The 144179-nt window shown below is 33.9% G+C and overlaps 1 pseudogene; it reads right to left on the bottom strand.

The window, feature by feature from the left end:
* Window positions 1-70244: 70244 nt before the first annotated feature.
* Window positions 70245-126234, bottom strand: LOC120130153 (annotated as a pseudogene).
* Window positions 126235-144179: the final 17945 nt, after the last annotated feature.

The raw sequence follows: 144179 nt of genomic DNA, 5'->3' as shown, positions 1-144179 counted from the left end.
TGAAAAGTTAAATAACTTTGAGTAAAAGATTTAATGGCCTAACTATTTATTTGACAGAAAAGTGTCAATTATACCAGTTAGATGAAAGGTTAAATACCTTTGAGTAAAAGATTAATGGCCTAACTGTGAATTTGACAGAAATGTGTCAATTATACTAGTTAGATGAAAGGTTAAATGCCTTTGAGTAAAAGATTTAATGGCCTAGTTGTGCATTTGACAGAAAGATGTCAATCATTCTAGTTAGATAAAAGGCTAAATGCCTTTGAGTTAAAGATTTAATACCTAGCTGTGCATTTGGCAGAAAGGTGTCAATTATGCAAGTTAGATGAAAAACTAAATGCCTTTGGGTAAAATACTAAATTATTAACAGTGTATTTTGACATAAACGATGTCATTTATTGATATGTCTAAAAGGATTGTAAAGGAATCATATAAAGTAGACAATTTATCATGGTTCTGATAGCCATGACATACTTATGATTAAATTGTAATTCTTTTACAAGTTTATGCATCATTAAGTAAATATTTAATGTATGTTGATTTCACGCGTAGGTAACAATCAAAGATTTGCCGAGTATATAGTGTGACAACAACAACTTTCCTCAATCAAAGGTTGACTCGTCAGTAACATTAGGAAAATCTTATTCATTTTAAAAACTTAGCTGACTTGTAATTGAACTTAAGAAAATATTTGTAATGTATTTAAAGTGATAATTCTAGTAATATATTTCTATGAATGTTATGTTATTGTGTGGTTTTAAAATTTGAAACAAAATTTTACAGTTTTTAAATGACAAAATGTTTTAGAAAGTGAGGTGACATCTGTAACTCGTGTATGGAAGGGTATACGGGAGATAGGTGTTACATTTATTGGTATCAGAGCTACATGTTTAGCAGATTCTCGGTCGAAATCGGGTTTAAATTGAATTGAGAAAAAGGATTACATGCCACTAAGATTGTCAAATTTACTGATATGGTGTCAATTAGAGTGTGATTGATGTCACTCTTTATTAACTTGAATGTTTTTATTGTGTATATTGTAATATATGTTGGAAACTAAGGAAAAAGGTAAGAAAGTAGATAATGTTAAAAAGAAGGTCGAAATCAAAATTGACCCAAGGGAAGTTGAATCGGATAAGGATTTAGAATCGACAGTAGTCAAGTTGGCCTTAAAAGATTTGACACCATTCTCTGTATGGTGAGTAGTGCTATAGTTGTGCTAATTACAAAAGCCTAAAATATTTGGGAATTAAAGATGAAGTTGATGTTTTTATTAGATCTGATAAGAGAAGTATAAAGGAAAGATGAAAATTTCTTGATAATAATTTTTTAAGTAGAAAATGAAAAGGTTAAGGACTTTTGAGGTTAGATTCGATGGATGTTCGTATTCTCGTGGGAGACTTTGTTTTCCCGATGATTAATAATTTAGAAAGATATTCTTTTTGAGGCATTAAGTCTGTTGATTATGCATCCAGATGGAACAAGAGGTACCAAGATTTAAAGAGTCGATTGTGTGGCCTGGTTTGAAAATAGCCATCACGAAAATTTTAGCAAAATGTCCGACATACTATTAGAGGAAAAAGTTAAACATCTAATATTTTCTAGATTGTTTCAATCAATCTCGATTCATGAATGGAAAAGGGACCATGGAAAAAATATTTTATTTTAGAAGAAATTGCTTGCGATAATAGTTATTAATTGAACATTAAGATGGTTGTATACGAAGCTTCATATAGTGAAAAAAAGATTCAATAACAAGAAGGTGATAAAGTTTTTTTTCCTGAAAGTATCGGCTTGGGAGGAAGTATTGCGGTTTGGACTGAGTCCGAGAATTATTGGACCTTATGAGATTGTATCAGTTAGCCTTATCTTTCAAAATGGACAAGACCTATAATGTTTTCATTTTTTTTGCTTATTAAGTATCGATCATATTTGAATTATGAAAAAGAATTAATACGGGTAAGGACTTGAGAAATCAAGAAACCGCGTAACAAAATGATTCCTCTAGTTAAAGTGTTGTGGTAAAAGTATAAAGTCTTCAAATTCGAGGTCGAATTTTCTTAAAGGGAGAATTGTAATACCCCAAATATCAGGTCAGTGACCTTAGTTAAAAGATTTAAAATTTGTTTATTTATTTGAATAAATGATAAAAGTTGAGAAAATAATTTGGAATAGTGTTTTAGACTAAGTTATAATAATAGATAATTAAAGAGGGCATTTTAGTCCTTTAAGGGGAAATGAATTTAAAATTCATTTGTAGTGGGGTATTAAAGTATAGGAAAAAGGGGGAAAGTGGGAAAACACTAGATTATCTCTTATTCTTTGTTCTTGTGTAAGGCTCTCATTCATAGCCAAAGCTAAAGTTCTATATGGCAAGTGTTTCCTTTCATTTTTGGTTTGTTTTTGAAACATTGAGCATCATAGAGGTTTAAGGAATGATGGAATAAGATTAAAACTAAGAGATGGATGAAATAATTGAGAATTAAGAAAATGGGTTTTTGAATGTTATGTTAGAATATGAGTTTTTATTGATGTTTACTAGCATATTTGACTTGCCAAAGAAGTAAATAAGAGATTAGAAGCATTGTATGAGTTTAAAAACATGTTAGAAAAAGTGATATGGTTCTTGGATTTAAACATTCTTTAGAGATGATAGATGTTATAAGTAGCTAAATAAAACAAGTTATTTGGGATAAGTAAAGAAGAGTTTGAGAGTATAGTTGAAGGTAAAAATAAGGGAAATTAGCCAAATATGGGTAAAAATCAGGCTGAAAATGGAAAATATGGGTAAGTGAATTAGTACTAGAAGAAAAGTACCGATACTATATGCTTAAAATTGGAAGAAATAAGCTGAAAAGTATCGATACTAATTCAACTAGTATCGATACTGATAGAGTATCGATACTAAAAGGAAGGTATCGATACCATTGATTACAGAATGCAAAAATGGTATCGATACTATAATGGAGTATCAGTACCATAGTATAGAAATATCGATACCTTGGTATGTGTATCGATACTATTGAACTAGGAATTTTATGATAGGTTGAGATTGTTATAGAATATTAAATAATAGTACTTTTGAGTATTGTTAAAGTATAAATGTTAGGGAATATACTAACAATTGGTATGGTATGTGTCTTTAAAGGATGTTTGAATAGATCGTAATCAAGCTCTTGAGTCAAGCAGACCTAAAAGCAAAGATAAAGTCGCTGAGTAGTTGGATTTTTATTTTTTGATATAATAGCGAGGCATTCCAGGTAAGTGCATTTATTATGTACTTATATGTTATGATAGTCATAGATGCATGTTGCTTAATATATGTATGGTGATTACCAAATGACACTGTGTGTGTAAAACTAAGAAATTCATAATAAGTTTATGAATTTCCGTATGGGCATTGTGTGTGCAAAACTAAGAAATTCATAATAACTTTATGAATTTCTGTAAGGGCACTGTGTGTGCAAAACTAAGAAAATCATAATAAGTATATGAATTTCTGTATGGGCACTATGTGTGCAAAACTAAGAAATTCATAATAAGTTTATGAATTTCCGTATGGGCACAGTGCGTGCAATACTAAGAAATTCATAATAAGTTTATGAATTTTCGTATGGGCACTGTGTGTGTAAAACTAAGAAATTCATAAAAAGTTTATGAATTTCTGTATGGGCACTGTGTGTGCAAAACTAAGAAATTTATAGTAAGTTGTGGATTACCGTATTGGCATTACGGGTGCAAACTATAGAATTTATAATGCAATTAAATAGTTAATTGATATTACAAAGAATTATTAGAGTAGGATCTGTTGTAAAATAAACAGAAAGGTGTTAATTATGCCAGTTTGAAAGGTTTACCTTTAAGTAAAGATTTAATGGCCAGTTGTGCATTGGACAGAAAGGTGTCAATTATGCTAGTTAAATGAAAGGTTAAATACCTGTGAGTAAAAGATTTAATGGCCTAGCTGTGTATTTGACATAAAGTTGGCAATTATGCTAGTTAGATGAAATGTTAAATACCTTTAAGTAAAAGATTTAATGGCCTAGGTGTGCATTTGACATAAAGGTGTAAATTATGCCAGTTTGATGAAAGGTTAAATACCTTTGAGTGAAAGATTTAAAGGCCTAGCTATGCATTTGACAAAAAAGTTTCAATTATGCCAGTTTGATGAAAGGTTAAATACCTTTGAGTAAAAGATTTAATGGCCTACTTGTGCATGTGACAAAAAAGTGTCAATTATTCCAGTTAGATGAAAGGTTAAACCTTTGAGTAAAAGATTAATGGCCTAGCTATGCATTTGAGAGAAATGTGTCAATTATGCCACTTAGATGAAAGGTTAAATACTTTTGAGTAAAAGATTTAATGGCCTAGTTGTGCATTTGACAGAAAGGTGCCAATTATGCCAGTTAAATAAAAGGTTAAATACCTTTGAGTAAAAGATTAATGGCCTAGCTGTGCATTTGGCAAAAAAGTGTCAATTTACCAGTTAGATGAAAGGTTAAATACCTTTGAGTAAAAGATTTAATGGCCTAGCTGTGCATTTGAAAGAAAGGTGTCAATCATGCCAGTTAGATAAAAGGCTAAATGCCTTTGAGTTAAAGATTTAATGCCTAGATGTGCATTTGGCAGAAACGTGTCAATTATGCAAGTTAGATGAAAGACTAAATGCCTTGGGTAAAAGACTAAATGATTAACAGTGTATTTTGACATAAGCGATGTCATTTATTGATTTGACTAAAAGGATTATAGTGGAATCCTATAAAGTAGACAATTTATCATGGTTCTGATAGCCAGGACATACTTATGAATAAATTGTAATTCTTTTACAAGGTTATGCATCACTAAGTAAATACTTATCGTATGTTGATTTCATGCGTAGGTAACAATCAAAGATTTTTCAGGTAAGAAGTGCAGCATCAACAACTTTCATCAATCAAATGTTGAATCCTAATTAACATTGGGACAATCTTATTCATTTTGAAAACTTAGTAGGCATGTAATTGAACTTAAAAAAATATTTTGTAATGTATTTAAAGTGATAATTCTAGTAATATGTTTTTTTGAATGTTTTGCAATTGTGTGGTTTTAAAATTTGAAACAAAATTTTACGGGTTTTTAAATGACAAAATGTTTTAAAAACTGAGGTGACATATGTAACTCGTGTACGTAAGGGTATACGGGAGATGGGTGTTACATTTGTTGGTATGAGAGCTACAAGTTTAGTCAATTCTCGGCCGAAACCGAGTTTAAATTGAATTGAGAAAAATGATTACATGCCACTAAGATTGTCAAAGTTACTGATATGGTGTCAATTAGAGTGTGATTGATGTCACTCCTTATTAACTTGAATTTTATTATGGTGTATGTTCTAATAGATGTTGGAAAATAAGGAACAATGTAAGAAAGTAGATAATATTGAAAAGAAGGTCGAAATCAAAATGGACCCAAGAGAAGTTTAATCATATAAGGATTGAGAGTCGACGGTAGTCATGTTGGCCTTAAATGATTTGACGCCATTATCTGTATGGTGAGCGGTGTTATAGTTATTCTAGTTACAAAAGCCTAAAGTATTTGAGAATTAAATTTGAAGTTGATGTTTTTATTAGATCTGATAAGAGAATTATACAGGAAAGACGAAAATTTCTTGATAAGAATTTTTTAAGTAGAAAATGAAAAAGGTTAAGGACTTTTGAGGCCAGGTTCGATGGATGTTTGTATTATCGTGGGAGACTTTGTTTTCCCGATTATTAATAATTTAGAAAGATATTCTTTTTGAGGCATTAAGTCTATTGATTATGCATTCAGATGGAACAAGAGGTACCAAGATTTAAAGAGTCTGTTGGGTGGCCTGGTTTGAAAATAGCCATCACGAAAATTTTAGCAAAATATCCGACGTACTATTAGTGGAAAAAGTTGAACATCTAATATTTTCTAGATTGTTTCAATTAATCTCAATTCATGAATGGAAAAGGGATCATGGAAAAAAATATTTTCTTTTAGAAGAAATTGCTTGCGATAATAGTTATTAATTGAACATTAAGATCATTGTATACGAAGCTTCATATAAGAAAAAAAGATTAAATAACAAGGTGTTAAAGTTTTTCTGAAAGTATCATCTCGGGAGGAAGTATTGCGGTTAGGACTGAGTCCGAGAATTATTAGACCTTATGAGATTGTATCAGTTGGCATTACCTTCTGAAATGGACAAGACCTATAATTGTTTCATGTGTTATTGCTTATTAAGTATCGATCGATTTGAATTATGAAAAAGAATCAATACGATTAAGGACTTGAGAAATCAAGAAACCGCGTAACAAAACGATTCCTCTGGTTGAAGTGTTGTGGTAAAAGTATAAAGTCTTTAAATTCGAGAATGAATTTTCTTAAGGGGATAATTGTAATACCCCAAATATCAGGTCAGTGACCTTAGTGAAAAGATTTAAATTTTGAGGATTTATTTGAATAAATAATAAAAGATAAGAAAATAATTTTGAATAGTGTTGTAGACTAATTTGTAACAATAGATAATTAAATAGGGCATTTTGGTCCTTTAAGGGGAAATAAATTTAAGGGGTATTAAAGTATAGGAAAAAGGGGGGAATGTGGGAAAAACACTAGATTATCTCTTCTTCTTCTTTCTCGTGTAAGGCTCTCCTCTATAGCCAAAGGTAAAGTTCTATATGCAAAGTTGTTTCTTACGATTTTGGTTTGTTTTTGAAAGATTGAGCATCATAGAGGTTTAAGGAATGATGAAATAAGATTAAAACTAAGAGATGGATGAAATAATTGAGATTTAAGAAAATGGGTTTTTGAATGATATGTTAGAATATGAGTTTTTATTGATGTTTACTAGCATATTTGACTTGTCAAAGAAGTAAATAAGAGAATAGAATGATTGGATGAGTTTGAAAACATGTTAGAAAAAGTGATATAATTCTTGGATTGAAACGTTCTTTGGAGATGGTAGATGTTATAAGTAGCTAAATGAAATAAAGTTATTTGGGATAAGTAAAGAAGAGTTAAAGAGTAGTTGGAGGTAAAAATAAGGGAAATTGGCCAAATGTGGGTAAAAATTGGGCTAAAAATGGAAAATATGGGTAAGGGTATCGGTACTGAAAGAATAGTACTCATACTATATGCTTAAAATTGGAAGAAATCAACTGAAAAGTATCGATACTAAAGTAACTAGTATCGATACTGATGGGGTATCGATACTAAGAGGAAGATATCGATACCATTGATTACAGAATGCAGAAATGGTATCGATACTATAATGGAGTATCAGTACCATAGTATAGAAGTATCGATACCTTGGTATGTGTATCGATACTATTGAGCCAGGAGTTTTATGATAGGTTGAGATTGTTATAGAATATTAAATAATAGTACTTTTGAGTATTGTTAAAGTATAAATGTTAGGGAATATACTAACAATTGTATGGTATGTGTCTTTAATGGATGTTTGAATAGATCGTAATCAAGCTCCCGAGTCAAGCAAACCTAAATGCAAAGATAAAGTCGATGAGTAGTTGGATTTGCAGTTTTTGATATAATAGCGAGACAGGCCAGGTGAGTGCATTTATTATGTACTTATATGTTATGATAGTCATAGATGCATGTTGCTTAATATATGTATGGTGATTACCAAATGACACTGTGTGTGCAACACTAAGGAATTCATAATAAGTTTATAATTTCAGTATGGGCACTGTGTGTGCAAAACTAAGAAATTCATAATAAGTTTATGAATTTCCGTATGGGCACTATGTGTGTGAAACTAAGAAATTCATAATAAGTTTATGAATTTCCGTATGGGCACTGTGTGTGAAAACTAAGAAATTCATAATAAGTTTATGAATTTCAGTATGGGCACTATGTGTGCAAAATTATGAAATTCATAATAAGTTTATGAATTTCTGTATGGGCATTGTGTGTGCAAAAGTTAGAAAATCATAATAAGTTTATGAATTTCCATATAGGCAGTGTGTGTACAAAACTAAGAAATTCATAGTAAGTTGTGGATTACTGTATTGGCACTACGAGTGCAAACTATAGAATTTATAATGAAATTAAATAGTTAGTTGATATTATGAATAATTATTAGAGTAGGGTCTGTTCTAAAATAAAAGATTTAATGGCCTAGCTGTGCATTTGACAGAAAGTTATCAATTATGCCAGTTAGATGAAAGGTTAAATACCTTTGAGTAAAAGATTAGTGGCCTAGCTGTGTATTTGACAGAAAGTGTTTATTATGCTAGTTAGATGAAATGCTAAATACCTTTGAGTAAAAGATTTAATGGCCAAGCTGTGAATTTGATAAAAAAGTGTCAATTACGCTAGTTAGATGAAAGGTTATATACCTTTGACTAAAAGATTTAATGGCCTAGCTGTGCATTTGACAGAAAGGTGTCAATTATTCCAGTTAGATGAAAGGTTAAATTCCTTTGAGTAAAAGATTTAATGGCCTAGCTGCGCATTTGACAGAAATGTGTCAATTATGCCAGTTAGACGAAAGGTTAAATACCTTTGAGTAAAAGATTAATGGCCTAGCTGTGCATTTGACAGAAATGTGTTAATTATGCCAATTAGATGAAAGGCTAAATGCCTTTGAGTTAAATATTTAATGACCTAGTTGTGCATTTGACAGAAAGGTGTCAATTATGCCATTCAGATGAAAGGTTAAATGCCTTTGGGTAAAAGATTAATGGCCTAGTTATACATTTGACAAAAAGGTGTCAATTATGTCAGTTAGGTGAAAGGTTAAATACCTTTGAGTAAAAGATTTAATGGCCTAGCTGTGCATTTTACAGAAAGGTGTCAATCATGTCAGTTAGATAAATGCCTAAATGCCTTTTAGTTAAAGATTTAACGCCTAGCTGTGCATTTGGCAGAAAGGTGTCAATTATGCAAGTTAGATGAAAGACTAAATACCTTTGGGTAAAAGACTAAATGATTAAAAGTGCATTTTAACATAAACGATGTCATTTTTTTATTTAACTAAAAGGATTGTTAAGGAGTCCTATAAAGTAGACAATTTATCATGGTTCTGATAGCCAGGACATACTTATGAATAAACTGTAATTCTTTTACAAGGTTATGCATCACTAAGTAAAATACTTAAGGTATGTTGATTTCACGCGTAGGTATCAATAAAAGATTTGCAGAGTAAGGAGTGAAGCAGTGACAACTTTCATCAATCAACGGTTGACTCGTCAATAACATTGGGACAATCTTATTCATTTTGAAAACTTAGCTGACATGTAATTGAACTTAAGAAAATATTTTGTAATGTATTTAAAGTGATAATTCTAGTAATATGTTTTTATGAATGTTATGTTATTGTGTGGTTTTAAAATTTGAAACAAAATTTTATGGGTTTTTAAATGACAAACTGTTTTAAAAAGTGAGGTGACATCTGTAACTCGTGTACGGAAGGGTATACGGGAGATGGGTGTTACATTCACCCTCAAGCATTTATGTGAAAGCTCAATTATTTATCACAATAAATGAACATTGCCTTAAATATTTTGAAATCATGATATGGGGTTTTGAAAATGATGTCAATTTACTTCGGGAATTACCAGTGGTTACCCTTTGAGAATAATGCAGATGATACAATATCAATTCCTTGATAAATGAACATTGCCTTACTATTTTAAAATCAAGATGCAATCAGACAACCATTTAAAGACCTAATTATGCTAGGTGGGTTAATTAAAGCTTTTCTAACTTAAAGAGTCAATTTATGAAAATTAAAGAACATAAAGGACTAATCTTGAAAATGAAGTCTCTAATATTAATCCTAATTATTTTAACCAATTATTGAATCGAATAATTGATTTGAACCCTCGGGCATCTTAATGCGAAATCTAAATCGAATTATTTCTTTAATTAAAGGACTAAGGTGAAATTAAACCTAAAGTGGAGGTTCTAATTAATGACCTTATTAATTATTTCAAATGAATATCTAACTAAAAAGTACAAGGACTAAATTGAAGAATCTAGGGTTAGGGCTCTAATTATTAACCTAATTAACTTTCACCAATTATTGAATCGAATAATCGAAATGAACTTGGGCATCTAAATGTGAAAGCTAAATCGAATTATTCCCTAAATTAAAGGACTAAAGTGTGAGAAATCTAAATCTAAAGGTTAAAATTAAAGTCTAAGGCTCTAATTATTGACTAAATTAAAGAGAACTAACTAAAGGATTACCCTGAAATCTAACTAATTTAAGAAGAGATTAATCTTAAAATAAAGTAAATTACCATTAATTGAAACTACTAAAAAATAAAAAATATATACATTTAAATACATAAATAAAAATATGAATATGCTAATACAAATCTAATTTAAAAATAATAATTAAAAGTATAAATCTAAAAAATAAGTAGAATTAGGGTAAATTAATAATACAATTAACAAGTTAACATTATTAAAAGAAGGACTGAAATGTTACAAAATAAAAAAAACAATTCAAAATAAATAGAATAGTGAAAATAATGACTAAATCGAAATATGCTAAAACAGTAGAGAAATTTGAAATATAAAAAAAGAGGTGTAGTGACCAATTCGAAATAAATGCAAAGTATTGAGTTAAAATTGTAATAAATTAGAAAAGGGAGGTTTAGTGACCAGAATATAAATTGTGGCAAATTCTGGATGGCCTAAAAGAGAATAACTCAAAAATTAACACTGAGCATAAAAAGGAAAAGCATCAAGATAAGGACATCAATTTTATAATGAATGAAATAAACTAAAAGTAGGACTAAATTGCAATATAAAAACCTGCGGTGACTACGGGAGTGATTAGATCCTTGAAATCCAAAAAGCACGGGTAAGGAGGTCCAAAACATTGCCGTTTGATCGGGTTATAAAGCCCCTTATTCTACATTTTTTTCAGATGTTATTTCTTCTCTCTCTCACTAAGTTTTAAAACGTTCTCCCCATTCTCTATGATTTCCAGTATCCGACAACGAGCGCCGTGGCATCGGTCACAACACCGATCGCCGTCTCCAGTGGCCGTTGAAAACCAAAATACACCAGCGATCTCCTCTCACATTCCTGAGCACGAATCTTCCTTTAGTTTTACCAGAAAATGCTTCAAAATACACGAATCAAAACCGAAACTGTTGGGCTTCTCTTTTGGATCTCCTCCGGCGAAAACATGCGAAGGTAAATCTTTACCTCTCTTTTTCCTTTATTTGCTTTTGGTTTCTGAGTTTCGAATAGTTCCCTATTTTCTATCTTTTTGCTTGTCTATGGGTTGCTTGGTTGCTTGGTTTCTTGTTTTATTTTTATTTTTTTCTTTACATTGATTTTGTGATAATTCAAATAAAAAATGGGCAAATCTTGTTTGCATTTTTTTCGAAAATGGGTAGGGTGGAACCCCTTTTACATTGCTTGCTTGAGTTTTATGGAAACCCTTTTCCTTTTTAACAACTAAATAAAAAAAAGAAAATCTCTCAAAATAATCATCTCTCATTATGTTTTTTGTTTTTGCATGTTAAATTTGCTGAAACCGTCTTGTGGTTGAGCTGGTGAGATTTCGTTGAAGAAGAGGGCCAGCTGTCATTTCTGGAATGCTAGCTGATGTGGGAGGTTAGTTACTGGGATGAAAGGTTTGGGTAGCAGCAGCTGGCGATGACAAATTTGCTCGACTTAGCTTGGGTTACAGAATTGTTGTAACCATTTGGGTCCATTTGGGCCCATTTGGGCCAAATATGTGATTGGATTTTTTTATTTGTTTGGGTTAATTGAACTAACGGATGGGTTTAAATTGGGTCCAAGATGTAACTGGGCTTCAATGGAATGGGTTGTCTAAAATGGACAACTGGGATTTGGGTTATTATGGGTTATGATTTATATTTGGACCTTAATGGTAGGTTAATTTGGGTAATCGGTTCGGTTAATGTAATGAATTTATTGATGGAGTTGTGATTTGATATGAAATGAGTTATATGAGTTTTAGTGCAATGGGTATGACGAAACGAGCTACTGGAATGAATGGGTTAATCGTAATTGAAATGGATTGATGGCCATTTAAATTTGCGCTTGTGATTATGATTACCCAACTCCAAATAAACTCAATTAATCCAAGGAACACCCCTTAGTTTGATGATTTTTACGCATAAAAAGGGAGATCGAGTGGAGTAAGGAGTTTAGCTTGACATCACTCATCGATAACTACTTACCGGTATCAGTAATGACATCTTACTGTTGTTTTGATCTTCTTGTTGACATATATACATGTATAAGTGTTAGTAATATTCTTATATGACTAGATTTCATTGGGTCAGAAATACTCTGATATATCTATAATGTTTAAATTGGTTTTATAATAACTTATATGGGTAGAAATTGGTAAGTAATATATGGTTATGAACATGAATTTTGGTTTTATATTTTGATAAAGTTATATTTTATTAGCATAAAGATGAGTTTTTATTTAGGCGGTTTCACTCTTTATATGAAACAGTGTCAAACTGTCATGTTGCTGTCTAAAATCGAACTTGATGTGAATGTTAAACTATTAAATTTTGATTTTATGCGATTAAATATTTTTCATGATTGATGTTAAATTTGATGATTTTTAAAAGTAACAAAATTTTACCGATTTTCGAATAAGAAATGTTTTAAATGTTTGATGTTACATCTCTGACTCGTATTCGATGACAAATACATGAAAGGGATATTACATTTATTGGTATCAAAATTGCAGGTTTAGCTGATTCCAGGCCTAAATTGAGTCTGTTTTGAGTCGAAAAGTGTATACATGCGACTAGGGTGTTTGTAAGATTGATGTCACTCCTTACTAACATAAGTTGATATTTGGTTAAGTTAGATATATGATATTGAAAGGTTTTGATGATTGACTAAATGGGAGGTTCTGAAAGGGATTGCTAGTGAAAGTAAAATCATGATACTCATTCTTAATCTGATTATTGTTTTTTGCACCAACATGATAGGGAGTGCGAGTGTAATATTAAGGGACTCTTATTTATACATAAATACTGAGTTGATTAAAGAAAGAAACATTCTGTTAGAATCGATCTCAAGTGATATAGTAGCAACCAACCTTTTAGGCTAGAGCACGAGAGTCAGTTGTATTAGTAAAGATTACCTAATTAAGATTTAAGGAGTTGAGTTTCTATGAATCTGATGAAATTGCCCTTTGAAGAAATAGAGGAAATTATGGATACAAGTTGGTTATTCCCCCTACCATGTCATAGTGAATTGTCACTTAAAGCGATTAATTCTGAAAGACTCGAAATGTTATGAGATCATAATGGTCGATCAAAGGGTAAATCCATCATCTAATGTGATTTCAGCAATAACTTCCAAAAAGTTGTCACTGTAAGGTTGTCAAGTTTTCTTAGCTAACATGGTGGCTACTCATGTTTCAAAAGTTAAGTTCAAGATGCTCCAACGATTCGAGAGTACCTAGATGTATTTTCAGATGAATTACTTTGATTAACTCTAGATTGAGAGGTAAAATTTAAAATAAACATACTATCTTGTTATTGGATATTATATCTATATCTATTAATGGTTCTGACCAAGCTTCGAGAGTTAAAGGTATAATTACAAGAATTGTCAGGGTTTTATAAGACTGCACGTGTCATCTTAGGGAGCATCAATATTATTAGTGGAAAAGTAAGACGAGTCTATGCGATTTATGCGTAGATTATCACTAGTTAAATGAAGTGATAATGAAGAATAAGTATCCTCTTCCAAGGATCGGTGAACTCTTTGATCAATTAAAAGACACATCGGTGTTTTCTAAGATTGACATTCGATTTGGATATCATTAGTTAAAAATCAAAGAACATAATATAATACTAAAATGGCTTTCAAGACTCGATATAACTATTATGAGTTTGTGGTAATGTCGTTTGGGTTAACCAATGCTCATACAAATTCATGGATTTAATAAATCGAGTATTTCAACTATACTTGAATCAACTCATGGTAGTATTTATTGAGGATATTTTGGCCAATTCTAAGACTAAGGAAGAACATAATGCACATCTTCGCATAGTTCTTCAAACTTTACGAGAGAAAAAGTTATATGCTAAGTTGTCAAAGTATGGATTCTGGCTGTCCGAAGTTATATTTCTTGGACGTGTAGTTTCAGTAGAGGAGATTAAAGTGGATCCCAAGAAAATACAAGCCATTGTTGAATGGAAAACTCCAAATAATGTTTATGTGGTTTGAATTTTCTTCGGACTTGCTGAATATTATTAAAGGTTCGTAAAGAACTTCTTAATGATTGTTTCCCTACATACCAAGTTATTGAGAAAGGATGTACCATTCATTTTGACTTATAGATGCTAAGAAAGCTTCAAGGCTTTAAAAAAAGATGTTAACAGAAGCCCTAGTGCTAGTACGACCAGAATCTGGAAAGGATTAAGTGATTTGTAGTGACAAGTCTCATAATGGTTTGAGATGTGTACTAATGTAAGAAGGAAAGTTGTAGCTCACGCTTCGAGGTAACTTAAAAAGATTGAGAGGAAATATCCTACTCATGAATTGGAATTGGCAGTTGTCGTATTTGCTATGAAAATATGGCGTCATTACCTATATGGTGAACGATGCTATGTCTACACCATTCACAAAAGTCTAAAGTATCTGTTGACTAAAAAGAAGTCAAACTTGAGGTAAAGTAGATGAACCGAAATTCTTAAAGATTATAAGTTGGTTATCGATTTCTATCCAGGGAAAGCTAATGAGATAGTTGATGCGTTAAGTCGAAATAAATTTTATGTCTTAAGAGTTTTAGATGCACGATTATTAGTGAAAGAAAATGGTGTATTAATTGCAGAATTAAAAATGAAGTCTACGCTATTGAATCAAACAAAGGATCTTCAAAGAAAGAATGAGAAGTCTATGTCAAAGATTGAACAAGTGCAAAAAGGTGAAATTAAAGACTTTGAAGTCAAGTTTGATGGATGTTTATTCTATCAAGGAAACGTTTATATTTCAAATGATGAAGAAATTAAAGAAAAACTTCTCTCTGAATCGTATTATAGTCCTTTGACAATGCATCCTGGATGAATCAAGATGTGTCTTGACTTAAAGAGCTGATATTGGTGGACATGCATGAAAAATGATATAACTGAGTTTGTCTCTAGATTTAGGACATGTCAGCAAGTGAAAGTAGAACAAGTGCCCTCGGGATTATGGAAACTGATTTCCATTCCTCGCTGGAAGTGGGAAAGAGTTACAATGAATTTTGTTACAGGATTACGTTTGAAACCCAATAAAAAGGATTCTATCTGTGTGATTGTGGATAGATTTGCAAAGTCAACGTACTTCATTACAGTTCAAATTGATTACTCTATTGATAAGTACGTTGAATTTTACATTAAGGAGATTTTTCGGCTATATGGAGTGTCTGTATCAATAGTATCTAATAGGTATCTAATGTTCACTTTGAGATTTTGGAAAACATGTTAATGGTATGTGTGATTAAATTTAAAGGTTCAAAGAAAAGGTATTTACCTTTGGGTAAAATTGGTTATAACAACAGTTATCATGCGAGTATTAAGATAACTCCCTATTAAGTCTTATGTGGAAGGAAATGTCAAACACCTTTGAATTGGAATAAGCTTAAGAATTGAGACATAGTCGGCCCTGATATAATCAAGGAAGTTAAAGATAAAGTAAATATTATTCAAGAATATCTTAAGATTATAGCCGATCGACAAAAAATTATTCAAACTTGAAAAGAAAAAAATTGAATAATAGGTTGGTGAGAAGGTATTTCTTAAAGTATCATCTTGGAAAAAGGTATTGTGATTTGGAAGAAAAGGGAAACTAAGTCTGAGATTTATTGGTCATTATGAAACTTGAAAGAGTTGGTCCAATGGCTTATCAGTTGGCATTACGTATAGAAATAGACAAGATTCACAATCTATTTCATTTATCATGCTTCGAAGGTATTGTTTAGATCATTCACATGTTATCACCAAAAGAGATTGAGATTAAATCGAATTTGACTTACGAGGAAGAACTGATAAATATATTAGAATATAAAATGAAAGAACTGAGGAATAAGACGATACCACTGGTTAAGGTTCTTTGGAGAAACCATAAAGTTGAGGAAACTACGTCGGAAGAGAGGAAGACATGAAGATGTAGTATCCGTATCTTTTTGAATCAGGTGCATACTGAAAATTCAAGGATGGATTTTCTTAAGGGGAAAATTGTAATACCCCAAAAATTTAGCAAGTAACCAAAATGAATAAATTAAAAGTTTAGTGGTTAAAATAAAAACATGGAAATATTTAGGGACTAAATTCAAAAGTTATGTATTCTGGTCTCGTAAATGAATAGTTTATCTCGAGAATTACATTTTCTTGTCACTCATATTTTTCATACAAAGTTTTTTTATTAAAAGTTATAAAACGTTAACGTTTGAGAAAAATTCGGGTAATATGATCGAATCGAATTTAAATGGACATTGGATTTAAATTGATTTTCTATGTTAATATAGATCGTTGGATGAAAAATGGTAAAATTGTAAATTTGAAAAATTACAAGGGAAAAGTTAAAAGTCAGATGACAAATTGACATGTGGAAAGTTATGGAATATGATATTTTAAGGGCAAAATGATCATTTCAAATTAAAATAAATTCTTAATTGATTCTAATTACTTAAAGACAAATGGCCTTAAATAAAAAGAAATGAAAATTCAAGAAAACAAACGAGTGAGCACGAGCTTCATTCAAACGAAATGTTGGTGAAGTTTAATCCATCTTAGGGATAAGATTCATATTTCAATGGCTAAAAGGAGCACAAGATTGGTTGGTATTCACTCATGGTTAACTCAGGGATGTATTACCAAGGCATGCACAATTGATATGTTCTTCTGGTTAGGGATAACGAGAAGACATTGAAGAATACGTCGCTGAACTTTAAAGAGGGAAACCGATTGTTACGACAATGGAATAATTTCCATCTATCATAGAAATCGAGTTACCTCAAAAATAATTTACCCAAATTATCCAAACAATCATCACACTACACTTCTCGATAACCCGACTGACTCTCTTATTCGATCATAATCTACTTTTATTTACTTGCTCATTTATTTTACTTATTATTCAAATTCCTACTGTTACTAATTTATTCATTTTTATGGTGCAAGAAGTTAGAACACAGAGTTACACCAATCCCTATGGAGATGATATCTATTCTATACTATAACTTTGACGTGTACATTTACACCAATTACGAAGCACTTAAATCACACAACAAGTTTTTGGCACTGTTGTCGAGGATTGGCAATAATGACTTTGATTTTTATTTCTTGCACCTTATTTTTTAATTTTGTTTTATTTATTTATTTTCTAGGATTCAAGGGGCTTACAATTTTTGATTTTGCATCTGTTTATGAATAGGATGAGATCAATATCACCAGAATACCCATTTGAACCTGAAATAGAGAGATTTTTCATAGAACAAGACTCGAACAACAAGCAACAATGGAGAATAATCCAACGAACAATCCAAATGTCGTTGGTGATTAGATAGCTGAAGCTAGAGGAAGAGTTTGAGTCGAGAACCTGCTCAAGTTTGGAACAGGCCTATTCGAGACTACTTAGAGAAAGATCTCAACGGTCTCAATCCAGGATTTGTCACGCCTGAAATAAAAGCTGTCTATTTCGAATTAAAACAAGTGATGTTCAATATGATTAACACAATTGGTCAGTTTTGTGGATTGACAATAAAAGATGCCCGACAACATTTAAAATTATTCTTGGAAATTTGCAACTCATTCAAGCAACAATGAGTCAACGAGGATGTCTTAAGGCTGAAATTATTTCACTATTCAATGAGGGATAGGGCAAAATCGTGGTTAAATAGTATCATTTCCAGATCTCTTGAATCTTGGATGGATTTATGTCATGATTTCCTTGCTAGATTTAGTTTTACAACTATGACTAACAAATTTTGTAATGATATTACTTCTTTCCGAAAGGTAGATGATTAATCCATGTATGAAGCATGAGAGTGATACATGGAGCTTTTACGAAGATGTCATATGTACAGATTTCACGTATGGAAACAAGTGATGATATTCTACAACCCAGTAAATACATCGACTAGGATGATGCTAGATGCTCCAGAAAATGGAATACTCCAGGACAAGTCACCGAAGGAAGGAGATCCTAAATCATCTTGCTACGAATGATTATAAATTTCCAACTACTAGAAGAGGAGAAATCAGACGTAATATTATGATGAACGAGCTTGATTCATCAGATACTATTTTTGCGCAGTTGGGTTGTAATACCCCAAATTTTAGTTAGTGACCAAAATGTAAAATTTTAAATTTTAGTAACCAAAGTATAAAGTTAGAAATGTTTAGGGACCAAAAAGTAATTTTTAAAAAGTTAGGTAATCTAACCCTGTAAATAAATAGTTCATACTTAAGTGTGGGGTTTTGTGGGAATCATATTTTGGATATGGAATTTATGTTAAAAAGTTAAAAAGTATTAAAAATCAGGTAAAAATTTGATAAATCATATCTAATAAAAATTTCAGGGAAAATTGAAGGTTATTAAATCAGTCTTAAATATGTTATTTCCACATGTTAAAATGATATAAAATAATATGGATCATTGGTTTTGAGAAATTATTGCCATGTTTATTTTGGACCGTTGGATGAAAAATGACAATATTAAAATTTTGGAAAGATTGCATGGGTAAGGTTTGAGAGGGTGAATTAATTGGTTCATCTTTGGCTTTATAAAGATGATAAGGGTTATGTGGCTTGGTATTAAGGTAAATATCAAGTTTCATTAAGGGAAAATTGTACATTTCTCATTAAATGAGTATTATATTCATTTAAGCTTAAATATAAGGTAAATTAACATGAAATTAAAGGAAAATTACCAAGCTATTTTTCATCTTCATTTCATGCTCCCCCAAACCTATGTAAGAGAAATTTTCTTTTTCAATGTTGAGCAATTTCCTTTGGATTTTGGATCGAGCTATGAACTAGAAAATTGTTCTATTCGAAATCGCTATCATTCGATACCATTAATGCATGCTAATTTGATTTGTGTTCAAAGATCCAAAAATCTAGGGTTTATGTTCATATTAGGGTTTTATGATTTGATGAAGGATTTAGATGTTTTTGAGGTTGTATAATTATTTCCAAGCATGATTGATGATTAAAATCAACTATACACAGCTACATATGCTAATACAAGTTTCAGCCTAACCCTAGCTTTTGGAAAAAATGTGTTTTGATGAAATTAATTTAGGGGTTTGATTGTAGAGGGCTTGAAATGTTGAGTAGAGGTTGGTTTCATGCTCGAATCAAGTGAAAATCATGAGATTTACACCCCTAAAGCATTCAACCTTGAAGAAAATATTGGAGAAAAAATTGTATAAAAATTCTCATGGTTTAGAATTGATATTTGGAAGGTTCTACAAGCCTTATAAATTTTTTGGGTAGTTTTTTAATTTTTCAAAAGTTAGGAATCATTTTAGTAATTTTGAAAAGTTATGGGATGATTGTGTAATTACTCAATAATTGATATACATTGCTTGAAATTTTTGTTTGATGTCTGAAATTGAAGTTAAAATGTGAAATTAAACTATTTTGGAAAGTTGGCAAAGTTTAAGTACAAAATGGTAAATATTGAGAAAGTTAGGGGCTTAAGTGGTAATTGTGGTATTGTTGAGATATTGGGATGGAAATTTATTTGGCTTAGTTGGGCCTTGAATTGAAGGAAATAATGGCAAGGGCCTATATGAGTAAAAAGGAAAATTTAAGATGAATTCGAAATATATTAATACTTTTGGGTATTATTATCATGTATAAAATGTTAGTAAGAGTACTAACATGTCTTTTATATTTGTATGTGCTTGTATGGATGCTTGTGTAGATCGTGATCAAAACCGTGATACAAGCAAAGTGAAAGGCAAGGAAAAAGTCCAAGAGTAATCAAATATTGACAGTAAGGCATAATAGTGAGGCATATCAAGTGAGTGCATTTATTATGTACTTATATGATATGAGGACGACTTTTGATGAGTCAACCTCGAGTAATTTTATTTAAATATGTTTTAACGGATTTTGAAATATTTTTATAAAGTTTATGAAAATAATTTTACGAATGATTTTAGGGTATGAACTGCCCTAAAACGAATTAATCTGTTTCGCACAAATTATTATTTATTGATGGTTTGGAATAAATGTTTAACCTACGAATTGGCATACTTGGTGTGTGATGGATATTTTTCGATTTTGTTTAATGCATTATTGCATTTTTGTACAAGTACTTTGTGTACTATGGCACTTTGTGTGCAAGGATGGTAGTCGTACGTGAGTACTACTTCAAAAATGGTTAGTATAATGTTTCTATGTACCACAACACCTGTACGTTATTGCGGCACAAAGGTGCTTATTGTGTACCTTGCATTCTTATTTTTCATACATTGGGTTGTGAATGAATATTTTGGAATATTCTAATGGATAAGTATGCTAGGCATACAAAATAATGTGTTGAGTTAATCGATTGACAGAATTGGCCAAGAGGGGGGTGAATTGGCAATAAAAATTTTGGTGGAAGCTTTTACAGAAAATTGAAAGAAATTGCACAGCGATTTAGAGTGGTTCGACTTTCTTAACCAAAGTCTACGTCCACTACCGTAGCTATCCACACTAAGGATTTTCCACAAATTCACTAATTTGTCTTTCTTTTCAGGACAAAGAGTAACCTTACAAACCTTCAAGAATTATACCCCAAATTCTTGAGAACACTCTCTCCCAAAGAGAACAATACAAATTTGCAAACTTACAAGGAAATCCTCACAAGGTAGATTGTTTGTACAATTCTAGAACAAAGAAAAGAACACTCAAGAATGAATACAATTGAGCACAATAAGTTTTCTTGAAAGCAAAATGAATATTGAATGAAAAATAGGCTTGAAATGCTCAAACTTGAGGTTTAATGCTTTCTCTTTGATTCTCTCTTGATTCTAGTTGCTTGATGTTTCTTGTTGTTGATCAATGGCTTCTAAGCTTGCTTAAATACACCTTGAATCACTTCTGAACATTGGGAATCATTAATGAAGATAATATAGCCGTTTTAGTGTGAAAATAATTAATTAAAACAGTTGGGAGCGTCAGTGCATCGATGCATACCCATGGTGCATCGGTGCATCAGTGTAAAATTCAAATATTTTGACTGTTGGACCCTTAGTTCATCGGTGCACTAAGAGTGCATCGATGCATCAAGTGCATTCGATGTTTCAAAATAGCCAGAGTGCATCTATGCATTGCTGGTGCATCGATGCATCAAATGCATTCTATGTTTTCATAAAATCCTCAGTGCATCGGTGCATGGTATGTGCATCGATGCATGAAATGCATTCGATGTTCAATTTAATTCATGGTGCATCGATGCATGAATTGGTGCATCGGTGCATGAATTGGTGCATCGGTGCATCACTCTGAAAAATTGATTTTAGGATTGATTTTGGTTCAAAATACTTTGTGAAATTTGTTTCAAAAATATATTAAGCATAAAACACAATTTTACACATTTAGTAAGGTTTGAAATTGATCTTAAAAGACTTGGAGTAATAATTTGATATTCAATTAATTAAATCGAATATACTTAGAAAATCATTTGTAAAATCTTAAAATTCATTTAAATTTAATTTGTTATATCGAAACACAAAATGTTTTCAACAATCTCCCCCTTTTTGATATAACAAAACATTTGTGTTATTTTAAGATTTTCTAAAAATTTGAAATCAATTTCAATTTAGAAAAATTACTCCCCCTTACTATAACATTTTTCCCTTTTAAAAACATTTTAACACTTAACATTTCTCCCCCTTTTTGTTAAATCAAAAAGACTAAAAATCGATTTGAACAAGGTTTTGAAAAACAAAGCCAATTGATTAAATAAATAAATATATATATATAGCTTAAGCTTAAGTTGCTAAGATCACAATCAAAAGAGAGTTAGCCATTAGTTTCATAATCAATATTCATAATAAAAATGTGAAATGGTAAATTGGTCATATTTCAACTAAAAAAATAAATGATGCATATGTTGTAACAAACCAAAATATATATAAAACAGTCATCCAACAATCAAAGAAAGATAATCCAAAATGTTTTAACAATTCAAGTTCATCCCAAAAACAATCAAAGAAAGATAAGTCTATTCATCCATTGAAGGATCGGGAGAAGGAGGAGGGTAACGTTCTCTCATCTCAAGTGAGAGTGCATCCAAACGATCATTCATATCTTGTTGTCGAGCTCCTAAGGTAGAGAGCTGAGACTCAATGAATGTGAAGCGCGAATCCATGGACGCATACTGTAAATCAAATGTCTCCAAAAACGAACGAAAATACGGAGGCATTTGTTCTTCTTGTGGAGCAGGTTCTGGTGCAGGCTCGTCATCAGGTACGTGATCATCGATGTCTTGCATAAGTTATTGAAATTCAGGATCATCGTCATCAGCCGAGCTGGAGGAGGAGGAGCACGAGAGGAGCTAGGAGCAGCTCGTGAGGAACTAGCTCCCGGAGTTTGCTTTCCGGGTCTAAAAACCCATTGACCGTAACCTCGTCTTGCTTCCAATCTGCTTTCTTCATGGATGTGAGATTGATTTGATTTTGAAGTGGGATAGGATTGTCAAGAGAAACGTCTAGACCAAGTTTGATAAAGAGGTTACTAAGAAGACATCCATAAACTAATGTTTCGACATGTTTTGAAGGAACAATGTTTATGACATCAACTAGTTGACTGAAGATAATGTGGGGTAGATTGATTTTGATTTTATTTTTAAGACAATACATCCACCATAAATCCCTAGCACGAAGTGTGGAGTACCTACCTTTGGATGGTCTAACCACCAAGAGATCATCAAATGGAGAAAACGATCGTGATGAGATTGTAGAGTACTAACACTTGAGTTTGGAACATAGGGATATTCCACAAATTCACTTTTATTATATACACCATTATCATCTAACCCAAAACGAAAAGCTATACTCTCGGGGTCAATATTAATATATTGGCCTAAAAGATATGATCTAATGGCTATAGTTCCACATTGAGTTTCATTTTGAATACATACCGCATTGGAATAGAAAATGCGGACCAATTGTTGATAGACGATGGGTTTAAGTTTAAACAATTTATCAAACTTCCAGGCTTTAAGAATCGGAAGGTATTCGAAATCGATGTCAACCATAGCTTGAAGCGAAGGAATACGCTCTTCACGGATTCTATAAGTTTGGAAAGAGTTTCTGTACCTAGAGTAAAATTCGTCTCTATGACGCTCAGGCATATTAAAACAAGATCCTAATAGAGATGAAAGTGGAGGAGGAACGAGATTAGGAGGTTGAGGAACGAGAGGACGATTTTGGTTTGATCGACGCGAAGATGGCCTAGGTCGTTTAGGATTTGACATGATTAAAGGAAATTGGAATAAGGAATGTCACCTGCAATTTGAAACACATGTATGCATAATCAATCCCAAAACTCAAATGAGTCCTCAGTAATTCAAGGTTCTCTAAACCATATCCTAATGGGCATGTTTTGAAAACTATTTTGATAATCATAATATAGTTTTCATGAAAACAAAACAATTAAATAAAAAATCTTACTAATTTTCGAAATCATAATTTTTTTTTAAAATTTCGAAATTAAAAAAAATTGTTTGTTTTTGACGAAATTGGTAGTAAAATCTAGTTTAGAACCAACAAACAATCAATGCCCGATATAATGTACATTCTAGAACTAGTTCTAAAATCAAAAGTTTGTAAAATAGAGGTTTTTAGAAAAATACCTTGAAAATTTGGATTGAGAGGGAGGAGGAGTTGTTTTGCACGATTTAATGATTGAAGCAGGTTTGCAAGTTGAAAAGCTTGAAGATTTCGACGAAAAATCGTTGATTTTGAGCAAGAATAGAGATTTTTAGGAAGAGATGGACGAACGGCTTGGAGAGTTTTAGTTTTAGGGTTTAAGAAAATGAGGCATTTTAACCCGAAACCCGACGGATGCATCGATGCATGACCATGTGCATCGATGCACATTCAAGGCGTGCATCGGTGTATCAATATGATGAATTGATGCACATTCAAAGGGATGCATCGATGCACTGTTAAGTGTATGGATGCACTAAGCATATAAATGTCAAAAATCCGTTTTAAAACACTCAAAATGCTAAATTAATTAGCTCTAGTGATATTGGCAACTCAAATATTGAAAATTAATCATGTTCAATCAATCAAATTTATATTTAAACAACAATTGAACATAAAATTAATTTTTACCAAATAACATAAACTCCCCCTAACTAATAGCAATGAATGCAATAAAAAATTATCATTATAAGCATTTTTCATTTATTCTTAAAATTGCTAAAATTATTTTAAACACTAAGTGAAGATAGGTCAGTTAAACCTAATTCTCTCCTAAGTGTCCAAAATCTTTCCTTATATAAAGGTTTTGTAAAAATATCTGCTAATTGGTGCAAAGTATCAATAAATTCTAGAACTACATCTTCCTTAGTGACATGGTCTCTAATGAAGTGATGTCTTATTTCAATGTGCTTAGTTCTAGAGTGTTGGATGGGATTTTTAGTGAGACAAATAGCACTAGTATTGTCACACTTGATAGGAATGATACCAATTTCAATTCCATAATCAAAAAGCTGTTATTTCATCCATAAAACTTGTGTACAACAACTACCAGCTGAAATGTATTTGGCTTCAGTGGTAGATAATGCAACACAATTTTGTTTCTTTGAAAACCAAGAAATCAGCATATTTCCAAGGAATTGGCAAGTACTGGAGGTGCTTTTCCTTTCAAATTTGCATGCTCCATAATCCGCATCAGAAAAAGCATGCAAGCTAAAGCTAGAGTCTCTAGGATACCAAATTCCTAAACTAGGAGTGTCCTTAAGGTATCTAAAGATTCTCTTAACAGCTAGTAAATGTGATTCCTTAGGGCATGATTGAAATCTAGCACATAAGCAAACACTAAACATAATGTCTGGTCTACTTGCAGTTAGATAAAGTAGAGATCCAATCATTGACCTATATAATTTAACATCTACACATTTACCTCCTTCATCTAAATCAAGCTTTGTTGAAGAGCTCATTGGAGCGTCATGAGGTTTGCCATTTTCCAGTCCAAACTTCTTAAGCATGTCTTTGACGTATTTAGCTTGATTGATGAAGATGCCATCTTTTCTTTGTTTGATTTGGAGTCCCAAGAAAAATGAGAGTTCCCCCATCATGCTCATTTCGAATTCACTTTGCATTAGCTTAGAAAATTCTTGGCAAAGAACATCATTAGTAGAACCAAATATTATATTATCAACATAAATTTGAACTACTAATAAATCTTTACCTTTATGCTTTAAAAACAATGTAGTGTCAACCTTCCCTTTTGAAAAACCTTTTTCAATTAAAAAGTTTGACAATCTTTCATACCAAGCTCTAGGAGCTTGTTTTAAACCATAAAGCGCTTTTGTCAATTTAAGAACATGATCCGTAAATTTTGAATCTTCAAAACCTGAAAGTTGTTCCACATACACTTCTTCCTTTATAAAACCATTTAAAAATGAACTTTTAACATCCATTTGATATAATATAAATTCATGAAAACATGCAAATGCTAATAACATTCTAATTGCTTCCATCCTAGCTACGGGAGCGTATGTTTCATCATAGTCTATGCCCTCTTCTTGAGTATACCCTTGAGCAACAAGTCTAGCCTTGTTTCTCACTATATTACCACTCTCATCAAGCTTATTCCTAAATACCCATCTAGCACCTACAGTAGATTTATTACTAGGCCTTTCAACTAATGTCCATACTTTACTTCTCTCAGATTGATTTAATTCTTCTTGCATAGCCATAATCCAATGTTCATCATTTAATGCTTCTTTAATATTTTTAGGCTCTATGCATGAAATAAATGCAACATAATTACAAATATTTCTAAGAGAAGATCGAGTTGTTACCCCTTTGGATGGATCACCTATAATCTCACCATCCTTGACATAGTTGTAATCTCTTGGATAAGATACTTCCCTTTCTTCAATGGCTTAATTTTCGAGGGGATCATGAGTTTCCTCATCTTTCGTTTCTTCTTTTGATGATGATTCTCCAACGTCAAGTCTAACGTCGTTTGTATTTATAATACCTACATCATCATTAACACAAGAATCCTTCCTTGGAAGGGGATTATCATCGAAAACAACATGTATAGACTCTTCACCAACTAAAGTTCTTTTATTAAATACTCGATAAGCTTTAGAATTTAAGGAATAACCCATAAAAATTCCTTCATCACTTTTGGCATCAAATTTGCCAAGGTTTTCTTTACCGTTGTTCAAAACAAAACATTTACATCCAAAAGGATGAAAATAGCTAATGTTAGGCTTTTTATTTTTGAAAATTTCATATAGAGTTTTCTTTAAAATTGGCCTAATCATTACTCGATTTACAACATAACAAGCGGTATTTGTGGCTTTCGCCTGAAAATATTTTGGCAAATTATTTTCACAAAGCATGGTTCTAGCCATTTTTTCTAAAGTTCAATTTTTCCTCTCAACAACTTCATTTTGTTGAGGGGTTCTAGGAGCTGAAAAATTATGACTAATACCATTAGAATTACAAAACTCAGTAAATCCAAGATTTTCAAATTCAGTGCCATGATCACTCCTAACACTAGTTATAGAGTAACCTTTATCGTTTTGGATTACTTTTGAAAATGTGATGAATTTTTCTAATGCTTCATCTTTAGTACTTAAGAATAGAACCCAAGTATATCTAGAATAATCATATACCAAGACAAATGCATATTGTTTTCCACCCAAGCTAGTAGTCCTAGTTGGCCCAACAAGATCTATATGGATCAATTGTAATACTCTACTAGTTGATACATCGTTAATGGATTTAAAAGAAATTCGCTTTTGTTTTCCTTTAGCACAAGCATCACAGATTTTATCATTATCAAATTTAATCTTAGGCAACCCTAGAACTAAATCACCTTGAATTAGCCATTGTAAAACACTCATACTAGCATGTCCTAGTCTCCTATGCCATAACCAACTATCATGATCATCCTTAGCAACTAGGCACAAATTAATCATATCAATAGAATCTAAATGCACCATGTATATGTTTCCTATTCTATGACCAACAAGCATAATCTGATTAGATGCAATGTCAATGACTTTACAACCATTAATATCAAACATGACATTGAATCCCTTATCACAAAATTGACTAATACTCAATAGATTATGCTTTAATCCATTCACATATAAAACATTCTTAATTTGTATGGAAGAGGTATTACCAATAGTACCAATACCTTTAATGTGACCTTTTGAATCATCACCAAAAGTCTCTTCTCCTTAATTTTTGGCGTTAAGCTCAATGAACTGGCTTTTGTCTCCGGTCATGTGTCTTGAGCATCCACTATCAAGGTACCATGAATTTGGATTTGTTTCCCGTGGCTTGTAGCAATGCTCCTTTTCCTACAAACATAGATTAATTTCTAATTTTTAGTACCCAAATTCTTTTGGGTCCATATTCATTAGTTTCCAAAATCCTAGTCCCCTTAGGTATACATTTGTGTAGGATATCCTTATCTTTAGTAGTAATGAGCTTTTTAGGAACCCATATACTTCTAACGATTTTTTCATTAGAGGTTCTCTGGGGACCTCTATGATTGTAGTTTTTAAAACTTTTTCTAACAAAGTTGGATTTTGAATTTTCTCCATTTTCAAAACGTTTTGTTCCAACTTTATCAAAAGAAGTTTTAAGATCATCAATTTTCTTTTGATGATCATCATTGACCTTTGAAAGTAAATTTTGCAAATCCAAAATTTTCTTTTCAAACTCTTCTAGTTTGATTTAAAAATCTTTGATTTTACTTTCAAGATCGTTGTTGGTTTTGGATATGAGTTTTTTTTTCATTTTTTAATTTTGAAACATCATTTTTATATTTTAAAAACAATTTCTCATAATCCGTAGCCAACCCATTATATTCCTCTAATAACTCATCATAGGATAAATCATCAAAATTAGATGAGTTAGAGGTTACCTTAGAATCTTCCCCGAATGCCATCAAACACAAGTTTTCTACTACTTGTTCCTCTTCATCCGAACCTTCTTCATCGCTCCATATAGCCACATGAGCCTTGTGCTTATTCTTTGATTGACCCTTTCTCTTCAATTATGGGCAATCATATTTGACGTGCCCTGACTTTTTGCATTCATAGCAAATGATCGGGTCCTTCTCTTTTGGTTCATTTTTGATGCCTTCATTTCATTTGAATTTTCTTCCTCGGTAAGGTCTCATCATTTTTCTGAATCGTTTGGCAAACAATGCGATTTCCTCGTCATCGTCATCTTCATCCGAATCACTCTCATCTTTTGTGGATTTGAGAGCAACTCCAATGTTTTTCTTCTTCTCCTTCTCCTTTGGTGTTTCTTCAATCTTATCAAGGTCCACCTCATCTTCAAGCATCATTTCATGAGCGAGTAGTGAACCGATTAGCTCTTCAAGAGTTAAGGACGTTAGATCCTTAGACTCGATGATTGTCGTCTTCTTTGATTGCCCCGATTTTGGGAGGGAGTAGACTAACTTCCTCACAAGATTTTCATTTGAAATGATCTCTCTATATGATTTGAGACCATTGAAAATCGATGAGAATCTATCCGTCATAGCTTTGATATCTTCATTTGGTTTCATCCTGAAATTTTCATAGCTATGCGTTAGAATACTAATTTTAGATTTCTTTACCTCATCGGTACCTTCATGAGTGACTTGAAGTTTGTCACATATTTCTTTGGCGGTTGTACAAGATGAAACTCTTCTGTATTCATCTGGTCCAAGAGCACAAAATATGATATGGATGGCTTTGGAGTTGAGCTGGAACATTTTTGTCTCTACTTCACTCCATAATCTTGGATGAGTGAGAGGTTTGAAGTATCATTCTTCTACGACATTCCATGCTCCCATGTCACTTGCTTGAATGAAGTACATCATCCTATTTTTCCAATAGGCATAGTTAGCTCCATTGAAGAAAGGAGGCTTGTTGATGGGCATCGAATCGAGACCGTAGTCGAAATTTGAAGCAGAGGCCATTGATGACTTGATAATCGATGTAACTCTTCCCGAATCGACTCAAGAGGCGATTAAACCTTCAAATGAGTGAGGCTCTGATACCAATTGTTGAGTTAATCGATTGACGGAATTGGCCAAGAGGGGAGTGAATTGGCAATAAAAATTTTGGTGGAAGCTTTTGCAGAAAATTGAAAGAAATTGCACATCGATTTAGAGTGGTTCGACTTTCTTAACCAAAGTCTACGTCCACTACCTTAGCTATCCACACTAAGGATTTTCCACAAATTCACTTATTTGTCTTTATTTTGAATACAAAGAGTAACCTTACAAACCCTCAAGAATTATACCCCAAATTCTTGAGAACACTCTCTCCCAAAGAGAACAATACAAATTTGCAAACTTACAAGGAAATCCTCACAAGGTAGATTGTTTGCACAATTCTAGAATAAAGAAAAGAACACTCAAGAATGAATACAATTGAGCACAATAAGTGTTCTTGAAAGCAAAATGAATATTGAATGAAAAATAGGCTTGAAATGCTCAAACTTGAGGTTTGATGCTTTCTCTTTGATTCTCTCTTGATTCTAGTTGCTTGATGTTTCTTGTTGTTGATCAATGCCTTATAAGCTTGCTTAAATACACCTTGAATCACTTCTGAACGTTGGGGATCATTAATGAAGATAATATAGCCGTTTTAGTTTGAAAACAATTAATTAAAACAGTTGGGAGCGTCATTGCATCGATGCATACCCATGGTGCATTGGTGCATCAGTGTAAAATTCAAATATTTTGACCGTTGGACCCTTAGTGCATCGGTGCACTAAGAGTGCATCGATGCATCAAGTGCATTCGATGTTTCAAAATATCCAGAGTGCATCGATGCATTGTTGGTGCATCGATGCATCAAATGCATTCGATGTTTTCATAAAATCCTCAGTGCATCGGTGCATGGTATGTGCATCGATACATGAAATGCATTCGATGTTCAATTTAATTCATGGTGCATCGATGCATGAATTGGTGCATCGGTGCATCACTCTGAAAAATTGATTTTAGGCTTGATTTTGGTTCAAAATACTTTGTGAAATTTGTTTCAAAAATATATTAAGTATAAAACACAATTTTACACATTTAGTAAGGTTTGAAATTGATCTTAAAAGACTTGGAGTAATAATTTGATATTCAATTAATTAAATCGAATATACTTAGAAAATTATTTGTAAAATCTTAAAATTCATTTAAATTTAATTTGTTATATCGAAACACAAAATGTTTTCAACATAATGCTTCGTAGATTATTTGATGGAAACTTGACTTATCAAGTCAATTTTATGCGTTAATATATTTTATACGATTAAACTCATATTTTGATCATTATGAAATACTTATGTTTTAGTAAGCCTCATTTATTATATTATGCCTCACTAAGTGAATACTTAGCGTGTGATGATTTTCACGCGTAGGTAATAACATACGATCGGAGTGAGGAGTGCAACTGATATCATCTGTCAAGGATTACCTCATCAGTAACAATATGACATCTCTAGATTTTTATTTTGATATTACTAGTCGATATATACTTAGATATTATATGATGATCTGATAGGACATATGGTATTTGGTTTGTACTACTATATTATATTCGAACGCAAGCTACAATGTGATGGATTTTAAAAATGCTATTTTACATATTAGTAGTTAATGACATACATTTTAAATATTATAATATTAAATAATTTATAAAAAATATTTTACCGATTTTCAAGTACAATAATATTTTACAAGTTACATTTATGACTCGTGTACGAGGACGTATACGAGTAATGGGTGTTACATGGCTGCCTTAACCAACTTGGTTAGCAACGACCTAACAATCCAAAGGAGATCAAGGTAGTAAATTCATTTTTTTATTTATGTAATGGTAACTGTGAATATTCAGAGTGTCCACAGAACCCAAAATATAACTTTTATGAGGGAAACTACAACTGGAACAACAATGCGATGTCAAATACATATACTCCATCCTGGAAGAAGTACCCAAATTTTTTCATGGAGAAACCCGAACAACGCTTTAAATCAGAACAATAAGAATTCATTTACATCCTGATTCTAGTAGAACATGCCAAGGCAACAATTGCCGCAACAACAAATACCACCGCAACAACAATCAACACCATATAAAGGACATTGGGTGGCTCATACTTTTAAATTTCGTATCCATGGGTTCTTTGTGGGGTTGTAAAGTGAAAAGAAAAAAGGGAAATCAAATAAAAACTTAGAGTTCAAAGAAGATGAAAGAGTAAAGGCTCCAAATAAGAGTGGATGGGAAAACAATAAAGAAAAGGTGGGGTGAAAATACGGTGATGGGAATGAAAGGGAATTCAAAAGGTTAGGCGGATGAAAAATAGGCAATCCCTCAAAATTAGCCCCATTAGTCTCTTCAAAGGATAAACTCCATCTTTTAGTCTAACTGTTCCTCTTTTTGGACTCGTATCCTAAAATTCAAACCAAACAAAAAGTTAAATATTAATTAAGGAGAAAAACAAAATTAAACAGATAAAGACTAAAATAAATAAAGATCGAACTAAACGTAAAAACAAGAAAATAGAAATAAAAATATTAAAAGATAGCATATTCATGCATCTCTGAGGGTAACCACTTCCTTGTCATACTCGACATGGGTGCTAGCATAGTGCTTTAATCATTGTCCATTAACTTTGAATCCATGTCCTTTGGTGGTGGACTTGATTGTGACTACACCATGGGGATAAATGCTTTACTACCTCGAATGGTTCGCACTATCTTGATTTCAGTGTTCCGAGGAAGATTTTTAACCGAGAATTGAAAAGAAGTACTAATTGCTTAGGCAAAAATTATCGCGGAAAAATTTTCTTATCAGGCCAATGCTTCGTTATCTCTTTGTAGATCTTAGCATTTTCATAATCTAAGTCATAAAATTTAGCTATCTTATTAAAATCCAGTAAACGCTTTTTCCTTGAACTATCCCAATCCATGTTTACAGTTTTAATTGTCCAAATGCCTTATGCTCGATTTCCATTGGTAGGTGGCAAGCCTTGCCATATACAAGTCTATAGGGAGACATGTCGAGGGGTGTCTTGAATGTTATGCGATAAGCTCAAATTGCATTAACAATTCTTAGAGACCAATCCTTTGGAGATGGGTTGACAACCTTCTTTAATTCTCAGTTGGAGCCCGTTTGTCTGCGGATGATATGTCATGGCAATTTTGTATATCACTCCAAAGCGTTGTAATATCTTTACAATCAGTTTATTGTCAAAATGTTTTTCTTCGTCATTGACGATCTCCCTCAGCATTCCAAACCATGTGAATATATTTTTATACAAAGATCTTTGCATTGTCTTGGAGTCATTTATGGGAACTGCACCTACCTCAACCCATTTAGACATGTATTCCACAACGAGTATATGCATAAATTTATGAATGATGATGGGAAGGGTCCCATGAAATTGATACCCCACACATTGAATAAGTCGACTTCAAGGATATTCTGCAATGGAATCTCATGCCATTTTAAAATATTGTTTTTGCGTTGTGAATGATCACACTGCTTGTAGAATTCTTAGGTATCTTTATAAAAAGTGGGCTAATATAGATCGGATTGTAAGACTTTGGAAACGGTGCGCATTCCTCCAAAATGGCTTCCATAAGTTGAAGAATGGCATTCTTGAAGCACACTTTGCTACTCCTCATATGGAGCGCATAGTCTTATGACATGATTTGCACATTATTTATACAAAATGGGCTCGTCCCAATAATAATGCTTAACATCATGTCAGAAACGCTTATTCCCTTGATGAGTAAGTCCATAAGGTAAAATACCATAAACTATAAAATTTACAAATCAACATACAGTGGCATTTTGGGATTGCATAATGGATCTCTTGTGAATTATCATCTCCATTGCTTCCTTCAAACCTTGACAAGTGGTCAGTAACTTGGTTTTCTAATCCTTTCCTGTCCTTAATCTCAATGTCAAATTCTTACAAAAGTAATATCCAACAAATTAAACGAGGTTTGACATCTTTCTTAGCAAATAAATACTAAATTGTTGAATGGTCAGCAGACTTTGTACCAATCAAATAGGAACAAAACTCGTCAAAAGCGAAAACTACTGCTAGTAGTTCTTTTTCCGTTATGGTGTGATTTAATTGAGCATCATTAATAGTTTTACTAGTGTAATATATAACATGAAAAATTGAACTTTTTCATTGACCTGATACTGCTCCTACCACAAAATCGATAGCATCACACATGAGTTCAAAAGGTAGTGACAAATCAGGTGGACTGACAATGGGTGTTGTGGCAAGTTGTTTCTTCAAAGTTTCAAAGGCCGAGACACATGAGTCATCAAAATAAAAGGCTTTATCATGTTCAAGCAAATTACACAAGGGTTTAGAAGTATTAGAAAAATTATAAATAAACCTTCTATAGAAACATGCATGTCTGAGAAAACTTCAGATCCGTTGACTAAGTTGGCAGTGGAAATCTTTCAATTACGTCCACCTTGGTTCAATCCACTTCGATTACCTTAGATGATATTTTATGCCCAAAATTCTCCCCTAATCTATCAAAAAATGAAACTTCTTCCAGTTTAAGACTAGGTCAGATTCTTCACATCGTATTAACACCTCCAAATTGTTGGGGCAATTATCAAAACTATCCCCGAAGATCAAAAAATTATCCATGAAGATTTCAAGGTAATCTTCCACCATGTCAGAAAAAATTGTCATCATGCATATTTGGAAGGTTATTGGGCATTACATAGTTTGAATGACATCCTCCAGAATTCATATATACCATACAAGCATCAAGAAAATAATAAACGGGTTTACCTGCAAGTTGATCAAGCCTTCGTTCATAAAGGGTAAATGATAATGATCCTTCTAGGTAGCTTTATTTAACTTATGATAATCCATACAAACCCTCCAACTAGTAATAGTCCTAGTTGGAATAAGTTCATTACTTTCATTACTTACCACGATTATACCTCCCTTTTTCGATACACATTGTACATGACTTGCCCATGTACTATCAGAAATAGGATATATAATACCGATGTCAAGCCACTTAATGATTTCTTTCATCACAATCTCGCTCATAGCTGGATTGAGTATCCTTTATGCCTCAATTGAAGGTTTGACATCATTCTCCTATAAGATTTTGTGCATACACACTACCAGACTAATTCCCTTCAAGTCAGAAATTATCCATCCTATTACCTTTTTGTGCAGCGCCAATATGTCAATAAACTTATTTTCTTATTATGGCTGTAACTCAAGAAATAATCACGGACAATTTGTTATTGATTTCCAAATAAACATATTTTAATTTCCTTGGCAATGGTTTCAATTCTAAATTGGGAGGTTGCTCAATAAAAAGTTTTCCGAGTTTACCTTCCTTACCTCATTAGTCCAATGGTTTGAAATATTTAGTTGGTCGACTTACTATCCAATTTGCTTATTCTTAATCTCCATTGTCCGATTCTTCAGTTTCCTCTAGTTTGGTATTAGTTAAGGTAATTCCCTTCTTATTCAAAATTGAATTCGGTGGTGGTGTGAATGAATTGGAACTACTCCAGATCATCATCATGCTTTAAGGTTTGAAAACATTCAATGTGACTTGATGGTTATTCACTCTCATCATGAGTTCTCCTCTCTCAACATCAATAGGGGTTTTCCCATTGCTAAGAATGGTATTTTGAGGATAATATGTGCAAACTCATCTACGTCACAATCCAGACCAATAAAATCAATTAAAAAATAAATTTATCAACTCTTACTATTATATCTTCAATTTTCCCTTTGGCTGCACATATGACATGTCTACAAGTTATAGCATAATTGTCGTAGGTCTCGCTTCCTGATACCCAATCTTTGGAAAGCATATTTAGGCATAAGGCATAACACCTTCCTAATTACTAATTGCACATAGTATTGTGAAACTGCTAGGATCTTTTAGTTTGGGTGGCATTCATTGTACAACATGGTCATGTATCCCTCCGTCATAGTAACTATTTCAAGCTCACCTATCCTCATTTATTAGAGATAATGTCCTTAAGAAACTTAACATACTTTGACATTTGCTTGATTGTTTCAACCAACGACAAGTTAATATGGACTTACTTTAAGATGTCCAAAAATTTCTTGAATTGGTATTATTGTTTATGCCTTTTTAGCCTATGAGGAAATAGTGGTGAAATTTTGATCTCCTTATCCTTCCCGTATGTTTGGAATTTGATCGATGGATTTACTACGATATCTGGAATTGCTGAGGCATGTGGACTTGCCTGGGCAAGAACAAAAACAATGTGTTAACATTTTAAATTCTCTCAATTCTTTTATGTTAAAAATCTTACAAGGTCGAGAATAGTACCTTCATTAAAAAGCTGACACTTTTATTAACAAGAATGAGATGAGATTGTAGAACCAATATACAACTATGAAATTCTTGGAGACATAGGTGGGACAATTCATCCAGATTCTAAATAAGAGACCACTAGGCGGTTTACTAGTGATGTTGAGGTCGCGAAGGGATTAGGTCATGAACAATGCAAGGTAATTATAACTCGGATCAGATGTAAGCTTACGAAAACTCCAGTACAGTCCACGAGGAAAACTCAACAAGAACAAACCCTTATCCAAAAAGATACATCCAGTAGCAATGCCCCAAATGCTATTGATGAATCCGTGGTTGCCCAGGCAAGTCCACATGCCTCAGCAAATTCAGATCCTGTAGTAAATCCAACGATCAAATTTCAAATAGATGATAAGGATAAGGAGATCAAAATTCCACCGCCATTTCCTCAAAGGCTAAAAAGAGAGAAACAAGAATACAAATTTATGAAATTCTTGGACATCTTAAAGCAAGTCCATTTTAACTTGCCGTTGGTTGAAGCAATCAAGAAAATGCTTAATTACGCTAAGTTTCTTAAGGATATTGTCTCTGAAAGAACAAGGCTAGGTGAGTTTGAAATAGTTGCTATGATGGAGGGATGCATGGCCATGTTGCAGAACCAAATGCCATAAAAACTAAAAGATCCTGACAATTTCACAATACCATGTGCAATTGATAATCACTACTTCAGAAAGGTGTTATGCAATCTTGGAGTGAGCATAAACCTTATGCCTAAATCAGTTTTCCAAAGACTGGGTATCAGGAAGGTGAGACCTATGACAGTTATGCTACAACTTGTATACAGATCCTATGTGCAACTAGAGGGAAAAATTGAAGATATACTAGTAAGAGTTGATAAATTTATTTTTCCCACTGATTTTATTGTTATGGATTATGACGCAAATGAGTTCACACATATTATCCTCAGAAGACCATTCTCTGTAATGAGAAGAACCCTAATTGATATTGAGAGAGGCAAGCTCATGATGAGAGTGAATAACTAGTAACTCACATTGAATGTTTTTCAAACCTTAAAGCATATTGATGATCTAGAGGAGTGCCAATTCATTCACTCACCACCGAATTCAATTTTCAAGAATAGGGAAATTACCTTAAAAATTTTAATATTGAACTAGAGGAAATTGAAGAACCAGAAGATGGAGAGTAAGAAGAAGCAAATTGGATAGTAAGTTGACTAAGTAAATATTCTAAACCATTATCTACTCAGGTAACGAAGGTAAACTCAGAAAACCTTTTATTGAGCAACCTCCCAATTTAGAATTAAAACCATTATCAGAGCAGTTAAAATATGCTTATTTTGAAATTGATAACAAATTACCCATGATTATTTCTTATAAGTTACAATCAGAATAAGAAAAGAAGTTGATTGACATGTTGGCGCTGCACAAAAAGATAATAGGATGGACAATTTCTGACTTGAAGGGAATTAGTCCGGTAGTCTGTATACACAACATCTTATAGGAGGATGATACCAAACCTTCAATTGAGGTAAAAAGGATACTTAACCCATCTATGAGGGAGGTTGTGATGAAAGAAATCATTAAGTGGCTTGACGTTGGTATCATATTTCCTATTTTTGATAGTACATGGGTAAGTCCGGTACAACATGTACTGAAAAAGAGAGGTATAACCATGGTAAGTAATGAAAGCAATGAACTTATTCCAACTAGGACTATTTCTAGTTGGAGGGCTTGTATGGATTACCGTAAGCTAAATAAAGCTACCAAGAAGGATCACTATCATTTACCCTTTATTAACCAAATGCTTGATCAACTTGCAGGTAATCCTTTTTATTATTTTCTTGATGGTTACTCAGTTATAACCAAATTTCCATAGCACCGAATGATTAGGAAAAGATCACCTTCACATTTCTGTATGGTACATATGAATTTTGGAGGATGTCGTTCAGACTATGCAATGCCCCAGTAACCTTCCAAAGATGCATGATGACAATTTTTTTCTGATATGGTGGAAGATTATCTTGAAATATTCATGGACGATTTTTTGATATTCGGAGATGGATTTGATAATTGCCTCAACAATTTGGAGGTGTTAATATGATGTAAAGAGTCTGACCTAGTCTTAAACTAAGAGAAGTGCCATTTTATGGTAAATGAAGGAATCGTGCTTGGGCATAAAATATCATCTAAGGGAATCGAATTTGATTAAGCCAAGGTGGATGTAATTGAAACATTGCCACTTCCCAACTCAGTCAGCAGGATCTGAAGTTTCCTCGGACATGCATGTTTCTACAAAAAGTTTATTTATATTTTTTCTAATATTTTTAAACCCTTATGTAATTTGCTTGAACACGATAAAGCCTTTGATTTTGATGAGTCATGTGTCTCGACCTTTGAAACTTTGAAGAAATAACTTACCACTACACCCATTGTCGTTCAACCTGATTGGACACCATATTTTGAACTCATGTATGATGCTAGCAATTTTACGATAGGAGCAGTCTTAGGTCAACGAAAATGTTCAATTTTCATGTGATATATTACGCTAGTAAAACACTTAATGATGCTCAATTAAATCACACTACAACGAAAAAGAAAGACTAGCAGTAGTTTTCATCTTTGATAAGTTTTGTTCCTATTTGATTGGTACAAAGGTAATTGTCCATATTGACCATTCAACAATTAAGTATTTATTTGCTAAGAAAGATGCCAAATCTCGTTTAATTCGTTGGATATTACTTTTACAAGAATTTGACATTGAGATTAAGGATATGAAATGATAAGAAAACTAAGTTGCTAACCACTTGTCAAGGTTGGAAGGTATCAATGGAGATGATAATTCATGAGAGATCCATGATGCATTCCCAAATGTGTAGGTGTTAGATGCCACAACAACACCATGATATGCTGATTTAGTAAATTTTCTAGTTTGTGGTATTTTATCTCATGGACTTAATCATCAAGAGAATAAGCATTTATGACATGATGCTAATCATTATTATTGGAACGAGCCCTTTTTGTTTAAAGAATACGTAGATCATGTTATAAGACGATGCATTCCAGAGGAAGAGCGGCAAAGTGTGCTTAGATAATGCAATTCTTCATCTTATGGAGGCCATTTTGGAGGAATACACACTGTTGCCAAAGTCTTACAATCCAATCTATATTGGCCCACTTTTTATAAAGATGCCTAAGAATTCTACAAGCAGTGTGACCGTTGACAACGCACAGGCAATATTTCAAAATGGCATAAGATACCATTGTAGAATATCCTTGAAGTCAAGTTATTCGATGTATGGGGTATCAATTTCATGGGACCCTTCCCATCCTCATTAAGAAATTTATTCACCTTACTCGTCATCGACTATGTGCCTAAATAGGTTAAGGTAGCTACAATTCCTAGAAATGTTTCCAAGACCATACAAAGATTCTTGTAATGCTGAGGGTGATCATCAATGATAAAAGAAAGTATTTTGACAACAAACTGGTTGCCAAGATGTTACAACGCTTTGGAGTAACATACAAAATTACCACGACATATCACTCGTAGACAAATGGGCTCTAATTGAGAATTGAACATTATCATTGAGAAGGTTGTCAACCCATTTCCAAAGGATTGGTCTATGAGAATTGATGACGCACTTTGGGCTTATCGCACAACATTCAAGACACCCCTCGATATGTCTCCCTATAGACTGTCTATGGTAAAGCTTGCCACCTACCGGTGGAAATCAAGCATAAGGCTTTTTGGGCCATAAAAAATGTAAAAATGGATTGGGAGATTGGAAGGCAAAAAAAAAAAAAATACTAGATTCAATGAGATAGTTGAATTCTATGGCTCACTTACAACAATACTAGGATCTAAAAAGAGAGAACGAAGCGTTGGCATGATAAGATGATTTTGTCGCGACAATTTTTACCCAAGCAATTAGTATTTCTTTTCAATTATCGGTTAAAAAACTTACTGGGAAAACTGAAATCAAGATGGTCTGGACCATTCGAGGTAGTAAAGCCTTTCTCCTATGGTGTAGCATAATCAAGTCCACCACTGACATATATGAATTTAAAGTTAATGGACAATGATTAAAGCACTACGCCAACACCCATGTCGAGCGTGGTATGGAAGTGGTTACTCTCGAAGATGCATGAATATGCTCTCCTTTCATAATTTTTTACTTTATTCTTTTTAAGTTTAGCTATATCTTTATTTATTTTAGTCTTTATCTATTTAATTTCTTTTTTCTCCTTATTTTTTTTAATTTTAGGATACGAGTCCAAAAAGAGGAAGAGTTGGACTAAAAAATGGAGTTTATCCTTTGAAGAGACTAATGGGGATGATTTTAAGGGATTACCTATTTTTCAGCCACCTAGCCCTTAGAATTTCCTTCCATTCCCTTCACCGTTTTTTCACTCCACCTTTTCTCAATTGCTTTCCCATCTACTCTTGTTTGGAGACTTTACTCTTTCATCTTCTTTGAACTTTATTTTTTTAATTTCATTGTTTTCTTTTCACTTTACAACCCAAAAGGAACCCATGGATACAAAATATAAAAGCATGACCCACCCAATGTCCTTTAAATGTTTCCAACCACCAGCAACGCGCTCCCAACTACCACGAGCCAACAAGCAAATGAAACAACCGACTCGGAGGACACTCATCAATCAAGGTGATGACCTTTTTGACTAACCCATTCTCTTAGCATTGCATTGAGGGCAATGCTCCTCTCGAGTTTGGGGGTTGTTTTATAATTAGTCATATTCATTTAGTCATCCAATATAGTTTCACATAGCTGCATATATTACTTACCATGACTTTTATTGGATTAACTTCTTAGACTTGTTAATATCCAATGATGAACTTTTCCACTACACTTAATTGATAGAACCTTTTATTTTAGGTTTTGCACGAATAATACTTAGGATTTTACTACGATGCTAAATATAATTTGACATGGTTGTGACTTGTTGATTAAGGGAGACTTAGTGAACTTAGGTTACTTAAAAAGTGGGTAAATTTAAAAGAAAATTAAGAAAATAATTTCTTTCTAGAGGTGCCCGAAACCGACTCTGTTGTTATACGTTAAAGAATTACTAGAAGTGCTCAAAACTGGCTCTAGTTTTTACACAATCAAGAACCACTATAGGTGCCCAAAACTAGCTCTAGTCGACTAAATTTTCTTGATTTGCTAAAGGTGCCCTAAATTGGATCAAGTAAATAATAATAATAATAATAAAATCCCTGATAATTAATTTGATTAATCCTATTGTTCACATGGAATCTTATAAGTTGACTTGTATACAACTACACACACAAATTATTACAAGCATCATAGTTTGATTCCAAGTAATTTCTATGCTATCTAAAAAATCAAAAGAGTCATCATAATTTGTGCCACGGTTCTGAGGATTGAATTTCAAGATGAATCATGTTTTTATGGTCGAAGTGTAACTTTTAGTTTTGCATTACTTAAGGACAAAAAATAGTTCGAGTTTGGGGGTGTGTTAAGTGTATAAAAAATAAAAGAGAAGTCTAAATTACAAGGAAGTTTGAGGATAAAGATAAAAGAGAATTAATAGCTCTTTTATTCCAACTAAAGCTCTCCTTCAACAAAAATCAAATTGACCTAATCATATCCTATAAAGAGGGAACCAAGTCATAATACCAAGGGTGTGGTCGAATAGAGAGAAAAGTTGAACGCAAATATTCTTCATTGATTCTTCTTTATTCATGTTGGGGAATATTTATTTTGTATTTCTTTTGCACTAGCCATGAACTAAACTAAATTATCTTGGCTTATTGGTTTTTATGGTTGTGAAAATGTTTAGATTTATTTATGTTATTTGATTGTAGTTTAATTTCAAAGTTTGTTCAATCTTGATTCTTAATTTGATTTTATGTGAATTGGGAGAGGATCTCGAGAATTATCCATTTATCTAATATCGAGAGAGTTAGATTCAAGAAATGATTGAGTATGATCTTTATTCAAATGAAATTTTGGTGAAGGTTAATCCATATTAGGGATAAGATTTAGATTTCAATGACTAAAAAGAGCACAATATATTTTGTTGTTCACCCATGGTTAACGCAGGGATGTATCACCAAGGCATGTACTATTGACCAATTCTTCTGGTTAGGGACAACAAGATGACATTGGAGAATGCTTCACCGAGATTTGAAGGAGGAAACCTAGTGTCAATGGAATAATTTCCAATTGTCATGGAAATTAAAATAATATCTATTTAAGTTTGAGTGGTAAAAGGAGTTTATATCTTTTAAATATTTCAAATCAAAAGATATTATTATTTGTTTACATTTGTCTTTTAAAATATATATGGTTGGATTATATCTCTCTTGGAAATCTTCTATAAATACTGAGCAAACATATTAGGTTTTTCAGATCTCAGAATTCTAGAACTTTTCTTTTCTTGAAAAATGTTTTCTCTTTCACTAGTTTTCCAGTGATATTAAAAGGAAATGATAGTTTGTGATCTCTACTGTTGTGCTATTGTATTTGAGCATTTAGTTGTTGTATCTTAGGAGACACACGACTAACGAACTCCAGCACCAAAGGAGTGGCTGAAAATTTGTTTTAAGGAAAATGTGTAACGACAACCCTCAACTATTTTCAATTAACTGATCAAAAATAAAAAAAAGTATTTTTCTTTCTATTTTATTTTGATTTATTTTAAGAAGTTTCACTTCTTTGATTTATTTTCTTCGGATTGATTTAGTTTCAAATTTATTTTGAATAACAATCTCAAGATAAAGTAATCTTGATCTATCCCTTTGATTTTATAATGATATTTATTTCATTATTATTTTCTATATTATTCTCGGATTAACACTATGTTTCTAATAGTTCTCATTCGCAAACTAATCAGCCCTAGACTTGTTCAAGGTTGTAAGCTCATCAATTTATTTTTTCATGGCCTCTATATGTCTTCTTTATTCTTATTGGGTGGAATCAACAGGTAGAGGTACATATTCAATACCATCCTCCGAGGGATTTGCCCCTATTGGTGACCCTCATTGGTGTTTGAAGCCCTTTCTTCCTTTTCTCCTCGTTGTCTTCCTTTTTGACATTGAGAGCTCAACAATTCATGGAGATTCTTTTGTATGTACTCTTGTTGTTGTTGGTTATGTTGTTGTAGTTGAAATGAGATGTTTGGGAAACTTGAAATTATACGTGCAAGCTTCACAATTCATTTTGAAGACTATATGTAACCCCCTAGACCTAACCTAGATGCTACGACCTTATCTAGGCGGTCACATTTTGTATAAAAAATTCCTTTCCATATTTAAGATATACTTAAAATCCATTTTAGTAAATAAAAACTCATACAACAATAGGATAAGGAAATAATCATAAAAAAAATACCCATACAGGTACATTAAGATAGTAGTAAAATACATGTCACCAAAATGTAACAAAAAGAGGCATATAGAAATTTACATTGATGTAAAAAGGGAGAACAATTGATCCTCTTGATGCAAAGTCTGCTAGCCTACTTTCGGATAGTATTTGAGCTAAATAGCTTAGTGTACTCCTTACGTGTATAAAAAAAAGCTTAGATAAATATTTCAGTAAAAATAAACATATAAAACATGTTTTTAAAACATTAACACTACCTCAATACGAACACCAGAATGTGTAGGTTCCCTTGAACTGTACACACACATGTACACCGGATAAAGACCTTATACATGTAGCATAAGAGGTAAGGACTTACCCTGTGCACAAATAGAGGAGCCTGAGCTAAAAATAATAATTATGCACTTGTTTGGTGAAAATAATAATTATACATTTGTTTGGGTGAAAATAGAGATCATTTCAGAAATATAATGTAAATTAGATGTCAGAATTTCATGCATTTGCTAAAACAAATATCATGGAGTCGAAATATTAAAATATCATCAGAAATCCAGAACAAACAAGATAAATGGTTCAAAAGAGTACTGTAACACCATCAAGAACACACCTAAACTGGTCTGAGAAGTTTGGTATGGTAGCCTATTATTAGGTCTGCCTATCACATCCAGTGGCAATGCTAGATCATATGAATCGGAAAACTAAATAACAATCATAATATGGTAAACAATAAACCTTATTTAAACAATTTATGAAAACCTACGAGTAGCTCTCGAAGAAAATGTATCAAGTTTATATGCCTGATGAAAATCACTGTATCTAGTCGAGCCTCGATCAAGGGAATCACAAGTACCTTCATGGAAATATAATTCCATAATCAAATCGCAAATCGCAAATAAATAAGCAAAAATGCTAAATATACTAAGCATTTTCATTTTAACGAGATCGATAAGAGGTTTTGGGCAATAATTTGGTGAAAAAACAACAAAATTGAATTCAGGACAATAAAAAAGGGTAAGAGGGAGTTTTTCAAAAAAGGATCAATGCTAGTCTATGGTCAAAGTAAACGTCGATCAATGGTTAAGGATAACAGTTAATGGTTAACGGAGGTGGTCAATAGTGGTGGTCAACGATCAATGGCTCGACTTGACTTAGCTCTATTAGGTTGATATGGAAATTGGACTGGACGGGTTTGGACTGAAAGAATTGGGCCAGACGAGTTTGTGGTTTAGACAGACAGGTTAACAGGTCAAGTCAGGCAGTCAGGTTGAACATGGGTCAGCGGGTTTGGTCAGAAAATTTATGAAAAAAATTCAAAAAAACATTTTGAAGGGTTTTGAGACATTAACAAAGCTCAGTTCATAATAGTGAATAGCGGATCGCTCGATATTGATTTGCGAAAAACTTCATATTGCTAACATTTCCACATACATGCGATGGAAACTACAAAAGGACACCGATTAACTTGGGACAATGTAAGGATTCTAATGGTATGAATGGTGTAGCAAACAGAGCTACGATCAGGAGCAAAATGATGTTTAGAGTTTTCTTGGAAAAGAATAACTAAAATAGGAAGAGAAAGAAAAAGAAATGTGTGGGGTTTCTAAATGAAGAAGGTTCAAGGCTTTTGGGATTTAAACCCAATATTTATGGAAAATGGTAAAATTATGCCATTAGTCCTTGGCTCTTTTTATTCTAATTTGAATTCAAACTTAACTAAAAATTAATTTTAGTCTCCAAATTTAACCGAAAGTTTAATTTCATCCTGAAATAAATTTAGGAAAAATTTGATTCCTAAATTAGGATGTGACAACTCTCCCCACTTGAAAGAAATTTCTTCATCAAAATTTACCTGGTCTTAACAGATACAGAAACTGATCTATCATTGAATCTAATGTCTCTTATATAGCTTCTACGAGACTATGGTTGCTCCACTGAGCCTTAACCATTGGAATTCATCTGTTCCGAAGAACTATCTTGTCCCAGTTTAAAATCTGAACCGATTTCTTCTCATAAGACAAATCAACACTTAAATCCACATCCTCAACCTGAATGATGTAACTTAGATCTAGGAAGTATTGGCTCAGCATAGAAACATGGAAAACATAATGATACAATTAAGCCAGGGGGGAAACTCAAGCTGATACGCTACAGGTCTAACTCTCTTAGAATACAATACGATCTAATAAATCTCTAACTTAGCTTACCCTTACATCCAAATCTCAACACTTTATTCTACGAAGATACTTTCAGAAAACCCTAATCCTCAACCTCAAACTTGATATCCTTCCTCCTATAATCAACATAAGATTTATATCTATCAAACGCCTCTCTCAGGTGATCCTGGATCAATCTGACAGTATCCTCAGTCTTCTGAACCAACTCAGGACCCAAAATCCTCCTATCTTGCAACTCAGTCCAACATATAGGATTAAAAAGTTTACGTCCATACAAGCCTCGTACGGTGTCATGCATATACTAGCCTGGTAGCTATTATTGTAAACTATCTTGGCTAATGGTAGAAAGTCCTCCCAACTAGCACGAAAGTTAACCACACAACACCGTAGCATGTCCTCCAGAACTTGTATCACCCTATTATACTGTGTATGAAAAGATGTACTAAAATTCAGACGAGTACCCAAAGCCTCGTATAGATCCCTTCAGAATCTAGAAGTGAATCTCGGATCTCGATAAGAAATAATGGACAACAGAACACCATGAACTGTAACGATCTTAGAGATATACAAGCTAGGCAGCTTGTCCAAAGGATAATAAAGTTACACCAGAATAAAGTAAGCTGAATTGGTGAGTCAATCAACAATAACCCAAACAAACCTATTTTAGAAGGAGTCAGACATAACCCAGTCACAGAATCCATCATAATGCGCTCCTATTTCTACTATGGAATCATAATGGGCTGCAATGAATCAGACAGATGTTGATTCTCTACCTTGACCTTCTAACAAGTCAAACACCTCACCACATAATCAGAAATGTCCTTCTTCATACCAACCTAATAGTAACACTTATTGTGAGTCTTGTACATCTTGTCCCCACCATGATGCATGGCATAGGGACTACCATGGGCATCCTAAATAATAGTTTGCCTCAATTCATTATCCTTAGGAACATAGTAGTGACCATGGAAACACATAATACCATCCTGATCAAAAGTATAATCAAACTCGATCCATGCTCAACCTAAAGGAAATCAATGAGCTATTCAGGAACTGCTTAGCCTTAATCTCGTCAGCTAAGGTCGGCTTAACCTGTAACTATGTTTACTGACTTCAATCATCATAGGTCAGATACTGCCATACAACTCAAGGCATATACCACCAGATTTGCCTTTCCTAGATGATGATTTATCTCATAATCATAGTCCTTCAAAAGCTCCAACCAAGGATGCTGCGTCAGATTCAAATTCTTCTGAGTAAGCATACACTTTAGATTCTTATGGTTGGTAAAGATATAACACTTTTTTCTATAGAGATAATATCTCTAGATATTCAGAGAAAAGGTCACTATAGCTAACTCCAAATCATGGGTGAGATAGTTACGCTCATGTGACTTTAACTGATGGGACACATAAGCTACAACTTTCCCATCCTGAATCAGAACACATCCTAGTCTAGACTGAGAAGCATCACTGTAAACTAAAAAATCATTCCCAGATTCAAGCTGAATCAACATTGGGACTTCAGTTAGAATAGTCTTCAGTTTCTCAAAACTAGACTTCAGTTAGAATAGTCTTCAGTTTCTCAAAACTAGATTGTTTAGCTTTGAACCAGACAAATGGATCATTTTTTCTTAGTAACTTCGTTAGAGGTGCTGTAATGATGGAGAAACCCTTAACTAAATAATGATAATAGCCAGCTAAGCCTAAGATGCTTCAGATCATTGAGTCATTATCCTTGGGTTGCTTTCAATTTAGAATTGCCTCTATTTTACTCAGATCCACCCAAATAGCCTCAGTAAATACAATATGCCCCAGAAAGTCAACTCGTTGAGCCAAAACTAACATTTGCTCCAATTGGAAATCAACTTATACTCCCTTAAAGTTCACAGAACGATCCTAAAATGCTCATCATGCTCTACTTTAGTCCATGAATACACCAATATATTGTTAATGAACATGACCACAAACTGGTCTAGATCAGGTCCAAACATCTGATTCATTAGAACCATAGAGCATCAGGGGTATTGATTAACCTGAATGACATCAAAAAACTCGTTATACCCATATCGAGTACAAAAACAATATTGGAGATGTTAGAATCCTTCGGCTTAAGTTGGTAATAACTAGACCTCAAGTCTATCTTTGAAAAGATGGTAGCCCCTCAAAACTGGTCAAACAAATTATCGATTCTAGGCAAAGGATATTTATTTTTGACTGTGAGCTTATTTAACTTCCGATAGTCAATAGAGAGCCTCAATGTCCCATCCTTTTCTTGACAAAGAGAATTGGAGTACCTAATGGTGAAACGATGGGTCAAATGAATCCCCTATCCAACAATTACTTAAGTTAAACTTTAAGTTCTTTAAGCTCCTTAGGGGCCATATGGTAAGGAGACATCAAAATTGGTGTTAAACCAGAATAGAATTCAATCTCAAATTTAACTTCTCTACCAAGTAGTAAACCCGACAATTCCTCAGGGAAAATATCAGGAAATTACTTAACGATTTAGATTCATTCTAAGGTAGATCGAGAACCTATGGTATCTAGAATATAAGTTAGGAGCACATCAAAACACTTCTTGGTTATTTTTCAGCTACCAAACCAGATAAAACATTTGTTAGATACCCACGACGTTCCCAATCATCACAATTTTCATGTTATCAAGATTCTTCATAATAACTCTCTTAGTTTCATAATCAAGATTAGCTCGATGCTTTTCCAACCAATCTACGGAAATAATCAAGTCAAACTCTTCTAAAGGCAATTCCATTAAATTGACCAATAAGACTCCCCATGGATCTCTACAGGACACTCTCTATAAATTCATTGCAACTCTATGAACTGGCCTACATTACTCTAAATTATCACAACACTCTCGGTATTCTCAACCGAAATATTTAAACCCCTGATAAAAACTCGATATTTAGGAATAGGTGAAACCAACATCAAATAAAGTAAAATATGGAACTAAATACGTATCAACAATTCCTCTAATCATATCAGGCTTATCACATTCCTGCCAATATCTAGTTGAATAAACTAACCCATGTGTTTGGCCTCAGTCGAAGCTGTACCCATACTCTGAGAAGGTCGGCCTATCCTAGCAGACCCAAAAGCTCTTTGCTGATTACAACCCCCAATTGGAGTCTGAACTGTACTCTGTGTGCCAGAAGGTGTCTGAACTGATGTCTAAATGGTAGGAATTGGCTCCAAAGTATCCTTAAGAAATGGTCGCCTGACCCACTTTTGAAACAAATACCCATCTTCTTGTTGCACTCACCGAAGTGATGTCTCCCATAATGCTTACAAGTGGCCAACATAGGTACTCTAAAAAAACCACATTGACTAGAAACTGGATGTGTAGCTGACGCTAAATGCCTAGTACTCAAACTACCTCTCTGAGAAGACTTGTCTCTACCTTTATTGCTAGGAAGCACAAAAGTAACAACTGAACTAGAAGGCCTCCTGAATCAATCTCGATCTTTATCCCTCCTACGCTCTATACCCACCCGTTATATCTTCTCAATAGTTTTGGCTATCTAAACCAAGGCATCAAAATTCCTCTCTTAGTGGGTAGCAACTCGACTCATGATCTCATATATGACTCCATTATGAAACCTCAAACACTGATTTAACTCAGTGTCCACAAGCCTAGTAGCATAACGTATTAGTTTGATGAACTCAATCTCGTAGTCTATAATAGACATATTGCCCTGCTCCAAACTCTGAAACTCATGACGTCTCTCCTATAAGTGTCTCTCCTGGATGTAACGACTTTGAAAATATTCATTGAAAAGATCCCAAGTCAACTAATATGCCGAGATACTCCTAAAAATCAAACACCACCACCTCATTCATTCCTTCTTAACCAAGGCTAGTGCCCCATTCAACTTCTTCTCGGGCCTCAGATTTATCTCATCCATAGTCCTGTTTGTATCATCTAACTTGTACTCAACATCAGTCAGAGGTCCCCCTAGTAATGCCCTCAAATGTAATTACTCTAATAACCACCAGAGACATATATATATCTACAACATACATATTAGCAGGAGCTTTAACTGCCCACTGAAACACGCGATAGAAAATTTTATCAATAACATCCTTATCTATCTTAGATTAATCATGCTCAGTGACAGAAAGGGTCTTTCACAAGCATTGTCGGATCCTCACGGGGAGTAGATAAATGAACACATAGAGAAAGAAGATATCTATCTAATATCAACTCTTCTATAGAAACAGAAGGTCAAGTCTGTCTACCACGTACTCGACCATGACCTAGTCTACGACTTTGAGCACTCATTAGAACAGTTTAATAGGGTTTACTAAAAGAATTTAAAACTAAGTTAGACAGGCATAAAAAATCTCAAATATATTTAATATTTGTAAAATAAGGTGACACGTTGTTTGAAAACATTAGAAAATATCTTTTGAAAATACAATATTTAGGACTTATCCACAGTCCGAGTGTTTAAACCAAAAGCTTTGATACCACCATATTTAAGACGTTACGACTGAATCTAGGCGGTCACATGTCGTTAATTAAATTCCTTTCCATATTTAAGACATATTTAAATCCATTCACTAAATAAAAACCCATATAATGGTAGGATAAGGAAATAATCATAAGAAATGCCCATACAATAAACATATAGAGTTACCAACATTGAAAAAATACCAGTATTACAAGTACATCAAGACAATATTAAAATACATGTCACCAAAATATAACAAAAAGAGGCATATAGAAATATACAGTGATGTAAAAAGGGAGAACGGTCAATCCTCCTTATGCTAAGTCTAGCTCTATCGAATAATATGTTAAAAGTTTAAAATTTTAAAGAGTGAGCTAAAAAGCTTAGTGTGCTCCTTACGGTGTATAAAAATGTTCAGATAAATATTGTAATAAAAATTAATTTATAAAATATGTTTTTAAAACATGAACACTACCCCTATCCGAACACCATAATGTGTAGGCTCCTTTAAACTGTACTCCTACTTGTACACCCAGTAATGACCATATATGTATAGCTAAGGACATGGGGTAAGGACTTACCCTGTACACAAAGTAGATGAGCCTACGATAAGGCCTTACGAGTCGTAGACTAAGCCTGAGATATTTCCTCCAATCATACCCTAATGAAAGTAATTATGCATTTATTTGGGTGAAAACATTAATGTAATATTTTAAAACATGAAAACATGACATATTCCAAAATCAGATAAAAAATACAGTAACTAGAGATCATTTCAGAAATATACTGTAAATCAAAAGTTAGAATATCATGCATGTAGTAAAACTAATATCACAGCTTCAAAATTTTAAAATATCATCAGAAATTTAGAACATATAAGATAAATAGTTTAAAACAGTATTATAACACCATCAGGAACACACCTAAACCAGTCTGAGAAGTCTGGTACAATAGCTTAGTATCAGGTTGGCCTATCATGGTCAGTGGCAACACTAGATCCTACGAATCAGAAAACTAGATCACAATCATAATATGATAAATAATAGACGTTATTTAAACAATTTACAGAAACTACAATTAACCCACTACAACAAATTTGCTTTTTTTTGGCATCTGAGATATTGTCACTAAAACTTACATTTATGTCGTTATTTGTCTTTTGTGACGTAATATTTGATGTCATAGCGAACGTCGCCCTAGGTGTGTCACTAAATGTCAAGAGTGACGATGTACTTGTTTTTGTCACATATTATCATACATTTAGCGACATTTATATACATTTAGTGACATTAATATATAATGTCACCTTATAATTTGTATTTAGTGACAAATATTTATGTCATTAAATATTAGAAAATCGTGTCATTGATTATCTATATTGTCACAAATAATACAACAATTTTATTTTAAAAGTAACAAAAAATATCATCACATTGTCAAGGACATTGTATATCGACACTAATGAACAATATAAATGTCTCTAATGTCACCTTGAGATAGATTTTATATGAATTACAGTAGTTACCCATAACTTTTATAAATTATAGTAATTACCAAAAATTTTATAAATTATAATAATTGCCCAAAACTTTTATAAATTTCAATAATTGCCAAAGACTTTTACAAAATAAAATAATGGCATAAAAGTTTTCTAAATTACAACAATGACATAAAACTTTTGCAAATTACAATAATGGCTCAAAACTTTTATAATTTAAATTAATATCCCAAATATTTTACAAATTACAAGAAAAACATATACATTGTAAATATTACAATAAAGGCTCATCTTTTTACAAATTACATTAATGTGCTAAAATTGTACAATCATTGCAATTCAATTCTTTCCCTCTAAAATGTGAAAAATCAGTCGCAACATCTTGGCGACAATTCTTAAGCTTTCATGTTGGTCCTCAACTATCTTCCCCACTCCATTACCTCGAGGCCACTATTATAGGTCATTGTTTCCAAACCCTTAAACATCAATCATTGTTACCATTAAACAGTCCTTTATTCAAACCTTCACCAAGGTCTCAATATACAGTCCCTACCATGAAGTAAATTCAAATGCAATAGCTAAAAATAGGATAATCTATTGAAGAAAAATAAAGAAACAACAACATAATAATATTTAAATCCTCGTGAAATAATCTTGTTTGGTTCATAAAGTAGAGCCTAAATAGATATGATATTAGTCCAATGACATGATCCCAAAATAAATGAAGGAATTCAAAAACATATAAATTAAAAGAAAAACAAGCCATACATATTGTATAATATACATAATATTTGCTAAATAATGTATTACAAGTAATGTGCATATATATATATATATATATGCGCATGACGAACAAATTAAAAGAAATAGCAACCTCAAGGCCATGACAGCAAACATAACAAAATACTAAGATTAAAATGTAAAAATCATGAGATACAAGGACTGAAAAAGAAAATAAATCAATAATACACATGGATAAAATGAAAGAAAAATAAATTAATCCATTGAAATAGAGATAAATCAAAACTAAGAGGTTAAATGAAAAGATAAACAAACATGCACTTGGACCAAAAAAAAAAACAAAAAAACATGAAACAAAGCAAGCAAACTCGAAAGAAATTAAGAAAGCATTTCAATTGCTCAAAGGACCAAACTGATCTCATTTGAAAACTTCAAAGACTGCAATAATGATTAACCCACTCACTCGTAAAAGCAAAAGGATCTCCAACATACCATACCCCTTCTGTTTGTGCGTGTATATGCCCTTCAAATGGCAAAAACTGCTATGAACCCTTCAATTTCCGCCTTGCTCGAACAATGATTTTCGCCTTGCTTGAATAAACTCTCTCTCACTCTTATTAATATTTCCTCTTTTTTTTCGTATTTTGATTTCTAAGTTATTGCTCTTTGCAGGCTTACTTTGTACGTTCTCATCTCCTACTCACCATTTTGATAGGTTCTTTTGCCTTTGGTTGTGTTTTGAGTACCTAGGTAAAGGGTAAAGGTTGTGATTTAGGTGATGGAGCACCATGGTTTCTTTTCTTTTTAAAATAAAAGATTTTAGAGAACCACTTTTGGGTATTCCTTGTTTTTTTGGAGAAGGTGACTGCTTGGAGAGACCAAGACCGTATGGGTTTAAAACCCATTCTTTGTTCCAATAAATAGTGCCGCCTAAAGGGGTTAGGGCTCTATAAATATTAGCACATGGGATATTCACACGAAGGGTCCTCCACTACTTGAATTAAATTTAATTTCGACTTGGGTTTTGTAATGAGCCCTGGACGTAAATGAGTACACTAACAATCTACTACGGAAAATTATAAAAAAATGAAGAAGTTAATGATTGGAGAAAAATACCTGGTAACTTCATTAGTTTCATTGGGTAGCATTTCATTCCCACTATAACCCACCACTATTTGCATCATCTATGATAAAAGAGAGTATTTTTGACATTATTAGTTAATTTAAGTCAGTAAATAAATTATGACAATAAAGTTTTTTTTTTCATTTTAATGAAATTTTAGTCACTCATTTTCGCCCGGTGCTATTTAATAATATTGTCATGGACCACGACCTTGAAGCCGAGTCCAACATCATCCAGCCCGCATCCGCACGCACCAAGGCACTCTAAGGCCCAGACGCATCAAGCAACGAACCAAGCCCGCCCCAACACAGGCCAAGCCCACGATAGAATGGGATAAGGCTGAACACAACAAGATCAGGGCCCTCTTCAAGCCAAAACTGCCCCCTCTAAGAAAAGAGACAAAGCCACCATCCTTGTTCAAGTAAGACAAAGCCTTTAGAGTTTTAACTTAAGTAGAGAAGTACTTTTAGTTAGAGTAGAAGTAGACTTAGTCATCAACTCATAGGGGATTCTCACTATAAAAGGGGCCTCCCCACCCCATTGTATTCATTCATTCATTTCTATTGGAAATAAGACTAACCCGGCTTCCAAGTCAAATACCCTCGTGCATCTCTTATTTTTGTTCACATTCTTTTGTTCTCACGTTCGCAACAACTTAAGCAACCAAGCTTAAGCTTTAAGGCTGCCTTAGCGCCCAGTAACCGAGTAAAGCGACTAAGGGTCGTACGGACCAACTAGCCTATACCCTAGCCCCGTGTCAAGTGGAATCAGAGCCTGTTTCGTAACCAGACGAGATGACTACTCAAAGGTACGAACCAGCAACACCTGAAGGCGTCGAGGCTCACAACCCTAAGAAAAAACGAGGAACGTCAAAGGACATGCTCGCATCGCTCCAAGGCAAGATCACCAGACTTGAGGACTCTACAAGAGAGACCAAGGAGGTTTTGAATATGTTATAATCCATCGATCTTGAGAAGCTAGGATCACTAGATCTCAAGAAGCTTGAAGCCTTGGAGCATATCCAAGAGGATGTGCAAGCGACACTCAATGGATTTGATTCAAACAGTTCTCAACAAGAAGATGTTAAATCCCAAATCCTTACTCTAAGACAAGAGGTCAAAGAACTCAAGAATAGAGGTTCAGGGACCAAAGTCAAAGATCTCAAGAAAGAGATTGAACAACTCAAGACCGAGGTAGCCTTGTACAAGGCTACCGTGGCTGGCAACATGATGACTAGCATCGCCAAGGGCCGAGCCGAAGTTCCTAAGCCAAAAAAGTTCAAGGGACCAGGTCAGCCAAAAACGTGAAAAACTTCATATGGGGCATGGATCAATATTTTTGAGTTATGGGCATTGAGAATGATACTAAAAAGGTAAATATTGCCGCTGTTTGCCTAACGTATTTAACACTCTTATGGTGGCGACGCAAGTGTACCAAGATGAAGTGAGATGGCACCACCATGGGAACTTAGACGGAGTTCCAAACTAAATTCAAAGAGAAATTCTACCCCCACCATGTCGAGAACGAGGCACAGTTTACTAAGGTGTCTTAGACATGATGGCTCACTAAAAGAGCACGTTCGACAATTTTTCAGTTAAGTCTTCAAGTCCCGAGTTTAATTGAAGAAGACGGGTTGTTCACCTTCATGGATGGGCTAAAGCCATGGGAAAAGAACGAGCTAGAACATCGAGGAGTCAAGGATCTCGCTAAAGCCTTGACTACTGCTGAGTCACTCATAGAACTTGGGGTTCGAAAGCATGACTCCTCCAAATCAAAATACAAAGCCAAAGGTTGAGATAAGGAGATGTCATTCAAAGGAAGATTGGACAAAGAACCAAGTGGTCCTGGAAAGCCATAAAATAACAAAACCCAACAAGAGGAAAAGCGGGAAAAACAATCCATCCAATGTTACAATTGCAAGGGGCTGGGACACTTGGCTAGAGAATGACCTCAAAAGAATAAACTTTCTGCCATCGAAGGAACCGATGAGGAGGAAGAAGAAGAAACTCTCAAACTTGGATCCATCATCAGTACCATGGAAATCAAGAAGGGTCGAAAGAAAAAGGGACTCATGTTTGTGGACATCTCCATTAAGGGGAAGAAACTAAGTGCCCTTGTTGACACCGATACCTAAGAACTATTTATGTCCAACCACGTCGCGAGTAAGCTTGCCCTTCGTATAGACAAGGTGAGTGGCTACATCAAAATCGTAAATGCTGAAGAGGTTCTAATCACATGAATCTCCAAAGGAGTTGAACTCAACATCGGAAGCTAGACTAAGGAAGTCATCAAAGTAATTCCCCTTGACGGTTTTGATGTGGTTCTCAGGTTAAGTTTTCTCGACAAGATCAATGCCTTCCCAATTAATCGAGGGCCCAGAGTTGGAGTCAAGATCTTATCCACAATACAATTCTCCAAAGTTTTTGCCAAGAAAGAGCCGATATTCTTAGTATCCCTAGTAAGCGAGACACAAATTGCAACCGAAGATGTCCCACGAGAAGTAGGACAAATATTGGCCAAATTCAAGGATATAATGCCTCCCATACTTCCCAAAGTGTTACCCCAAAAAAGGGAATTGTATCACAAGATAGAACTTCTACCAAACGTAAAACCACCTGCCAAAGCTCCCTATCGAATGGCTCTACCAGAATTAGAAGAGTTACGTAGAAAATTAAAGGAACTCCTCGATGCAAGTTACATCAAGCCTTCCTAGGCACCCTATAGGGAAGTAGTGTTGTTTCAAAAGAAACATGATGGGACCCTCCGAAGATGCATAGACTACCGAGCCCTAAACAAGCTCACCATGAAAAATAAGTATCCAATCCCCCTCTTTGTAGACTTGTTTGATCAACTTGGTAACGCAAGGTGGTTCACCAAGCTAGATCTGATGTCAGGATACTACCAAGTTAGAATTTCTGAAGGAGATGAACCAAAGACAGCATGTGCCACACGTTACGACTCCTACGAATTCCTCGTGATGCCCTTTGGCCTTACAAACGCCCCAACAACTTTTTGTACCCTCATGAATAAGGTATTACACCTTTTCTCGACCAATTTGTTGTGGTCTACTTGGATGACATCGTGATATACAACAAGATACTAGAGGAACATGTCCAACACCCAAGGTAGGTGTTCCAAGTTCTACGAGAAAATGAGTTATATGTCAAAGAAGAGAAGTGCTCATTTTGCCAAAAGAAAATCCCCTTCCTAGGCCACATCATAGGAGGGGACATGATCCAAATGGATAAGGACAAGATCCGAGTCATTGAAAATTGAAAGCCCCCAACCAAGGTAACCGAACTAAGATTCTTTTTAGGATTAGCCAATTACTATCGAAGATTTGTCAAAGACTACTCCAAGATCGCTACACCCATAACCGAGTTACTTAAGAAAGAAAAGCCTTGGGTCTGGGATCAGACATGCCAAGAGGCCTTTGACAAGATCAAACTCCTTCTATCGAGCGAGCCAATGTTGTGCCTGACAAACTATAATAAACCTTTTGAGGTTCATACCGATGCATCTGATATTGCTATCGGGGGAGTCCTCATGCTAGATGGACACCCAATTGCCTATGAAAGTCGGAAACCCAATGAGACTGAAAGAAGATACTCAATCCACGAAAAAGACATGACTGTAGTAATCCATTGCTTACGCTTATGGAGGCACTACATACTCGGATCAAAATTCATAGTATTCACTGACAACATCGCGAATAGCTGCTTCCTGACCCAAAGCAAGAATTCCTTTCCGAATTTGATTTCTCCATCGAACATAAGTACGATAAAGTAAATTGTGTCGCTGATGGCTTAAGCTGAAGATACCACATTGAAGTCATTAGCTCACCAAAGGGACAAGTGCTAGAACGCATAAAGGAAGGGCTATCGCATGATAATGAAGCCAAATCTCTAATCAAATATGCCAAAGAAGACAAATCTAGAAGATTCTGGCTTGAGAGAGATCTACTATATACCCATGGGCACCGCATCTATGTTCTCAAGTATGGAAAGCTACGCAAGGAACTCCTTATAGAATGCCACGATTCCAAGTGGGCAGGACACCTAGGGACCCATCGAACAATGACCTTGTTAAATGAACATTATTACTGGTCGCACATGAACGAAGACATAGAAGCCTACGTAAAAACATGCCTTGTGTGCCAACAAGATAAGATAGAACTAAAGAAACCAGCAGGATTGCTACAACCTTTGCCCATTCCCGAGTGACCATGGGAAAGCATCTCAATGGACTTCATCGTTAGAATACCACCCTCAGATGGACTATCAAGCATCATGGTCGTAGTTGATAAATTCTCCAAGTATAGAACTTTAATCCTTGCGTCTAAAGTATGCTGAGCAAAGGAAGCAACTCGCTTGTTCCTTAAACATGTAATAAAATACTAGGGTGTTCCCAAGACGATCATTAGCGACTGAGATACCCAATTCACGGGCAGGTTATGGACCGAGTTATTCAAATTAATGGGGATAAGCCTGAACTTTTCAACTACAGTCTACCCTCAGACCGATAGGCAAACCGAAAGAGTCAATGGACTTTTAGAAATTTATCTTAGGCACTATGTAAGTGCTACCCAAAGTGACTGGCCAAAGCTTCTGGACGTGGCACAATTTTCTTATAACTTGCAAAAGAGTGAAGCCACCAACTGAAGCCCGTTCGAGATTATAAACGGACAACAACCGCTCACGCCCAAGATAGTTATAGTTGGGTACCAAGGACCCAATCCATATGCTTATCAGTTTGCCTGGGAAACGTACCAAGAAGTGGATAGACAGAAATCGCAGGGACTTAAACTTCCAAGAAGGTGACCTTGTCCTTGCCAAATTCATAAACATCTTGCGCAATCAAGATAGACACAAAGGGTTGGTTCGAAGATACGAAGGACCCTTCACGGTCAAGAAATGATTAGGCACCATGGCCTATAGGTTAGACTTGCCAAAAACCATCAAGGCTCGCCCAGTGTTACATGTGAGCCTGCTCAAGCCATTTCATCCAGACAAGGATGATCCCGATCGAAGTATCTCTCAGCTAGCTCTAGTTGGAATAAAAGCCTCTTACAAAAGGGAAGTCGAAGTAATCCACGTAGAAAGAGCAGTTCACCGAGTGGGGCACAAACCAAGGCACAAATACTTAGTTCAATGGAATGGGCTCCCCGAAAGTGAAGGGAGCTGGGAACCAGCCGAAGGCCTATGGCAGTTCAGAGACAAGATCGAGTAGTTTCATACAAGCCAAGCGACGAGGGCGTCGCTAGAGCTAGTGGGGGAGAATGTCACGGACGAAAATATATATATAATATAGTTTTTGAAAATTTATATAATAATATATAGTTTTTGAAAAAAATATATATAATATATAGTTTTTGAAAACATTTTAAAAATATATATAATATATAGTTTTCAAAAACATTTTAAAAATATATATATACTATATAATTTTTGAAACATTTCGAAAATATATATTAAATAAAATATTTATGTATTATATTTTATCATTTATTATATTATTTTTTATTTTCTTTTTATTTTTTTATTTTGGTCCAAATAGGTTCAACTCCAAATCCAGAAGAAAGATCCCAACTGGGTGGTAGGCTTGACCCAGCAAACTGACCCAACCAAGGACCCATAAAACTGACCCAACCCAAGTTCGTCTGACCCAACAAACTAGGGTTTTCAACTTAAGTAAAAGCGCCGCACGATTCTCAGTTGTATGATCAAGAATCAATCAAACGACCCAAATCGCATATCAGCTAGGGCTTGTGAAACCCTAAAAATGTTATCACACACCGCATAATCCTGACCCGTTGGAGTTCAGCCGACTTGAGGAAACCATCCCCTAGTGGGAAATAATTTTTCCAACAACAACAACAATCAAACCAACAACGTGATTCCATAGGATTCAGAAACATGTATTTATATCCTAATAAAACACAAAAACCGAATATAAATAAGGGACTCCTAATGCTATATATCCCTGTAAAAATCAAACAAAAAAAAACTTAGATCGAAGCCAAAAATAGCACTTCTAACTCGAAAGGAAATCAATAAAGAAGGTATTTTTTTTCTCGGCTTGCTGGTATGTAGTATTTGTTTGGGTTTTATTTGTTTTTATTTTTGAAAGAGAGTAGCTGATGATTAGGGGGTTTTTCGAAAAGTTTTCCTTAGATGCCCTCCCCGAGGCTATTTTGTAAAAACGAATAAGATTTTTGAAAAGAGAAGGTAATAGGCTTTCAAACGGAGTAAAAACATTATGGGTTCAGCACCGAGGAGCGGAAGCCAGCGCCAATCTACGCCGGCCGGCGAGGCAGAGCATGACCGTATTCTAGGTTTTGGTTGAATTTTCTTCGTGTTATGAAAAACACGAAGAACATTTCAGAGGTTTTGCTTGAAATGGTTTTGATCAATTTCGGGGAAGAAAAAGTGAATTTTGTTTCTGATCCGCGTGTTTTTGATTGGATAAGGGAAAGATCATTTTCACGTTTTAAATTTAAATTTGATTTCGTTTTCTTCTTTTAAATTAGTCATACACTTTATTTCTTCTTTTAATTTGGTCATTTTCTTTATTCAATTCATGTTTATTTAATTATATTTTAAAGCCATTATATTTATGAGTTCTTGATCCAACATTTTCTATTTATTTATTTAATTTTATTATCTTTAATTTCTATTATTTTTGTTTTAATTATTTAATTTTTGTCTTTGTTTATACATGATCTTGCAATTATTTTTTTAGTTTAATTACCTTTTTCTTTGCATTATTTATATTACTTTATGTTTTCAATATGTGTGATTTGTTTTTGTTCTATTTATTTATATTTTCCATTCTCTTAATTTCTATTTCTCGGCATGTATGTATTTTTTATTTCGTTTAAAACATTATAATTTATTTTTTGTTTCTTTTTCTTTGATTAATTCAGTACTTCATTTTTAATATCTTTTTGACCTTTTAGGAGTATTCGTAAATCAATTAAAGATAAATAATTTGGATCGAATTTTTTACTTTTTAATTTAACTTGCAATTTTCTTAATTAAAACAACAGAAAATTAAATTAGTACCGAAAGGGCAGTACAAGGGTGCTAATCCTTCCTTGACTGTAACCGACTCTCGAATCCTACATATTTCTGGTAAAACACAGATCAGGTAAGATGGTGTCCGATCAGCCTAAATATTTTTTAAATGATCGGTGGCTGTTCTAACCCATTTATTCAAGTCGAAGCCCAATTCCGGTCCCAACCCGAAAGACGGTTGTGACAGCTTGGCGACTTCGCTGGGGACAGGTAAGTGATTCAGGCTAAGGCTAATTTTCAGTTGTATTCTTAGGTGAAAAATGTAAGTTTGAATTTTAAGTAAATTTTCCGATCCTTATTACTTACCTTTGATTATTTTTCAAATAAATAGTTGTACTGATGTTTTTAATGGTTTCAGATTATTAAACATTTTTTTATCTCATGCTCTATACCCGAGCTTCAAACCTTTTCTTAAGTGGAGGTGAAAACGATGCCTTCGTGGGAATTTATTCTTTGTATATGCCTAGCAAGTAACCTCTGGGATTCATATACTTTATGTCTTCGTGTGAATTTATTCTCCATATAGATATAAGTGAATGTATCCTCTCGAGTTTAACTTGGTCCACAAAGGCTTGTAATGGGCTTAGGACTAAGGTTCTGGCAAGCCCAAGGGGGCACCAACAAGGAGAAATCGGGTACCTTCTTTAGAACCTGAACCCGAAGACTACAGGGAAATAAAGCCCACCGCGAAACTCCATTTCAAACCTAGGATGCTTTATTTCCTATTCAAAACATGTATTTTATTATTATATTATTTTCATTTTACTAACTGATTTTTTTCATGTTTTTTTATCATTTGCATCATAAAAAAGGTAATTGATCCATAGAAAAGTGTTTGTTACACATAAATAATCTGCATTAATGGAAAAATGGGTTGTAATGCAAGAGGTAAAAAATGACGAGTTACGACTATGGTCCAAAAAGACTCAGAAAGAAAAGGTAGTCAGTCTGCAAGGAAACTATGTGTCAGATCTGGTTGGCTATGCTTCTGTCAGCCTAAAGCATAATGATGTTCGAAAACTGCGGAACATTTGGGACATCTGGAAAATTGACCAGAAATGGAGGTTCTACCAGCAGTATGGTGATATTGCACTTTTACTCTATGTCAAGACAAATGAGCCCCTAATTCGAGCCCTAGTACAATTCTAGAATCCAGGGTACAACTGCTTCACATTTAACCAAGAAGACATGGTACCCACAATCGAAGAATATACTGCTTTGCTACATTAAGAAGGAATCAGAATGGATCGGGTTTACATCAAGCACATCAAGAGTCACCATTTCAAGAACGGGTTGGAAAAAGTACCAGGTATAGATGAGAAATGGGTAACTGGTCAAATTCAACATAAAGATAGTGGGGAAGGAATTGTTTGGACCCATATCAAGCAACTAATAAAGATCACCCCGATGAATGGAAGGCAATGAACCTTTTTACATTGGGAATTTATGGTTTGGTTTTCTTCCCAAAGACTTTGGGTACATTGAGGCAAAGAAAATGAAAGAAAAAATCTATCAGCTCCTTGGAGAATGAGAAACAAAGGATGTAAAGTTGGTTGAATACCAATAGCTAATATTGTATCTACTCAAAGATGCATTATTACCTCGACAGCTGAATTCAAGTTTCGCGGGAAGTCTGATATGATGCCAATTAACATGCAATCGTATGAGTACCTGACTCATTGTTACCAAATTGAGGAAGAAAAAAGACATTAAAACATGGTATCATGACATTTTACAATACATCAAAAGCTGAAGTTATGCAGGGAAAGCCACCGAAACTGATAAAAGAACTATTAGAAGGATGACGGCTGGATATGTTCTTGAAGGATAAATCTTGTACAAGAAAAGCCATGATCAGATCCTGTTGAGATGTGTAGATGCAGAAGAGGAAAAGATGATATTAGAAGATGTACATAACGGAGTTTACAGAACACATGCGAATAGACATATGATGTCGAGGCAAATTATGAGATGCGGATATTTTTGGTCCACAATAGAAAGTGGCTGCATCAATTATGCTAGAAGATGTCATAAATGTTAAATTTATGGGGATAAAATCAATGTTCCACCTCAACCTCTTCATGTAATGGCCACACCATAACCATTCTCTATGTGGGGCATGAATGTTATCGGGAAAATTCATTCGAAGGCTTCAAATGGTCATCATTTCATTCTTGTGGCAATTGATTATTTTAAAAAATGGGAAATAAGATGATGGACGCTGCTTGTAAACAATTTAACAATAAGCATCACAATTCTACTGTTTATATACCGAAGATGAATGGAGCAGTAGAAGTAGCAAATAAAAACATCAAAAAGATAGTTCAGAAAAAACTTAGACATACAAGGATTGGCATGAGAAATTACCTATTGCTCTGTTTGCTTACCGAACCTAGGTACGAACTTTGACTAGGGTAACCCCGTTCTCATTAGCATATGGGATAGAGACAGTACATCCCATTGAGGTAGAGATTCCATCACTTTGGGTCCTGTCAGAAGTTAAACTAGATGATGCACAATGGGTCCAGACTCGATATTATCAGTTGAGCCTAATAGAGGAAAAGAGGTTGAAAACCATTCACCATGGTCAACTCTACCAAAAATGAATGATTCGAGAACATAATAAAAAAGTGTGCCCAAGAGTATTCCATGAAGGAAATGTTGTATTAAAGAGCATTTGGCCAATCCAAAAAGATTTTAGAGGAAAATGGATGCCAAATTGGGAAAGACCTTATGTCGTAAAAAAGGCTTTCTCCCGAGGAGCACTGATTCTAGCTGAAATGGACGGGCTGGAACTGCCAAATTTTGTTAATTTAGATGCAGTCAAAAAAATATTTCACTTAGGGTGAAAACCCAAAAGGGCGCCCTAAGTTGAAAAATGTTTAGGGTGAAAACCCGAAAGGGCACCTTAAAAAGGTTGGTTCAAGATGAAAACCCACAAAGGGTGTCTTAAAACAAAGGATGGATCCAAATTGAAAACCCAAAAGGGAAATTTGGATAAGGATTCAGGAAAGGTTTTGCGTCACGACATCCCAGATATTCTATAGACTTAACATTTTAGGGAAATATGGCACTTCCGAAAATTATAATATTTTCAAAGTCCCCTTGACAAAGGTTGTACTCAAAAGTCATCTAATGGTGTATCAGTTCAAAGGCGCTCGCATTATTGAGATCTAAAGCATCTACTTATATTTGTTTTTGACTTTCCAAAATACACTTTGTTCCTTTTTCCTTATAAATAAATATGGCCATTACTCTAAGTCAATTCCTTTCAATCATCTTGGCTTGAATTTAAACTTAATGATTTATTCACTTTTAAAAAGATAATTGTGTATTACTGTACAAAGATTTTATTGAAAGGTACATATATCGGAAGCTGATTTGGGCTTACGCACTATACTTGAGATAATTGAAAGGCATTGCCCAAACCAAAACTAAAAATAAAATTTTATGCATTGGATTTAAAAATGGTAAAGAATCCAAGATCAAGATAAAAATTTCAAGATTCCATATCAAGAGTCATCAGGACTAACAACCAGGGATTGAAGATTTCCCTCCAAATCCTAAACTAACATATATGCATTTTAGGAACACATAAGAACATTGCATCCATTGCATCACATATATGCATAATTTTGCATATTCTTGTTAGAGTTAATTTCAACTTCACAGCGAAGGATATTAAACTCGAGACAATGCAATTTACAAGATTGGATTTCAACTTCACAACGAAGGACATTCAATTCAAAGCTCAACTTCACAACGAATGAGACATCCAAGATTTCAACTTCACGAAGAAGGATATCATGCCCAGTGGATTGACCTAGTGTCACAACAAATGAGTCACCTGCAACGACAAGGGGTTATCTCCCAGCCTAAAACAACATAACTCAAGGCGATAATAGTTATCTGTCAATGAGAACTTTTGAGTTCAATTACATTCAGCTCGAGGGTGTAAGGTAGCAGCAAGGAACTACTTTCCGGTCAAATTTTCATACCAAGGTCTTTAAACCGAGAAGAAGGTCAAAGTTAACTAAGATTGGCATCAAGAAGCCATTTTTCAATTCAAATTTCGAATTATGATTTTAACTTCCCAATGAAGGATATCATTGTTCAAAAACAATTCCTAAGTCATCCACAGTATGACTCAACAACAGGAAGTCACCCCCTTCTATTCTCAATTCCACAGCAAATGGTAGTTGATAAAAATTCAACGGCAACCTTAAGTTGAAATTTCAAGCTCAGAAGTCAACCATTCTCATAAAAGCATATTGCCCATATGCACTAAACAAAAATTTGTGCCTTTGTTTTCTTTACCCTATTTTTGTTACACGATAATGGGCGAAGAGGGACAACTATAGTCAATCATTTTTGCCCGGGGTGTTATTTAATAATATACATATAAATATATAGTTTTTGAAAACATTTTGAATATATAGTTTTTGAAAACATTTTGAAAATATATATATATATATATATATATATATAGTTTTTGAAAATATTTTTAAAATATATATAATATATAGTTTTCGAAAATATTTTGAAAAAAATATATAATATATAGTTTTTGAAAACGTTTTGAAAGCATATATATAATATATAGTTTTTGAAAATATATTGAAAAATATATATATAATATAGTTTTTGAAAATATTTTGAAAATATATATAATATATAGTTTTTGAAAACAATTTGAAAATATATATATAATATATAATTTTTAAACATTTCGAAAATATATATTATATAAAATATTTATTTTATTTTTATTTTATTTATTTTCTTTTTTTATTTTGGTCCCAATAGATTCAAGTCCAAATCCAGAAGAAAGAGCCCAATTGGGTGGCAGGCATGACCCAGCAAACCGACCCGACCCAAGTTCGCCTAACCTAATAAAATAGGGTTTTCAACTTAAGTAATAACAACGCACGATTCTCAGCCGTTAGGATCAAGAATCAATCGAATGGCCCAGATCGCATATCAGCTAGGGTTTATAAAACCCTAAAAATGTTATCACGCACTACACGATCCTGAGCCCTTGGATCTATAGCCAATCCAATGGCCAAAAATAGACCACCGAGCAAAGTGGAGTTCGACCGACTTGAGGAAATCATCCCCTAGTGGAAAACAATTTTCCAGCAACAACAACAATCAACCCAACAACGTGATTCTATAGGATTGAAAAATGTGTATTTCTATCCTAATAAAACACAAAAACCGAATGTAAATAAGGGACTCCTAATGCTATAAATCCTTGCAAAAATCTAACAAAAAACAAGTTAGATTGAAGCCAAAAATAACACTTGTAACTCGAAAGGAAATCAATAAAGAAGGTAATTTTTCTTCTCGGCTTGCTGGCATGTATTATTTATTGGGGTTTTATTTATTTCCATTTTTTAAATAGAGTAGTCGATGATTAGGGGGTTTTCGAATAGTTTTCCTCAGATCTAGCCCTCCTCGAGGCTCTTTTGTGAAAACAAATTGGATTTTTGGAAAGATGAGATAATAGACTTTCGAACGGTGTAAAAATATTATGGATTCACCACCGATGAGCGACGGTCAGCGCCAATCTACGGAGGCTAACGAGACGAAGCATGCAAATTCTGGGTTTGGTTGAATGTTCTTCGTGTTATGAAGAACACGAAGAACATTTCAGAGGTTTTGTTTGAAATGGTTTTGATCGATTTGGGAGAAGAAAAAAATGAATTTTATTTATGATTTTTGGGCTCTATAGCCGACCCGCTACCCGACCGTTTTCACCCCAGGATCCGCTTGTTTTTAATCGGATAAGGGCTAATTGCAGCCCTGGTCCCTCTATTATCTTTATAATCCTTTTCACGTATTAAATTTAAATTTGATTTCGTTTTCTTCTTTTAAATTCGCCATATACTTTATTTCTTCTTTTAATTTGGTTCTTTTCTTTATTCAATTCATGTTTATTTAATTATATTTTTAAAGTCATATATTTTATGAGTTCTTGATCCAACATTTGTTATTTATTTATTTATTTATTTTTATTATTTCTTTTATTTTTGTTTTAATTATTTAATTTTTGTCTTTGTTAATACACGATCTTACAATTATTTTTTAGTTTAATTACCCTTTTTCTTTGTATTATTTATATTACTTTATGTTTTCAATATATGTGATTTATTTGTTTTCTATTTCTAGGCATGTATATATATTTTTATTTCGTTTAAAACATTATAATTTTATTTTTTGTTTCTTTTTCTATGATTAATTCAATACTTCATTTTTAATATCTTTTTGACCTTTTAGGAGTATTCTTAAATCAATTAAAGGTAAGTAATTTGGATCAATTTTTTTACTTTTTAATTTAACTTTCAATTCTCTTAATTAAGACAACTGTAAATTAAATTAGTACTGAAAGGGCAATACAAGGGTGTTAATCCTTCATTGACTATAACCGACTCTTGAATCCTACATATTACTGGTAGAACGCAGATAAGATAAGATGGTGTCTGATCAACCTAAATATTTTTTAAAAGATCGGTGGCGGCTCTATCCCATTTATTCAAGTCGAATCCCAATTATGGGCTCAACCCAAAAAATGGCTACGACAGAAATAAACAAGTAAATATTATACGGAGGGAAAGTAATAGATGTTTAAGCTAGAAAAAATAAAAAATTATTAGAAAAATATAAAATAACTGAAATAAATAAAATATTAAATTATTTTAAAAATTAAAAAATATTAAATATTAAATTTTTTAAAAATTAAAAAATATTAAAACTTTTAAAAATTATAAAAACAAAACTAGCTTCTTTCCTAAACAAATATATCCTCTTGTCAATTCAAGTCATTTGATATTTCTCGAATACATTTTAATAGAATTAACCTTGCATTAGATTAATTATTTCTTATGGGATTCTCTCATGTTCAAAAATGATTATCACAGTCTGTTTCTAAGTGATGTTGATGGCTTAATATTTAAGATATTTTTTTTATCATTTTATGGCTTTCAATAATTTTTTATTACTCTATAATTTTTAACAATTTAAAAAGGCATTTTCACAATTTTTTATTATTTAAAAAAAATTAAAAATACATCACTAATAATGCTTTAAATTAGTCACACAATCAAGATGTCAAAAATTCATCAATAACAGATTTTTCGCACCAATTTTTTACATTAATTATTGGCTCCAAACATTAAGTTACATAATCTGATGATATTTTTAAAAAAGAGTTGTATAAATATAAGATATATAATAATTAGTGATAAATAGTAGTTTTTGTCACCTTAAATCATTTTCTATGACACAAATAAAATGTCACCTTTTTTGTTTTACAATTTTTTATTTTATGTTTTTCTCTAAAGAATTCTTTGAACGTGAGATAATCTAATACAAAATAATGTCAATAAAATTAAAAATACAAAAAAAACTATGCAAATTACATTGTTTAATAAGATTGTTAGATTATTTATTTTTTAACATTAAGTGACAAAATTTCATGGCGTCTTTTAAAAGCGTCATATAAAAAAGAGAGATAACAATAAGTGAAAAATAATTTATTTCTTCATACTAAAACCATTTTTTGTGACAATAACAAAAAGTCACTTTTACTGTCTTATAAAATATGATGAATTAAATTATCACGAATAAAACTTATTATTGACAAATGTGCAACATCACTAATTCAAAACGAATCGTCATTATAATAATTCATCACTAATACTTTTTTCATTTGAGACGATTTTACAGCGTCATCATTTTATCTAAATGTCATTAAAAGGTTTCCTACCAAAACAAATGGTGAGAAGATTTTGGCGCCAAACATATAGTGACGAAAATCAATGACTATTTTTAAAATTGTCATAAAAGATATACCATTAATCAGTAAATACGAAGAAAAGAAAAAACGTCACATTATAGTATGTTTTGTAACGTTATACGCAATACCATATAGAAATTTAGTCATAAATTGAAAAATTTGTTGTAATGACTCTCAAAGAATTTGTATTGAGCTGATTTGTCGTACAAGAAGCATTGGATCTAGTCGAGCCTTGATCAGGGTAATCACAAGCAACTTCATGAAAATATAATCTCAGATCAATTCCATAATCAAATCCCATATAAATAAGTAAAAATGCTAAAAATACTAAGCATTTTCAGTTTAGCGGGCTTGATTTGGGGATTTTAGATCAGAATTTGGTGAAACATATCGCAAAATTGGACTCATGACATCAAAAAAATCAAGAGAGAGGTTTTCAAAAAAAGTCAACTTCGATCAATGGTTGAAGTCAATACCAATCAACAATCAACAGAGATAGTCAACAGTTAATGGAAGTGGTTAACGGTTGTGGTCAATGGGGTCAACAGTCAATGGCTTAGCTCGACATGATTGGGCTAGTCTGGAAATTGAGTCAGTCGAGTTTGGGTCGAAAGAATTGGGTCGGACTGGTTTATGGGTTAGATCGGGCGGTCAGGTCGGATACTGGTCAGTAGATCGAGTTGACTCACTTCTAGAAGGTCCACTAGATGGTGAATAAACCCCACGCACAGCGTCAATGTGTAGGGGCGCGTACAATGATTCTGATGGCCAAAACAATTCTCAAAAAAATTTAATAAACATTTTTGAAGGGTTTTCAGACACTTACCAAGCTTGGTCCACAACAATGAATGGCAGAGAGCTCGATATCGATTTGTTCGAAACTTCCTACTGTTCACCTCTCCACACGCCAACGAGAGAGATTACAAAAGTGAACTCATGAAGATGCAAGGATTCTAATGGTATGAGTGGTCTAGCAAATAGAGCTATGGTTACCGGCAAAACAACGTTTAAAGTTTTCTTGGAGAAGAAGAACTAAAATAGAAAGAAAGAGAAAGAAAAAGTGTGGGGTTTCTAAATGAAGAAAGTTATAGGCTTTTCGGATTTTAACCCAACATTTATGGAAAATGGAAAAATCATGTCGTTGGCCCCTGAAGGGCCCAACCGGTTCGAACATTCACGTCGCCAACATCATACGAGTAAGCCCTAAGCCCAATGGGTTAGACGGGCTTGGATTTACTCCCACCTGAACCTACGTGTGGGGCAAAATGTTAATCCAATTCATTCAATGTCTAGCAAGTGGGTTGATGTATATAAACCATTCACATGCTTGTTATCCCACCAATGTGGGATATGTGATTTCTCATTTTCCTTACGCAACGCAATTCACATGTACCCTACTTTAAGTATCAATTTTGTATTTATCACTCCATTGTTTTGAGCATATAAAACATCACTGTAAAGATCTCTTGGAGCAGAATATGAATTGATAAATTCATTATTCGGATCTCCATCTTTACCATTAGACGCCTCAAAGTTTCCAATTTATCATAGTTTTTTACAAGATAACATCAATTATACTTTTATCACATTTGTAGTATGTTATGAGAACGCTAAAAAAATAAAATTTTCTAAATGTAAAATTAAGCCTAAAATGGAAGACGAAACTTCTACAAATCCAGAAGAGGATTAATAAACAAACCCCAAAGTGAAAAACAGGTGAAAGATGGAAAATTGAGAAAAAGAGAGACGATACTCTTTGAAGTTTATTGATAATTGTGTTAGTATCTCAAATGGGAATGACACATTAATACAAATGAGAATCAGTGGAAATAAATTAAGGAAAACATTAATTTCATAAGTTTTTTTCTAATCATATATTATGCAATATGCTAACTGATTCATACCTATACAAAATTGAAACTGCATTTTCGAGTACTGGGTTTCTTCTGTCTACATAAATCAATCAGATTGAATTCCAATACAACAACTAATCCCTAAAGAGTAAAGCATCGAATCTCAAAATATGATAATCAAGATCATTTTCTTAAACTTCTTTCTTCCATTCCAAAGACGAGGCCTCCAAACCCCACTAAATATCAAATGAAAACTCAAGATTGCTTCTTCTTATGCCATTGTTGTAGTACACCCACGGTCCTCGTCAATGACTGCTTTGGTCATGTATACATGTTTGTGTTAAAAGAAATGATTAGAAAAAGAAGAATCTTATATATATATATATATATATATATATATATACATATATGACCATCGCAGTTGCAGACAAAGACGATGGGGATTCTAAGACGAAAGCATAAAAAGAAACTGTTCTAAGCATTCATTTGATATCCAATTATGCTCGCAGGCCTCGCAGTTGGAAAAAAAAACAAACAAGATTGACGAAATGATATACTTGATAGGTTTAGGAGAGACTTAGATTGTTCATTGAAGTATAAGTGACAATGGTTTCGTTGATACCGCCTCGTTCATCTCTATAATCGTTGCTTCTTCTGGCAGCTATTTTTTTATCCAAAGAAATTAGTAAAATGTTGACAAATTAAAATACATATTGTCGTAACCGTTTTTCGTCCGGGCACGAATTTTTTTACTTGGCGGGAAAAGTGATGTTAATAAATGGTTTTTAAAATAATTTGGGAGTCGCCATCGGCCTTTGGGGTCAGGTAGATCGAATACCTAAAAATCATCCTTTAAAAGAGTTTTTAAGAAAACATCGATTAAAAGATAAACTGATATGTATTTTAACCAAAAATTCGTTATTTTTAATAATAAAAAGGGATTCGTGGTCGGTTACGTTTAAGGAAGGATTAGCACCCCTACAACGCCCAAAATTGGTACTTTTTAATTATAAATTGTCTCTATTATTAAAAATTCAAAGATATATTTAATTTATAATCCTGTTATTTATAATTTAAAGAATATATATATATATATATATATATATATATATTTAAATAACATATTTATTTATTTAGAAACATCAGAAAAGGGCTTCTAGGTACTTTAAGACAGCTCTTTCTTTTGATATTAAAAAATAAATAAATAATAAAAAAATTATTTTAATATAGTAAGATATTTATTTATTTAAAAATATTAGAAAAGGGCTTCTAGTTGTTCTAAGACAGCTCTTTCCTTCAATATTTAAATAAATAAATATTAAAATATGTAATAATTTTTCCTAAAAATAATTTAAATAAAACTAAATTATAATTTTTATAATATTTAATTATTTAAAATACCAGAATAGGACATCCAATTGTATTAAGACTGGCCTTTTCTTTGATATTGAAAATAAATAAAGATTATTAATTAAAAATATATATTTATGTGACTAATATGAAAATAATAATAAAATAATATAAAAGTAATAACAAAATAATAATTAAAAATAAATAATATTAATTTGCAAAATATAAAAAAATCAGGGTCAAAAATGAAAATAAACAAAATATTATTGACTAAAAAGTAAAATATCAAAATTAAAGGGCATATTTTGAATTATTATAAAAATATAATTACTAATAGTGCAATTTAAACTAATTTATTAATAGGTGATTAAGATAAATATTATTTAACTATGAGGGACTAAAATGGGTATTTACTCTAATATACATATAAAATACTAGTAAGGACTAAAACATAATAAAATAAAATTCGAAGACTGAATTAGAATGTTCAGAAGTTAGTTTCAGTGACTAAAATGAATAATTACAAAACTCGGATGGATGCGGAAAGGGCCATGCGTGAAATTACAAATATACCCCTCCAAAAACGACGTCCTTTGGGAAGGGGTATAAATGCCTCAAACGGCTGGCCCGAAGGGCCAGCTCTCTTATTTCTCTTCTCTCTCAAAAATAAGAGAGACAGAGTTCTCTCTGGCTTCTCTCTAAAACGAGAGAACACAGTCCCGGTCAGCCACCGCTACCGGGCTCCGACCACTGCTGCCGGCCACCGTAAACGGTGGCCAGAAAATTCTAAAATACACCAAAATATAGATCGGGACGATTTAAAACCGATTCTCGTGTTCTTTTTCCCTAAAAAGCTCCCAATCGGAGCAAATCTACGAAAGTACCTTCGGTTTTCGAAGGTTTTTGGTGATGCTTGGAGGCCAGTGGTGACTCCGATTGAGGTGTTGTCTTCCTCGGTTAGTTTCTCTCGCTCTTCTCTTTTTGTTTTGTTGTTTGCTTTGTGGTTTGTTGGTGTTTTGCTTCAATTTTTGGTCTCTTGCTCTCTGTCTTTGCTTGCTGTGGCCTCTCCTTTTTTTTTGCAGGATTCAGTGACTTTTATAGCCACCACAGAGTTTTGTTTGGACCGGTCCTGAGAGGGAAACCTCGGTGAATCACCAAAGCTAGGCTGGTGACTCACCGTAGGGATGGCTGTTGGTTGGCATCTGGCGTTCTGGAGTGTTCCTTGAGGCGGCGGCGTGGCAGCAAGGCATCGGCAGCAGCTGGTTGGACCATCTGGCTTGGGAAGTGTCGGCAGAGGCGGTTGTTGGGAGTTCTTGGAGGTAGCGGTAGCAGTGCTAGGGTTTAGAAACCCTAGCTAAAACCCCAAATGTTTAGGGTTTCATTTTGGTATGGGTTAGTAGTAAACGGGCCTTGTAAATGGGTTTAGGTTTTGTAATATTTAATTTAATAATATTAATAATATATATTATAATAATAATAATAATTTTAAAAATAATAATTTAAGTGAAAGGAAAAATTAGTGTTTACAGTTGCCCCTCTTTGCTCATTTTTGTGTTAACAAGAATAGAGCAAAGAAGAAAAAAATAATAATTTTTCATTTGGTGGGATGGAAATGTTTGAAAACATCATGCACTGAAGGTCTTACAGATGACCCTAAGGCTTTGAAAACATCAAAAAGCTCCCGAAGGCTTTTTGGAAACATCATGCACTGTAGGACTTACAGATGACCCTAAGGCTTTGAAAACATCAAAAAGCTCCCGAAGGCTTTTTGGAAACATCATGCACTGTAGGACTTACAGATGTGGAAAATAATTTACTAAGTAAAAAAACTAAGGAAATCGTTTTCTTTCTTTTTAACAATTTCATTTTAGAAAAGATAAAATGAGAAACTATGGAAATCATTTTCTCATTATTTTTCAAAATAACAACATCAAAAAGCTCCCGAAGGCTTTTTGGAAACATCATGCACTGTAGGACTTACAGATGACACTAAGGCTTTGAAAACATCAAAAAGCTCCCGAAGGCTTTTTGGAAACATCATGCAATGTAGGACTTATAGATGACTCTAAGGCTTTGAAAACATCAAAAAGCTCCCGAAGGCTTTTTTGGAAACATCATGCACTGTAGGACTTACAGATGACCCTAAGGCTTTGAAAACATCAAAAAGCTCCCGAAGGCTTTTTGGAAACATCATGCACTGTAGGACTTACAGATGTGGGAAATAGTTTACTAAGTAAAAAACTAAGGAAATCGTTTTCTTACTTTTTAACAATTTCATTTTAGAAAAGATAAAATGAGAAACTATGAAAATCGTTTTCTCATTATTTTTCAAAATAACATGTTGATTGGGTAACATGCTCCAATCTTAAGATAAGGTTGTTTTTGTGGATTATGTCCATCTATTCTTCAGATGTTGGCGTGATTCCTGTATTTGCAGTTTTGAATATCTTCTTCTGGTAAGGTATTTTTTCCATGAATCTTCTTGTTCTTCTGAAGATCTGTAAAACTTCATGTTTGAATGCACTCAGATGTATCAATGTAATGCATTGTCTATTGTGTAAATGATATTCTTATGAATGCATGAATGTTGATGCAATCTTCATTTGACTTCAAAGTGGTGAACTTGGTCTTCCTTCACTTCATCATTTATTGCCAGGGTTACCTCTAGATATCAGTGTAGACACTTATGCTATCAAGCTTGCATTTCTGCAGAATCATCTGATCAACTTGTATCTTGGTGACTTCTTCGCTTCATTTAAGTCTTAGAAGAAATGTTTCATTTGTGGAACTCTTGCCGTAGTCAGAACTATGACTTTGATGCCCCATTTTATCTTTGGTAACACCGGCTTTCTTTGTCTAGACTTGTGTAGAAATCCAATAAAGCTTTCATCTTTGAAAAGAGAATCTATCATCTTTGAAGAGTGTAGATGTAGATATGCTTGACTCAGTAGGGATTAATTAGGAGAGTAGAGTCTGTTCTAATTTAACTCTTGAAACATATCACAAGGAAGATTTATTCCAATTCTTTTCATGTCTCCACATATAATCAGATCTCGAATAAGGCAACTTGGACCATATCATGTCGAGATGCTTAACAACAACATGTCGTTCAACCTTAGTTGGCTCCACTAGTTTCTTGTTGTTAAAATTTCAGCTCTCCTTCTGTAGAAAGAAATCTTCATCATATCTCATTTCTAATCTTGGGGTTGAAGAAGACAGACTTCATCTTGTATCAATAAAGGAAAACCATATGATAATAACATTGGTTCAACACCATAATCACTGGTTCATAAAACATTTGACAACACATTCTTCATCTCTTGTGGCTTCTCTTCGAATTGTTGGTCAATGAAGCTCTTTGCATGGTGTTCAAAGTTTTTGTATGATGTCACAAGACCACTTGAGAACAAAACTCAATGGGAATACAAGTGAAATACTGGTATGACCAAAAAGTTGGTCAAATTCACAAAATGTGCTGGTGTCGAATTGAATAGGAGACACTAATTGATCTCGATATCATCTCGGGCAAAGGCGAGTGAAATACTGATCACGTTTTCTTCTGTAATGAGCATTGTAGAAAGTAGAAACATTTCAGCTATAGGATCCATATACAAAAAGATATACGTGGAATTCTTGCTGCTGGGGATGAAAAGCACATGATAAAACCCAAAAATAGATAAAAATTCAGTTCAGCATGGCTGGCAATGATAACCCCAGTAATAGCGGGAATAACAGTAATGTAAGTGTGTCGAGTCTCCCTTTCCAATGTCATCGATTAAGAGAAAACTATTGTGAAAAATAGCTTCGTAATCCTAACAGTATGGTTGTAACTAACTGCCAGGAATCTCAAAGAAATATTTCCAATCATCACCGACACATATAATACAAAATTCAAAGATGAGATCTTGAGGAACTGAACCCTGGATCGAGTAGTCTACCTGGGGATCATCTTTATTCATGCAATCATGATGTAGTTTATCAAAGAACACATTGTCATGTGACACATGGTTTAAGAAGATTAGGTATTTGAAACCATACTTGCTGAATAGATATTTGTTCAACAACAAGATTCTAATGCAACTGCCTGATGAACGAAGCAATTATGTATAGTCAGCTCGACTGTCACTGTTTTATCATTTTCATTCTTCATATCTTTCTGTCTCATTGGAAATATTTTCTCAAATCAATGATCTTTAACACATGATGATATGGGCCTTCAGCATGTCCCAGCATTGCTGATACGAACGTTCAAAAATGCATAAACAGTCCTGATTCTGATTGAAAGGGGCTTTCAACATGCCCCAACATTTGCTTCTTGTTAATCTGAGCCTTCAAAATTCCCCACATGGATCTGTCTGAAGGAACCTTTAAAAATGCCCCCAACATTTGCTTCTACAGATGTTAAAAGTGTGTTCACATTATTTCTTGTTGAGATGAGCCTCCAAGAATGCCCAAATATTCATATTGTTGTGAGCCTTCAAAATGCCCCAATATTCTATTTCTGGTTGAAATGGGACTCAAGATGTCCCTCTAGGTCTGTCTGATTCACTCTCAATGTCTGTTTAACTGAAAAGTCATGATCCCCACGAGGTCCAATTTTGACAATGAACTGTTATAGGTACTTGTAGCTTTATTCGTGCCCCAAATCTGTTTATCTTGAATACTCTCATTCTGGTGTCACTAAACAGTAGTATTGTCAAGTAACTGGAGAAACTCTCTTCATATTGTCACAAACTTAAGAAGTACTCAATCATTCTGACAAAAACGTCTGAGATATGTGTCTTCTGAATGAGGTGACCATTTTCTGTATCTGGAGGGATTTAGTCAGACAGAACAGTATAAATTGTTTTGGTAATCTGTTCCAGGCTGACACAATGGCTTATCATCTTTCAATGAAGGCCATCTCTGAAATATACTTTTCTGTGGGAGAGAAACCAATTTTTGTAAACAGTAATCTGGTGCACTGGCAAGACTATATAAACAATGGTACATGCTCTTGAAAAATCCACCCCCATGCAACATGTTGATTTGATAACAACTCATCTGATTATGAAGCGATCTTTCATGATGATTTCACAAATATTGATAGTTCTTTCTGATACCGAGGAAATCCTGAATTCTGATTCTGATGAGGAGAATAAATTGTTATACTTGACGAAAATGGGGTACTCAGAAGCTGAGACTTCAATAGCCATGAAGAGATATGGTCTGAATTCATCAATTGCAGAGTTGACAGATTTTATATGTGCTGATCAAATGGCTGAGGCTACTGACGCACTTCTTTTAGTAGAAGATAGGAATTCATTATGCAATGACCCCAATTATATACAAAGGCGAAACTTGGGCTATGATTTTTGAAAAGGAAGAAGTAGAGGAAGCTTGAAAAGAAGCTTCTTAACGAAGACGATCATACAATTCATCTTTCAATTCTAATGATTGGTTTTGGGGTTCCTACCGAACCAGATCATATAACTCAAAGAACACTTCCAGAAGATGCTATTGTGCCTCCTTATTTTTACTATGAGAACATGGTGCTTGCTCCAGTTGGTGTTTGGACCAAAATGTCACGGTACTTATACAATGTAGAGCCAGAATTTGTAGATTCGAAGCATTTTTGTGCTGCTGCCCGAAAATGGGGCTATATTCATAATCTGCCAATTGAGAACAGATTTCCTCTTATTCTACTTTCTCATAGCACTATACATGATGTTTTTCCATTGACAACAAACTGGTGACCTTCCTGGGATAAAGTTGATCTGTTTACAAACATGTACAGGAAGTGCCAAATTGACAGAAAGGATCCGTAAGGCTCTTGAAGCTTATGACGATGAGTCACCTTCGATTGTCCAGAAGTATGTTCTTGATGAGTGCTGAAAATGGAATCTGGTATGGGTTGGAAGGAATAAAATTGTTCCACTTGAACCTGATGAGGTAGAAATGCTTCTAGGTTTCCCTAAAAACCATACATGAGGAACTGCTAGAGACATGTTCTCCGGTGATATCAATGTCCTGTCTTTTTTTTCTGGGATCAGTGATGCAGAGGTTGCCTTCTACTGTCTTGGCATACCTTTAAAGGTAGATGTGTAAGAATTGAATGATGATCGGTTGGAGCAATTGATGAGTAGATTTGTCAAATTTGACCTTGTTGTCAGTGGCATCCAGCGTAACATCCTAATGGAAGCACTAAACATCATCAGGATGAACTAAAAGATTAATGACTGCTACGACAACTGTTTCTTCTGCTGCTTCAATATATCCCACTCTTTTCGACTCACGGAACGGTTTAGTTGACAGTAAAACTGGTCATCTTCAACTTTTGGAATCCTGTAACCAATGTTATCCTATATAAAAGGCTTATAAGGGTAGATTCTGTTCCAATGTCTTATTCTGTGTCATACGTCCTCAAATTCAAATTCAAAATCTTCTGAAAGACATAATGAATATCATCTTGACAAAGAAAGTGATCGGCATAGAAGAAGTAGCAATGATGTATCAAGACTTGAGCCAGTATCACGGTATAACCAGAGCGCAGGTAGTGACTTGTTCATGGCTCTATGATGTAATATTCTAGAGAACATGAATTGATGGCTGGGGAAAATAATTTGTCTGGTGATGCTTATTGCCCTCAGCATGAGATAAATGATAATCTTTCTTGATGAATTGCTAATAATATCACAGGAGATCGTCACAAGTTCAATTTTCCAGACTTTCTGGCTTTTTGGACCACTTGCCTTCAAAAATGTGAAGTGCTTCATTATTCTGGCCTCGTTCATTCTTTTTCTACAATAAAGGTATAATAAGAAACAATTGCTTCAAGGACCTTCCTCATTTGAGACTGTCCTATTTGAAAATGTTTTTCTCCTTTCTTTATTGAAGAATGAAAGAATTTTGTAAAGTATTACCCCTTTCAGGTTCACAATATAATCAAATAATAAACAATGAATTTAATGAATATCAAATAAATCAACTAAACTTTTAAATCATTTAAAAATCATAGTCCTATGGCAAGTGTCAAAATTATTGACTGATTTGAGGTGTAGGTTGATTTTGGTAAAGTAGGTTCTTTCAAGTTGATTCAGTATGTCGCTTCGGGCTTCCACTAACTTGAAGAAATGGTTGTTATGCTCATCTTGTAGAGATGCTTCTCGTTTCCAAATTCTCAGGAACATCTTTGGGATGTGTGGTGCTTCATTAAGAGCTTAAGATCATCTCTTATGTCGTTGTTGCACCATTCAATATTCGAGCTGCCTTTTCAGGTTTTCAACTCAAATCCTCATTTGGTTCTAAGATGTTATTTAAAAATTTACATCTTGAACCCCCTTTTTATCATTTTTCATATCATGCATTAAGGATTTTAAAAACTAATTTTTGCAAATAAAAATCAATCTTGAGAGGCGGAATGAATTCTGAAGATATTCTCCCTTAATTGGATGCCTTCAATCTTGCTTTGCTTGACTTGGATCTGCCTTGCTGGGGATTTTTCCATCATCTGGATCCCTCTAAACTGCCAAATTTTGGGTTCATTTCCATTTTCTCATATCTTCATCATTTCTTGCTCTTCTTGTTGAATATGAATCTTCAAATTAATTGTACTCGATCCATTTTGTAACTTGAGGCTCCATGAGTCACCTATCTTGATTCAATTTCTCCCTTTTTTTATTTTTGTTTTTTTTTTTTTCTTTTTCCTTCTTCTTTCTTTGCTGGATGAGTATAAGATTTCAATTGATTTGAACACCTCCTTTTCCTTTTTGTCCTTTTTTCTTCTTCAAGTATAATATTTCTTGACAGAATCTGAGTTTATTTGGTTTCTCAGAACTTTCCCACACATTTTTGCCAAGATCAACGTTTCTCGGGAAAAGGCCTTTTTTACAATATTTGACCCATCCCAATTAGACATCCATTTCTCACGAAAATCTTTATGTATAGGCAAGATCTTTTTAAACACTATATCACATCTAAATCACCCTCTTGGAACTCTCTCAGATGTATTTTCTGTTTGTGACCTTTCATCATCCATTTCTGATACATCTGCCCATGGCAAATAGCTTTCAATTGGTTCTCATCAATAAGGTTTAATTGATCAAATAGAAATTGGATACATTCAGTCTTCTCCAATTTTTCCTCCTTTAGGATACAAAATAATGGGATCTCAACTTCAATTGGTAATACTGCTTCCATCCCATAGACTAAACAATAACGTGTTGCCCCAGTAAAAGTTCACACAGTAATTCAATATGCATATAAGGCAAAAAGTAGCTTCTCGTGCCAATCTTTGTAAACTTCAGTGGTCTTTGTAATGATCCCCTTAAGGTTCTTATTTGCTCCTGCAAATTCCCCATTCATCTTTGGGTGATATGACACTGAGTTAGCGTGCTTGATCTGTGCACGAAGTTTAGTCATCTCATACATAGAAGTCCTTGTAAAAAGAGGTATCTCCAGGGGGATGAATATTCAAGATTAACTTTACTTACATGAAAAATGTAATTAATGCATGATATATTTATTTCAATTAATCACTTTTTCCTTCTTCTTGAGTATGCCCTAATCACTCGAAATTATCTTCAATGAGTTGGTCCATGATGCCTCATTTCGTCTCTTCTTATAGTAAATTCACGAATAATTGAAAGTTTGGTTCTTTTGAGGTTATTTGGTTTATGGTGGTTTTGTGTTTGGAAGGACAAATGTGTGACTTTTAAAGTCATGTATATGGTGGAAGGTAGTATAATGAATCGATCAACTCTACCCGAAAAAGTAAACATCTAGAGTGAGTTTCTCAAAAACAGGTAGAGACATTTCTTCAGAGTCTCAGATAATTGTAGTGTCAGAATTTGGTTTTAGTACGAGTCGAATAATTGGCGTTGGATGGGATATGGAAGATATAATTTTACCACTTACCAAAGATCTATAACTCTTGAAAAATTAAAAGAATATTTAATCTACTTGATACTCAATAATCTCAAGATTAAAACTTGATTCCTTGCTCATAACCATAAAAGCAAAACAAATTTATTTATTGCACAAAAAGCGGAGAAAGGAACAAAAAACAAGTTTAAACAAAATGCTGAAAGTAGAAAGGTAATACAGTGGTAGATAACATTTCCACTTGTTTATGCATCATGCCTCATTATTCCTATAATGTTGGGTATATAATAGGATCATGGTTCTTTTCTTCATTCGCCCCCCATTTCTTGATCATTTCTTGTGTCAAAACCCATTTGTCAACAAGCATCTCAATTTCTTTTAACAGTGGCCTACAATTGCCTGTATTGACCTTTAACCAAATGAGGATACAAGTCTGAAATGGAAGTTTGGAACACTTCCAAAGTTTTTCTTGATCGCATGAATTTCTTTGGTCGATCTGAACAGTTACTTGCTCTTTTTCTTTTGCAATTGCGAGGACTCTGGATGCGACACTCATTCATATGATCAGCTTTTACTTTTTGATCCGTCGGGCTCCTGGATGTGACTTTTGAGTTTTCTTCACTGATTACATTCTCAATTAAATCTCCACTTGTCACAAGATTCCCGAATTCCTTTGTCGGATTTGCATGCATTAACTCGAAGAAAGGCGCTGGAAGGGAATCACGAAACATACGTGATATTTCTTCTTCTAATATGGGAGGTTGAACTTGTGTTGCCACTCCTCTCCATCTTAAGGCAAGACAATTCTCGATGGTATGTCCTTGAACTCCGACATGATATTCACAATGAACGTTGATGTCATACCAATTTGGATATGGAGGTTGGAATGGTTTTATGTAATATGGAGCTACTTCTCGTGCTTCAAGAAACTTTTCATACAACTCTTTATATGATATAGGGATATCATCAAAATAAGAACCGCCTTTTGTCTTGGATTGCACCTGAGTTTTAGACGTCGGTAGCAGACTAAACTTCGACGATTTCAAATTGTATGATTTCTTCTCATCTCTAGGAATTTTTACAGTTGTCACTATTTCTTTGGTATCTCCAGATGACTTGTGAATACGAATGATGATTGTCTGTAACTTCTCCAATTGATTAGGATCAGAAGTCCCTTGCATATCTGAAATTGCAAGATTATGTTTATTGATCTCTATATCATTTTGTGCATGAATCTCTTTTCCTTTAGTAAAACAGATATTCTTTCCATTATCTTGGACATCTGCTCTTTTATTTCTCGTATCTCCTCTTGCTCCTTAATGGACACATGATCTTTAGGTGCATAGCTCTCCTCTATCTTCATAGTTCCCTCAGGATGTCTTTTCTTGGCCGCATCATATTTTGTTTGATCATAAAACTTTTTGTCCATTTACGATTTCTTTCCAATATGATGAACAGTCTTTCAAGTAAACACCTTTTGGTTATGCCATGATTATGCAATGTAAACAAAAGAAATCAATATGAACAGATTAGAGCAATGTAACATGCATGAAAAAAATAAGAAAAAATAGAATAGTTAGTACCAACTAATGATAAAAAATATATCTATCAAGGTATAAATCTTTACCTCATTCTTTCTAGTTCCATGCTTTGTTTGAAAAAATTAACCTAACTGCATGATTTTTAGTTCGCATGCATTTATTCAGGAAAAAGAAAAGAAAATAAAATAAATTAAAAGCTAGAGCTTGTTTCTCCTTTGTGTATACCTACTGACAAAATTTCGGCATGGTTTCAGATCGGGAGAGTTTCTAGGGTTTATTATATGTAGGTTTTCAGTTCTAGGAGTAAAGGTACTCGAACTGTCCTTGTTAATGCCCCCTTGGGATGTCAACCCTCAATCCTAGTCAATTACAGACTTAAGCGGATCGAGTTCAATTCGAGGGGACACATTTCTCTATGTCTAACACGGAGAATAAATTCTCACGAAGACATAGAGCATATGAACCCCGAAAGTTACTTGCTAGGTCTGACATGGAGAATAAATTCTCACGAAGACATCGCTTTCACTCCCACTTAAAAGGGATAAGCTTGATTAAAAAGCTTATGTTATGCAATGCAAGTGTTGTGTGTGAGGAGAAATATTCAAACCTTTGACAAATAATTAAATGAAAATTTTAATATTTAAAAATAAAGTAAAAATAAAAATATAATAAATTTTATGAAAATCATAAAAATTTGAAAGAAAAGAATTAAAAAATTACATAAATGAATTTTTAATTTCTAATTAATAGAGACAATTTATAATTAATTTTAAAGTTTGACATTCCCCAGCGGAGTCGCCAAGCTGTCGTAACCGTTTTTCGTCCGGGCACGAATTTTTTACTTGGCATGAAAAGTGATGTTAATAAATGGTTTTTAAAATAATTTGGGAGTCGCCATCGGCCTTTTGGGTAAGGTAGGTCGAATACCTAAAAATCATCCTTTAAAAGAGTTTTTAAGAAAACATCGATTAAAAGATAAATTGATCTACATTTTAACCAAAAATTCGTTCTTTTTAATAATAAAAAGGGATTCGTGGTCGGTTACGTTTAGGGAAGGATTAGCACCCCTACAACGCCCAAAATTGATACTTTTTAATTATAAATTGTCTCTATTATTAAAAATTCAAAGATATATTTAATTTATAGTCCTGTTATTTATAATTTAAATAATATATATATATTTAAATAACAAATTTATTTATTTAGAAATATCAGAAAAGGGCTTCTAGGTACTTTAAGACAACTCTTTCTTTTGATATTAAAAAATAAATAAATAATAATAATAAATTATTTTAATATAGTAAGATATTTATTTATTTAAAAATATTAGAAAAGGGCTTGTTGTTGTTCTAAGACGGCTCTTTCCTTCAATATTTAAATAAATAAATATTAAAATATGTAATAATTTTTCCTAAAAATAATTTAAATAAAACTAAATTATAATTTTTATAATATTTAATTATTTAAAATACCAGAATAGGACATCCAGTTGTATTAAGATTGCCCTTTTCTTTGATATTGAAAATAAATAAATATTATTAATTAAAAAATATATATTTATGTGACTAATATGAAAATAATAATAAAATAATATAAAAGTAATAACAAAATAATAATTAAAAAGCAATAATATTAATTTGCAAAATATAAAAAAATCAGGGTCAAAAATGAAAAGAAACAAAATATTATTGACTAAAAAGTAAAATATCAAAATTAAAGGGCATATTTTGAATTATTATAAAAATATAATTACTAATAGTGTAATTTAAACTAATTTATTAATAGGTGATTAAGATAAATATTAATTAAACTATGAGGGACTAAAATGGGTATTTACTCTAATATACATATAAAATAATGGTAAGGACTAAAACATAATAAAATAAAATTCGAAGACTGAATTAGAACGTTCAGAAGTTAGTTTCAGTGACTAAAATGAATAATTACAAAACTCGGATGGCTGCGGAAAGGGTTTGGCCATGCGCAAAATTATAAATATACCCCTCCCAAAATGGCGTCGTTTGGGAAGGGTATAAATGCCCCAAACGGCTGGCCCGAAGGGCCAGCTCTCTCATTTCTCTTCTCTCTCAAAAATAAGAGAGACAGAGTTCTCTCTGGCTTCTCTCTAAAACGAGAGAACACAGTCCCGGTCAGCCACCACTGTCAGGATCCGACCACCGCTGCCGGCCACCGTTAACGGTGGTCGAAAAATTCTAAAATACACCAAAATATAGATCGGGACGATCTAAAATCGATTCTGGTGTTCTTTTTCCCTAAAAAGCTCCCAATCGGAGCAAATCTACGAAAGTACCTTCGGTTTTTGGTGACGCTTGGAGGCCAGTGGTGACTCCGATTGAGGTGTTGTCTTCCTCGCTAAGTTTCTCTCGCTCTTCTCTTTTTGTTTTGTTGTTTTCTTTGTGGTTTGTTGGTGTTTTGCTTCAATTTTTGGTCTCTTGCTCTTCGTCTTTGCTTGCTGTGGCCTCTCCTTTTTTTTTTGTAGGATTCGGTGGCTTTTATAGCCACCACAGAGTTTTGTTTGGACCGGTCCTGAGAGGGAAACCTCGGTGAATCACCAAAGCTAGGCTGGTGACTCACCGTAGGGATGGCTGTTGGTTGCCATCTGGCGTTCTGGAGTGTTCCTTGAGGCGGCGACGTGGCAGCAAGGCGTCGGCAGCAACTGGTTGGACCATCTGGCTTGGGAAGTGTCGGCAGAGGCGGCTGTTGGGAGTTCTTGGAGGCGGCGGCAGTAGTGCTAGGGTTTAGAAACCCTAGCTAAAACTCCAAATGCTTAGGGTTTCATTTTGGTCTGGGCCAGTAGTAAACGGTCTTTGTAAATGGGTTTAGGGTTTTGTAATATTTAATTTAATAATATTAATAATATATATTATAATAATAATAATAATTTTAAAAATAATAATTTAAGTAAAAGGAAAAATTAGTGTTTACACATATAAAAGAAAAAAAAAAAAAAATATAACTGGCCAAGGCCAAATAATATATTTTATTTACATTGGTATTTTGCCTAAAAACAATATTTGAAGTTCCAATATCACCTATTGTGGAAAACTTGACACCTTCGTTGGTAACAGAGATAACAACTACAACAACATCTGTAACACCCCAATTTAGGGGGCTAAAATTTAAAAATTATAAAGTGGTGAATTTAATTTGGTATTTTGAAAGAAACATTAGGTTAAATTGAAAAATTTCAAAGTTGGCAGACCGTTTTATAAAGTGCAGGAAATTCAGTGGCTAAACTATTGATTTAACCATTTTTCTTTAGAAGATGATATAACTTCCCCTCTCCCGTGCGTTTCTACATAATATTTTTCAGATTTTCCTCTCCAACTACCCTCCTTTCAACTTCGATCTACTCGCCGTCTGACCTCCGATCGACGAGCCGAAACCACCATCGTGTTCGTTGTCGAACGAGGAACAAAACTCCTCAAGCCTTTATTTGTGAATCATCGCAGTTCGTCGTCAATCTAAGTCGGAAATATCGTCGGTAATAACTCGATTTCAATTAGTTTTTCGTTGATTCACGACGATCCGATGATCCGTTTACGACACCTCCCGCACCATCGTGTTCCTTGCATCGTTCCGAGTCCGCCGGTGTTTTCCGTTTCTCCATCGTCGCCGGCGAGTGGAGGGGTGCGAAAGTCAAAGTTTCCGACGTTTCGAAATCGAGCTCTCCGCCGTTCAAAAATTTGAACCGAGCTTTGTAAGTGCCTCAATATCGCTTAAAATAAAATTAGAAATTTTTCCGTAATTTTTAGGACCCGAAAACCGTCGCACGGAAATAATTCGAAACAGGTGATATTTTGGTAAATAATTCGATTTTGGTGCTATTTTGGTAAATAATTTTATTTTGGTGCTATTTTGGGAATTAATTCGGTTTTGGTGCTATTTTGGGAATTAAATTCTGTTTGGGTGATATTTGTGTAAAATTAGGGTGATAGTTTGGTAAATATTTGCAGAATGTGGCTAATTTGGTAATTTATTTCTGTTAGGGTGATATTTGTGTAAAATGGTCGACTGTTGACCGTTGACCATTGTTGACCAAAACTTTGACTGGCTTTGACCGGCATTAAACGACCTTTGACTTCGACCGAGTATACCTATCCTGACATTTTTCGATGTTCCAAATCCGATTCCGCTGTCCGTTTTTCGAAATTCGAACCCGAAGGCCTCGAAAATTCCGGTCAAACCCGTTGACTTTGATTTTGTCCGAAAATTCCAAATTTTTGAAAAGTCATATTTTATGCTTTCGACGTCCTGAATCCGAATCCGAAGTCCGTTTCGCCAAATTCGAACCCGGTAAGCCGTCTTTCACTGATTTATCACCCGATTCGATCCGTTTATCGCAATTAAGCTCCGTTTCTGATATAATTTATGTTGATATGTATCTGAGGTATTATTGGAAGTTGAATTGAAGATCAAAGACATTCGAATGGAATTTTTATGGTCGATCAGTAATGCATGGAAATCGGGTAATACTTTACTACCTCTTTATGCTTTATAGAACATGTTGGTATGGGTAAATGCATGAATGGAAATGTTTGGTCTCATATGTGTAATTAATGAAGTTATACACTCGATCTGAATACGGTAAAAAGGTTTAGTAATTGATTATGGTTCAGATGACTTTTATAAGAAATTAAGGGATTGTTAGAATTAAATTACAAGTTATGTGCTTAGTGATAAAGAAATCAACCTGGATCTGTAACTTATAATTTATTTCATCAAAGGTTAAATGTTAAAGGTATTTGGATGAGAAATTATGAGAATACTCCGGTAGGGTAAAATTACGAAAATACCCTTGTGTTATAAAAAGACAATATTGGAATATGGAAGTTGGATAAGAGGTTTTTACAGACATATTGATCTGATAAAAAAATATTGAGGTACATAAGAAATGTTAGTTTTACTTGGATATTTTGGATAAATGGGTTTTAACCCAAGAGGAGTTGAGCAAGATGCTAGAAGTCTGTTAAGGAATCTTTTCAAGATTAGAGAATGTTGGAGAAAGCAATTAACCATAGGATCTTTAAATTATAATTATTTTCGTTAAGAGCTAATATCGAAATTATCTGGTTAAGAAATTACGAAAATGCCCTTGAGAGATAAAATAGTCTGAATTGACCTTGAATGAGAAAGTACTTTGAGGATTTTTACTTAACTCGATTAAGTAAGAATTTAATTGTTAAGATCCTGTCTTTGTACAGAAAATTCATGATATTCCGTTTGTAAAATTTGAGAAGACACTTGACTCGAAAATATCCGAATAATGAGTAAATACTTGAAGAATAATTTAATGGGGGTATTTTGCTGTCATAATTGTTCGAAAGGACTAAAGTAAATGATAAGATTTAATTAAATAATAAGATCGGATGGAAGGAAAAGATTGAAATATCGTAGATCTGTAAAATGACCAAAATACCCTCATGACCTATACCAAGCAAATGCCTTGGATTAATTAAAGAATCCAAATAAGCATAGGTATTGGCCTACCTTTAAAAGTAATGGAACACAATTTAAGTGAGTAGATCAACCCTAAAGCTATGTCAACACCTAAATGACATAGATATTACTGGAATGCGTGTTTGTCTTCTTAAGTTTGACTCGATGATAAATTTTGGAAGTATTCAACTTAGTTCAACTCTGGATCGCATTCAGTACTAAGAATTGGACGTTTGCTCGACAAATCAGCCACAAAGACCAAATTGAATGGAAAGGAAGTGCAGCATGTGTCTGAAAAATCAGGAACGCTTGAATTACTCTGGAAAATCCCGAAGTATCTGGAATGGACTTGAATGCTAAATAAATTAAGTAACCACAAGGACTGAGGATTGAATAAGTGAGTTGGATGAATCTGGAAATGTTAATGAACATATATGATGTAATGTTCTTATGGATTATGAATTACAAAATCAAGTACGTCAGTATTTCATGATATGGTGAAAACGTGAACATGAAATAAAGACATTATAAGATTTATTCAACGTTAATTTCGAAAATGAAATATGAACAAGAATTTGTGGTATTAAAGGGTAAATACCCTGGAAGGAAAATGAATTGACCAGTTGACATAGATTGTTAAGGTTCTGAATCTTCGTTCTCAAGTTGTTCGATTATCCGATCAATTGACATGGATGCAAAGGATTCTGAATACCCTTCTGATTACGTACAACTTCTGAAAATTGTCTGAATAAGATATTATCCTGATAATTCACATTCTGAATAACTGATGATTCCGTCAGTTATTGAACTTTTTACAATAGTGATTCTAAATTCCGACATTCTATCGGTATACTGAAGATCCATATTTCTCTACTTGCTAAGATTATCCAGTACCTTTGAATAATATTTGTAAACTCTGGTGTGTTCCCTACTTATATGAATATTTTATCTGATTTCTGATTTGAATTCTGTTTTGACATCTGATCTGAAATCTGTTCTGATTCCTAACCTGGATTCTGTTCTGATATCTGATCTGAATTATGTTTTGATTTCTGATATCTCCGTTTACCGACGGAGAAATGTTTTATCTGGGGGTTTATTGTTGGAGGAAGATTATCTGCAGACTCCTCGGCTTTGTGCTCAGGGTCTAAATGGCATGTGCGGTTGGGTGTATGGTTCTGGGGAACCTACACATTTATGATGTGAACGGATGGGGGTATATATATATATATGTTTTAAAAGATCTGTATCTTTTTACTGAATTTTTCGGGAACACACTAGAAAACCTATTCTGATCTCCTGAACCTAGACATCCGAAATATTTCCATCTGAAATGAATACTATTTGTTACTACCTGGAATATCCGTAGGATCTCTGCTCAACATAAAGATCTGTAAATATCTGAACCAATAAGGAAAATATGTTTATCTGTACCTGCACGTTTTTCAGCATCATCTGGTAGTTCTGTATTACTGAGCTTTTCGAAGCTCACTCTATTACTCACATTTTCAGGTTAAAAGAATTGTACCAGTGCATCTATCGACTTCAGTAAGGGAGTTCTTCCGGTGATGTTGCAGAGTATGGTACATGTGATTAGGGGGCATGTAATTGTATTTTGATTTATATATATGAGTCTGAAAATCTGTTTTATTTTTAAATAGTCAAAACTGATTTTATAAGTTACACGTTTCAATAAAAGTTTTAAATTTTCCGCTATTTTTACAATGGGTCGCTCCGGTGGCCCAAATGTGACACCCTGGATCGGATCTGGTTACCCTTATCGGTCTGTGGGGGTTACAACATCAGAAGGGAATTAAAATTTGCAATCAAGTAAATATAAGGGAGTAAATGTCAATAAATTTACAAATTTAAATTTTTATCAAATGGAAAAATATTCTAGTACCAATATCACAGATGCTTGAAAATTTTTCGAATCCTTGCAAATTCAGGTGAAGTCATCCTAATAACAGCATGGTATCAATATCCATAAGCTTCATCTCAAAAATCCGATATCTTATTTTTGAGATTTAATCCATTAGCACATGCATAAAGAAATATATACAAAATATCCCAATTTAGTATATGTTCAAAATATTATTAAATTATTGACAACACACACAACATGCAAACACATAAACTATAATCGAGAGGTTTTTGCGAGGCATTCTACTGGATTCTGTTTTGCACTTTTGAAATAAAAAATATCCTTTGGTGAGAAAAAAAAAGTAAGTCTTTGACACATAAATTGCAAAAATTTTAATGTCATTAGAATTGAATAAACGTAAAAAATCTTCATCTTGCTTTAGAGTGAGGACAACTTATATATAAAGATTGAAATCATTAGTATATCTAACCTTAACCAGTAGACAAAGAATGGTTATCAATCACTATAACTACTGACATAAACAATTTTTCACAATTTATACAGTTGCATTCAGTTTTCCACCTATTCTTAATAATCAAATAGATTGTTTTTTCGCAAACAGAACATAACCGTAATTAGACATTAAAAAAACAAAACTACAATCGATCCTATATCCATAAAACCATAAAACAAACTCAAAGAAACATGAAAAACAATTACTCAGGAAAGTAAAGAACTTATGGATGCTCTCAAACATGAATGTAACAATATCACAACCATCATCGGCCTTGATTGTGATGATCTCATCATTAGCGAGACATTTGAGCATCTTGGACATGTTACAAAGATTCATTCCCATGGAGATGTTCCTATCGTAATGATAGTGCCCGAACCATTCCGATCTCAACAACAAAGAGACCAATGCCATGTGCTGAAATCCATGGCTTGCAACGAAAATCCCGTTGCCGATCAGTCGAAGTTCGCATCGGTGACCAAGTACTTAACCACTTCCAATACTTCCTTTTGAAGTGAATCATGAATTAACCCGAGCTTTTCCATTTTGGAGGGGTTTTCTTTCTTTCTTTTTCTTTTGCTTTTGCTTCTCTCACAAAAGATTTGAAATTTAGAGAGTATGGCTAGGGTTTAGACTAATTGATAGGGGGGGGAATGAGTTTGGTATGACCGGTTTATATAAAAGAGAAATTAATTTTGAATGATGAGGTTAAGTCATTAATCGATCATTATATTAGACACATGGAAGTTAAATATTTGGATAAACTACACATTTAATACTTAAAATATTATTTATGTTTCATTTTGATACCAAACGTTAATTATTTTACTAAACAATACCTAATGTTTAGTTTAGTTTAGATTTTAAATTAATACTCGTCGTTAAAAACTTAATGATGATATTGACGTCTCACCATAAGGTATTGTCACGTCATCATTGAAAAAATAAAATAATACCATGTAAGTAGTTTTGTTAATTTTTAATGGCGAGGTACTAAATTGAAACTTAAACTAAACATTTGGCATGGTTTTGAAAAAAGAAGTTTGGGTATCAAAAAACAAAAGTAATAATTTAGGATAAAATCTTTCAAAATATCTTCAACTCACAAAATTGCACTTAAAACTTTTCATAATGTGGAGGTTTTCTTTGATTTGAGAGTTTTGTGATATATTCGATAAGTTTAACATTGAAAAAACTCTTTTGAAAATACAAATAATATACCTCAAAATTAATCTTTTTTGCAAATTACCGCATATTCTAGTACTAATTTGTTGTGTCTGCATAAATCAATCAATTTGCGTCCCAATACATCAACTAGTCGCGAAGATATTCTATAATAAAATAAAGGAAGAACAATGAATATCGCGGTCGACGACCAACACTAAGGATAGTACCATCGCTGGTCACAAAGGTGAAAATTATGACAAACCCTAAATTAAAGCATTTTTTAAACAATTTCCAAAGTAGACCGTTGAAGCAAAATCGTCCACACTCACCACCAGACCATCATCATTATCTATTATAAATTAAAATACTAGTTAACTCCCTAAACAATCATAGGCACTTAACCATATTTCAAATGACCATCATTCCTAAATATCACATCTTTTGTCTTGTGAAAAACAAATAACACCTAAGCAGTTTAACACCAAGGAACCTCTCAATTCTTACAAATTTAAGAACTACAACCCAACCCCTACGACATAAAATTCGATCATAAAAAATACTTAAATAATACATTATTCGATTATCAATTAATAAATAAAAAATTAAATGCTCTTTCAGCCCCAATGCTCGCGCTTGCAATGAACCTATTAGTCACAAACTCATCATGCTTCTACAACTGTAATTTATCCTAACCCTTATATATACTCTATCTTGAATTCAAAATAACATCTTCAACTTGGTTTCTAGAATAAAAATGTTTATCTACTATATTTCTTCATACTACATATTTTACCTTTGAAAGTGTAACATTCGACTCTAGACCAAGAATTTTTCACATGGCGATCTTCAATTTCTTCGTAATTTTATCTCAAACGCCTAAAAAATCAACCCAAAACTATGCATGTTGAGTTGTTTCTCAAAGTCATTCTAATCTTGAAAATTCCTTAATTAATTCATGTTATTATCATCGATTTGAAATTCAAGAATTTTTTTTTCCAAACTCTCACGCTGTCCTGTCTTTTGTCAAGATAATTCTCTTTCATTTGCTCATGTTTGAATCATGCAGTGAACTCATGTTATCCTATTCCTTACCCAATTTCTTAATTTTTTTAATTGCCCATTTTTTTTCTCTCAACAGCAGAAAGAAATTTATTTTTTATTTCTAATATTGATCCGTACCTCTTCTAAAAGCCTTGGATTAGGGACAATTATCAAACTGTTACCCCCAATTTGGACTTCAAGCCCCTTAGTCCTATTAGTGCAAGGAGCAAGACCTTTTAAATGTACATCTTCACAAGCTCTAGCTATATGTGGACAATAATCTTCATCAACACTCCCACGCGTGGGTTGAAAATGATAATGGTCATTAGCTTCTCTATCTTTTCCAGCCATTGCCATGTCATCAGCTCCACCGACACCTGTTGGCCATCCTATCTTCTCCAAACACCTCTATCATTTACTCCTACAACTCTTAAACCATCCTCTCTACTCCCAAATCACACGAAACCCAACCCACTACCGTTCTTACTTGGCTTTTTTGAAACTATAACTAACCTAGCTGAAGTATTTTTTGAATTGGATCTATTTGATTGATTTTTATAAAATTTCACTCAACATACTAAGTAAAACGTTAAAATTGTCCACCAATAACCCTTTAGTCTTCCACAATATCCAACATTTCAACCCCATAATAACTCATTCATATGTTCTGTAAGAAAGGGAGACGAAATAAATCAATCTGAACATATCAAAGATGCTTACTTGAACTAGTTTTTCGGTAGAAATAGTTTCCTTCGATTGTAGAATATATTTTTTAACTGCAAAATCTCATGTAAACTACAGAAGTTAACAACAATTATACTTTCAGTATCACATTTGCAGTATGATGATGAGAACCCTAAAAAATAAATTTATTAAACAAAAAAAATAAGACTAAAATGGAAGACAAAACCTGTACAAGTCCAGAAGAGGATTTACCTTTCAAACCCCAAAGATAAGAAGAGATGAAAGATGGAAAAAGAGAGACGATACTCTTGAAATTTATTGATAATTGTCTTAATATCTCAAATGAGACCAACACATAAATAAAAATGAGAATCAATTGAAATTAATTAAAGAAAACATTAATCTAATAAGTTTTTTCCTAATCATATAATTTACAATATACTAATTGATTCATACCTATACAAAATTGAAACTGCATGCTCTAGTATTGGCTTTCTTTTGTCCGCATAAATCAATATGGCTGAATCCCGATACAACAAATAATTCCTAAAGAGTGAAGCGTTCATTCTAAAAATATAACAATCATGATCATTTCTTCAAACTTATTTGTTCCATTCGAAAAACGAGGTTTCCAAACATGACTAAATATCTAATGAAAACTCAATATCATTTCTTCTTATGCCGTTGTTGTACTACCCCCATGGACTTAGTCAATGACTGCTTTGGTCTTGTATATATACGTGTTAAAAGAAATGATTAAGAAAAGAAGAATCTTAATATATATGAGAGACAGAAATATGACCACCGCAATTGCAGACAAAACAATAGGGATTCTACGGCGAAAGCATAAGAAGAAACAACTATGAGAATTTATTTGATAACCAATGATGTACGGAGGTCTCGTAGTTGGAACAAAACAAACAAGAATTATGAAATGATATACTTTGATTGTTTTAGGAGAGTCCAATATTCTTTTTTGAAAGAGAAGCATCAATGGTTTAATTGATACGGACTTATTCATCTTTATAATCGTTGCTTCATCAAGATTCAATTTTTTTAATCCTGAAAGCAATAAAATGTTGACAAATTTTAATTGCAAAAGGAAAAAAGTATAACAGGCCAAGGCCAAATAACGTACTTTACTACAGTGGTATTTTGTCTAAAAACAATATTTTCAGTTCAAATATCACCTCTCATGGAAAACTTGACACCTTTGTTGGAAATAGAGATAACAACTGCAACATCATAAGGGAATTAACATTTTCAATCAAGAAAAAATAAGAGAGAAAATTTCAATAAATTTACAAATTTTATCAAATGAGAAAATATTTTAATAACTAGTATCACCAATGCTTGAAAAATCATTACAAATGCTTGCAAAAATTTTATAAATCCTTGCATCCTAACAATAACATGGTATTAATATCCATCAATTTCATCTTGAAATCCAATATCTTATCTCGTGCTTTAATCCATTAACATATGCATAAATAAATATATATATAAATTATCTCAATTCAATATATGTTCAAAAAAATTATTATACTACTGACAACACACAGAACCTAAAAACACATCTACTCTAATCGAGAGTTTTTTAATGACACATTTTATTGGTTTCTGTTTAGCTATTTCGAAATAAAAAATATCCTTTGCTAAGCAAAAAAAAGTCTTTAAAACATAAATTGTAAAAAGTGTAATGTCGTTACAATTGAATAAACCCATAGAATGTAATACTCCAAATTTTGTCTAGTGACTAAAATGTATGTTTTGAAAGTTTGGTGGATAAAGTGCAAACTTTGAAAAGTTTAGGGATTAAAATGTAATTTTAAAAGTTATATATATTTTAACCTGTAAATGAACAGTTTGGCCAAAAACAAGGATTTTTGTGGGAATCAGATTTTTGTTACGGGATTTGTGTTAAAAACTATAAAGCGATAAAGTTCGGTATTGAAATCAGATAATCGAATCGAACCACAATTTCATGAAAATTTGAAGGATATTAGATAATGGTTGAAAATATTATTTCCATATTTTAGATTAGATAAATTTGTCTTAGAACAATGTAATTTTTCAGATTTGAAAGTCAAAGCCAAGTTGATTTATCTTTGACCAAGGAATATTTTAATGGAAGATAATAAGATGGAATTTGTTAATTTTCTAGATTTATTAATGGTATTTTGGTAATTTTTTATTAATTGAATTTTAAATTCAATTTAAATTAGATAAATGTCATATGTATTATTCATTAAATACTTGAATAATCAAGACAATTAACATATTTTTCATCTTCATTTTTTTCTCTTGGCCGAAACTACAAGCTCTCCTAAGTAAGAATTTTATTTTTTAAGTTACATGATTACTCTTTGGATTAAGCTATTATATAGAGAATTAATCTACACGAAATTCTCTATCTATTGTTATAAATATTGCATGGTGAGGATATTTGTGTGTTGAGATTTTATGATTAGGGTTTAAGGAGGGTATGGTGATCTTGAAGAATTGATGAAGGATTTTATGTTTTTGATGTTGGTGATTATTTTTAAAGCTGTATAATGATTAAAATTAATTGTACATGTGTATATAAGGTTTGGTCATGTTAGGGTTTGAAGAAAGATGGGATTTTGATTTAATTTGATATTATGATGATTGGAAATGAAATTGGGGGAAAATGTTGAAAAAAAATTCCTATGGTTTGGAAATGTTATTAGAAGTATTTTATGTGAATTGGAGACTGTTTGGATGAATTTGGAACCATGAAAGTGTAAAAGGGCCAATTTAAAAGTTTTAAGAATTGTGGGACATTGTTGTTTAAATGTGAGCTTTGGGGTGTTCAATGTTGATTTTTAATATTGAGATACTGGAAAATTAAGATTGGAAAGTTGTTTGGAACCAAATTTCAAAATTTGGTGAAATTTAGTGTGGAATTCGAAATGTCCAAGAAAATAGGGACTTGTTTGCTAGTTATTAAATATAAGAGTATATCATTTGGGTAAATTATGGTAATGCTGGAAATCTGTATTGGTATGCTGATTTTTTGAATTAAATATTGAATTGGGGTTGAATTGCAAGTTTATTAAATTGGATGGTTAAAGTTGAAAAGTCGAAGACAATATAGGGTGAATTTGCAAGCTTTTGAATGTTTAAGTGTTGATTTGAATTTTTTTATTAAAGTGCTGAAATTTCATGTTAATAATGTGATACGATCATAATAGTGAAGAGATATTACAAATTTAATGGAAATATTGAGGTGAATTCTAGAAATAATTCAAAATTTATGGTTTAAATGTGTAATTTGCAAAAGTCGATGGATTAAAAGTTTGAATAAATATTTATGGAAATTAAAGAGTGTTTTGAGAAGTTTGAAATTTTCGTGAAAGCGTGACCTAAGTTTTTATCGATTTAGTATCCATTTTTATTTTTTATAGTCTTTTATATTTTAAGTTTAAATTATGTTAGTATGATACTAACATATAGTTGAATATTTTATATTATTATGTTATGTTGTCATACTACGATAAACTTAATGATCCGAACTACCCAAAAGGAAAGGAAAAAGTACACGAGTAAAGAATTAGCATATAAAGGTTTGGTAGTTAGGTAAAGGTGAGTGCAATTTATTTATTTAATTATTTTGATCGAGGACGACTTACGATAAATCAACCTCACATTATTTATTTCAAAGATATTAATTATGTTTTGATTGTGGAATTATATTCGTAATATTTTAATAAGTTTTATGAATGATTTTGGGTATGAACTGTCCATTTCATGTCTTACGAATATGATTTGAATAAAATTCTGATTTTAATATGATTTTTATCAAATGATTATGAATTGAACTAAAAGCTCATTGTATGTTGTGTTGAGAGTCAAAGGTACAATTGGCATGTCATGAGGTGAAATGATTATGTATTGATTATGATATACTTTGGTGTACCAACGGGTACACTAGTATATATATATTATGATGTGATTGCACTTTGTGTGCATATTGTGATTTCTTATGTGATAGCATTGTGTGTGCTTATATGTCCCGATTTCTGATGATAGCACTGAGATGCTTATTGCCACACTTGTCTAACTCACGTGTCTTATATTCTCTTAAATATACTTGGACTATAAAATGAAATATAAAAATTCTGAAAAATGTATGACTAAAAAAGAATGTTGACTGATTATTATATTTGATATGACTTATTATAATTTTGTAAAAATTATATGATGATTCTTTTTAGGTTTATGATAAAGAAACAACATGAGATATCTGGATTGAACGTTATGAAAGTTTTTTATTTATTATTTTAAATGTTTTATATATTTTGATAATTTATTTATTCTCACCTTTAGTATTACTGTCTCACTAAGTTGTACTTAGCTCGTGATGGTTTTCATGCTTAGGTTCTGATAGAGATACATACATATTGTAAGGAGCCTCCTGAGTATCTTTTGAAGTCAGCTATAATATCAGTATCAGTAAGACATTATCAATGTTTCTTTTTTACTAGTAGTGGCATGTATTATTATGTTTTCAGTCCGCTTTATCATTTTTGATTAAATAATTTGTAATAGTAAATTAGGACTGTTCATTTTGACTAGTTTAATTTATGAGTATTTGGTATACATATAATATATAATATTATATTTTTAAATGGTAAAAAATCAAGTAGATATAAATGGTTTTAAATTTGAAAATAGGAATGTTTTAAAATAAACAAAATTTTAAGCAATTCTGAATAGTGAATATTGGTTAGTTTGATGTGACATCTATGGGTCGTATTTTTAGATGCATACAAGCAATGTGTGTTACATTTATTGGTATCAGAGCTGCAGATTTAGTCGATTCTAGTCCTAAACCAAGGCTATGTTATATCGGAAATATGTACATGCCACTAGGATGTCAAAATTACTGATATAGTATGATCTAATGATTTTATTTATGATATTGCTCCTTACTAACGTAAGTTTGTGATTTTTTTAGATGTCGGGTTCGGAAGGTTTGAGACAGGCCTACGTTTAAGAGGTTCTGGAGGGAACTGGTAGTGGGAGTATTAATGAGGTAGAGCACGTCAGTAAGTGCTGGCTCTAGATCAGGGAATGTTTTTATAGGACTTTGAGTTATCTTGGCTCGATATCAGTCGGCAACAGCACCTCCCCCGCCTCTGCCTCCACCTCCTCCTCTAGCTTCAAGAATATCAGTTTCGAAAGAACTAAAAAGTTTAGGAGCTGTAGAATATATGAAGTGAATAAAGGCCCAGGAGTGGAAAATTTATGGTTGAATGATGTGAAGATTATATTGGATAGTCTTCACTGTTCTAATGTTGAAATGTTGGAGGGAGTAGTTTCATTGTTACGAGGTCAAGCTCGTATATGGTGGACAAATGTGACGACAATGTTCCTCGAGTTCAGATCACTTGGCAGTTTTTCATTGAGGCATTTCAGAAGATATATATCGGGGAGCAGTTTATTACCCATATAAAGCAGGATTTCTTTAATTTGATCCAAGGTAATAAAGATGTTTATGAGTATAACTGGGAGTTTAATAAGCTTGTCGATATGCATCAGAGATGGTTCCCACTGATAGAGATATATGTCAGAAGTTTATTCGAGGCCTATGCCCCAGACTCAGGAACTTCTATTGACTGCGAACTTGATCACTTTTCAGGAAGTAGTGAATAAAGCAAAAGACTTGGAATTGGCGCAAAATGAGAATTAAATGATAGAATAGAGATGACAGTCTAAAAGATAAGGAGCATCATCCTTGTCTCAGTCTAAAAGAGGTCGAGGCTTAGGTTATCAGTACCAGAATAAATCTGAATGTGGTGCTTCTAGTCGTAAAGGATTAAAGAAAAAGAAAAAGGCTGACAGACTCAGATGACAACCTATGGAGCCAGTAGATTAGTTGAGTCACAGGGTTAGATGTTAACATGTCAGCATTGCGGTAAAACTCACCGTGGAGTTTGTAAAATGATTTTTGGAGCCTGTTTCATTGCAGAGATATCGGTCACTTCATCAAAGATTGCTCGTTAGCTGGGGAGAGTTAGTACAGACCGAGAGGTATGCGGTGGTATCTTAGAGAGGTGACAGAGGCAGACGCAAAGAAAGGGGATATTCAGAGACATCATCCCAGTTCAATGTTCGTGCTCTAGCCATAATTTATAATATCAATACTAATTAGGATAGTGATAACCCAGAGATTATAACAAGTACTTTCTATCTTTATGATGAGCATGTGTTTATTTTAATTGATCCAGGTTCTACGCATTCTTATGTTAGTTCAAAATTAGTTAGAGATAAATGTATTCTATTAGAACCCATCGATAGTGATATGATAGCTATAAATTCACTGGGTCATAGTACTAGAGTTACACGTATTAGTAGAAATTATCCAATAAAGATTCAAGGGATTATTTTCCCAGCAAATCTTATGGAGTTGTCGTTTAATGAGTTTAAGATCATATTGGGCATGAATTGGTTATCTCGACACCATGGTTGGGTTGATTGTCACATGAAGTGATTATTTATAAAAGATGTAGAGGATACCGAGATAATAATAATTGGAGAAAAAAGAGAGATCATTACCCAATGTGATATTAGAAGTGAGGGCAAAGAAAATGATGGGAAAAGGTTGTACAACTTTCCTGGTAACTGTGATTGATACCCAGAAAACTGTAATTCGATTGGAGGATATTCCGACAGTTCAGGAATTTTCAGACGTATTTCTTGATGAGTTGCCTAGATTACATCCTAATTGAAAAGTGGAGTTTAAAATTGATAATTTCCCAGGTACTGTACCTATCTCAATGGCTCCTTACAGGATGGCTCCAATGGAATTCAGAGAGTTAAAGGTTAAAGGTGCAATTACAAGAGCTACTTGATCGAGGTTTTATTAGACGAGTATATCTACGTGGGTTACACCAACACTTTTTGTTAAAAAGAAAGATGGACCGATGTGATTATGTATAGATTACCGTTAACTTAATAAAGTGACAATGAAGAATAAATAGCCTCCTCAGATGATCGATGATCTGTTTGATAAGCTTAAGGGTGCTTCAGTATTTTTTTAAGATCAATCTTCGATCATAGTATCATCAGTTAAAGATAAAAGATGAAGATATTCCAAAGATGACTTTTAGAACCTGGTATGGTCACTATGAGTTTGTTGTGATGCTGTTTGGACTGACTAATGCTCCAATAGAGTTTATGAATTTGATGAATCGAGTGTTTCAGTCGTATTTGGATCAATTCGTGGTCATGTTCATTGATGATATTTTGGTGTATTCTAAGACCAAGGAAGAGCACGACGCATATATTTACATCATACTTCAGACGTTGCGAGATAAAAAGTTATATGCTAAATTATCAAAATGTGAATTTTGGCTATCAGAGGTCACCTTTCTGGGCCACTTGATTTAAGCAGAAGGAATTAGAGTAGATCCCAAGAAAGTACAAGCAATAGTGGATTTAAAAACTCTGAAGAATGTCTCTGAAGTCTAAAGTTTCTTGGGATTAGTTGGATATTACTGAAGATTTATGAAGAATTTCTCGATAATTGCTTCTACACTCACCAAGCTACTTAGAAATGATGTGCCATTCGTCTGGACTGTAAAGTGCCAAGAAAGCTTTGACATACTTAATAAGATTTTGACAGAAGCTCCAATTTTAGAACAACTAGAGTCAGGCAAAGATTACGTGATTTATAATGACGCGTTTCATAATGGTTTGGGGTGTGTTTTAATGCAAGAAGGTAAAGTGGTAGCCTATGCTTCAAGGAAGCTAAAAGTACACAAATGGAATTATCCGACACATGATTTAGAGTTGGTAGTTGTGGTGTTCACTTTTAAGATATTGAACCACTACTTATATGGTGAGAGATACTACATTTATATAGGTCATAAGAGTTTAAAATATTTACCGACTCAGAAGGAATTAAATCTAATGCAAAGGATATGGATTGAGCTTCTAAAAGACAATCATGTGGTTATTGATTACCAACTTGGGAAGACTAACGTGGTAGCTGACGCACTTAGCCGAAAGATATTTGCTTCTATGAGAGTATTAGAAGCGCAATTATCAATTAAAAATGATGGTGCATTGATTGTAGAATTGATATTGAGACCCCCCTATTGGATCAAATCAAATATCTACAGAGTAAAGATAAAAAGTTTTTAAAAAGAAACGAGCAAGTGAAGAAATACAAAATGAAAGATTTTGAAATTAAGTCTGATGTATGTTTGTATTATCAAAATCGATTTTTTATACTAGATGATGAAGAACTAAAGAAAGATCTTATTTCTAAAGCTCATTCTATTCATTTGCCTATACATCCAGGAGGAAATAAAATGTATCAAGATTTGAATAATCGATATTAGTGGGCAGGTATGAAAAGAGATACCATTAAGTTTATTTCTCAATGTCTAATCTGTCAGCAGGTAAAAAAAGAACACCAAGTGCCTTCTGGATTGTTGTAACCTATTTACATTCCTCATTTGAAATGGGAACAAGTAACCATGGATTTTGTAACAGGTTTACCTTAGATACCCATTAAAAATATTCAATCTAGGTGATTGTGGATAGATGAACTAAGACATCACACTTTATCCTAGTTCGAGAGGATTACTCGATGGACAAGTATACTTAATTATATATCAACGAGATAGTATGACTTCATGGAGTACCTATTTTGATAGTTTCAGACAGAGACTCGAGATTTGCTTTGAGATTTTGGAATTCTTTGCATGAAGCAATGGAAACTCGATTGAACTTTATCTCAACTTATCATCCTCAGACAGATGGTCAATCTGAGCGAACTATTCAGATACTTGAAGACATGCTAAGGGCATGTGTTATTGACTTCAAAGGATCATGGTAAAAGTATTTTCCTTTAGCAGAGTTTGCTTATAAAAACAATTATCAATCGAGTATCAAAATGGCTTCTTTTGAAGCATTGTATGGAAGAAAATGTCGGACACTATTGAATTGGTATGAACTAAAATATCGAGATATAATTAGTCCATATCTGATTCAGGAAGTGGAAGACAAATTGAGTGATTCAAGATAATCTTAAGATAGTTGCCGATATACATAAATCTTATGTTGATTTAAAGAGAAAAGATATTGAGTATCAAGAGAGTGATAACGTATTTCTTAAAGTGTCATCCAGGAAAAAGATTCTAAGATTTTGGCGTAAAGGAAAGTTGAGTCCGAGATTCATTAGCTCGTACTAAATCATAAAGAGAGTTGGTCTAGTGGCTTATCAATTAGCATTACCTCTGGAAATGGTCAAGAATCATAATGTGTTTCATGTATCGATGGTTTAGATGTATCGATTGAATCCTTCACATGTGATTACACCGGAGAAAATTGAGATTCAGTCAGATTTATCATATGAAGAGGAACCAGTTAAATTTTAGCTAACAAAGTCAAAGAACTGAGGAACAAGATGATTCCACTGGTGAAAGTTCTTTGGTGGAATCATAAAGTTAAGGAAGGCGACTTGGAAACGATAAGAGAATATGAGAAAGCAATTTCCTCATATGTTTACTCCAGACATGTAGATAAATATGGAAATTGTGAGGATTAATTTTCTTTAAGGGGGAGGAATTGTAATACCCCAAAATTTTCTAGTGACTAAAATGTAAGTTTTGAAAGTTTGATGGATAAAGTGTAAACTTTGAAAAGTTCAGGGATTAAAATTTAATTTTTAAAAGTTATATATATTTTATCCCTTAAATGAACATTTTGACCTAAAACAATGACTTTTGTGGGAATCAGATTTTTGGTTCGGGATTTGTTTTAAAAGCTATAAAGCGATAAAATTTTATATTGAAATCGGATAATCGAATCGAACCACAATTTCATGAAAATTTGAAGGATGTTAGAAAATGGTTGAAAATATTATTTCCATATTTTAGATCAGAGAAATTTGGCTCAGAACATTGTAATTTTTCAGATTTGATCTAACAGTGGAATTTTAGTACCTAAAATGCAATTTTCAAAAATTGCATAACCAAAATAGAAATTCAAAGCCAAGTTGATTTATCTTTAACCAAGGAACATTTTATTGGAAATGCATTAGTGGTATTTTTATAATTTCTCATTAATTGAATTTTAAATTCAATTAAATAAGAGAAATGCCATGTGTATTATTTATTAAATACTAGGATAATCAAGACAAATAGTATATTTTCAACTTCATGTTTTCTCTTGGCCGAAACTACAAGCTCTCATAAGGTAAGAATTTTATTTTGATTTTTCAAGTACATGATTAGTTTTTGGATTAAGCTATTAGATAGATAATTAATCTACATGAAATTTTCTTTTTATTGATATAAATATTGCATGATGAGGATATTTGTGTGTTGAGATTTGGAGATTAGGGTTTAAGGAAGGCTTGGTAATCTTTAAGAATCAATGAAGAATTTTTATGTTTTTGATGTTGGTGATTATTTTAAAAGCATGCATAATGATTAAAATTAATTGTACATGTGTATATAAGGTTTGGTCATGTTAGGATTTGTAAGAATGATGAGATTTTGATTTAATTTGATATTATGATGATTGGAAATGAATGAATTTTATCATAGGAGATTGAATTCATGCTTGAAATTGAACAAAAAGCCCCTTAGGTGACATGAAGCATTCAACCATAGAGATGAAATGGGAGGAAATGTTGAAAAAATTTCCTATGGTTTAGAAATGATATTAGACGTATTTTATGTGAATTGGAGACTGATTTGGATCAATTTGGAACCTTGAAATTGTAAAAGGGCCAATTTACAAATTTTAAGAATTATAGGACTTTGTTGTTTAAATGTGAGTTTTTGGGTGTTCAATGTTGAATTTTAATATTGAGATGCTGTAAAATTAAGATTGGAAAGTTTTTTGGAAACAAATTTCAAAATTTAGTAAAATTTGGGGTGAAATTCGAAAAATCCAAGAATAGTATCATTTGGGTGAATTACAGTAATGCTGGAAATCAGTATTGGTATGCTAATTTTTGGAATTAAATATTTAATTGCGGTTGAAATTCAATTTTATTAAATTGGATGGTTAAAGTTGAAAAGTCCAAGACAATTTAGGGTGAAGTTGCAAGCTTTTGAATGTTTAAATGTTTGATTTGAATGTTTTATGAAAGTGATGGAATTTCATGTGAATAATGTGATATGATCATAATAATGAAGAGCTATTACAAATTTAATGGAAAAATTAAGGTGAATTCTATAAAGAATTCAAAATTTGTGGTTTAAATGTGTAATTGGTAAAAGTCGAGGGATTAAAAGTTGGAATAATATTTCTGGAAGTTAAAGTGTTTTGAGAAGATTGAAATTTTGATGAAAGCCTGACCTTAGTTTGTATCGATTTTTATTTTTTATAGACTTTTATATTTTAAGTTTAAATTATGTTAGTATGATACTAACATATAAACGAATATTTTATATTATTATGTTATGTTGTCACACTATGATAGATTCGAACGACCCGAAAGGAAAGAAAAAAGTACATGAGTAAAGATTTAGCATATAAAGGTTCGGTAGTGAGGCAAAGGTGAGTGCATTTTATTTATTTAATTATTTTGATCGAGGACGACTTGCGATAAGTCAACATCACATTATTTATTTCAAATATATGAATTATATTTTTATTATGGAATTATATCCGTAATATTTTAATAAGTTTTATGAATAATTTTGGGTATGTACTACCCATGTCATGTTTTATGAATATGATTTGAATATAATTATGATTATAATATGATTTTTATCAAATGATTATGAATTGAACTATAAGTCCATTGTATGTTGAATTGAGAGTCAAAGGTATAATTAGCATGCCATGAGGTTGAATGATTATGTACTAATTCTGATATATTGTGGTGTACCGGTGGGTACACTAGTATATATATTCTGATGTGATTGCAGTTTGTGTCCATATTGTGATTTCCGATGTGATAGCAATGTGTGTGCTTATATATCCCAATTTCTGATGATAGCACTAAGATGCTTATTGCACACACTCGTCTGACTCACTTACCTTATATTCTCTTAAATATACTTTGGGCTATAAAAATAAGATATAAAAGTTCTATAAAGTGTATGACTGAAAAGGAATGTTAACTGATTATTTTGTTTGATATGACTTATTATGATTTCGTAAAAATCATAAGATGATTCTTTTCAGGTTTCTGATAAAGAAACATCATGTGATATCCGATTTGAACATTCTAAAAGTTTTGTATGTATTATTTTAAATGTTTTATATATTTTGATACTTTATTTATTTATTCTCACCTTTAGTATTACTGCCTTACTAAGTTGTACTTAGAGCGTGATGGTTTTCATCTGGTTCTTGGTCATTTGCTGTCACCGCATTGGTTGCACTACTAATTTTCAAATTTTCACTCGAAGCCTTCATTGTTTCTTGCATAATAGGGTCCTCTAATAATTTCTCCCCATATATTATTGTAATAATCATGCTCATCAACTTGGACATCTGTTCCCTGGATTCAACTTGGAACTTTCTTGCTTATTCAATAATTTCTTGTTAAGTCTTTACGAGTTGCTCCTGGATTCTCTCGATCCCACTAACGCGTGCTAATATTTCATTCATCGTTTTCATCTTTCTAGAGACATGCCCTGGGTAACTTCAATTGGCTCTAAAAAATTATGCCACAATATCCTTTTATTAATATTTTATTATGGAAGGTGAAAAATGACTATTAATGAGTAAAATACCATCTGAAAACTAAATGCAATGTAAATGCAATGCATGGTGTTGATTTTGGATCGATTCCTTAGAACAAATTTTTATATTAGAAACGAAGTTTGATTACAAGGCTTAAACATATCACAGATAGATCTGAGCTATCTCTCATATTGTGGGATGTGCTCTAATAAATAAAAAATTCTCTGAGCTTATATAGTCTTGGGCTCCAATCCTTCGTTGATAGCATCAACCTTATGTGATAAGTCAACCAAGTACTGAGCCATTATTTGAGCATGTTGCATGTAGCTCGCGATGCGGTCATCCCTTTGCTTAACTCTCTACAGAGCCTGATCCCAGCGATGGCACCACTGTATAACTCCTTAATAGGCGACTATCAACAGTGCACTAGCCCTTCTCTAAAAATCTTGAACCATGGGCTCGAGTTCATTCACCATTTCTTCAAGTTTTCGACTTCCACACGGTTCGAAATGATTTCTCGACTTAGGTACCATCATAAAGCTATCTCTAAACTCAAGATTCTACCCTTTTAATTTCTCATTATGGGACTGACTCTCTTGCAGCTGTTGCTCTATAGCACTCTTTTCTCTTGAAAGTAGTTTTCCTGGTGTCTACTCTGCTAAATCTCTTCAATGTTTTCCTCGACTTCTCTTTCTAAACTTGCCACTTCCTGTCTCAATTCAGCAGAAGACTTACTTGAGCTAGTGGCCATCTGAGCCTTGACCATTTGCTAGTAAGATAACTGGAGATCATCAATGTCTAATCTAAGCTGCTTCTCTACTTTTTTGACCCGGTCAGCTCGTTCCTCTTAGATGTCTATTTCTAAGGTTCTCTAGTATGATTCATCCTCCAATCTCTGTAATGTATCTTTCCACTATTTCATTTCGGCCTCAAAATCAAGCCTGGCTTGTTCTAGCAGATATGGTACGACTATGAGATGTTCTTCCATAGGCTTAGTATTTTCGAGATTGACCAAAATGATATTGTCATTCACTTTGTTGCTTCTACATTCCTTGTACTCTTATGACAACCTTAAGTCAAAGATAAAGCAATTTACTCTACGAGTGTGCTTCTACGCATCAGCAACCCCTTTGGCCTTAATTTTGCAATGCTCTCCTCTGAATGCGAACTCAGACCTAGATAAATCCCAAGTTGTCGGAATGAACTGTCTCGACCCATACTATCTGGAAACCAGTAACAGAGCATATCATAGAGAACCCCATATGACTGGCAATAAAACCTTTATCTCTTTCTCCACACGTATACAGTATGTATAAAGAGACGTTACACGAAGCATGCCATAAAATATCACTATTTCAGATGTCTTTGAAAATGACCATCCACTTCTCTTCAGTGAAACCTCCATGCCATTATCAAGACAAAAAATCTTTCAAATGAGAAACACTTTGAGAAACACTTGACCAGGTGCCCTCTCAATGTGCTTGAAGTGATTAAGAATCCAAACCAACAAAAGTGGTGTGCACCCTATTAAGTGTCCTTCTCCTTCTCATCTGCAGGAATCTAAGGAACGGAAGGTTTCTGCCAAGATATCTAGAACGAGATCCACATGTCTATCAATTCTCTCGAGCAGGTCTACCACTGATACATCAACATACTCCAGAACCTTCAGGAATATGACTAGCCCATAAATACCTAGAGCAAATAAGTCAATCTCTTTTCTTCGGCCGAGATAATTGTCAATCACTTCTTTCAGAGCAGTCTTGGTAATGAACTCTCTATCTCCCTTCTTTTTTATGCCTCTAACGACCCACTCTTCACTCATGCCAATCATCAAGAGCAGTTTCTTCTTGAAAGAATGGGTATTTGGTGGCTTGGTGTACACCTTGTATGCTTGGAATCTTGGACAACGAATCAAGGCGTGGTACTCATCTATGGTAGTTGTCAAGTCGATTCAACCAAAGGTAGCTATAGGCATGGTTCCAAAACTGTGCCAGATCTCTAAACAAATTTGGTCGATCGATACATCTAAGAGATACAAGATGTCACTATAAAGTTGATAAAACAACTGCTTATCGGACGCTTCCCACTTTCCCCAAATATCTTTCAGCTCACTCATATCATTTTGATGGACATTGATGTAAGTGTACCCAATTAGATCTGACACGTACCCAGCTGTAAACTGTCTCTGTTTGTTAACTGAGACTGTTCGGACCATCTCAGAATATTTGCATTGTCTTCTACCTCTTTTTGAATCCTTCGTTCCATATTACTAGCCTTCTATATAGACATCAGTCACGGATCAACACCAATGGGATGAATAGTGCAATACAAAATGAGAACAAAATAAAACAAATGGAAAATAGAAAAATTAGTCAGTAGTCATAAATGAATTAAACGAACATAATTTATCGATAAAACCTAACCCACATATTGGCTACCCAATCATGATTTAGTAGATCCTACCCAAACAGGATTTCTACCCAATGCTTTGTTTATAGAAAATCCTAACCTCATGCCATCTAGTTCACATGCTTATTCGAAAAAATAAACCTAACCGCATAATCTCTAGTTCACATACATTTATTCGGGAATCAAAATTACACTACAAAAATTAAAAGGCTCAAACATGTTTTTCCTTGTGTACTCTCATCACGGGATTCTTATGATCTGGGTAAGGCTCTATCTGGGTTCTAAGTTTACTACATGTTGGCTTTGGTTCTAAAGTAAGAGGTAATAGAATTGTCCTTTCCGTGCCCCCTTAGGCTACCGAACCCTCAATCCTAGCTCATCACAGGCTTTCAGATCAAGTTCAATTCGAAAAGACACGCCTCCTTATGTCTATACGGAGGTGAAAACCATCATGAGGTGAAAACCATCATGAGGACCCTATGGAGTGAGCCCCAGGAGCGATCCACTATCCCGTCCGGAGGTGAAAACCACACAAGGGAAACAGAGCAGGGTTTTAGCTCATGCTATGCAAATGCATTTGTATAGTGTGTGACGAAAAGCGAAAACAAAACAAACAACACCAAACAGAAATCTCAAATCCCTAAATAATTATTTACTTTGAAAACATTAGTAAATATATCAATACAACTATGTAGTGGTTACAAGTGAAAAAACTTATTCAAACCACACAAGGGATCAAAAATAAAATTAGTGTGAACTTGTAATTTTCATTTGCAAAGACAATTAATTAGTCGACTATTGGCCTGACTCTCTAAAAATGTCCCAGCGGAGTCGCCAAGCTGTCGAAATGATTTTTTTTTTAAAGGGAAAATAGGGTCTCATTTTAAAATAAATTTTTCGTGACCGGTTAATGAAAAACATGATTCGAGGTGTCGCCACCAATCTTTGATTAGGGTGTGATTGGGAACCCAAAAATGTATTTGTCATTTTAATAAAATATTAATTTTAATTAAAAAAGATTGTGGTATGCGTTACCAAAATTCGAGTTCGAGAGTCGGTTATGTGTGGGGAAGGATTAGCACCCCCACAACGCCCTAAATCGATACCTAGTCGATTAATTAATTGTCTTTGCAATGAAATTACAAGTTCAAGTCTAATTTTATTTAAGATCCCCTACAAATAATATTCTTTGAATTTTGGACGAAACATGATAATATTTAATTATTTCCTATCAAGAAGAATCGATCTCTCATACCTTAAAGCAATCGATTCTTACTACACTCGAAATAAAGAAATATTAAAATTTCATTTTAAATTTGACCATTAATTTCCAAATAATAACACCCAAAATTATTTTAAGAGTGAAAACGATAATATCTAATTACTTCCGATCGAGAATAAATGACCTTTCGTGCATTAAAACAATCATTTAATACCCCAATAGAAATAAAGAGATATTGCTATTTAGTCTTAAAATTCAATATCGATTCAAGTGAAAACGATAATATCTAATGATTTCCAATAGAGAATAAATGATCTATCATAACTTAAAGCATTCATTTATTAATCCAATCGAAATGAAGAGATATCACTATTCCACCTTAAAAATCAATATTAATTCGAGAGAAAACGATAATATCAAATCATTTCCAATCAAGAATGACCTCTCATACCTTAAAGCAATCATTTATTACTCCGACCGAAATGAAAAGATATTATTATTCTCAATATCGAATCGAATGTTTTTATTTTGAAAACCTATTTGAAAAACACATCCAAAAATAAAGCGAATTAAAAGCATATATCAAACAAGTAATTAATTATTTATTTTATAAATATTTAATGAGAATAAGGATGTTCAATTATTTAAATATCTCAAGACGAGACCTTTGATTCGATCTAACATTCTTTTCTCGATGAATTTAATTAAAAGAACGTGATCTTTTTTCTCAATCCTCAAATTTTAAAAATGAAATCAATTTAATTTGTGTCACTTAATGGGATATACTTTCATTTTAAAATTATCGAAAGTGACCTTCTTATACGTTAAGATAGTCACTTTACGACAATATTAAAATGATCAAATATTACCCTTAGTCAATTTATTTCAATTCGAGTCAAGTGATGCTTATGAGGTTATCATGAAAAATTAATTAGGACTAAAATTATCTAACTGCAAGCAACATGCAAAAATAAAACTAAAAATAGAAATAGGATTAAAACATAAACCATCATGCCAAAATTAAAACAAAATAAAGTATACAAGTGACTAAAATGAGCATTTTCAATATTAAGTGCCAAATTACAAAGAATAAAAATAAATAAAACATGGGTCTAAATTAAAATAAATTAAAATTGCATGGCCAAATTAAAAGAAATAAAAAACATATTCGAGTTCGAAATATAAACATGCAAAAACTACAGGGGCTATTTTCTAAATATTCCATTTTTAGCCTAAAATATACATTCGAACTAGAAGGGAAATTACTAAATCAGTCCCTAAATATTTAAAAAAAATCAAAAACTTATTACACGTAACTAAACTGTAAAAACACACTAAACATACAAGGACTAAATGAAAATTAATCCAAAAAATAAATAACATGCATAAAAGTGGGTAAATCACAAAAGCAATCCCTACTGGTGACTAACATGCAAAAACACGCATAAACTAGGGGGACTAAACAATAATTAAACCAAAATTACAAAAATAAACATAAATGGGTAAATTATGAAAACAGACCCTACACATGACCTTTTTGTAAAAACACGCTAAAAATTGGGGACCTATAAGTGATTTCCCCCAAAATTTTGATTATAAATACTACTTAATTTTTTTTTAATTCATTTGCAACCAAAAACTAAAAAAACTTTTCTTTTTCTTTTCTTTCTCTTAAATTCTTCGGTCGGCCCCTTGTCGACCGCCCCAAACAACCTCCGGCCACCGTTCCAGCCGCTGCACACTGTGGTCAGACTTCCCAAACTTACACAAAATTACCCCAAAACCTAGATCTACAACCATAGACCCCTACCTTAGGCTAAAACTACCATAAACACTCCCTAAAAGCTCTAAAAATCTTTAGCTTTCTCACGCTCTCGCGACCTCTGACGACTCAGGTAACACTCGATCTACTCTTCTCTCTATTCTATTCTTACATACAAGGTTTACTTTTTTTTGCTATTTTTTCTTTGTTTTCGAACACAAAAAGAAATACAAAAAATTATACCTTTGAAAGTTTTTTTCTTTTTTTGCTTTTATTCGAAATTGAAAACTCAAGGGAAGAACTTGTTTTACAGATTTTGTTCGGGTCTTTATATGCTCGTGCTTACATATATTTTGTTCTTTTTTTTTTGTTTTGAAATCATTACAAATGAAGATGTTTGCATGTGGACTTGTTTTTGCTCCTGCTTGCTTGCTGACTTGGGGTTTTTGACACGGCAGTGGGCTCGATTGGTGGCAAAAATGGTGGCAGCTAACTGGTGGAGATGGGTGACGACAGAGGCTCGATCTAGACCATTGGATAGGTCTAGATCTGATGTCTGAGAGAGTATGATTGAGATGGGTTAGGGTAAAACCCTAACTGTTGGTCAATCTGGACCATTGGATTAGTCCAGATCTAATGGCTGAGGGTGAGCAGTGACTAGATGGGTTAGGGTAAAACCCTAACTGTTGGGACTTCACACGTGGGCTGGGTTGTTGGGCTCCGGGTTTTGGGTATGTTGTTCTTGGGTCGGATTCTAACTTAGGGGCCCAATTGGGTTGAGACTTGTATTTTGGGTCTGTATTTTGGCCCGAGAAAAAAGAAAAAAATGAAATTTAATAATAACAACAACAACAATAATAATAATAATAATAATAATAATAATAATAATAATAATAATAATAATAATAATAATAATAATAATAATAATAATAATAATAATAATAATAATAATAATAGTAGTAGTAGTAGTAGTAGTAGTAGTAGTATGACGAAAAATGAGTGTCGACACAAGCGTTGGGGAAAAATCCAGGTTTTGAGTTGAAACTAATAATTAAGATGATATTTAGAAGATTGAAAGTTGGATCGTTTCCGAATGGTGTGTTTGTTCTAAACGATTATTGTGTGGGTGATAGAGCTTTTACTTTTTTATTTATTGATTGATAATCGACTCATGTGTTATTTAAGTTTTTTTTTATGATCAAATTGTTGTTATAGAGGCTGGGGTTGTAGTTGATAAATTTGTATGAATTGATGGTCCAATGAAGTTTTATAACGACTGATATGGTGTTAAATGATTTTGGATATAATTTTCACTTGGCCTCTTAGGTGTTAGACTGCTCAGGTGTTATTTCTATTTTATAAGTTGTAATATTTAGGAATGGTTGTATTTTGAAATTGGGTTGAGTGTCTTTTATTGTTTGTCTAACTAGTATTTTAATTTATAATATGTAGTGATGATGGTATCGTGGTGAGTATGGATGATTTTGTTTCAACAATCTACTTCGGAAATTGTTTAAAAATACTTCCATTTAGGGTTTGTCCTAATTTTCTCCTTTTCTTCTGGGAATTCGCTTCCTTTTTCTTCTTCATCTTCTTGGATGACCATCGATATTCATTGTTCTTCCTTTATTTTATTATAGCATATCTTTATGACAAGTTGTTGTATTGAGATACCATCTGATTGATTTATGGTGACACAACCAAACCAAAACTTGAATATAAGATAATGTGCAAAAAGATTAATTTTGAGGTATATTATTTATCTTCTCAAAAGAATGTTTCTTAATGTTAAAATTTTCAGATATATCTCAAAACTCTTAAGTCAAAGAAAACTCCAGATTATGAAAAATGTTGGTTCTTTTCACATTTAATTTTATGATTTAAAGATATTTTGAAAGAATTTAAATTGATAAAATCATTAAAAATAATGAAACAAATTTATCACTATGTAAGATGACAAAAAACAAGATAATAGAGATTTTCAATAATATTAAAAATAAATAAACAAGTCTTAATTTTAATAAAATAAAGAACAAAATAAAATAAAAAATAATCTTTTAAGGTAAACTACACATTTAATGTCTAAATTATTACTTTTTATTTTGTTTTGATGCCTAAACTTATTTTTTTTTTCAAAATCATGTCTGACATTTAGTTTAGGTTTCAATATAGTACCCCACCATTAAAAGATTAACAAAACTACTAACATAGTATTATTTTAATTTTCCAATGATAACGTGACAGTACCTTTTGGTGACACGTCAATATCACCATTAAGTTTTTAATGACGAGTTCCAAACTGAAACTTAAATTAAATGTTAGGTATGGTTTTGTAAAATAAGTAACATTTGGGTATCAAAATTGAGCAAAAATAATAGTTTAAGTACTAAATGTGTAGTTTATCCAAATATTTGAATCCGATGTGTATAATATAATTATTGATTAATGACTTAACCTCAAAGTTAATTTCTTTTTACATAAACCCTAACCATACTCTAAATTTTTAGTCTTCCCCAAGAGAAACAAAAGCAAATGAAAGAAACCCCTCCAAAATGGTAAAGCTCAGGCTAGTTCATAGTTCGCTTCTAAAGACAGTCTTGGAAGCGATTAAGTACTTGGTCACTGATTTGAACTTCAACTAATCTACGACATAATTTTCATTGCAGGCCATGGATTCTAGCCACATGGCACTGGTCTCCCTGTTGTTAAGATCAGAACGGTTCGAGTACTATTATTGTGATAGGAACATCTCCCTGGGAATGGATCTCGGTAACATGTCCATGATGCTCAAATGTGTCGATAGCAATTACATCATCACAATCAAGGCCAATAAAGGTAGTGATATTGTTACTTTAATGTTTGAGAGCCCCGGTAATTATTTACTTTCCTGAGTATTTTTTTCATGATTATTTGGGTTCTTTTGTGGGTTTATGGATATGGGATTGGTTGTAAATTAGTGTTTTTGAATGGCTAATTAAGGTTATGTTCAGTTTGAGAAAAAGTCATATGTTTGATTCTTATAAAGAAATGGTGGGAAACTGAAGGGAGCTGTATAAATCGTGAAAAGATTATTTAGGTTCAATACTTATGTGATTGATAACCCTTGCTTGTCTCTTGTTACGGCTAGATAAAAAAAGATTTCAATTTTTATATATAAGTTATCCTCTCTATGAAGCAAGATGAAGATTCTATGGGTTTAATCAATTGTAATGACATTAAATTTTTTGCAATTTATGTGTTAAAGCCTTTTTTTTCTTTCCTTTTTTTTTTCTTTTTTTTGCTTAGCAAAGGATTTTTTTTATTTTGAAAGAGCTAAACAAAAATCAATAGAATGTCTAATTAAAAACTTTAGATTAGAGTATATGTGTTTTTAGGTTGTGTGTAGCCAATAGTATAATAAAATTTTTGAACATATACTAAATTGAGATATTTTTCATATATTTCTTTATGCATGTGTTAATGGATTAAAGCACAAGATAAGATATTGGATTTCGAGATGAAACTGATGGATGTTGATACCATGCTACTATTAAGATGCAAGGATTTGTAAAATTTTTGCAAGCATTGGTGATACTGGTTATTAAAATATTTTCTAATTTGATAAAATTTTAAAGAGAAAATAACTTCAGTGACCGAAAATGCCTTATAATATACGATTTTAACCAACTTTTTTTGGATTTGCGAAAATGACCAACAAATTCGCAACGCGAATATGTAAATCGCATTGCGATTTTCCAAATTCGCAACGCGATTTCCAAATTCGCAACACTGAATTTCAAATTCGCAACACTGAATTTCAAATTCGCAACTCGATTTTCGAATTCACAACACGAATTTTAATTTCGCAATAGGTTTTAGTTACGCAACACAAATGTTTTGGGTATATAACTACGCAGGAGCAGCAACTCATAACCTAAATCCCTAAATCACAACTCATTCCATCTCCATCTATCACTCTTTTCGGCGACATCCGTTCCTATATCCAATGACATCCTTCCCCATCTCTAATTTTTTTTTACATAATTTTATTTCTATATAATTTTTCAATGATTTCTCTCCCAAATTATCAACTATCAACTTAATAAAGGGATGTTTTTCTCTAAGTTAGTGATGATATGTAGTTTATAGCTCGTTTGTTTAGTAAATTAATTTACAATTTGTAGAATGAAATCATCTAATGTTGATCATGTTTGGATAGTTTGTGTTTTGGAGGGTCATGGGAGAATGTTCATGGTGTTTTACAATATATGCCTTTACCCATGAATCTTCAACTAAAGTTGTCATTAAAAAAGTTAACTTATGAAACTCTAATGTTACGTGTTGCAAAGAAATTGAATTTAGAGCCTCTAAGTGGATTTAGGCTATCTTGTCAGAGAAAAGATAAAGTTTATTTGTTAATCGACAATAAAGATGTGGAACGATTCATTGCTTACATTAGTGTTTCGCAAGAAGATGATGTTACATTGTATGTTGTTGAACCTAGAAGTAGTGAAGTTGGGTCAGTAGCTGGTAGTAATCAACTAAGTTCTTCAACCCTAGTTTATGGTGCTCACAATGTACAAGGTTGTTATCAACCTCAAAATTTAATGGTTCCACCATAATTTCATCACCAAGAAAATTTTGTTTCACCACATTTCCAATACCAAACACAATCTCAAAACCCACAACCTTTTCCTAATCCAAATCCCAATCAACTTTCAGCACCAAATTTTTGGTTTTCGTATTGACCAGTTAGACGATTATGAGCCAACAGAAAAAATTATGAGTACTAGTCAGTATTTGAAATTTGATCTTGGTCAATACCCGGACTTTGATCTTGGTCAATACTCGGATTTTGATAATGTTTCAGAAGAAGAAACAAACCCTGCGTGTAATGATTTTGATATTGGTCAATACACGAATTTTGATGATGAAACAACCGCTGCCGAGGAAGATGTTGTTGATAATAATGAGGAGGAAGTTACGACTGTGAATGAACATGTTGAACATCCATTCTGTAATTCATATAACCCTGAAGAAGAAAAAGTAGAAGAAGAAGTCCCCGAAGAAAAGAAAAAGAAGAAAATGCCACGGGAGTATAACTGGAATATGCCATAATTACTTCAGATACCGGAAGAAGAGTTGGTAAAGATAGCAGTTGATTGTTACACAAAAGTTATTCGTATCAAGAAAGATTATTGTTTTGATACAAATGAAGACTTGAAGATAGCTTTGTATACGAAATGTGTGGAAGATGGCTGTCAACTAAAAGTTAACAAATCAAACAAAGATCGTTTTGAAACAAAGTGTATGATTGACAAAAACTGTACGTGGCGTATGATTGCAAAGAGGATAAAAGATTACGAAATGTTTCAAGTTAGGAATTTTTATTGATAAACATACATGTTCAAGAACACAAGTTTTTCCTCACCATAGACATGCAAACAAAAAGGTGTTGGTGGTTTTCTAGCTGAGTTAATGTTTTTGAATGGCAGGGTATATCGGGGACATGAAATTATGACTGACATGAATGCTGGGTTCAAGATTAGTATCTCATATTCTCAAGCTTGAAGAGCCAAATGTTATGCCTTCGAATTGTTGAGCGGGTCTCCAGAAGCATCGTTTGCCCCACTGTCGGCTTACTGTCACAATTTAAAGCTGAAAAATCCTGGGTCGGTAACTCATATCAAAACAGATAGAGATGGACGCTTTGAGTTGCTGTTTATCGCAATTGGTGTTGCGGTTAGTAAATTAATATAATTTTGTTGACTCATTTTTGTTAGTTACATGCATTTCACATTTAAATGACTATGTCTTGTGTATATTATTTTGTAGATTCGTTCGTTTATTACTTGCATGCGCCCAGTTATTATAGTTGACGGAGCACATTTGAAAGGTCGATACCTTGGAGTAAACTTATTAGCAGTAGCCATGGATGCTAACAGTGGGATACTGCCAATAGCTTACAGGGTTGGCAAATCTGAAACCTCTAATTCATGGATATGGTTTATGGGGCATCTAGGGATTGCATAGGTCCTATTAGCAATCTGACAATCATATCCGATAGGGCAAACTCAATTGACAACGTTGTTAGAAGGTGTTTCCCAGATGCTTTTCATGGACTTTGTGGTGTTCATTTGTACAGAAATCTAAAATCAAGATCTGCTGGTATAAAAAATCATAAATGGACATATTGGAAGGCTGTAAAAGCTTATCGGGAAATGGATTTTAATAAACATATAAATTGTTTAAGACGTGTTTTGCCTCATTGTGCTCAAACACTAGGAGATGTCGGGTTTGAAAGATGGTCAAGAGTACATCAACTTGGAGCAAGATATGGTTTCATGACGTCTAATAGTGCAGAACCAATCAACGCTCTAAGTCGTCATTCCCATAAATTACCCATTACTATGTTAATGGAGTTTTTTCGAGCCTCTATTCAATAGTGGTACTACAAGAAAAGAAACCATGCAGGTATTATTTCTTTAAATTCATAACTTATCATATATTTTACTAAGTATTATTTATTTAAATTTACAGGAACATTGGAACGTCATGTTACACCATGGACTGAAAAAAAGATAACGAAACGTGTTGTGAAGTCAACGTCATGGAGAGTTAAACCATGTTCAAACACTTTGTTTGAAGTATTGGATAATAACTTAAATAGGCTTGTAGATCTAAATACAAAGACATGTAGTTGTATGAAATGGCAAACATATGGTTATCCGTGTGGCCATGTTATAAAAGTTGCTCTTCATCTAAACCAAGATGGTTCAAGTGCATACGCTATGGATTGCTACACTATAGAAGTATATCGACAGACTTATGTCGAGATTGTCTACCCTATTCCACATCATTCTGAGTGGGACATACCAGATGACTTACAAACAGTTTTGCCACCAGTCATGGACAGCAGACTACCTGGCTGACAAAAAAATCACGATCGTATACCGTCTAAGGGTGAAGAGAAGAGGATATCGACATGTAGTCGGTGCAAGGAAAGTAGTCATACAAGGTTGACTTGTGGATCACCAGTGCCATCACAATCATCTTTTCCTTTACCAAAATATGGATCCTCATCAAAATCCAAAGCTCATATGGTGCCAAGCAAAAGGAAATCAAAATCGTAATCAAAATCAAAATCCCAATCACAACCGGCTTCACCTTTTGGGACTTATTAACTTAGGTGATTTTTAAATGCAAACGTTGTATTATGTTTATTTTATGTGTGAATGCATACATTTCAGTTAGACATTCATTAGTAACTTGAGTTTGAACATTTCTATGATCTATTCAGTTATTATCACTTATAAGATTGTTGTATGTTATCTTTTTGAAGGTGTTTTCCTTGAATTTGCAACGCGAAAGTCAAATTCACGTTGCGATTTGTTGTTGCGAGTGTTGCGAAAGTCAAATTTGCGTTGCGATTGTTACGAAAGTCAAATTCGAAACGTGAAATCGCAACGCGAATTTAACTTTCGTGTTGCGAATTTGACTATCGCAACGCGAATTTGACTTTCGCAATGCAAATTTGACTTTCGCAACGTGAATTTGACTTTTGCAACCATCGCAACGCGAATTTGACTTTCGCGTTGCGAAAGTGTACCTTCAACAGGTCTTTTTTTCCTTCAACATAATGCAGATTGAAATTTAAAACAACAAATCAACTTTTACAAATCAATTAAACAAGAAAAAATAAGAATTATTTACACATCAATTAAACAAATCAACTTTTACAAATCAACTTTTACAAATCAATTAAACAGCAAAAAATAATTCTTATTTCCTCATCAATTAAACAAATAAACTTTTACAAATCAATTAAACAAGCAAAAAAGTGTACCCCAGACAGTTGTTTATGCACAAATACATCAATTTCACGCAGCTCACTTCAGGATTAACCTGCAGAAACCAAACATTTGCTCAAACAACACTTTCTACACATATAAAACCAACAAACAACAAATTATTGAATTCAAGGTACTTAACCAAACATTTTCAAACCAACAAAGAGTATATATGTTAACAACACTTGCTCAAACTTACCAATTGTTTATACACACTTTCAGCACGTGGATGCAGGTAGGTAACGTCTCGCATATATCGCTCGAGCCAAAAAATGCTGAAACCACAACCCTACTGCACCTCTATCTCTATCTATGGGAGGTAGAAACTGTTTATTTCCTGTCGTCAAACGTTCCAAGAACATGCATACAAGAGGACCACAATCCCCTCTAGCTACCTCCGTTTGTTGTGGCGCGGTCTCGTCTCTGATCATTGTAACTTTGAACTTTTTTGGCTTCTTGTTTCCAGAATTAGTCCAATAATCAATCGCATCCAAGTATTTAGCCAAATGAGCGCTCCATCCCTTACAAATAATATCTCTCAAATCAGAAAATGGTATGTAATTCAAGATGTTGTCATATACTATTATCTTCAGGGATGGGAGCTGAAGCTCGACGAGAAGCCAATGGCGACGTTCCAAAACAAGGATAAACACTTGTAATCATAAATAATAATTCAATTGTGCACATCAAATTTTTATTTATGAACACCTTTAAAATATTCAAAAATAAATACTAACCTTATCGACCTCCCACCACGCAGGATAAAGTTTAGCTTTTCCATTACCCAACACATATGAAGTGTCTCTCTGATCCTTCAAGTAAGCTACGTGAAAAGACATCGGCATAATAGTCCATCGCGTATTTTTTATTTTCTTCAATTTCCTTATTATCAGAAGACGTGACACCCATGCATCAATATGCTATTTTATAAATAAATACATATATTAGTGAATTTCATAAATTTAAAAAAAATTAATCAAAATGCAATATAAGAAGAATATAAGACTTACTTCGAAATAGCCATTGTCTTCAACCCCTAATAACATACCCCACCAAGACCGATCAAGAAACAAATGCATATCATCGTCGAGTTTGCATATGTCAGCGTAACACCCCTGGCTCCGCTCATGTAGATAAAAATCAACTGCGGTCTTAGCCCAAAGGGTATTCTCCTCTCCACTTCAGATACCGGAATGGTACTGATCGGTAACTCATATGAAATCCAACTCTCATCCATCATGTCGGGCACGCGAGAGGGTTTATCAATATGTCGACATATTATGCCATGTGAATCGGGCTCTTGAATGGTGAGAATGACCTCTTGAACGATGACAGGGGCCTCTTGAACGGTGGGAGGGGCCTCTTGAATGATGATAGGGGCCTTTTGAACGATAGGCGAGGCCTCTTGAATGATGATAGGTGAATCGAGCTTCTTCTTACGGGGTCTTGGCACTATTAGGGTGAACGAAGACGTAATGACACGTGTACGATGTCTGATGCGTGAACCCCATCTTGCAAAAAAAACTCGACGTAAAGCATCTACCTTATTGGGCCGCTAAAAATAAATTAATACATAAATCAATAAATAAACAAATAATTAATGTCGAAAAAAGGTTATTTGCATTTTTAGTATAATATTAAACAAACTTACCTCATTACGTAGAGTATGAACCTCATTCTGCAACGATGCAACAATCTCACGTAGAGCGGCTACCTCATCACGTAAAGTAGATACCTCACCACGTAAAGCACCATTGTCATCGCGTAAAACCTCTACCTCACCAAGTAAAGACCATACCTCATCACGCCATGCACCATTGTCGTCACGTAAAGTACTGACCTTCTCACGCAAAGCATTGACCTCATCACGTAACTCCCCTAACTCATCCCGTGGAGGTGGAGAATAGGGAGATAAATGTCGTGGCATCTTTTTCGGTCGCCTATCATGAGGTGATGGTGGAGAAGAGGCTCGATGATGTGATGGAATAGTTAATGGCTCTCGTTGTGGAGGTGATGGCTCTGGGTGTCGAGCTGTAGAATCAACTCGATCAGGTGATGGCTCTCGAAGTGGGGGGTGCTCATCATCCGTGCCATCAAAAAAATGCTTACTAGCTTGCCACCAATCAGTGGCAAGCTCAACCTTTGTGGGTGTCAGCCTCTGTAATGGATAGTTGGCCTCCTAACAATATAAAAGCTCAAACAAAGTTACACGTCTACTAGTAATAACTTGTTTATATATGGTAGTATTTGTGTTAACTTACATCATTCATCGTCGTATATGATAGTAACTCTTCCCAATCCCACAGCCGGATCCTCCTCCAAGAAATAGCCCTAGGAATATCATTTGAATTTTTGATTGCATATGTCCGCATGCTGGGAAAAGCCTCAAATATCCAAATCTACAAATAATATAATACACAAACATTAGTAATTGTTAAATAATTAATTATAATTTTGGAAACATTATATAGAAATTCTTACCTTAAAGGCCTAAATAAAGCATGTCAAAGTGTATTTGGAACCATGGCCACGCAAACTTTTTCGGTCCTCAAAGGTAGACGACAACTTTTTCCAGGTAGCTTTCCATAGATATGAACCCCACAGAAACACGTTTCATGCATTTAGGTCCTCTACCAATAATATTAGGTCCTCAGAAATAGGTTGTCTTGCCTCTTTACCTAAAAAGCCAACATGCAAAAGTAATAAAAGGCATACTCGGACAACATCGAGGTCATCCATCCGAGTAAAACCATCTTTAACAAGTAATCTTTTCAAGTCGTTGACGTGTAAACTCGGTTTTGCCTTGCCAGCTTAGGAAAAACCCGAGATAACCATGACGGGCGGGCGATATGACTAGTGCACCGACCTACTTCATCGTGTCCGAAGCGTAGACCAGTGATTAAGCAAAACTCCTCCCGCCCAAAACAAGTATACACCGGAGGAAAATGAAACCATATCTCTTTATCACCACGTTGTATCCTCTCGGGTAGATCGTTAGTCATGGTCTGAAGAAACAAATGGGTCAACATAGCATCTCCACCTGAATGTTGTACTTTCAGCCATGGCCCGAAGCAAGTATCCTCAAACAATTTTCTTTGTACAAGTGTAAGCGTCGGCACAATTGTAGTGGCTAGGCTTAATTTATTCCTTAAGGTCAATGAAGCCAAAAAAATTTCTACAAAAACAATAAACATACCAAGTTAGATATACCAAAAACTACAAATTATACACTATAAACAGACATGGTATTAAACAGTGTAAACAAAACCAAATATGTTTCAAACTTCACGGTATTCACCCAATTCATTATTCTATCATAGTTCACAAAATGCATCAGATAACATTCCAGAAGTAAGCACTTATATAAACATTTAAAAGGACAACATATAGGTTTAGTGCAGGCTCAAGGACAACATAAAGAGTAGTAGTTTATTCTTGAAACTTAAATTCGCAATACTGTGAAGATAGTATTTGTCTTTGTTTTTTGGTTGAAGTAATGCAATTCATTCAAGTTTCAATTTGCAGAAGAAGAATAGTTTCTGAAACTTAAAATCGCAACGCGAAAATGAAAATCGCAACTTGAATGAATTGCATTACTTCAACCAAAAAACAAAACAAAGACAAATACTAACTTCACAAGGTTAAAGACTAAACAGTTTAGCAGTATTGGCAGCAACCGAATGAATTTACTAAGCAATCTAAGTGAAATGGTTAATCTATTATTGAAATTACCATTAAATTTATCATCAATTTAAATATGAAAAATCTAATAATAATACAAAAATTTCAAAATAAAAATAATTAAAAAAACTAACCCTCGGTGGTTGATTTTCCATTTGTGGCCGTGAATGGTTGCGAGGGTGGCTCTGAGAGATGGAGATAGACGGATTTTGTCGGAGATAGGGACGGATGTCGCCGTAGAGAGTGAGAGATGGAGATGGGACTGAGTTGTGATTTAGGGTTTTAGGTTATGATTTGCGATTATATTGTTTACATTTGTGTTGCGAAATTAATATTGTGTTTCGAAAATAAAATTCGCGTTGCGAAAATAAACGCGCTTTGCGAATTTGACTTCTGTGTTGCGAATTTGACTTCTGTGTTGCGAATTACAAATTTTACATATTCGCGTTGCGAAATTGGAAAATCGCAATGCGATTTACATATTCGCGTTGCGAATTTTGAAACTGAGTTGCGAAATTGGAGTTCGCGTTGTGAATTTGTTGGTCATTTTCGCAAATCCAAAAAAAATTGGTTAAAATTGTATATTATAAGGCATTTTCGGTCACTGAAGTTATTTTCTCAATTTTAAATTTGTAAATTTATTGAATTTTGCTCCCTTATTTTTATTTGATTGGAAATGTTAATTCCCTTCTAATGTTGTTGCATTTGTTATATCTATTTCCAACGAAGGTGTTATTTTTAGGCAAGATACCACTGTAGATAAAGTATGTTATTTGGCCTTGACCTGCTATATTTTTGTTTCTTTTTTCCTTGGCAAGTATTATAATTTGTCAACATTTTATTGCTTTCTGGATAAAAAATTGAAGCTTGAAGAAGAAACGATTATAGAGATGAATAAGTCAGTATTACATCATTTGAACCACCCAAATCTCTAGAAAACTCCATTGGCCCAAACCGTTAGCCGCCTTTCACCCCACCTTCGGCCAGCAATGCCGTACACTGTCACCCCCAACAACACCGACGTCGTCCTTCGATCCAACCCCAACCATCAACTACTCCTAGCAGCACGTCGTTCATCGTAAAATCGTAAGAGAATTTGAAAATCCATTTCCTATCACGTCATCGTTCGTCAGTGAACGTCACTTCTTGTACCAATGGGAGCGTTGTCCTGTATAAAAATGGAGAAAAAGAGAGATAATACTCTTTGAAGTTTATTGATAATTGTCTTAATATCTCAAATGAGACCGACACATTAATACAAATGATAATCAGTTGAAATCAATTAAGGAAAAAATTCATCTAATAAGTTTTTTCCTAATCATATAGTATGCAATATACTAACTAATTCATACCTATACAAATTTGAAACTGCATGTTCGAGTACTTGTTTTCTTGTGTCCGCATAAATCAATCAAAGTGATTCCCAATACAGTAACTAATCCCTGAATAGAAAAGCCTCCATTCTCAAAATATAACAATCAAGATCATTTCTACAAACTTATTTGTTCTATTCCAAAGGTGATGCCTCCAAACACCAGTAAATATCAAATAAAAACTTGAGATCGTTTCTTCTTATGTCGTTATTGTTGTACCCCATGGTCCTTGTCAACGATTGCTTTGGCCATGTATCGCCAATTTTCTCTTTAGCTATATGTATGTGTGCCAAAAGAAATGATTAGTAAAAGAGGAATCTTAGGTATGTTTGTTTGCCGTAAATTAATTACGGAATTGGTTTTTCCCGAAATCCCATGTTTGTTTCATGTAATTCGTTTTTTGGAAAATATTTTCCCGTGTTTGTTTCACACAATTCGTTTTCCGGAAAATGTTTTCCAGTGTTTGGTTGGAGGAAAACTGGTTGGTCAACGTAATTCATTTTTCTGGTCAACATAATTTCCTTTTTGTTTTTTGGAAAATAACTTACGGTTTGATTTTCCGAACTTTTCACTTCAAAGAATAAATACTCAAAATAATTTTATTTTATGAATTTAATATTAATAAAATATTTTAATATCATTTTCATCAAAATATTAATTATTAAAATATTTAAAATATATTTATTAATATTTATTATAATATAATATTCTATTTGTAATATTATAATAAAATAATCAATTATATTTTAATAATATAAGATATTATATTTTTGTTTTAATAAATATATAATAATTTTTTTGTATATTTAATAATGAATAATATTATTTATATATTTAATATTAATATAATAATCTAATAATATTTTAATAAAGATATTTAAAATATACTAATTAATATTTTTAAAATATAATATAACACTATTACTTTAATAAATAATAAATATAATTTATAATATTTTTATTTCACTAAAATATACCAATATTAATATTTTTATTAATAAATTATAAAAATAATATTTCATAGTAAATAAATTATTTTAATATTTTAAAATATAATATTAAAGTTTATGATAAATAATATATTTATTGTATTTAATATTTGTAATAAATAATTTTTAAAAAACTCATCAACTAGTGGAAAAAAGGTTTAAATAACATCTTCCAAAATTGATAAAACGTTTTTCAGATGTTTTCCAGAAAAATGTAATTCATTTTACGGAAAACATTTTCCAGAAAACGTTTTCAAAAAATGTAATTCATTTTCAGAATTCAAATTCCAATAATTTATTTTCCAGTAATTCATTTTCTAGAAAACCAATTACAACCAAACAAACAGACCCTTAATATATATAGGAGCAAGATCCGTTAACAATATGAAAAACTAATAAGTTTTACACTAATTTATAATCATTATACTTAATAAAAAAATAGCTTAGATTTAATTAAATTTATTACTCATAAATAAATATCATTTAACTTAATAATACTCTTTTAGCCCAAGTCTAAAAACCCTAAACCCTAATAAGAAAAGTATATTTTTTTTGTGAGTTAAAATATATTTATTTATGGTTATAAATTTTAATTAAATCTAAACCATTTATTTATTTAAATCTAATGGTTATAAATTAGTGTAAAACTTGTTAGTTTTACATTACATAATCTAAGTGGATCCTAACTCATATATATATATATATATATACACGAGACAAACACGACCACTGCAGCTCCAAATCAAGACGATGGGGATTCTGCGATAAAAACATAAGAAACGGTCCTGAGCATTCATTCGATATCCAAAGATGCATAGAGGTCTCGTAGTTGGAACGAAACAAACAAGATTGACGAAATGATATACTTGGATTGTTTTAGGAGATTCTTCTTTGAAGGGGCAGCGACAATGGTTTTGTTGATACCGCCTCATTCATCTCTACAATTGTTGCTTCCGGCTGGAGTATTTTATCGAGAAACCAATAAAATGTTAACAAATTATAATACATGAAAAAAAAGGAAACAAAAATATAATAGGTCCAGGCTAAAGAACATAATTTATGTACAGTTGTATTATGCCTAAAAAATAATATTTACGGTTCCAATATCACCACTTGTGCAAAACTTAACACCTTTGTTGGTAACATCGATAACAACTGCAACTTCATCAAAAGGAAATTAACATTTGCAATCAAGTAAAAGGAAGGGAGCAAATTCAATAAATCTACAAATTTAGAATTTTATCAAATGCAAAAATATTCTAGTACCATTATCATCGATGCTTGCAAATCATTAAAAATTCTTATCAAATATTTAAAATCCTTGCAAATTCAGTTGAAGGCGTCCTAACAATAACATGGTATCGATATCCATCAGCTTCATCTCCAAGCCTGATCTCATATCTTATGCTTTAATCCATTAGCACACGTATAAAGGAATATATACAAAATATCACAAATTAGGGTATGCTCAAAATTTTATTATACCATTGATAGTACAGACAACCAGCAAACACATCTACTCTAATAGGGTCTTTTATGAAAAACAACGATCTTTAAAATATCAACAAGTCTTGACACAGAAATTGCAAAAAGTTTAATAGAGAAATAGGGTTATCAATCACCATAACTACTGAACAAAACTAATCTTTTCACAGCTTATACAACTCCCTTCAGTTTTCTACCATTTCTTGGAAATCAAATAGATGATTTTTTCCCCAAACAGAACATAACCGTAATTAGACATTCAAAAACACAAATATACAATCAATCCCATATCCGTAATCCCACAAAAGAACATGAAAAAAAATAATCAGGAATGTAAAGAACTTACTGGCGCTCTCAAACATGAAAGTAACAGTATCATTGCCGTCATCGGCCTTGATTGTGACAATGTCATCATGACCGGCACGTTTGAGCATCATGGACATGTTACCAAGATTCATTCTCTTGGAGATGTTCCTATCGCAACAATAGTGCCCGAATCCCTTCGATATCAACAACAGAAATACTAGTGCCACATGGCTGGAATCCAAGTACTTAATCGCTTCCAAGACTTTCTTTAGAAGCGAACCGTGAACTAGCCAGAGCTCTACCATTTTGGAGTGATTTCTTTATTTCTTTTGCTTTTGCTTCTCTTATGAAAGATAAGAAATTTAGGGAGTATCTCTAGGGTTTAGACTGATTGATAGCGCAAAAACGAGTTTGGTTTGACATGTTTATATAAAAGAGAAATTAATTTTGAATGATGAGGTCATTAATTATTCATTATATTACACATGTGGAAGTTAAATATTTGGATAAACTACACATTTTGTACTTAAATTATTATTTTTGTTCCATTTTAATACCCAAACGTTATTTATTTTATAAAACAATACATAACGTTTAGTTTAGGTTTCAATTTAGTACTCGTCGTTAAAAACTTAATGGTGATATTGACATGTCACCTAATAACTATTTTTTATTTTATTTATTCTTTCTTGTATTAAAATTAAGACTTATTTAATTTTTTTTAATATTATTGAAAGTCTTTGTTATCTATTTTTTTTTTGTCATCATACATAGTGATAAATTTGTTTCATTGTTTTTTAAAATTTATAACTTTAAATTTTTTTTCAAAATATCTTAAACACATAAAGTTAAGCATAAAAAATTCAACATTTTCATAATGGGGAGGTTTTCTTTAATTTGAGAGTTTTGAGATATATTCAGAAATTTTAACATTGAGAAACATTCTTTTGAGAAGACAAAAAATATACCTCAAAATTAATCTTTTTGCACATCACCACATGTTTAAGTAGCGGGTTGGTTATGTTTGCATTAATCAATCAAGATTGTATTCCAATACAATAAATGTGCACAAACTTATGCTATAATAAAAGAAAAGAAAAACAATAAATATTAGCGGTTGATGACTGTCGGAACCGTCTTTCGGTTGGGCCCCGGAATCGGGCTTCGACTTAGGAAAATGTGGATTGGAGTCGCCACCGATCATTTATTTAAAAATAAATGGGTTGATCGGATACCCTATTTCTTACCTGATCTGCGTCTTACCAGAGATGTATCGGATTCGGGAGTCGGTTACAGTCAAGGAAGGATTAGCACCCTTGAACTGCCCTTTCGGTACTGTGTAATTTCCAGTTGTCTTTGATTAAGAAAATTGAAAGTTAAATTAAAAGGTAAAATATTGATCCAAATTGCTTACCACTGATTGTTTGAAGTTCTCTCAAAAAGCCAAGGAAAGGGTTAGGTAATGAAAGTAGTAAAAATAGAAAAATAAGGCGAACAAACGAAATAATATAATAACAATGTATACAAAAAGGAAAGAGTGAAATATGACTAAATACAAAATAAGATATGCAGAAGAGAAAAACAAACGAAAATACAAATAAAGAAAAAGAAGAAAATATAATAAAAACATAAATGGATAAAAAATTACACAGAGTAAAATAAAATACGAAACAATAAAAAAAAAAAAATATGCGTAATATATAAATAAAAATAACAGTTATAATAGTAAAAATAGTAATGAAATAATAATGATGAAAATAATAAATAAAGTATATATACATATATATGTAAAATATAAAGAATACATGAAAGATATATAAAAATAAAAAAAGTAATACTTATACGAATATAATAATAAAAATATAATATAATAGCATAAATAAATAAATAATAATAATAGCAAAAAGTAAAAGGGAGAAATAAATAAAATAGTAGTGGAATAAATAACTAATGAATGAAACGAGAAATATATATATATATTATAGTATTAAAAAGGAAAAATATCAATAATAGGTAAAACGAATATATATATATATATGTATATACATAAATACAAGAAAAGATGTTAATAGAAATATAATTATAAGATAAAATGAGTAAGGTTGGTAAATAATAAAAAAATACGCATATAACGTATAAAATTATCAGATGTAGTAGCTAGATAAAGAAGTGACCAAAAAGTTAATTAAAATAATATATATGTATTAACACTAAGTATATAGATGAAATATATAGAAAATACGTATATATATATATAATCACAAAAAAAAATAGTAATAATAGAAATAATAGGGATAATATAAAGAATAATAATAATAACAAAAATAAAATGGTAAAAGAGTATAAAAGAACTAAATATATACATATATATACGTATAATAATAATAACAATAATAATATATATATATAATAAAACGTAATATATAAAAAGATTTAAAGAAATACGAATTGAATTCATCAGGGACCAAATTGAAAGTAAAACGAATTGAGTGGTCGAATTAGAATATCATTGGAGTTTGAAAACCGGATTTGGGGATCAAAATAACAGACTTTTAAAATAGGAGGGACTAAAAGCGGGTTTACCCTATTTTAAGGCAAAACACGCGAATTTGATATAAACCTGGATCAAACGTTTTTTAGGTTTCATTTTTCCTTCTTCTCTCGCCGCAACCTTCCCTCTTTCTCTGGTTTTCATCTGTGTTCTTCATAATGAAGAACACAGTCGCCCCAAACCCAGAAATATGATGGCACCGCCTCACCGACCGCCTCTGATCGGCGCCGGCTGCCAGTCATCGGCGGCAAAACCCAAAAAACTTTACTTTTTTCAAAAGCTTTTCAAATTCCCTCTTCAAAAACCGAAAGATTTTTTTAAAATAGGCCTACCGGGGTGTAGATCTTGAAAACAAGTCTCGAAAAAACCCATATGGTCCTCGGCCGTATCCTTTTGGTCGTTTTCAAGCCAAACCACAAGCATAAACCGACATGCCACGGAAGAGATGAACGAACAAAGGTAAAAAGAAATGCTACCTTTTTATTTCTGTGCGAATCGTTTGCAAATACTTTGAGTTTGTTTTGATTTTCTGTGGTGTTTTCGTGACCTCTCTCTCTCGTCCTAGTATCTTTGTGCGTATTTTTGTGCCTAATCTCTGGTGAAGAAAAAAAAATCCCCCTTTTGATGGGTTCTGATTACATCCATTTATAGTTTATTTACATCCTATTTTTAGTCATAGAGTCCTAAACAAACTGAAACTCATTGTTTGAATGCTTGTTAGTTGCTTGGAACCCACGACCGTTGCTTGTGACCGAGAGAACCGGGTGTGTTGAGCGGCTGGCGAGGCGTGGAGCATGGGGAGTCCCTGGGTATGCGGCGCTAAGGAGGGAAACTGCTAGGGTTTCTGGAAACTTTGGGTTTGGTCCACTGTTGGGCCCTGAGAAGAAAAAGAAAAAAAAATGTAAATATAATTTATAATATAAATATATATTATATATTGTATATAAGGACGAAATTAGTGTATTCAGCTGCCCCTCTTTGCTCATTGTCGTGTAACGAAGATAGAGCAAAGATTAAAAGACATAAATTTCGTCCATATCGAATATCCTCTGTCGTAGAGTTGAAATTCGATGTTGAGACTGTTTTTTTTTTTAAAACACAAGATGACTCCCTCGTCGTGAGGTTGAGTTAAAAACTGGAAGATTCTGAGCCTGAATCCTTCGTCGTGAAATTGAAATCAAACTCGTGAAGCTGAAATCGAACTCAGAGTTCTGGAGGTAGCTCATGGATCGTCTTCTAGCCAAAGATACTCCGTTGTGGAGCTGAAATTGGGAAATGTTTGTTGACAACCAGCGGTCCCTTCGTCGTGAAGTTGAACTTGCGTTGCCTGGAGTCCAATATCCTTCGTTGTGAAGTTGAAATTGGCTCTGAATTTGAGAAATGTTTGTTGACAACCAGCGGTCCCTTCGTCGTGAAGTTGAACTTACGTTGTCTGGAGTCCAATATCCTTCGTTGTGAAGTTGAAATTTGCTCTGAAATTGAGAAATGTTTGTTGACAACCAGCGGTCCCTTCGTCGTGAAGTTGAACTTACGTTGTCTGGAGCCCAATATCTTTCGTTGTGAAGTTTGAAATTGGCTCTGAAATTGAGAAATGTTTGTTGACAACCAGCGGTCCCTTCGTCGTGAAGTTGAACTTACGTTGTCTGGAGTCCAATATCCTTCGTTGTGAAGTTGAAATTGGCTCCGGAATTGAGAAATGTTTGTTGACAACCAGCGGTCCCTTCGTCGTGAAGTTGAACTTACGTTGTCTGGAGCCCAATATCCTTCGTTGTGAAGTTTGAAATTGGCTCTGAAATTGAGAAATGTTTGTTGACAACCAGCGGTCCCTTCGTCGTGAAGTTGAACTTACGTTGTCTGGAGTCCAATATCCTTCGTTGTGAAGTTGAAATTGGCTCTGGGTAAAACCTGCAAAGATATGCATATATGTGATGTTATGGATGTCATGCTCTTAGGTATGCCTAAAACGCATATGCAACATGTGTTATTCTGAGCTCTGGAGAGTAATCTCGATCTCCGGTGGCCTGTCGTTGTTGACTCTTGAGCTTGAAGTTCCGATCTCTGATCTTGAATTCTTCAAATATTTAATGATGATTTTTTTTCTTTTTTTTTTTGGTGCTCCTCAACCATCTCAAGCATGTGCATGAGCCTTGATCGGCTTCTGGATACCTGTACTTTTCAATGAATCTTTGTACAGTAATATGCGATTATCTTTCATAAAAATAAATAAATCATTAGGTTTAAATCTAATTCAAGATGCTCAAAAAGAATTGGAGGAAAGATGGTCTTTATTCATAAGGGAGGAGAAGAACAAATAATACATGGCAAACATTCTAGAAAACGAATACACAATGATGTGTAAATGAATGTCTTAGATCTCGATAACGTGGGCACTTCTGAGTTGAAAAGCCGTTTGGTGACTTTGAATGCAGCCTTTGCCAAAGGATCTTTGAAAATGCGACAACGTTTGGGAGGGTGCAACATTTCTCCGATTTGTTGAGTTCGTAGAAGATTCATGTGCCGGGATGTTTCCACCGTTGATATCCAAATCGCCCTTTCCGGGTTTTCAACTTGGACCCATCCTTAGTTGCAAGACGCCCTTTGCGGGTTTTCATCTTGAACCCACCTTATTTTCTCTTCTTTTTCCTCTTTTTCTTTTTCAATTCAGGGCGCCCTTTCGGGTTTTCACCCCAAAACGTTTTTTCCTCTTTTTTTTTTTTTTTTCTTTTTTTTCTTCTTTTTTTTTTTTTCAACTTAGGACGCCCTCTCGGGTTTTCATCCTAAGCGAAGTATTTCTTAACTGCGTCCGAGTTAATGGGATGTGGCAGTTCAGGTCCGTCCATTTCAGCCAGGATAAGGGCTCCTCCGGAGAAAGCCTTCTTTACGACGTAAGGTCCTTCCCAATTTGGCGTCCATTTTCCTCGGAAATCTTTCTGGACTGGCCAAATTCTTTTTAGCACTAGATCCCCTTCACGGAATATTCTTGGGCGCACCTTTTTGTCGTGTGCTCGGATCATTCGTTTCTGATAGATTTGACCATGATGAATGGCTCTCAGTCTTTTTTCATCTATCAGATTAAGCTGATCATATCTGGATTGTGCCCACTCTGCATCATCTAGTTTGACTTCTGATAAGACCATGAGAGACGGAATCTCGACTTCAATGGGTAGCACTGCTTCCATTCCATAGGCTAGTGAAAATGGGGTTGCCCCAGTCGATGTACGTACCGAGGTTCGATAAGCGAACAAAGCGAAAGGCAACTTCTCATGCCAGTCTTTGTAGGTTTCAGTGGTTTTCTCCACTATCTCTTAATATTTTTGTTTGCTGCTTCTACTGCTCCGTTCATCTTTGGTCTGTAAACAGTGGAATTGTGATGTTTTATGTTGAACTGTTCGCAAGCAGCACTCATCATTTTGTTGTTCAAGTTTGTTGCGTTATCGGTGATAATCCTTTCGGGTAGACCATACCGACATATAATTCTTTCTTCAGAAACTTGCAAATAGTGGATTGAGTGACACTGGCGTATGATGCAGCCTCTACCCATTTCGTGAAATAATCAATTGCTACGAGAATGAAACGGTGACCATTCGAAGCCTTCGGATGGATTTGCCCGATAACGTCCATGCCCCACACAGAGAAAGGCCATGGTGACGTCATTACATGAAGTGGATGGGGTGGAACATTTATCTTGTCTCCATAAATCTGACATTTATGACATCTCCTAGCATAGTTGATGCAATCACTTTCCAGTGTGGACCAAAAATATCCGCATCTCATTATTTGTCTTGACATCATATGTCCATTTGCATGTGCTCCACAAACCCCATCATGTACTTCTTCCACTATCATTTTTGCCTCTTCAGCATCGACGCACCTTAACAGAACTTGGTTATGGCTTTTCTTGTATAAAACCTCTCTGTCAAGGACATATCCCGCTGCCAACCTTCTAAGGGTTCTCTTATCGGTTTCAGTGGCTTTTTCTGGATAACTCCGATGCTTGATATACTGCAGAATGTCGTAGTACCAAGGCTTAGTATCTTTCACTTCTTCAATTTGGTAACAATGAGCTGGGTACTCACACGACTGCATGTTAATTGGCATCATTTCAGACTCCCCGCCAGCCTTGAATGTGGCTGCCAAGGTAGCTAAAGCGTCAGCCATTTGATTTTCTTCTCTAGGCACGTAGTGGAAGGTGACTTCATCGAACTCTTTGAGCAGATCCAATACTAGTTTTCGGTACTCTAACAACTTTATATCCTTGGTTTCCCACTCTCCTCGGAGCTGATAGATTACTAAGGCTGAGTCTCCATACACCCGTAAAGTCTTTATATTTTGCCCCAGTGCAGCTCGAATTCCCAAGACACAGGCTTCATATTCTGCCATGTTATTGGTACAATCAAAGTTCAGTCTGCTGGTAAATGGGTAGTGACTCCCTTCTGGGGAGACTAGAATTGCCCCGATGCCATGTCCTAGTGCATTTGATGCCCCATCGAAGTGCATTCTCCAGGAACCGTCCGTTGAAATGCTTGCTTCTTCTAAAGATATGGCCATTAAGTCCTCGTCCGGGAAATCAAAGTCCAGCGGCTCATAGCTCTCATCAGTTCTGCTCGCCAAAAAATCGGATATGGCGCTGCCTTTTACCGCTTTTTGACTCACGTATTCGATGTCAAATTCAGACAAAAGCATCTGCCATCGGGCTAACTTTCCGGATAGAGCAGGTACACCCATCATGTATTTTAGTGGGTCTAACTTGGAAATCAGCCAAGTGGTGTGATACAACATGTATTGTCGAAGTCTTTTTGTAGCCCATATCAGGGCACAACAAACCTTCTCAATAGGAGGATATCGGACCTCGCAATCGGTGAACTTCTTGCTTAAGTAGTAGATGGCTCTTTCCTTCTTCCCAGTCTCATCGTGTTGACCCAGAACACACCCCATGGAATTCTCGAATATGGAGAGATACAAAAACAGGGGTTTTCCTGGATAGGGGACATCAGGACAGTGTGAGACAAGTACTCTTTACCTTCTCAAATGCAGTCTGACAGTTTTTATCCCATGCTCCAGGGCTATTCTTTCGGAGGAGATGAAAGATGGGGTCATTTGTCGGTTAACTGAGAGATGAACCGAGCTATGTAGTTTAGTCTGCCCAGAAAACCTCGGACTTCTTTTTGGGTTCGTGGTGGAGGTAGATTCTGGATAGCCTTAACCTTATCAGATCGACCTGTATGCCTCTCCTGCTGACTTAAAAGCCCAGTAGTTTTCCAGTGTTACCCCGAAGGTACACTTGCTAGGGTTCAGTCTTAGTTGGAACTTTCTCAATCTCTGGAAGAGCTTCCTCAGATTCTTGACGTGTTCACTCTCGGTCTGTGCCTTGACAATCATGTCGTCGACATAAACCTCGATTTATTTGTGCATCATGTCATGGAACAGGGTCACCATAGCTCTCTGATATGTTGCCCCAGCATTCTTTAATCCGAAAGGCATCACTTTGTAACAGAAAGTTCCCCACATTGTGACGAAAGTGGTCTTCTCCATGTCTTCGGGATGCATCTTGATTGTGACGAAAGTGGTCTTCTCCATGTCTTCGGGATGCATCTTGATCTGATTGTACCCGAAAATCCATCCCATGAATGAAAGTAGGCGTTTCCCGGCCGTATTGTCCACCAGAGTGTCTATGTGTGGCAGAGGAAGTTGTCCTTGGGACTGGCCTTATTAAGGTCCCGGTAATCGACACACATGCGTACTTTCCCGTCCTTCTTCGGCACAGGCACTATGTTGGCCCCCATTCAGGGTATTTGGCTACTTGGAGAAAACCGGCATCAAATTGCTTCTTGACTTCCTCCTTGATCTTAAGGAGCATTCTGGTCGCATTCTTCTCAGTTTTTGCTGCACTGGTTTGAATTCTGGTTTGATTGGCAGTTGTGAACAACCATATCTGTGTCTAGTCCCGGCATGTCTGATACGACCAAGCAAACACATCTTCGTACTCTGAAGTAAGGCTATCAGGTTTTTTCTTGCTTCAGTCGAAAGAGTTGTGCCGATTTTAACCTCCTTTCGATCTTCCTCAGTGCCCAAATTTAATATTTCGATCGCCTCCTCATGTGGCAGTATTTGCTTTTCTTCTTTTTCTATCATTCTCAACAATTCGGTAGGTAAGTTGTACTCTTCTTCATTATCGCATTCTTCAATTCCCCAAGACAAATGGTTGATTCAAAATCCACCTCCGGATCAGGGTCATTAGTGCCCACATTATCGTTATCTGGGAACCTGAAAGGAGGAAGATTGTATGTGTGAGAGGATAATATCCCACACGGAATGGTCAAGAACTAACTTTGCGAGTAACTGGAAATGAAATACTGAAGGGGATAGATAATGAATAAAAGAAAACTTTGTTTGCCATGAAAAAGAAAAATGCATCCTTTATTAAATTTAAACAAAATATTTATTCACCCTTACAAAAGATCACCTATTGCCCCGGGTATAGGCAAATAGGGATAGTTCGAATATACTCTGAAAGATTCTTGTAAACCACAGGTAGTTCTTCCACCGACCAACTGCTAGGCACGAACCCATGTGGCAGAAGGCATATCCCAGATCTATCTCCGTTGTCAACATCTTCTGTGGTCACGGCATTAACGTTCAGATCTTCCAGAGCCGTTTCTAACTCGGATGTGGTGGTCTCAAACACATAACCACCTGACTTGAATGTTCTGAAAAGCGGCGGGAATGTCATAGGCTTCCATTGGAGTTCGTTTCCAGTCAATCTAGCTAACCTTCTCTCCCGGTTCTTTTGGATTTCCTTTCTCTTTTCATGATAACCGGGCTGAAAACCGAGCCCAAATTGGTCTGATTTTGGGATAGGATGACAGGATTGATCATCCCTTGCAAATATTTCCCAAAACCTCCCCGGTTCTGGCACCTCGGCCTAGGGTTTGCTCTATCTCCATCCTTGTGCATTTGGAGAGTCGAGGTCTTGGGATTCTCTTTCCTTCTGCCACAAATGTGGCATTCACAAACTCCAAAGAGCGGAATGAACATTCTACCGCTTCCTCGTCTACTTCGATGTATGGAGCCTCCGTGGTCACGCTTGCCACGATATCTTCCTCAGCGTTGATGATTACTAAGGCCCCGTCAATGACAAATTTAACTTTCTGGTGCAACGTGGAGGGTACTGCACCTGCTTGATGAATCCACGGCCTTCCCAAAAGACAACTATAGGACGGCATGATATCCATCACAAGGAACTCAACATCATAGGTGGCTGGTCCGATGGTCAATGGTACCTCAATCTTTCCGATTACCTCTCTTTTGGTCCATCAAATGCTCGGACCACATTCTGACAAGCTCTCATATGAGAGGTATCCATTGGTAGCCTCTTCAATGTAATCGAAGGCATCACGTTCAGGCTGAACCGTTATCAATTAAAACACTTGGTAAAGCGTGCCCCTTACAGTAGTAATGTGTAACGCCTTCGTTCGGCCTCTTCCTCCTGATGGAATCTCATCATCTGAAAACGAGATGAGATTATCAGCTTGAATATTGTTCACCAGTCGATCCATCTTGCTGACTGGTATGTCTTGTGGCACGAACGTTTGATTAAGGACATTCAATAACGCTTCTCGGTGTGCTTCCGAGCTTAAAAATAGTGCTAGCATTGAAGTACGTGTAGGTAAGTTGTGGAGCTGTTCTACAATGTGTACTCACTGTGCTTCAAGATCTTGAGGAACTCTTTAGCTTCTTCCTCCTTTAGGTTCATTGACGACTAGCACATCTTCTTTGAATGGCCAGTGGTCTTTGCCCCACTTACTATTACCTCCTCCTCCGGAAGTGCTCACCTGACACTCGTACTTCCATGGCACTTGCCGATTGTCCTTATTGAAAAGGCCGCGGTGCGGAGATTACCACCTTGGCTGTGTTCTCACTGTCATGCTTGCCTTAGGGGTAATTATCAAAGGATTACCCCTACCAAATTTTCTATCTGATGATTCTCCGGTGGCACAAACATCTGCTTCCCAAGAATCTTGAATTCTTCGTAAAATTCCAACTCCTTTCGATCCATCATGAGCTGGACTAACAATTTGAACTCTGGGCAATCTTGCACTTTATGCCCTTCTTTGTTGTGGTAACAACAATGGTTACCATCTTCATTTTCTGTCGTATCTGATATGGTGCAAGAAGCCCTGCCTTCACCATTTGGCTCCATACCCAAGCCAAAGGAGACTTGATCTCTGAAACACTTGATTTAACCTTCTTGCCCCCCTCGGTGGTAACGACATGATTCCTGTCTCCTGATGATTGGGCAAGGGATTCTGGCGACGTTCGGTGCTCCGGAGTTAAAAGTGATCCAATTCTTGTTACGCATTCGTTGCACAAGTCTCTTGAATGCGAGACAACTTTCAATCGAATGCCCCTGCACACCACCATGTTCTCTTCTTGGTTCTCTCTGGTTCTGTCTAGAAGTACCGGATGGTACAGCTGCTGTGGAATTTGAGCTCGAGATCGTAACCCCCTTGCTGACCTGTAGGTGTTTACATTGTTGATCTCTCGCTCCTTATTTTCGTGGGAGGCTTTTTACGGGTCTCCTCCCTCAATCTTTCCTTGTTTAATGGCCAACTCGATCATTTCGCCGGCCATGACTAAATCTGAAAAACTCCCCGACGTGATTGCTACCAAATGCCCGAAGTAAGGTGCCCTCAGGGTCTGTACAAACAGCTTTCTTGTTTCCTTTCGTCCAAGGGCGATGAACTTGCACAGATAATCCCTCCATCTCTGTGCGTACTGTCGGAAACTCTCATTGTTTTTCTCTAGGCCTTGTAACATGACCCGGTCTGGTCTCATATCGTTGATATGCTTATACTGCTCCAAGAAAGACTTGGCTAAGTCTTTCCATGTCTTGATATGAGTTCGACTAAGCTGGTTGTACCACCGAATAGCTGAACCGGACAGGCTCTCTTGAAACAAGATCAGGAGTTGGCATTCCCATATCCTGTATCTTTCGATAGAACATAGTATGGGCTGAAGGGCAACTGTTCCCGTCGAACTTCTCAAACTCAGGAACTTTAAACTTTGGGAAGCACCAAGTCTGGAACTAGGCTCAGCTCCATTGCGTCCACTCCATAATAATCATGGTCTCCCTGGACCATCTTTATTTGATCTTCTAATATTTTTATCTTTTCTTCCATCTTTTTAGCTTTATCTTCTTCATCAAAGTCTGGGACTGATAATCATCCGATGATCATCAGGGACGCTTGTAGAAGTTTGCATCTTCGCAGCAGGTGCAACTTTCGCTTTGGTAACGATGAGTCCCCGGGTAGTGCTACTTTCCCTTTAGTAGCAGATGCGTCCCCGGGTAATATTCCGGTGAGATAACCACTTGCGGGGTGGTGGTATGGCCACCCCCTCGAAGAGATGCCCCCTGATGCCTAGCTTGTTGTAGACCCGACAACTTGGCTACGATTTGATCGACCAAAGACTCCTGATTTTTCTTGATGGACTCAAGAGTACTTTCGCTGTTCTGAGCCATCTTATCTTCTAGTTCCTTTTGAAGTCTTGCCATGTGTTTCTTCGATCTTCTCTATTCTGGCTTCCATTTGTCTCTTTTTTTGCTCGAGTATTGTGCGGGATGTGTATCTGATGCTTGCGGTGGTAAGCTCGGTGTCTGAGAATGTTCTGTAGTTAATACGAATGTAAAAACATGGAAATATAAAATACAACATGAAATAAAAATGCAATGTATGCAATGTATGATGTATGCAATTGGAGGCATTGATCCAGAAAAGTGTTCATTATTATAAATAACCCTTGGCAATGTATGCAATGTATGATTATGCAATTGGAGGCATTGATCCAGAAAAGTGTCATTATTATAAATAACCCTTGTTCAGACAAAATGTCTTATCTTTTAAGAGACAAAAACATATTAAAGGTACATTCGACTAAATCCTCTAGACCCCGAACAGCCTCCAGTAGGTTGACAAGTCTTCTGCCTTCCTCTGTCACTGGTAGGCCTTGTCGAACCACACCAGTTCCTTGCTAGGCCGTGAAGATGACGGGCTGCTTTTTGCACTTGATCCAAGAAATCTCTGATGGTTGCGTCTCGGGCCCTCACCCTTCGCTGTGCTTGTTCCCAACGGAAACGCCATTGTAACCCCTCGAAAGGCACTATCTGAACTCGTTTGCTTGCTCTTGAACCCATCTATAATGCTTCAACTCAGCTATTGTCTTGCCCATCTTTCTCATGTTGTTTTTCTAAGTCAGCTACCCGAACTCTCAAGCGCTGGTTCTGATATTGAATATCTGCCAAGCGTCTTTGGGCAGTCTTCATCTGTTCCTTCCAAGCTTCTCATCAGGCCCCTCAAACTTCCTTTCAGGCTATGACTTCGTCTTTCCAGTATTCAGAGGTTACCTTCAACTTGGAATTATCCTTGACCTTATCTTGATACCCTTTTCTCAAGTCTTCGAGCTCAAACGGACTCTTTTTGTTCTTTTTTTTCCAATTTTTCTGCCCGATCTTTCTGAGAGTCAGCATCAAGCTTCCACTGATAACGTTCAGCTTCAAGTTCCTTTATTCTTTGCTTCAGCTCATTATTCCGGCTTCAAACTCGGTCTTGGCTATCTCGAGTTCAGAAGGGACATGCATGAGGTGTTCTTCCATGGTCCGGGTGTCATCACGGTCTGGCACAGGGATTTGTCATTCTTTCTTGACCTTCTCCACTCCACATAATCCGGAGTGAGCATGCTTTCGCAGCTACAACATCCATCCGAATACTTTCTTCCACGAATCGGCTGCTTCTTTGATCATCTTCTTATAGCTGTCGCCGTGATAACCAAACTCTGACTTAGCCAACCCGCATTTTGCTGGGACAAACTGACGTGCTCCGTACTGTCTAAGTGCTAATAGCGGAGCATATCCGACTGCTCCCCAAAGTCAAGTAAGGTCACAGTGTCAGTCACCACATCGGAAAAGAACGTCACTGAGAATAGCCAGGGGGCTCTCCAGATATCCTGATCCTGAAGATGCGTAAAGACCTTCATCCATTTTTCTTTCGAAGCGCCTTCATGCCACTTCAAGGTGATGAATTCACCTAGAGGTGAATAGGTGGTGCTGAAACGGCGGTAGGCAACCCCGTTAGTCTTCCAGAAATGGCTGTGAATCCAGACCTGAAGGAGCTGAATACACCCGGTAAATCTTCCTCCGCCAGTTCTTCGCAATGGTTGAGCGATCGAAAGGTCTCGGCCAAGATGGCTGGTGCTGGGTTAACTCGTTTAGAAAGTTGCTCAAATAGTTCCACCACGGCAGCGTCAATGCACCCCAAAGCTTTCGGAAAGATAACCGTACAGACCCAGTGCAAAAAGGTCTATGGTCTTCCACTCATCGGGTGATTTTTCATTAGTTGTTTTATGTGTATCCATTCATTCCTTCTCCACTGGCCTCTACGCTGAGTCCGATCGATTACCCATTTCTCATCTACTCCTGCAACTTTGGCCAGTGCATTCTTGAAGGGCTGACTTTTGATGTGTTTAATGTAGGCTCGCTCAAGCTTGATGCCTTCGCAGTGTATAGAGTAGTATCTTCGATAGTAGGCACATGTCTTCCTGGTTAAAGGAAACAACTATATCCCGGATTCCAGATTGAATTAATGCTCGGAGTAAGGGCTCATCAGTTTGACATGAGCAAGAGGGCGATATCACCATATCGTTGGCTGAACTTCTGCTTTCTTCATTTTTTCCAACTGTCCCAAATGTTTCGCAGCTCCTGGACATTATTCTGTTTCAGGCTGACAGCGGCATAACTAACCAGTTCTGACACATAGTTTCCCTGAAGACTGTCTCCCTTCTCTTTCTGAGCCTTCTCGACCATAGTCGTGCCTCAGCGTTTTCAATCTCTTGTATTACACACCTTTGTCCATTAACTCGAATATTTTGTGTATAACACGTTTTTTTAGGGATCAATAGCCTCTTGTAATGATGCAAATGCTAGAAAACAAACACAAAGGCAAAAGCGTTAGTAAAATAGAAATAGAAAAAATAATAAAAATAAATGTAAATGAAAAAACATAAAAAAAAAAAAAAGTTAGGAAAGAAATGTCCTAGGTTTTGGAATGTGGTTTTGGGGTAGGCTCTATTTATTCAAAGCCTCTCGGTTTAGGTTCTAAAAACGGTACTCGAGTTCCCCTTGCTGGCGTCCCCTTGACCGACCAGACCCTTAGTCCCGAAACCCACACACACTTGTGTGGACTAAGTTAAACTCGAGAGGCACATTCCCTTATGCCCATACGGAGAATAAATTCACACGAAGGCATAAGGTATATGAATCCCGAAGGCTACTTGCTAGGCCCATACGGTGAATAAATTCACACGAAGGCGTCGCTTTCAACGCCACTTAAAACGGGTTCGGAGCTCGGGTTTAGAGCCTTAGATGAAAATGTTTGGAAAGCTGAAATCATTAGAAAACGGTCAGTCCAACTATTTACTCGAAAAAATATAATCAAAAATAAGTAATAGGATCGAAATATTACCTTAAATTTAACTTACCCTTTTCGTTAAAAAGACAACTGGAAATTACCTTAGCCTGACTCACTTACCTGTGTCCCCAGCGGAGTCGCCAAGCTGTCGGAACCGTCTTTCGGTTGGGCCCCGGAATCGGGCTTCGACTTAGGAAAATGTGGATTGGAGTCGCCACCGATCATTTATTTAAAAATAAATGGGTTGATCGGATACCCTATTTCTTACCTGATCTGCGTCTTACCAGAGATGTATCGGATTCGGGAGTCGGTTACAGTCAAGGAAGGATTAGCACCTTGAACTGCCCTTTCGGTACTGTGTAATTTCCAGTTGTCTTTGATTAAGAAAATTGAAAGTTAAATTAAAAGGTAAATATTGATCCAATTGCTTACCACTGATTGTTTGAAGTTCTCTCAAAAGCCAAGGAAAGGGTTAGGTAATGAAAGTATTAAAAAAAAAATAAGGCAACAAACAAATAATATAATAACAATGTATACAAAAAGGAAAGAGTGAAATATGACTAACTACAAATAAGATATGCAGAAAGAGAAAAACAAACGAAAATACAAATAAAGAAAGAAGAAAATATAAAAACATAAATGGATAAAAATTACACAGAGTAAATAAAATACGAAACAATAAAAAAAGAAATATGCGTAATATATAAATAAAAATAACAGTTATAATAGTAAAATAGTAATGAAATATAATGATGAAATATAATAAAGTATATACATATATATGTAAAATATAAAATACATAAAGATTATATAAAAAAAAGTAATACTTATACGAATATAATAATAAAAATATAATATAATATAAATAAATAAATAATAATATAGCAAAAAGTAAAAGGGAGAAATAAATAAAATAGTAGTGGAATAAATAACTAATGAATGAAACGAGAAATATATATATTATATATAAAAAGGAAAAATATCAATAATAGGTAAAACGAATATATATATATATGTATATACATAATACAAGAAAAAGTTAATAGAAATATAATTATAAGATAAAATGAGTAAAGGTTGGTAAATAATAAAAATACGCATATAACGTATAAATATCAGATGTAGTAGCTAGATAAGAAGTGACCAAAAAGTTAATTAAATAATATATATGTATAACACTAATATATAGATAATATATAGAAAATACGTATATATTATATAATCACACAAAAAAATAGTAATAATAGAATAATAGGGATAATATAAATAATATAATAATAACAAAAATAAAAATGGTAAAGTATAAAAGAACTAAAATATACATATATATAGTATAATAATAATAATACAATAATAATATATATAATAAATAACGTAATATATAAAAAGATTAAAGAAATACGAATTGAATTCATCAGGGACCAAATTGAAAGTAAACGAATTGAGTGGTCGAATTAGAATATCATTGGAGTTTGAAAACCGGATTTGGGGATCAAAATAACAGACTTTTAAAATAGGAGGACTAAAAGCGGGTTTACCCTATTTTAAGGCAAAACACGCGAATTTGATATAAACCTGGATCAAACGTTTTTTAGGTTTCATTTTTCCTTCTTCTCTCGCCGCAACCTTCCCTCTTTCTCTGGTTTTCATCTGTGTTCTTCATAATGAAGAACACAGTCGCCCCAAACCCAGAAATACGATGGCACCGCCTCACCGACCGCCTCTGATCGGCGCCGGCTGCCAGCATCGCGGCAAAACCCAAAAAACTTTACTTTTTTCAAAAGCTTTTCAAATTCCCTCTTCAAAACCGAAAGATTTTTTTAAAATAGGCCTACGGGTGTAGATCTTGAAAACAAGTCTCGAAAAAAACCCATATGGTCCTCGGCCGTATCCTTTTGGTCGTTTTCAAGCCAAACCACAAGCATAAACCGACATGCCACGGAAGAGATGAACGAACAAAGGTAAAAGAAATGCTACCTTTTTATTTCTGTGCGAATCGTTTGCAAATACTTTGAGTTTGTTTTGATTTTGTGGTGTTTTCGTGACCTCTCTCTCTCGTCCTAGTATCTTTGTGCGTATTTTGTGCCTAATCTCTGGTGAAGAAAAAAAATCCCCCTTTTGATGGGTTTCTGATTACATCCATTTATAGTTTATTACATCCTATTTTTAGTCATAGAGTCCTAAACAAACTGAAACTCATTGTTTGAATGCTTGTTAGTTGCTTGGAACCCACGACCGTTGCTTGTGACCGAGAGAACCGGGTGTGTTGAGCGCTGGCGAGGCGTGGAGCATGGGAGTCCCTGGGTATGCGGCGCTAAGGAGGGAAACTGCTAGGGTTTCTGGAAACTTTGGGTTTGGTCCACTGTTGGGCCCTGAGAAGAAAAAGAAAAAAAATGTAAATATAATTTATAATATAAATATATATATTGTATAATATAAGGACGAAATTAGTGTATTCAATGACCAACACCAGCGATGATTGAATCGTTGGTCACAAAGATAAAGAAAAGAAAGAATGCTACGAATTAGAAAAAAGAGAAAATTACGACAAAACTAAATTAAAGTATTTTTTAACAATATTTATAATAATAATATATTGTATAATAAGGCCGAAATTAGTGTATTCAATGACCACACAGCGATGATTGAATCGTTGGTCACAAAGAAAGAAAAGAAAGAATGCTACGAATTAGAAAAAAAGAGAAAATTACGACAAAACTAAATTAAAGTATTTTTTAACAATTCCAATGTCGATCGTTGAAACAAAATCATCCACACTAACACCAACCATAATCACTATCTATTCTCAATTAAAATACTAATTAACTCCACAAACAATGAAAGACACCCAACCCAATTTCAAAAGACCATCATTCCTATATATCACAGCTTGTAAAAATCAAATAACACCTAAGAGGCCTAGCAAAATAAATTCCGAAACTTTTAACACAATACCAGCCGCTATAACAAACACACCATTTGGAAACCATCCCTTTGCAATCTCCTAAATAACATATTAGTCACAAATTCAAAGCTTCTAAAACAGTATTTTTATCCCAACTGTTTATATATCTCCATCTTGAATTCAAAACAACAACTTCTTGATTTCTGGAATAAAAATGTTTATCTACATATTTCATCATACTACATTCCTCATCTTTGAAAGTGTAGCATTCGACTCCAAACTAAAAATATTCCACTTGACAATCTTCAATTGCTTAATTCAAATTGTATCTTAGACTGTATCTCAGACTCCTAAAAATTAACTCAAGAATATGCATCTTTA

The sequence above is a fragment of the Hibiscus syriacus genome, unplaced genomic scaffold, assembly GCF_006381635.1.
Source record: "Hibiscus syriacus cultivar Baekdansim isolate YM2019G1 unplaced genomic scaffold, ASM638163v2 tig00110515_pilon, whole genome shotgun sequence".
Lineage (NCBI taxonomy): Eukaryota > Viridiplantae > Streptophyta > Magnoliopsida > Malvales > Malvaceae > Hibiscus > Hibiscus syriacus.
Note: the sequence above shows the minus strand (reverse complement) of the source record. Positions and strands in the feature narration are given on the sequence as shown.